General features: G+C 48.7%; 2 protein-coding genes and 1 non-coding gene across 14 annotated transcripts in view; 1 reads left to right on the top strand and 2 right to left on the bottom strand.

The window, feature by feature from the left end:
• Positions 1 to 5,329: 5,329 nt before the first annotated feature.
• ABAT (4-aminobutyrate aminotransferase) lies at positions 5,330 to 95,704 on the bottom strand. Of its 2 annotated transcripts, XM_004270199.3 has the most exons (16): positions 95,567 to 95,704; positions 44,013 to 44,127; positions 38,568 to 38,665; positions 36,820 to 36,849; positions 34,684 to 34,801; positions 30,173 to 30,222; positions 22,918 to 22,998; positions 22,210 to 22,302; positions 21,665 to 21,727; positions 19,179 to 19,242; positions 18,508 to 18,656; positions 14,527 to 14,664; positions 13,543 to 13,710; positions 12,146 to 12,292; positions 9,812 to 9,923; positions 5,330 to 8,470 (listed from the first exon to the last, which is right to left on the bottom strand). In XM_004270199.3, exons 2-16 carry the CDS (start codon positions 44,080 to 44,082, stop codon positions 8,349 to 8,351), a joined length of 1,503 nt encoding a protein of 500 aa, XP_004270247.1. In that variant the 5' UTR covers positions 44,083 to 44,127; positions 95,567 to 95,704; the 3' UTR covers positions 5,330 to 8,348. The 2 variants fall into 2 exon arrangements, with proteins under 2 accessions (XP_004270247.1, XP_049555883.1); XM_049699926.1 differs by lacking the exons at positions 36,820 to 36,849; positions 38,568 to 38,665; positions 44,013 to 44,127; positions 95,567 to 95,704 and adding an exon at positions 36,786 to 36,810.
• Positions 15,872 to 15,944, top strand: TRNAR-UCU (transfer RNA arginine (anticodon UCU)). The gene has a single exon. It is a non-coding gene; the product is annotated as a tRNA-Arg (tRNA).
• A 16,699-nt stretch (positions 95,705 to 112,403) lies between the features above and the next one.
• The window catches only part of METTL22 (methyltransferase 22, Kin17 lysine), a 17,640-nt gene continuing 7,271 nt past the window's right edge, over positions 112,404 to 122,772 (bottom strand). For 3 of the 11 annotated variants that reach the window (XM_049699928.1, XM_049699929.1, XM_049699927.1), the window contains 7 exons: positions 120,888 to 120,928; positions 120,655 to 120,799; positions 117,768 to 117,839; positions 116,342 to 116,395; positions 115,282 to 115,362; positions 115,000 to 115,102; positions 112,521 to 113,921 (listed from right to left, as the gene is read on the bottom strand). In XM_049699928.1, the coding sequence (XP_049555885.1) occupies positions 113,579 to 113,921; positions 115,000 to 115,102; positions 115,282 to 115,362; positions 116,342 to 116,395; positions 117,768 to 117,839; positions 120,655 to 120,799; positions 120,888 to 120,928 (839 nt within the window). In that variant the 3' untranslated portion in view covers positions 112,521 to 113,578. The other 8 variants (XM_049699931.1, XM_049699935.1, XM_049699937.1 and 5 more) reach the window with 8 other exon arrangements.

The raw sequence follows: 122,772 nt of genomic DNA, 5'->3' as shown, positions 1-122,772 counted from the left end.
CGATTATATAATCTTTAGAGCTGCTGGTTCCCTTCCCTACCTTTCCCTCACCTGCTTGTCAGTGACTTCAGTTCCTGTGAACCTCTTCTCCCAAAGACACAGTCTGTGCCTATAAAATGTCTTAAGAGGGATTAATGATCTGACCTTGACTTATTAAAACCAAAAGTTAAGGGCTTCCCTGGTGGTGCAGTGGTTGAGAGTCCGCCTGCCAATGCAAGGGACATGGGTTCCTGCCCCAGTCCGGGAAGATCCCACATGCCGCGGAGCCGCTGGGCCCGTGAGCCATGGCCGCTGAGCCTGCGCGTCCGGAGCCTGTGCTCCGCAGCGGGAGAGGTCACAACAGTGAGAGGCCCGCGTACCGCAAAAAAAAAACACCAAAAGTTAAGTAGGCCTGTTGGGCTACCTGTAAGCACTTACCTGAGTGAGCTTCACCCCCTGGAGATTCTGATTATGTCTGGGGTGGATCCCCAGAATCGGTCTTTTTGTCAAGCTTGAGGCTAATTCTGCTATGCAGCCATGCTGGGAATTTCTGAAATAGATGACCAGGGTGGACAACACCAGAATGACACATGCCTCTGTGTCCCTGGGCCAATTTTTTTTTTTTTTTTCCTACAGAATAGGTTCTCCGCCTGGGCTCCGTGTGTAGAATCTCCTGGACACCTCTTAAAAAATACTGTTGCCCAGGCCCATGACCAGTTTCCCTAGAGGGGATTCTCATGCGTAGCCTGATTTGACAATTACTGCCCAGAAGTGTCAGTTCAGTGGGAGGTGACAGCCCCAGTTCTCACCGGCTCTGGCACAAAAGAGCCTCCACTTGGATGTGTGGTTTGCTCATGCAGTACCAGCAGAGGGCACACAGAGCAAATGCATTATTCTATCCCTTTATTTCCAAGCTAAAATTGCATGTGACAAGGGAAACAGTTTAGGGTTTCTGCAGTGCACCAGCAGGGCAGTAGTACCCAGTTCCCATGCTCCAGATCAGCAACAACAAAAACAACAAAACTTGCCCGTGCTCAACCCTGCAGATTCTGGTTGGGCAGAAGCTGGGTATCTGTATTTTGATGCTTCCCAGGTAATTCCAAGGCACCCCAGGTTTTGAGAATCATTGTGTGGGACTGAGCCTTCCCAAGAGCCATGCCTCTCTGATGGTCAAGCAGCTTCTCAGAAAATGGAAACGGTCTTTAGATTCAGGTGGTGTGTGGTTATATTGGTGATTTCCCCCTTGGAAAACAATTCCAAAATAATCATCTAATAGAAATACTCAAGCATGTATATGAGGATATTCACTGAATGTTTCTAATAGTGAAACAAACACACAACAACAACAGGAAGGAAACTAAGTTGCTTAGTAGGCAACACAGTTAAATAAGCTATGGAATATTACATGCCCTTAAAAAGAGTGAGGTTGAACCATATCTGCTGATGTGACAGGATAATCATGGGGTAGTGTTAGGTGGAAAAAGCAAATCAGAGAACAATATAGTTCTGTATGATCCTATTTGTGATTTAAAAAAACGCATTCCAAATTTTTCACAGTGGTTAATTCTGGGGAGAAGATTCAGGTGGATGAGACAGAGGGAAAACGTCTACTTTGAACTTTATGGCCTTCTAGTATTGTTTAAAATTTCCGTAATGATCATGTCATCCATCTTAACAAATGAAGTAAAATGCTGTACTAAACACAATCTCTTCTGCCATCCTTTCCCCCTCCTGCCAGCTTTCGAGGTAAAGAGAAAAGTTTCTCAACCATGAATCTCCATTCTGGACTTGGAAGCTGGGTGGACAGTAGGAAACAGTCATTAAAAGCGTTAGTGATACAACCGTGTTTGTATTTTGTAGACTGGTTTTCATTCCCATCTGCTGAGAACCATCTGGACTTTGGGCACCCCACCTGCCCTGGGCTGTGTATTATTTAGATGCAGGAAATGGGGTAACCTGTAGCACGTCCATTTTCACGTGGTAGTTGCTAGGGACTGAATGTTTGTATCCCCTCCTAAAATTCATACGTTGAACCATAGCCCCCCATGTGATAGTGTTTGGAGATGGGGCTTTTGGGAGGTGATTGGAGTCAGATGAGGTGATGAGGGTGGGGCCCCCACGATGGAATCAGTGCCATGTGAGGACACAAGCAGGAAGAGACCCTCACCAAGGACCCAACCCTGGACTTCCAGCCTCCAGAACAGTGAGAAATAAATGTTGGCTGTTTATGCTGCCCCATCTCTGATATTCTGTTAGAGCAGCTTGAGCTGAGACAGGTAGTCCTCCAGACCATGGTGAGGTCTGCTCCAACTGGGGACATTCACAGTGTGCGTGGCTGGGAGCCGTTGTCCTTCCTACACCGGTTACCAGAACTGAGCCTTACCTGGTCATAGGCCCAGATATCCCACCCCCAGCCCATCATAAATAAACATGTTTAATGCACTTCCCAGAACAGATTTGATGGGCTTAGCTGCTTGCAGGGGGCCAGCCTGGGGTGAGTTAGCCAAATAACTAGGAGCTTGCCCTTGGCTGCTTTAAGAATTCAGGTCTTGTGAGTCCCCAGATGGAAAGCCACCGGGTCCCTTTGAAACCTGGGCAGAGTCCAACTTTTATGGCCCTGTTTTGATCCTGCAGCATTCATTCAACTATAAAATCATGCCTGATGAGGGTTAATCAGGCAGGGTCGATACCATCTGGCCACGTTTGTACCAACTCTAGTGACAAACATCCGTTTTACTGATTAACAGTTGTAATCTGCTCTGGGATCTGGTGGGACTTGTCCCCGTGTTGGGAAGTAGGTTTAACATTTAGAACTATACGTGAGCCAGGTTCACAGAGATCAAGTGGCAAAAGGAACCATCATGTATTAAGCACCTACCACGAGTCAGGAGATGATTACATGATTTTTTATTTTATTTATTGTTTATTTTTATCTTTTGGCTGTGTTGGGTCTTCGTTGCTGCGTGCGTGGGCTTTCTCTAGTTGCGGTGAGCGGGGCTACTCTTCGTCGCAGTGCACTGGCTCCTCATTGCGGTGGCTTCTCTTGTGGAGCACGGGCTCTAGGCGCGCAGACTTCAGTAGTTGTGGTGCATGGGCTCAGTAGTTGCGGCACTTGGGCTCTAGAGCACAGGCTCAGTAGTTGTGGTGCATGGGGTTAGTTGCTCCGCAGCATATGGGATCTTCCCGGACCAGAGATCGAACCTGTGTCCCCTGCATTGGCAGGTGGATTCTTAACCACTGCGCCACCAGGGAAGTCCTGATTTCGTGATTTTCTTGAATCCTCCCAGCAGCTGTTGGAGTTGGAGAACCGGAGAGAGGTCGCAGGTGTATGGTGAAGCACGTGGTTTGGAAGCAAGACTTCCTACCTGCTTGAACCCCAGCCCTGCCACTCCCAGGCTGTGACTGTGGGCCAGTAATATAATCACTGTCTGTGCCTTGGTTTCTTCATCTGTGAATTAATGATAATAAAGGCACCCACCGAGGGTAGTTGAAGGGGCTGACTTACTATATGAAAAGCACTTAAAAACAGCGCTTGGTCCAGGGAAGCCCTCAGTAAGTGTCAGCTGCTTTACTGTGATCACTCTCTGCGGGTGATGCTCAGAGAGGTGAAGTGACTTACTCAAGGTCACCCAGCTAGAAAGCAGCAGAGTTAGGTCATTCTACTGCCTTGTCCTGCCTCCCCGGGGGGTGGAGAAGGGGGAAGAAGGACAGAAAATGGAAACAGTGACTGTTTTTAACAAAGGTCCTGGCACCTTCCACCCACCTGCCTTAGGGATATACGCTTAGGAGCTCACACTAATGCTGACCAGTTCAAGTTCACTTTCCCAGGCCAGTGGCCAGGCTGGTGGTGAGAAGGGTCCTGAGTGGTTGATCCTCAACCAACGCCATGCTGACTGCATGTGCTCATTCACACACACCCGTGTGTCTCAAATCCTGGCCTCCAGGCTGTGTGATGCTGGGCGGGTTCCCCAATCTCTCTGAGCATCAGGCTCCTCATCTTACAAACAGGCAGACACATACACGGCTCATAGGTGTGTTGTGAACATGACAAAGCCCCAGCAGAATATGCTTGTGCATAGCAGATGCTCAACAAATGATAAATATTATCACTATATGTGATTATTCTTAAAAGCATATTTAATGGTAGATATTGCTTTCCTAGTCAGTTATTTCATAGACCTGTTTGGTGTCCCAGCCAGAAGGAACCTTGGAAATCACGTGGTCCAAACCATACATTTTCCAGGTGAGAAAAAGAAAAGGGCCATGGAGGGCCACTGAGACAGCTGGGTGCAGGTGAGTCAGGAGCCCACGGCCCGCGGTTCTAGGTCAGGATAGCAGGAGGACCAAAGAGCCAGCTCATTTCCACAGGTGCTGACTCAGCATCTCTTCCGTGCCTTCCCACGCTGCACCTGCCTCCCGGCTGATTCCCATCAGTCATCAGCTTACCACCTCCATCCGTGAGCGAGAGAACGTGATTTAATTGGTTTGCGGTGGGGCCTGAGCATTAGGACCTTTACAGAGTTCTTTAGGGCAACTCCAAAGTGCCTCTAGTGTTGAATGTCACTGTCCTGGATGTAGTGGATTCTGTGCTTTTCCCTCCCTCTCCATCCAGCCCATTACCGCTGTCCTGGTTGGGCCACCTGGTCATCTCGATGGCCACAGATTCCGACTGATCACCCAGTCTCTCTTGTTCACAGTGGACAATCGTTCTAGAATGCATGTTGGATTACCCCCCTGCTCCAAACCCTGCTCCATCAGTTCATGGAAGGCCCAGACTGGCACAGGAGGCCCTCCAGGTCCGAGCCCTGCCTGTTTCTTTGGCCTGGTCTCCAGGCTCTTCTGCTCTCCTTGTCTTTGTGATCTAGTAATGCTGAACGCTGTAGAAGTCCCTGCCGCATCCTGCCTTCGTGCCTTCAGCTATAGCTGTCCTCTTGGTCTGGAATGCCTTCCACCCCTCCTCTGAGTCACTGGAGCAGTTCCCACTCAACCTTGAAGTTGAAACTCAGAGGCCTAACCTCCACCCTGACTTGGGCCTATCCTTTGTTCATGTACAATATCCTCCTGTATCCTGGTCCTTACGCTGGGTTGCTGTGACCTTTGCCCCACTGGAAGGTGAGCTGAGGGTAAGGACCACACCTTGTCCATCCCCATTACATGGCATGTCTTGGATGAACTCTGATGAACTGAATGGCCTCACCGGACTTCTCAGCCCAAGGCAGACTTAACGCAGGAAGAGAATTCCCCCAAGACATCCCTAAGAGGTGCTTAATCATAGGAGCTTCATAAGAACTTGTGAAAGAAGTCCTTACCCAAACCATTTCCAACCCAAAAGACCACATTTACTCTGATGTTTCCATTATAAATATTTTGTTTTTAATTTAAGAATACTGATTAACACAGGAAACAGAGTGAGTTCATGGACTTGCGCATATGGTCATCAGTTACACTGTGACGTGTTACTTCCTTTATCATTTATTGGCACTGTCAACAGAATACTGTAAACAAGATCACTTTGTATGCGTAAGTTGGCAAGGCTCCCTAGCTATGGTTTTCTACCATGAGCTGATATACAGATAGATATAGACAGGTATAGATATACAGATTATATTAATGTTGTGCACGAGTTTGCATGGTTACTGAGTGTCAGTAAAAATTATTTAAAAAACACCCATTTATAATAAAAGTGAGGATGTGCTAAGATTTGCCGTGACTGGACCTTGTTTTCTGTAAAAGTGATGAGATTTGCTGGCGACATTTACTAAACTCTATGGCACTAATGTGTGATGGATTCGTTTCCGGACCGTCGGCCACAGAAGTTCTTCTGCGTGGGCTCTGCCTGAGCCAGCACCCTGTCCTCTGGGCTCCCTATGTTTTCACCAACCTCTAGCAAGTTTCTTGAGCGCTGCTGAGAATGTTTTCGTTGAAATTCTCGCAGCTACACCTCCACTTCCAAAAGAGAACGTCTCAGGAACTCACTATGCCCTGAGTCAACGAGGACTGGCTGATAAATGGCTTAAAAAGTTTTATAAGTAACTTCCCTTGATAAGGAGTGAATAAGTCTGGAAATGACTTTCCAGATAAAAAAGATTTCATTTCTCTGTCTGTGCCCTGTGGGGAGAGAACAAAATATTGGAGCCACTCTCTCCACCAAAGAGAGCCAACGTTTCTGGTTGTGCCCTGGCTTAAAAACCTTTTGGACTCCAGCAATCTCATTGTATGTTTGGATCCAATGCTAAAGTTCTCAGGAGAAAGCATACATGAATTATGGTTTGGTTTGCATTTTGCTTGTTTGTTAAATAAGGCCTTGAATCTTGGGATATTGCCTGTGGAATCTGGATCCCCAGTGAAAAGTGTGAGGCTGTGAACTCATGTGTCTTTGCATATGCTGTTCCCTTTCTGCAACACTCTTCCTTGTCTTGTCTACTTGGTGAACTCTTGTTCATCCTGCAAAACCCTGCTCAAATGTCACTTTCTCCTTGGAACCTCCTCTGACCCTTAGGTGGATTGGGCCACTCCCTCTGATTTCCTGATGTTCCTACACATATGACTATTATGGCATTAATTGCTGGTTTAAGATTCTGTTGTCCGCAGTGGGATGTGAGTCCCTTGAGAGCAGGGACTAGGTTTTATTTCACCTTTGGATTTCTAGTGCTTAGCACTGGGCCTGGGACAGAGCAGGTAGTTAATGCACGTTTCATGAATGAATGACTGGATAAATAAATGAATATGCAAATGAGCGAAAGCTTGCAGAGAGGGAGGCTCCATTTAGTTGGCAGTGCGAACGCCCTTGGACACGGCAGAGCTCCTTAAAAGCAACGGATTAGCACTGAGTGCAGGAATGCAGGGTGAACCGGGATTCAGGGATTCCCCCTCGTCTGTTAAACACGTGACTGCCTTTCATTCTTGGCAAAAATAGGATGATGACCAAATCTGCTGAAAAGCGGAAGCAGAAAAAAACCAAACCACTTTGAGATCTTTGGATGGTTAGTTATTAAAAGAGAAAAGTGCTGAATTGAGAATCTTGATCTGCCCGGCTCCCAAAATAGTCAACCAAGGCACCAGGAGACCAAGTGGCTTCCTTTTGGACAGACTTCCTTCATCTACCCGCTAAACAACACTCATTGCTGGAGGACGACCAAATGCTCTTTTTAGGAGCATCTGAGGTCAAATCAGTTCCAAAATGGTCTCGCCTCCAGCAGAGACCCCCTTAGCCTCAGCCTTCATCCAATTAAGCCTCTAAGCATCACCTGCCTGGTCATCTCACAGTCACTCATGGCAGGAAAATCTCTGACTTGCAGGGGTAACGACAAGGAAGCCACCTTGCACCAACAGGCTACTTTTTCCTGCATGGAACTGTGGCGCCCTCAATTCATGATGCCTCCTGCAAGAAGACACCTAGTCCAGCTTTGATGTAGCAGCAAAGCCATTCCTGGGACGGCTCAGAAGTGGAGCAGAGGTGGATGAGCAGAGCTAGAGAAAGGGTCCCGGGGCGAGGGGTCCAGAGTCAGACCCCAGGTGCCGTGGGGACAGGAGGGGTCTCTGCTGCCCCAGGCCTGGGCTTACACTCCTGGGCGTGTGTCCCTGGGATGATCAGGTGCAGCTTTCTTTCCACAGAGGTCTGGGCTGACGTTTAACGGGACGGAGGGAATTTGGGGAACGAGGGTGGTGAGTAAGACCTGTTGGCGATGCCACCCAGAGATTCTCCCAGGACGAAGCCCCACGAAGGCGAGAATTCACAGTTTGGAGAGGAATCCCCGGATGGATCGGGGGAGTGGCCCTACTCTTTAGGAAGCCAGAAGACCCCTTCCCACACCCCCAAGCTCAATGCCGTGTCCCTACTCTCCTGCCTTAATATGCTCTGTCCTGCCCGTCACTGGACTGCGCATGGGACATGCTCAGAGCTTCGGGGCCTGGGCGCGAGGGGGAAGCATGTCTGTTTGCATAGCGCAGGGGGAGCCAGCGTCCTCCCCGTTCAGAACGTGTCACTTGAGAGGGACGGAACCCAGGAGTCCCAGCCACCAGCCCCAGGAGCAGGTATCATTCCCCTGACTGGCTTCCAAAGGTATCGTTGGGGTCGAGGGTGGCAGATAACCTGGCCAGGACCCTCGGGGCCCAACCTAAGACTATGTCCAGGGCTCAAGCAGAATTTCTGGGCTTAAAACCAATGTGTGCCATTGGCTTTGCAGGGAGAGAGCAAACCAGCCCCTCCCCTCCCCCCAAGCCACGAAAAACATCCCCTCCCCACAAATAATCCTCCAGTTTATGCATTCACCTCTGATACTTTAAGTGAAAACATGAATTAGGCAAACTAATCAATTTGACAAGGGGTGAGATCAGGGCTTCCTCAGAGCGTGGAGGAAATGGCTTCTTTACTTGAAGTCGGCTAAGATGTCGCTGAAAATATTGAGGAACAGGTGTGCGTGGTGGTCCCTGAAGACCAGAGTGGGACGGAAGCGGATGGATTTGTCGCCGCAGCCCCCCAGCATCAGGCCTAAAAGGAGAGGTGGGGGTGGGTTAGGGGCTTGGGCTCGGAGTCACGGGCCAGGGAGCCGGGCGGGGTCACACACGGTGGCTACCCCATCCGTCCGAACCGTTCTGTCCTTCCTTGCAGCCACCCGTCCAGCCCTCCTTCCCGTTCTCGCTCATCGGCCCGCTCAGCCGCCCTTCTCTCCCCTCCCTCCCTTCCAACTTTGAAGGCCAGCTCTGCTGCCCCTGAGCTAGGCCTGCTGATTGAGAAATCCTGACACAAAGTCCTGGCCTTCCAGAAACTCGTGGTGTGGCAGGGAAAGAAAATAAGAAATAAATTACACAAGTGTGGGCAGGTCAGCAGCGCTTATGAAGGATGGAATCTGAGTTTTGGATTTTTTTTGGGCCGTGCTTCGCGGCTTGCAGGATCTCAGTTCCCCAACCGGGGATCCAACCCGGGGCCCCGGCAGTGAGAGCGTGGCGTTCTAACCACTGGATCGCCAGGGAATTCTCGGAATCTGCTTCTTTTAAAGGGCGATTTCACCTTTGACTAGATGGGGCTCTTTGGCTGGGTTGTATAGCGTCTCTGAGACTCAGTTTTTTCACTCTCAAGAGGAGGTGAATTACCCCTGCCCTTCAGGGCTGCTGCAGGATTCTCTAAGCTGGTCCGGGTGAAAGACACCAGCTTTGACACATAGTAGGCTCTCTGATCTGCCCCACTTAAAACTTCCATGGCTCCTATAGCTCTTAGGAGAAAGTCCACAATCTCGAACCTCATCCCCAGGCTGACGTGAACCTGATTCACCCCCTGCCACCCGTCTGTCCCTCGTTCCACACCATGCATTTGTTTTCTCCCTCTGTATGCCCCATTCTGCCCAGCTAAAGGCACACATCCCTTCCCCTGCCTGGAATGCTCCTTCTCACCTTCTTCACCTGGCCAATCCCTATTCATCCGGCGAGATGTAGGGTAAAATGCCACTTCCTCAAGGAAGCCTTCCCTGATTTCCTGGACATTTTCCCCAGCTATTCGTTCTCTAACTCCTTTTCCTCTGTTCTAGGACTTATAACTGTAATAGATTGTTTATGGAATATTCTCTTTGATGTCACCCCTTCCTGCTAGACTGCAAGCTCCTTGAAGGAAGGGACCCTGGCTCTCCTGACCCTCTGCAGAGTTCGTACCTCTCACCTTCTGCTCACCTTCTTGGCGAATATCGTTGAATGAATAAATGTATAAGGAAAGCTCCCTGGTAACTTTCTCTTCTTTTGAGAAGGCAATTCAGACTATTTTTAGTCCTGTGAATCACCTTCCCCTCCCCCTCCCTCCAGGCCCCCCACCAGGAAATGTGGGTACCCCTGGCTGCCTTACCTTTGTTTCTGGCTATTGAAATGAGTTTATTCCGTATGGATTCATCTGGCGTGTCGAAGGAGCAGAAGGTGCCTCGTCCTCTCACTCTGCTGATGAGCTGGGGGTACCGGGCCTGCAGTGGGGACACAAGGCCGGCATCAAAGCCAAGGAAGGCAGCCATCAGCCCACGTGGACCTCATGGCCACTCAGGACAGGGGCGGCCTGCGTTTGTGAGAGCCTCAGAACAACAAGATCCCTGCCGAGCCCGGCCCTGGCGCGTCCCATACTCCAGCACCAACTGCAAGCAGGGTGCATCTGTCCCGCCAGGGGACATAAGTAAGTGCCTGACATTTCTTCTGCCACGCTGGTGACAGGGGAAGGAACATTGTGGCAGGAGGGAAGGGCCCAATCCTTCCACCCTTCCCAGAGGCTTTTCCTAGCACCTACCCCTGCCCAGCCTCAGTCTAAATGCAAATCCAGCCCAAGAAAAGAAAAAGAAATTCCCCCTAGAGCTACAGCACAGTTAGAGGCTCTCAGCTATCTCAGCAGCCACACTTACCCCTTCAGAGTCTGCAATCAGGCAGATCTGGGTTTAAAGCTCCCCATTCTCCTCCAGAAAATGAGGAGAATTATAGTTTCCTAACTTCAAGTTGTTCTGGGTTAAGGGTGCCAGAAGAAAAACAGGACACCCAGTTCAATTTCAGATAAGCAACTTCTAATTTTTTAGTATAAATATGTCCCAAACATTGCATGGGATATACTTACGCTAAAAAGAAAAAAAATTAGTTGCCATCTTTTAAATTTAACCGGTGTCCTGGCATCCCTACCTGGGAGAGGAAGACGGTGGTCCCTGAAGCTCCTGCCTCTGCCCTGTGACTGGAACCAAGTCCAGTGTCTGCCCTTCCCTCCTGGGCTTCAGACTTGTGAAATCTAAATTTAACTGCGGGGGGGACCTGCTTTTTTTCCCCCCTAAATGCAGCAATCCTATTCTGAGGATTAAATGAGATAAGGCACCTAACATAATGCTTGGCACAGAGCAAGTTCTCAATTAATGGAAATAATAATAAATAATAATAATAATTATTGTTATGTCCTTGATCACGTCAGAGAGGTAAACGCTGGCAAAGAGCATGGGCTTGGGAATTCCCTGGTGGTCCAGTGGTTAGGACTTGGCACTTTCACTGCCGGGGGCCTGGGTTCTATCCCTAGTTGGGGAACTAAGATCCTGTCAAAAAATAGAAAAAAAAAAAAAAGAACATGGGCTTTGAAGGCTACAAGAATCAGGTTCAAACCCCAGTGCAAGCTGTGTAACTTTGGACAAGTTAATAACCCGCCACACCTCAGTTTCCTCATCTGTAGAATAAGGATCATGGTGGTGTCTACGCCCACAGCGTTACTGTTGGACTTAAGAGTGTATGAGATCCCCTATTACGGAACTTGGCAGGAGCAGGCTCTCAGTAAATGGAAGCTGTTACCACTACCATCCCTCCTCGCTTCGTCATCACCATCACCATCACCATCACCATCAGTGGATCTGCTCAGCTCACTGGTGACTGGGTGCTTCAAGGAAGGGCTCTTTGTATCCAGCCCTCTGGGGTTAGGGTCATCTCTCCTCCTAACTCCTGGGCTGGGCTGGCCAGTCCTGGAAACACTGGTTCCTCCCAGCAGCATCCCCCGTCCCCAAATCTACGAGAGCGTGTCGGGCAGGGAGTAGACATAACAAAGACAAATAATTATAATAAAGAGCTCTACTGTCCAGTGAGGTGGCCACATGTAGCTGTTGAAATGTGAGTCCAAATTGGAATGCACTGTAAGTGTAAAGTACATACTGGATTTCAAAGACTTATTGTGAGAAGAAGAATAAGAAATATTGAATTATATATTGGTGGCATGTTGAAATAATATTTTAGATATGATGGGTTAAGTAAAATATATTATTCAAATTAATTTCAGCTCCTTCTTTTTCACTTTTAGTATAGGTACTAGGACCTTTGAAGTTATGTGCATAGCTAGCAATCTGTTCCCCTGGAGAGCACTGCTACGGAGTGATCAGGATGTAGAAGGTGGCCTAGAGGAGGGAATAGTGGGCAAATGGGTGGGAACGAGAGACAGGGAACATTGGAGAGGTTTCTCAAAGGAGGGATGCCTGAACTCAGTGTCAGCAGAAAACCGGGAGTTCAGGAACTGGGAACGGGGTTGGGATAGAGCGGTGGGAAGGCGTCCCCTACAGAAATGGCGCAGCCTATTCAGAATCGCTGGGGCAGCGGGTGTGATGCTACACTGAAGAGCTCAGCTGCTGCCCGCGGGGGCTGTGGGGAGCCGTGGATGGGGATCCGGGAGGGCCGGGCGGAGTACCTGGAGGTCCAGCAGTCCCGTGAGCAGGACCTTCCCAGCATGGGCCGCGTTATTCAGCAGGTCCTCCCGCTTGATGATGTTGATGACCTCAGCCAGCAGCAGGTTCTTGGACGGGTCCCCCAGCCACGTGTTGAAGATCCGGTAAGGCTGGAACAAGACACAGGGCATCAGAAGGGTTCCAGGCACACACCAGACACACTCCTCCCCATTTAAGAGGAGAGAGACTAACCCAGCGAGTAGCTACTAAGTGCTGGGAGGATATCGCATATGGTCTCACCAAAATCGCTCCGTAACAGCAACCCTGTAGGCAGGTACTACTATTAGGGACACCAACTTGTCCAGGTCCTGGGAAATCCCTCAGTCCTGGGGAAACCGAGATGGTTGGCCCCTAATTACCGTAATCCTCATTTTATAAAGGAGGAAGCTGAGGTGCTGAGCGGTTGAGTGATTTGTCTGTGAAAATATGGCCCCTTAGGTGGTGGAGGGAGTGGATTGGTGGCAGTCTGACCCTCAAAGACCACCCGCTTTACTCCCCCTTCAGCGTGTCAATGCAGCCAACTAAAACACACTTCCCAGCCTCTCTTGCAGCTAGGAGTGGCCATGTGACCAGATCTTAGTCAAAAGTGGTAGAAACAGAAATGTTGTGGGATTTCTGGGAAGGCTGCTTAAAGACGAGAAGGGGGCCACTTTATCCTTCCCTCCTTTTTCCTTCCTACTGCGTCAAATTGAGACAGCGCTCCAGTAGCCATTTTGGATCATGAAGTGACCTTGAGGGTAGAAGCTACATGCAGGAATGGTGGAAGGAACGATCCTGGGCCCTTGATGACTCTGTGCGTGTGTGTGTGTGTGTGCGCGTGTGTGTGTGTGTATGAGAATCCATACGTACACGTGGCAGTACAGTAAAATGGTTTAGAGTATGAGCTCTGGGTTTAAATCTTGACTTTGTCACTTAACAGGCTGTGTAACCTTAGACAACTTACTTAACCTCTCTGTGCCTGATTCCTCATTAGCAGAACGGGAGAGAAAAATACCATCTACTTGGTTAGACTGTTGTAAGGATTAAAAGTACAAGAGGAATACTTAGAACTGGGCCGGGCCCAGAGCAAATGCTCCATTCAGCGCAGCAGCTATAGTAACAATATTTTTGCTTGTGCACAAAGCAAAATATTAGAAGCCTGACAATGGGCTGCTATGAAGTCAGCCCTGCAGAGAGAGCTGGGGCAATCGTAATCACTGGCTTTAAATTAACCTGTTAAGAACTAGGCTTCAGGAAACCTCTGTGACACATTAGGTATTCACTTAGTTCCTTGTTGGTGAGAAAGAAGCAGTAATGAGAAGTCGATGCCCCTTGCCCCGCCTCCCTCCCCTGCCCTGGACAGGAGAGGGTCCACACTCACAGCGTTGGGCCTCAACTCCTCCTTGTGGAAGAAGCCCCCGGTCATCATCTTCTTGCTGAAGGTCATCACGTCTGCTGGGTCATCCAAGCCCCAGTGCTCGTGGGCCCAGAACTTGCCGGTGCAGCCTCCTCCGGTCTGGACCTCATCCACCAAGAAGGCACAGCCGTGCTGGCCGACATGGAATGAAGGAGAAATAAACACCCAGCGCAACTCGCCCACCTCGGACCCCCAAATCCAGCCCAAGAGCCACTGCTTTCTGAACCTCAAACCAAGCCTGTGTTCTTGGGCTGTGCAAAACCAAACTAAGGCTGCAGGAGGGCAGTTCCAGCAGGGCTGTGTCTGCACGTGGCCTCAAACTGCTCAGCCGGTATGAAACCGGAACATCAAATGCTCCCTGAACCATCGGCTTCGGTCCCTGAGCAAGTTGCCCTGCTCAGAAGGAAGGGTGTCCCAACTGTAAGGCAGCCCCATTTCCCAAACTTCCGGTGCAGTGTTTGCCAGCTCTGCTCATCACCCGGACTATTATTTACTTAGCATTTGTGTTTAAATCAACTCGTGTCATGTCACCTTTATCCGTGAACTGACTGCTTGGACAGGCCAGTTATACGTGCAAGACACGTTAAAATAGACATGATATTAACATGAAGTTTGTTCATTTGGCTTCTGTTCAGTGTGGACCACAATGGGCTGAAAGATGAGGTGGGGTCCCTAGAAAGAAAAGGGAGGAGGCTTAGGCTTTCCCCAGGATGTTCTCTTGATTGGGAATGTCCCCGACTAGGACGGCAGGTTGGAGACTGACTTTGGAATAAGATTTTAGGGGAGAATCCCCCGTCCTGCCCTCACCCCCAACTTCTCTACCCATGAGGCCGACAGGCAGCCTCTGAACATCTGGAAGTTTAAAAGGACCCCAGGCTAACCCTTTGCTCTGGAAAACCAACTGGAAATGGCCCATGGCCCCATCCAGCCCTGGCCCTGTGTGCTGACCTTCCTGGAGATGTCCCTCAGCTTCCGGAAGAAGTCGTCCGATGCGTGGTTGTCTCCACCCTCAGACTGGATGGGCTCCACTATGATCCCCGCCACCGTCTTCTTCTTCTTCCGGTATTTCACGATCAGGTCCTCCACCTGGATTCCAAAGGGGGACATGACAAGGATTCGTGGAGGCTCTTGGGCAGCCTCAGAGGATGGGCATGTGGGGTGCTGTGGACCCCTGGAATTTAAGTTGAAAATGTCACAGTGTCTTATCATTACATAGAATACACAATGGAGAAAAGACAATCTCTTCAGCAAGTGGTGCTGGGAAAGCTGTACAGCCACATGTAAATCAATGAAGTTAGAACACACCCTCACACCATACACAAAATAAACTCAAAATGGCTTAAAGACTTAAATATTCAATATAAGACACAGCACTATAAAACTCGTAGGAGAGAACATAGGCAGAACATTCTCTGACATGAACTGTAGCAATGTTTTCTTAGATCAGTCTCCCAAAGCAATAGAAATAAAAGCAAAAATAAACAAATGGGACCTAATCAAACTTATAAGCTTTTGCACAGCAAAGTAAACCATAAACAAAAGGAAAAGACAACCTACAGACTGGAAGAAAATATTTGCAAACGATGCGACTGATAAGGACTTAATTTCCAAAATATACAAACAGCTCATACAACTCAGTAACAAAAAAACAAACAACCCAATCAAGAAATGGACAGAAGACCTAACAGACATTTCTCCAAAGAAGACATACAGATGGCCAACAGACACATGAAAAGATGCTCAGCATCACTAATTATTAGGGAAATGCAAATCAAAACTACTATGAGGTATCACCTCACACCAGTCAGAATGGCCATCATTAAAAAGTCTACAAATAACAAATGCTGGAGAGCGTGTGGAGAAAAGGGAACCCTCCTACACTGTTGGTGGGAATGTAAATTAGTGCAGCCACTATGGAGAACAGTATGGAGGTTCCTTAACAAAGTAAAAATAGAGTTACCATATGATCCAGCAATCCCACTCCTGGGCATATATCCAGAGAAAACTCTAATTTGAAAGATACATGAACCCCTATGTTTAGAGCAGCACTATTTACAATAGCCAAGAGGTGGAAGCAACCTAAATGTCCATTAACAGATGAATGGATAAAGAAGATGTGCTATAAATATACAATGGAATATTATTTAGCCATAAAAAAGAATGAAATAATGCCATTTGCAGTTACATAGATGGACCTAGAGATTATCATACTAAGTGAAGTAAGCCAGACAGAAAAAAACAAATGTCATATGATAGCGCTTATATGTGCAATCTAAAAAACCATACAGGGACTTCCCTGGTGGTCCAGTGGTTAAGACTCTGCACTTCTACTGCAGGGGGCATGGGTTCGATCCCTGGTCGGGGAACTAAGATCCCGCATGCCACGCGGTGCGGCCAAAAAAAAATGAAAAAAAAAATACAGATGAACTTACTTACAAAACAGAATCAGACTCACAGACATAGAAAACAAACTTACGGGAAAGTGTGGGGAGGGAGGGATAAATTAGGAGTTTGGCATTAGCAGATACAAGCTACTATATATAAAACAGATAACCAACAAGGTCCTACTGTATAGCACAGGAAACTATATTCAATATCTTGTAATAATCCATAATAGAAAAGAATCTGAAAAAGAATATATATATACATACATATATATATGACTGAATCACTTTGCCACCGCAATGAGAAGCCCGCACACCACAAAAAAGAGTGCCCCCTGCTCGCCAACTAGAGAAAAGCCCGCGTGCAGCAACGAAGACCCAACGCAGCCAAAAAATAAAAATAAAAATTTAACTTTTTTGGGCTTCCCTGGTGGCGCAGTGGTTGAGAGTCCGCCTGCCGATGCAGGGGACACGGGTTTGTGTCCCGGTCCGGGAGGATCCCACATGCCGCGGAGCGGCTGGGCCCGTGGGCCATGGCCGCTGAGCCTGCACGTCCTGGAGCCTGTGCTCCACAACGGGAGAGGCCACAACAGTGAGAGGCCCATGTACCGCAAAAAAAAAAAAAAAAAAATTTAACTTTTTTAAACTATTTTTTTAAATTGAAGTATAGTTAATTTACAATGTGTTAGTTTCTGGTGTACAGCAAAGTGACTCAGTTACATACACACACACACACACACACACACACACATATTCTTTTTCAGATTCTCCTCCATTATAGGTCATTATAAGAAAAAAAATTTTAACTGTTAACAGTGAGAAAAGCATCTTATTTTCCCCAAGAGGTTATATTTCTTGAACTCTTGCTCTAAAATGGGCCTCTTCTTACAGATAATTAAAGACTAATAATTGTTGATACTTGGGGCTTCCCTGGTGGTGCGGTGGTTAAGAATCCGCCTGCCAATGCAGGGGACACGGGCTTGACCCCTGGTCCGGGAAGATCCCACATGCCGTGGAGCAACTAAGCCCATGCGCCACAACTACTGAGCCTGCGCTCTAGAGCCCCCGAGCCACAACTACTGAGCCTGCGCACCTAGAGCCCACGCTCCGCAACAAGAGAAGCCACCGCAATGAGAAGCCCGTGCACCGCGATGAAGAGTAGCCCCCGCTCACCGCAACTAAAGAAAGCCTGCGTGCAGCAATGAAGACCCAATGCAGCCAAAGATAAAAATAAATAAATAAATTTATAAAAAATAAAAAAAATAATTGTGATAATTTTTAAATAATTTAATAATTACACATAATTGAAAAAACCCAAACCATACACCTGGAGAGAGTAACAAGTACAATCTTTCCCTGTTATGCAGAATTAAGGAAAAACCTTCTATTTGGATGATGCAGTTTTAGCCTCGGTCTCACCAATTGCCCCAGGGAAGCTCTAAGATGCTTTTCTTTGCAATCAGTGTCATCTGCAATTTGTCATCATATAGCTATTTTCTTGCTTATTTGTCCAGTGCTGTGTTTCTGACTACCCTATACTCTCTGATAGGATGCAGGAAAGACATGTGGCTAGCAAGCGCTTGGAATGTAGCTGGTCCAAACTGAGATGTGCTCTACGTGTAAAATACAGCGTTTCAAAGATCTAACACGAAAAAAGACTATAAAAACATGTCATCAATAATTTTAAAATATTAATGACATGACACAATATTTTCGATACACTGGGTTCAATAAAATGTTATTAAAATTAATTTCACCCAATTATTTTTACTTTTAAAAAATGTAGTTACTAGAAAAGCTGTAGTGACATTTAGCTTGCCTTATTTTGCTTGGACTGCATCACCTTGTCTCTTTTATTTACCACTAAATACCCAGCGCCTAGCACCTTGCTTTACACCTAGTAGGTGTTAACTATTAATTAAAAAGAATGATGAGCTTAAGAGGCAAGCCAGCCTTATGTGAGCTCAAATCCAAATCTGAAGAGTGATAGCCATTCCCCGCCACCCCACACCCTGCAACAGAATCCTTCCAATGTCTTACATGGAACCCCAATATATGGGACAGATCAAAGGGGGGCTGTTGTGGTTGAAGTGGAGGCACGGGGACCAGAGTTGCCCATCCTTAGTCCCTCCCCGCCCCCACTGCAACCTCCAGGGCTCCCAAAAAAGCCCCAGGATTCTGGAGAAGACTGACACACAGTGGACTACAGGATCCCATGGAATTGTTTTTCCTATGAGCTGCCCTGTATTCTTTCCATCAATTCATTTTCTCTTACTCCAGAGGCAATGAAGCTTGTCCCCAAAGAGACTCACATGATACAGAAGTTGGTACCAGAAGCGGGGTGATGGAGGCTGGGTGGCAAAATCAATGTCTCAGTACCTTTCCTAACATGGAACATTGGGGCAGGAAGCGCCCCCGTCCCTCCGTCCCACCCAGGGAGCGCCACACAGGTCCCTGGATAAACTCTTTGTGTGTTCCTCTTCCCCGGGGCTAAGTCTTGGGGTGAGGGGTTGAGGGGGAGGTGAGGGGAGGACCTGGGGGTTACCTCTTCTAGACAACGGGCCTCTTCTTGTTGGTTCTCTTTCACAAACTCTTCCAGAGGATACTTCAGCCGTGGGAATGGTGCAATGGGCCAGTCGAAGGAAGGGATGTCGATCTTGTGAATAGCTTTGGAGTGCGTGGTCGCTAAGCAACCTAAGCCCAGCACAACAGAAGAGCAGAGGTTGGCTCAGGGAAGGAGGATGGACGGTCTCTGAGGAAGAGACGGGGCAGCCCAGGGAGGCCCGGTGCCTGCAGAACCCCAGTTCTGGGAACATCCTGAAGCTGAGGTGGCACCCATGTGTCTTAATCTGTATATGTATGTATGTATGTATGTATGTATGTATGTATGTATGTATGTATGTATGTGTGTGTGTGTGTGTGTGTGTGTGTCTTTGCTTTCTGATCTATCACAGACTAACACAGACTTTGAAGGAAGAGAGACAAGGACTGAAATCCTAGCTCTGCCCCTGCATGGGCTTGGAATGTTCCTTCCCTTGCCGAGCCTCAGTTTCCACATCTGCAAAGTGGCAACAGCCGTCCCCAGTCTCCAGGGAACGGTATGCAATCAATGAGACAATACGTGGAAGCCGCCAGCGCCAGATAGAGGCAGCCGTCACTATTGTTGTTGTTATTATTACTCTACCTGCCACCTTGGGATCTCACGGCCCTCCTTACCCATGGTCCTCCCATGGAAGGCACCCATGAAGGAGAGGATGCTGTAGTCGGGGCACCCGGGGGCCTGGAACCAAGAAACAGCCGTCAGTCAGGGTTGTGAGCTGGGGACCCACATGGTGGCCCCCACGATCCTCGAGGTGTACGAAAGTCTCAGGAGAACCGGGATCCCCTCTCAGGCAGAAGTTACAAACTGGACTCCAGAGGTCTGTATCCAGCCCACACGTGGTGTTTTCTGTTTGTTTTTTATCAAGAGATTTCATGAAATAGATATCCTGAACCTCTGTCTTCTCACAAGTTCTGCACCACGTGGGCCCATTTTTCTCGGTCAAGCCTGAAGGTGGGCGGGCACGCTGGCCCTGGGCCCTCACCACCCACCTTTCTCCTTTCCGTCACTGGCAGGTGTCCGCAGGCTTTTCAAACTCCCCTGCCTCAGTCCCCCTGCCCCCCCGACTGCTCCCACAGCCCACAGATGGGCCAGGTGCTGGTGGTGGTACCTGCCTCCTGTGACCTGAGGTTGAGCTGGGCCCCACACAGGACATGCCCAGGCTTTGGATGAGGTCTGCTGGGCCAGAGCGGGAGGGTGGGACCCCCAGCTTTCCCTCTCCCCACGGGGCTGCCCCTGAGCTCAGGAGGGACTCATGAACCCTAGTCTTCTTCCAGCCCCAAGCGAATGGCGCAGCAGCACTGCCTTCTGACCCTCCAGCTGGCAAGGGAATCAGACCTGCCTCCAGTGACTCAGGAGCCGCTGGGGACACGGCAGAGGCCACCTTGGGGGCCCCTGAGTCTCTGGGAGGTTGTATGGCATTTTCTCAGGCCGGCTGATCTCCACTGGGTCCCTGAGACCCCCAGGAAAATCTCCAAGACCTCTTCCCACAAATCCCAGAATGCCCTCTTGTCATATGCCTTTGTTAGTCTCCAAATGTGATATATAGGGCGTAACTTGTTTTACTGCACTTCACAGATGTTGCACTTTTTTACAGATTGAAGGTTTGTGGCAACCCTGCATGGAACAAGTCTTCTGGAGCCATTTTCCAACGGCATTTGCTCACTTCGTGTCTCTGTGTCACATTTTGGTAATTCTCACAATATTTGCGACTTTTGGGTTATTATTCTGCTTGTCATGGCGACCTGCGATCGGTGATCTGTGATGTTGCTACTACAACTCCCTGAAGGCTCAGATGATGGTTAGCATTTTTCAGCAATGAAGTATTTTTGAATTAACGTGTGTACATTTTTTTAAGACGTTAAGGCTATTGCACATTTAATGGACTACAGTATAGTATAAACATAACTTTCTATGCACTGAGAAACTAAAAAAAACATGTGACTCGCTTTATTGTGATATTTGCTTTAGCGGGGTGATCTGGAACCGAACCCCCAGTATCTCTGAGGTGTGCCCCTATGCTGATTTACACGGTTGAGAGCACAGTGCCTATGCAACTTACATCCCACTGTTTTCACTAAATTATAGCACACGTGTCTCCAGGCCAAGAGAAACCCTTTGTGATTATTCTAGCTGCAGAACTTTGTGTCTGGACACAGTGGGTAACTGAATTCAGTGGCTCTCGATCTGCAAACACCCGCCCCCCCACCCCTTTTTTTAAGCGGTATACACTTCTGCCTCAATCATAGTGGGATTTAGGGGAAGGACTGGCCTGCTCTGACTGAAGCTGGCTGGGAATCTTGGAGCCTTACTTGGTCTTCCCCGTGCACCCCCGACTGTTGTACCCCAACACTGGCCCCCTTGGTGCCTCCCTGAACTGCTGGGGTTCCACTTGGAACCCCTACACTTAATCCATCTTTCCCCATTACTGGATATACAGGTGGTTGCCAATCTAAACACCAACGAGTGAACACCCTTGCACATACATTTGTGTTGACATTTTGGATTATTCTAGAGAATACATGAAATGCCACTTTAGGCGGGTCAAATACAGGCAGCTGTCCTGGGAAACTGATGAGTGCTAGTCGGAAGAGTTCCACTCGGCCGGCCTTGAAACCAAGGGAATGGACTAGGGGGTTGGAATGCTTGAGGATCCCTTGTTGTGGACTGAATGTTTAAGTCACCCTCAAGTTCATATATTGAAGCCCTAACCCCCAGTGTAATGGTATCTGAACATGGGGTCTTTGGGTGGTACTTGGGGTTGGACGAGGTCATGTGGTTGGGGCCCTGTGATGGGATTAGTGCCCTTATAGGAATGGACACCAGAGAGCCTGATCCCTCTCCCTGAGATAGATGGAGGACACAGTGAGAAGGTGGACATCCCCAAGCCAGGAAGAGAGCCTGCCCTGGGAAACTGGATTGGCCAGCACATTGACCTTGGACTTCCAGCCTCCAGGACTGTGAGAAAAATACATCATACATGTCTGTTGCTTAGGCCACCCTGTCTAGGGGTTTTGTTATGGCAGCCTGCGCTAACTAAGACACCCTCCTACTTGAGGAGGACAGGGCCCCACGCATGAGGAGGAGGGGATGCTGGGCTCACCTGGTTGATCATGCACGTCTCCAGCTCTTCCTTGGAGAAACCCGATTGGCCCCTTTCCTTGCTCTGATAAAATGGAACAGAACAAACTCTCAGAGATGCTCTGGGGCAGGAAGGGCTCCCACTTTCCACCCAAACCAACATCTAGTCAACGAGGGGATGCTTTCTCAAAAGCTGATCATATACGCGTTGACGTTACACGTATGGACTGAAGCATGAGACCATTCATTGTCCTTGTGATGAAATAAATAGATGGATGAATAAGTTGCTTTACTAGTCTACTGGCAACAGTGAAGATCTGTGAGATGGTAGTTATTTCAGGTAACACAGTATAATGACACTGGGGAGGTTTTACACGACACACTGCCAGGATGTTTGGAAAACCCGGTCCAGGCAGTGGCCCTCCTTGGATTTCAACCATGGCCACTGATGTCCAGTACTCTGGCCAGCTGGGATGAACAGTCGGACAAGGGCTGAGTGTGTGGCTGGGGGCTGGGGGGCCTGTGTGTGTGTGTGCACGTTGCATGCATACAAGCCCCAAACCTCACCCGGTACCACATGAAGATGGTCTTGAAGGCGTTTTCGTTGGAGCAGGAACCGCAGGCCATCGTGATGAGCTGGGACATGCCTTTAGGAGCCACCTGTGGGAGGGAAACAGCTGTGGGCTCCCCACCCCCTCAGCTGGAGCGGGGCCTCTGCAGGGGCTGCACACTGGGCCCTGGAGGCTGTGGGAGGCTGGGAGGGAAACAGGGATGCAGTCCCGGAGGCAGTCTGACTGGGGCGGGGTGGTCGAGAGGCCCCAAAAGGCCCCAGGTTGGAGCCCAGAGAGGAAAAAAGGCGAAGAAAAGCCCAGACATCCCTCCTGACGCAACCTCTGCCCAGAGACACCCACATTTTACAGGTGGGAATTCGGGGTTCTGAAGGACTCTAATCCTTGTAGCAACTGAAACCCAAATGAGGACTGAAGGGCACAGGCAAAGGCCCTGTCGTGGGATCAATACTAACTTCCCCGGGTTCCCTTTTTCCCGCACACAAGGGATCACAGCTTTTCTTGCAAAGGAAAATTAAAAAGACTCTTCATGAAAGAAACAGCACGAAGAGCAAGACTGAAGTAGAAACATCCCATCCTTAATCATTATGGATCTCAGTTCTTTCCTTCCCTGCTGCTCCAGCCTCCTGGAGACCAGAGATGCAGGCCAGCATGGTGAAGGGCAGAGGTGGGTTCTCACGGTGGCAAGCTGTCCCCACAGACTCACTGAGAGCAGGGACTCCCGGAGCTTCTCCACAAAGTTCTCAGGAGGAAAGACTCCGAGGGCAGGTCTGTTGATGAATGTGCTCTGCAAAAAAGCCAGGAGACCAGCAGTGACTTCTCGACCTGACCCAGCTCCCACCCACCAGCAATGCTTTTCAGAGTGGATGTGTTCCACGCTGTGGGGAATGATATAAATACTTCCCTGCATTTTTAGAGAAATCCACTAGGATTGCTCTGGGTTTAAAACAAAGTGTCAATTTCTTGGTTGGGATATTGCACTATCACTAGGTAAGATGCTACCATCGGGGGAAACTGGATAGAAAATACATGAGACCTCTTTGTACTATTTTTTGCACCTCCCTCTGAATCTGCAATCTTAAAAAAAAATCAGAATGATTGAAAAACAAAAAATGGACGATAACAATTACTGGTGAGAATTCTCATTCACGGCTGGTGGGGATGTAACGTGGTGCGGCCGCTTTGGAAAACAGGTTGGTAGTTTCCTATAATGTTAAACAGACACACACCCTACGACCCAGCAGTTCGCTCTGAGGTATTTACCTAAGAGAAAAATGACAGCATATGTCAGACAACGATGTGAATGGATATGAAGGTTTGTTGTGGCTTTTATCTTCAGTTGCCAAGAAATGGAAACAGCCCAAATGTCCTTCCACTGGGGAAACGATAAATAGACCGTGGTACAGGCACACCATGGAACGCTGCTCAGCAATGAAATGAACAATCTACCCACACACTTAACAACACGGGAGACTCTCAAAGTCACGATGCCGAGTGAAAGCAGCTGGAATCAGAGGGTCACCCACTGCAGGGCTCCATTCCTACGCCATTCTGGAAGAGGCAGAACTATCGGGACAGAACACAGCTCACGGCTGTCAGGGGCTGGGGTGCGATCGGCTACCCATGGGCTCAGGGGAATGTTTGGGGAGATGAACGGTTTGTGTCTGGATTTTTTTGGATTGTGGTTAAAAAACAAGTAACATAAAAACAAACAAACAAAAAAAAAACAAGTAACATAAAATTTACCATCTTAGTCATTTCTAAGCACATAGTTCTCAGTAATGTTAAGAATATTCATATTGTTATGCAATCATCATCACCATCCATCTCCAGAACTCTTTCATCTTACAAAACTGGAGCTCTGGCCCTACTAAACACTGACTCGCCATTCTCCCCTCCCTCCAGCCCCTGGCCACCAGCATTCTACTTCCTGTCTCTGCTTTTGAGGCCGCTAACCACCTCAAATAAGTGGAATCAAACACTGTGTGTCCTTTTGCCACTGGTTTATTTCACTTAGCATAATGTCCTCTAGGTTCATCCATGTTACAGCATACGGCAGATTTTCTTTCCTTTTTTTTTTTTTTCTCCTTTCCTTTTTAAGGCTGAATAATACTCCACTGTATGGATATGCCACATTTCCTGTATCTGTTCATCTGCTGATGGACACTTAGGTTGCTTCCACCTTTGGGCTACTGTGAACAGTATGAATATGGGTGTGCAAATGTCCGGGTTTTGACAGTGGCTGTACAATTATGCATTTTTAAAATTTTTTAAATTTTTATTTATTTATTTTTTGGCTTGTGGGATCTTAGTTCCCCGAGCAGGGATCAAACCTGTGCCCCCTGCAGTGCAAGCGTGGAGTCCTAACCACTGGACCACCAGGGAATTCCCAGATTATGCGTTTGTTGAAACCACAGAACTGTACCTGCGAAGGATGGATTTGACTGCATGTGAATTACACTTTAATTAAAAAAAAAAAAAAAACGGGGAAAAAAGAGGCTTCAGTAGCTCTGCAATTTCTAAATAGAATGAGCCTTAGGAGAGCAATCTGATGAGGGAGCTGGTTAATAAATGAATGAGCTGCATATGAAAAAGCAGTGTTAGAAAAATTCCTCCCCCCCCCACCCCGCACCATTTTGATAGATGTGCGTCCAGAGAAGGATTTCCCTCTGTAAGGAAATCAACAACGCAAGCCTGACGCTAAACAGACACTCGCTTCTGATACCCAGGAAAGAGGGAGTGTTATTTACAACAAAAAAGAGAACCACTCTAAATGCCAACGTTAGGTTAAGTAAACGAAGGCGCATTAACTGAAGGTGACGTTGTATTGCCGGAAAAATGTCGTGTAAAAAGAATGTTACAATTTTACTTTAGGGTTCGCTGAGTGTTGTACCTTCTATGGGTTTTGATAAATGTATAATGATGACACGTGTCCACCATTATGGAAAAGACACAAATGGAAATGCAAATGGGGATAAGAATAGAGCGGTGCAGTCCCTCCAGGTCTAGCCAGTGCCCCCTGGAAGGCTAGGTAAGAGTCTGGGAGGGGTCTGTCTGCTCAATGGACAAGCAATGAGGTCACCAGGAAGTGGATTTGGGTAATAGAAAGGGATTGTACTAAATGCAATGCAGCGTACTGGATTGGATTCTGGGGACCAAAATCATGGACACTAGTGGAAAAACTGGGGAAATCTGAATAAAGTCTGTGGTAGGTAATGCACCAATGTTAATTTCTTAGTTTTGACAAGGGTACCATAGAGAGGTGAGGTGTTAACCTTGGGGGAAACTGGGTAAAAGGTAGATGGGAACTATCTTCACAACTTGTAAATCTGAAATTAGTCAAAAATAAAAACACTGAGTCTGGAATTCCCTGGCAGTCCAGTGGTTAGGACTCGGCGCTTTCACTGCCGAGGGTGCAGGTTCAATCCCTGGTCAGGGAACTAAGGTCCCGCAAGCCGAGAGGCACAGCCAAATAAATAATAAAAATAAAAACATCGAATTAAAAAGTATGGAAGGTTTGATTGAGCCTGGGATTTGGGAACTTCTCAGGCACCCCTCTCTCTCTCGGACTCAATCGTGTAATAAACTCAGTGCAAATCCAAATGGGGGCATCACTCCATCGGAGGAAACCCAAGGATAGGGAGGCCCCCGCACTCATCCTTCTGGTGGCATTGGGATTTGGCGTGGCCCACTAGAGTTCATGGCAGGCTCATACCTCTGTTGCCTCTTCTTCTTTGTGACCAGCCGGGTGGGTCTAGGATAAGCGGTGGAGGGAGTTAACCGTTTTCACTGTAGAGCTGGGGAAACGGAGGCCCAGAGAGGTCAAGCATCCTGCCTCAAGTCACACAGACGGGAAGGGGCAGAACCACGACTCAAACCCAGGTTTGCTGACTTCAGATCCCACCCTCTGCCAGACGCCGCAAGCCGTCTCCACCCGAAAATGTCAGTGCCGGACACGAGTTTACTTGGCACAGCCCAGAGACCTTGGGTGGCCTGTGGGGGCTGCCGAGGGGCCTTTTGTTTTGGCTTCGAGTTATTAATGGGGCTCCAAAGAAATCAAGCACAGCACGAGATCAGGGTGGAGGCGAACTGCCATCACTGGCAGCGGGGGAAGCGGCTCACAGAGGAGATGGCCGGGCTGGCAGCGTGACTGCCTATCTGGGCCCAGGGAAGATGTGGAGGTGGTACTCCTGTTTGGCAAAGCGTGATATTCATGAAGAAAAGAAGATACCTGGGACTTTGGGTAGCAGAATCAATTGAGGACAGGTTTCTAGAATCCTCACCATCAGACCTGCTGTAGCGGGAAGAGAATAAGCTTTGGTTTAAATGGCTGTGCAACCGGAGGCAAGTCACTTAACCTCTCTGGTCCTTAGAGTCCTCATTTGCAAAAACGAGGATCCCTTCTTGGGTGCTCAGAAGGAGCCAGTGGGAAAACACAACATACAGATGAGGCAGGAGCTCAGTCTTGAAGGACAGAATCACGCAGGTGAAAAGGCCTGGAGGTCACACTGATGTCTCAGCTGACCAGGCCAGCTGCCCTCCAGCCAGCCTAGCCAAGGTGCCACGGATGTCAGTCGGCACTCATCACACATTGCAATGGCGGGGCATGTGCAATGCCCAATAATTATTGTGTAAACTGTGGGCAATGTAGTGAGATGGCCCTGGTGACATAAGAAGTTCTAACTGGAACCCAGATATTGGATCCAGGTGACATGGCACATGAATAATGGATGATGTGTTTGGGGTACAAAAGGGTTGATAAGCCCTTCTCAGAACTTCAATGACTTGGCAGGAGCCTGCCCAGGACAGGTAAAATACCTTGACCACCACCTGAGCGCATTTCCCGCTAAGAGTTTGGAAGACCCAAGATGTCAATCAACGGTCATCTGGTCTGATGCCCCAGATATACTCTGCTGAGCTTGTGGCGGTCAGCTGTCACTTCTCTAAGGCTGTGCTGGTCCCCGTGCCCTCTGCAGGACGTCAGCACAGACTGTGATCTAGACCATGATCCAGACTACGGTCTAGATGGTGATCTAGACGGATCTAATCTGTGATCCAGACTGTGGTCTAGACTGTTCTGGACTGTAATCTAGACTGTGATCTCGCCATCAAATCCAGCACCAAGGACAGTGCCCAGCACATAGTAGGCACTCCGTCCATCAGTAAGCAAACAGATGTCAAGAAGTGAGGCCGAAGAAGCAGAAGCCAGATCACAAAGGGCTTTACACTTGCAGTGGAGGAGCTGGGATGCATCCTGAAGGCAGTAGGTACCAGGAGAGGGTTCCAGGCACAGCGCAGCTTGGAGGGTGGTTTGGAGGAGGTGAGAATAGACGTGGAGGTGGGAGGGAGTGATGAAGAGGGGCTGTTGAGGAAACTCCAAGTGGAAGTTGGGGGCAGAGCCAGGACAGGCCCAGGACTGGGTGGGAGAAGGGAGGATGGGGGGTGGCATCCAGGTCCAGGTTCCGGGCAGGATGGGTGGGGGCAGGGCATCCCCCGAAATCAGAATCCCTGGGCCTGGAAGTCACGTGCTGCTGGGCAACTGTGCCTCCGGAGGCAGCTGACACTGCAAATGTGTCTGGTGTGTTTGTTGACATAGTTTTTTAGCACCAACTGCTGAGGCATCTGGGATCCGCAGAACGTTTCGAAACAAAGCGGGGCTCTGAATGTAAACACACGCCTGGAGCCACCGACGGGCCTCGCCAGACACCCTCCGGAGGACGCGGCTTCTGCTGGAGCAGCCCCTAGACTTGTCAACTAATTGGAGGTGAGAACCACGTCCAGGCCCCTCCCAGGCGGGCACACCCACAGGTAAAGAGGACCCGAGTTCTTTCCTATTATCTTCTGCTGTTCAGATTCAAGGGAAAACGTTTAAGACTGGAGAGTCGGTTCCTGACGTGGTCGGGCTCTCAGGCCCCCTGCTTTTCTTTGATTTCCTTTTAGGAATCACACTCTTTGTCATGTGTGGACACGTATGTCACACCTGAGAAAAATGAAAGCCCCAATGACAGGCAATGCCCGGGAGGGTGGGGAGTGGCCAGAGCTCTCACACTGCTGGAGGGAGAAGATTTCCCACCCCAGTTTGGAAAACTGTCCGGCGGGATCTGCTGAGGCCAACTGTGTGCGCTCACTATGGCCAGAGACGGACTGGCCTTGTATCATGGGACGCGTGAATGTGCCACTGAAAGACACACTGGAAGGTTCACAGTAGCAAGCGACCCAGATGCTAATCAGCGGTAGGTAGGATGTTAATTGCAGCGTGTTCACACAATGGAATGATTAGAGCCAGGAGGATGGATCCTCTGCAGCTACCAAGGATGCATCTTCAGATGGATTTTGAGTGAAATAAGCCAGACGTGATAAAGGGCACAGCCGGTACAATTCTACTCATGTGCCGTTAGAAGTAACGGGAGTGGTCGGCCTAATTTGGTCTGGGGGAATAGGAACTGGGTCAGGGCATGTTGAATTCAGTGGGGTGAAAAGCATCTTACCCTTGTGATATAGAAAGCACAGACATCTCTATGGTGCTTATTATCTACGTATGTACCACATCGTATACATATATACCGCACACCATAGGTGTGTTGTAGGCACAATTATGAAGATGCCCCAAGAAGATGTCCCAACCCTCATTCCATCCCCGGGACTGTGAATATATTGGCTTGGCCAAAAAGTTCGTTCGGGTTTTTCTGGGAAAATCGCAATGAACTTTTTGGTCAACCCAGTATCACACGGCAGAGGGAACTTTGCAGACGTAAGTAAGCTTCGTATTCAGTTCAGAAAGGAGGCTGTTCTGGATTTTCTGGATGAGCTTAGTGCAACCACACAAGCCCTTTGCCGAGGGCAGCGGCAGAGAGAGGGATTGGACCAGCCGTTGCTGGCTTGACGATGGAAGGACCACGTGAAACAAACTCTGCCAACAACCTGCCCGAGCCCCAAAGCGGATCCTCCCCCAGAGCTTGCAGCTAAGAGCTGACCTCAGCTTCGTGAGCCCCAAAGCAGAGCACTCAGCTGAGCCGGCCAGACTCCGGACCCACAAGATCTGTGAAACCATAAATGCGTGACGTTTTAAACCCCTAGGCTGGCAGCAGTTTGTGATGGCAGCAACAGGAAACTAATGTCTAAAAAGGCTCCTTAAGGGAGTGATCATTGAAAAAAGAAAGTTGGGAAACACTGGGTTACAAGGGAAAATTCATTCAGCAGTACACTCAGCATGTAGGCATGTCTCCACGTGTGTGTTACAGCCAGTGTCACCAATCATCAGCGGCGCCCACAACAGAGAAGAATCTGGCTCCAAATGTTAACAGTGCCGAGGATGAGAAACTGTGTGTCACCTGCCCCTGCCTGCCACTCCAGTCATACTTGGATCCTTCCTGGCCCTCTCTGCTCCGGCTGTGCTGTCCTCTTTTGTTCCTGAAGCTCTCTGCTCCTCTCCCCCCCACCCTCCTCTCCCTGCAGGGACCACTCTTCCCTGACCCCCGGCCCCTCCATCCCCAGAAAGCCCAGCTCCTGTGGGTTTTATTCCCAGCACCTCCTCTAGCTGTGTGACCTTGGACAAATACTTAACCTCTCTGTGCCTCAGTTCCCTCCTCTGTAAAACAGGGATAACAACAGTAGCTGCCTCATAGACTTGGCAACATTCAATCTGTGAAGTGCCAGCCACAGTGTTTGCACATATTATGCTCGTAACTATTGTTCATTATTATCATTATCACTGTTTTATGCCCACATAACACTGACTGCCTCGGTCTGTAGCACTTAGTATGTTTGCAATTCTCTACTTATGTGTGTGGCTAACTGGCTGCCTCCATGGGAGCAGGGCTCACCCAAGGCATACCAAGCACTTCGCGCATAGTATGTGCTCAATAAAAACTTAAGGGATGACTAAAGGGATGGACTATTTCCAAAGGCTGCCCCAGTGATCCTCTGAATCTCTGTGAACACTGCATAACCCGGGGACTCACCACATTTTGAGGCTGTTGGATGAGTTTCATGAGAGCAGGATGGTTGTAACCTGGGGAGAGGAAGATATGGTTAGAGACCAGCATCGGATCCAGGGGTCCCATGCCGCTCCCTCCCATTGCCTGCCCCCTCCCTTCCCTTCCAACCCTGCAACTCTCTTTACACACAAAGGCCCATTCCTGGGACCCAGCCCAGATTCCCCTGACTCAGAATCACTCAGGGTGAGGCCCCCAAGTCTTCTACTAGTTCTCTGGATGACTCTGATGTTCAGGTGGGAGACACACTGGACTAGACAGACAGTGAATGAAGGTTAAAGCTAACTCGGGACCAGGGTTGGGAGGGTTCCCCAGGCCTGCGTGACGAATTGCAAACGTGGTCCTTGCCTTCCCCGCCAGTGTCCACCGCTTGAGTCAAATCTCACCAGGCATTTGGTCAGGGACTGAGGGAGGGAAGGATGCTGGCTGCACTCTGCGACCAGCACAACCGGTGCTGCCTGAACACATTTGCTCATGTCCAGCCTGGGCCTGCCACCCCGCGACAAGGCCGAGGACGCCCTTTGATTCCGCAAAATTGCTCTTCTACGAATTTATCCTACACGTGGATAAAAACCCAGGTAGGGACTTCCCTCGGGGTCCAGTGGTTAAGACTCTGTGCTTCCACTGCAGGGGATGTGGGTTTGATCCTTGCCCAAGGAACTCAGCTCCCACATGCCGCAGGTGGCATGGCAAAAAAAAGACAAAACCCAAAAAACCTGTGTATACCTATCTTCATGGTGACTCGCCAACACCTGCAGGCTTGAAAGCAACCTAACGTCCATCAACAGCAGATCAGTTGTTGCCAGGATTAGCAATACTGAACACAAAGTCTCTTGCACATAGTAGATGCTCGATAAAATGGGATATTATAGAGGAGGGAAGAGTAAGACAGGCCCACACAGCACTGGAGCCAGGTGTCCTGGGCTCTGCAGAGCCTTTACTGCCATTTATTGAGCATCTGTGTGCAGAGGGCTTTCTATTCCTTATTGCTAAACTTGGCAACAACTTGCGCAGGAAGGCCAAGTTTGTAGGAGGCACTGAAGTCAGGAGACCAGATGCAGGACCCTCAAAGGCAGATGCCAAGTGTTCAGCCCGATAGATATTGGTTGAATGATGGAACAATGTGAAGATACAGTAACACAGGCTAGAACTCAAAACTGTTACAGATCAGAAAACACATCAGTGACTCTTGGAGCAGGAAGCAGACGTTGGAGAAAAACCCCCAGTCTTCAAGTACCACATTTTTTTTTTATCATGCATATTTTGCACCTACTTTCTTTAAACCAATTAACTTTTTAATTTAAAGAGATTTACTTTGGGATTTCCCTCGTGGCCTAATGGTTAGGATTCCAGGGTTTTGCTTCCATGGCTCGGTTCGATCCCTGGTCCGGGAACTGAGATCCCCGCAAGCTTTGCAGAGAAGCCAAAAAAAAAAAAGATTTACTTTTGAACGGACACTTTCTATCACTAGGGTAAGAAAGCTGCCCAAGGCTCTGAACCTGGGGCCTGATCTCCTCCATAACAAGAGATTAACAAGTGTAGATTCAGGTGTTAAAGGCCCAGCATCACCCAGGGGAGACTCTCTCCTGATGGAATTAAAGAGTGAACAGATTTGAAAAGCCTGTGGTTTCACTCTGCGGGATGCAGGGAGCGTGGGTTGGGGCAGTGATGTGGGGACCAAGGGGGAGAGTAATTAACATTGTTCCTCTGCCTCTCCACTCCACCCCTCCCCGCCCCACTCACAGCTGTGCTGGGACCAAGGCTGGGGAGTGCTCAGTACTCAAGGAAGGAACACTCTGTGGGGCTTTTCCAACTGACCTTTGGCTAGAGGTCTTCCAGCTCTGACTCTTTATCACGCTGCCTGGGTATTTATGACTTTTCTGCCTCAGTAGATAAGGCAGTTTCAGGGAATCAAATTAAGCCACAGATGCAGCATTTCCTATTGGCTTCAGAAGGAGAGATGAAAGCAGAGCTGGCCCTCTGATCAGGAAATCCTATGCCTGGGCTTTTGATGCCATGGGCCCCCGCACTGCAGGGCAGGGGCGGCTATCTGGGAGGCTGCTATTACAGAAGTCAGCTTGAGAGGCAGAGTCATTGGTTCAAATCCTGGGCTCCCTGGACAGCTGGGGGAAGCTGCAACCCCTTGAAACCTGGCTCCCTATCAATAAACTGGAAGTGATAGTAAAAGACCCGATGGTATAGGACGGTCTTAGGGATTACCTGAGATAACATGGAAGGCAGACAGTAATTTCTCAATAATTATTAGTTTAAAAAAATCACCTCGGGCTTCCCTGGTGGCGCAGTGGTTGAGAGTCCGCCTGCCAATGCAGGGGACGCGTGTTCGTGCCCCGGTCCGGGAAGATCCCACATGCCGCGGAGCGGCTGGGCCCGTGAGCCATGGCCGCTGAGCCTGCGCGTCCGGAGCCTGTGCTCCGCAACGGGAGAGGCCACAACAGTGAGAGGCCCGCGTACCGCCCAAAAAAAAAAAAAAAAAATCATCTCATTGACTACAGATGTGGGAAAAAAGGTGGCCAGAGAGGGAATTTTTTAGAACTTCTGGTCTTTTAACAGCTACTGCTAGCCTGATCCTCCCACCCCCCCATAGAGATGCTGGCTGGCTGGGGATTGAAGCAGAAGGAGCCCCGGGTGGTTGTGGTGGGGGGTGGTGTGAAGGATGCAGAGGTTAGCTGGGAAGAGACTGGCCCACAGTCCCAGGAAAACTCGAGATCTTATCCCGTTCACTCCAACAGGATATGGAGAGAGGGTTTTGTAAATCTTGGACTCCAAATCGCCTTCAGAGGCCAAGGGATCTCTGAATGATGAACTTCCCCCAAACAATGAGTCATCTGCCAACTGTTGAATCTAATCCCTTTTTTTTTTTTTTAATTTGGCCTCACCGTGCAGCTTGCGGGATCTTAGTTCCCCAAGCAGGATCGAACCTGGGCCTCCATAGTGAAAGTGCTGAGTCTTAACAACTGGACCACCAGGGAATTCCCCAAATCTCTTTTTTTTTAAAATTTTTATTGGAAAATAAAAATTTTATTGGAAAAAAAAGTATAGCTTTTTTTTTTTTTGGTATGATTCTTTTTATTTTTTATTTTCTGGCCGCACTGTGTAGCATGTGGGATCTTAGTTCCCCAACCAGGGATCGAACCTGCGCCCCTGCAGTGGAAGCGCAGAGTCTTAACCATTGGACTGCCAGGGAAGTCCCCTATGGGAGTATAGTTGTTGTACAATGTTGTGTTAGTTTCAGGTGTCCAGCAAAGTGAATCAGTTATACATATACATATATCCATTCCCTTTTTTTTTTTTTAAGATTCTTTTCCCATAGAATCTCATCTTAATGGGAAATAAATAGGTTCAAGGGACTGGGCAGGGGAAAAGCAGAAGAGGCATGGGGACCTAAAGGGGGGTCTCAGGGGAAAGACCCCAGGCGGCTGAGTGCAGGGGCTTGGAGGGGGGTGGGGAGCTGTTGATGGGGAGCCCAGGATGTCTGCCATCATCCACTAAGGGACAGGTTTCATCCGACGCTCAGCCTACAAACCAGCGGATGCCATGGGTAATCCATCGACCCAAGAAACATGGACCATCCGAGCTACAAACAGCAGCCACCTGCACGTGCCAATCAGCCCCGTCTGTCCCGTCTGCCATGCCCTCCTGCAGCAGCACAGCCTCGCTCTGGATGGCCAGGAGGGGAGCCTGGTAAGGCAGAGGCTACTGGTGCCCCTCCAGGTCACCTTTCCTGGGCAAGCCACCCCTCTCCCAGCTGCTCTGTGTGTGTGTGTTGGCGGGGGGCGGGGGCCGTGCTGCTAATGGCTCCAGCTGCCTCCTTCTCTGGAAAATTGCCCCTGGTGAATGGAAGCTGCTTCGCCCAAGAGATGACACAAGTCCTTCCCTCTGGCAGCTGATGGGCAGGGACCGACTGGCCCAGGGGTACCAAAAGGCCAGCCTCTTTGCCTTGGTCTGGGACCGACTCTGGGGTGCAATGCCCGCTTCAGAGACCCCCGTGGAATCAGGCTGTGGCTGGTCTCTGGCTGAGACCTCATCCTTCTTAACTTCCCCTTGCCCTCTGCTCTCTCCCTCCCTGCCCTTTCTCCCAAGAGCTCTCCCTCAGTTAACCACTTGCACCAAATCCCTGCCTCAGGATCTTCTTCCAGGAATCCTAAGACTGCTGACATTGGACATGGGTTCACATTCTACCTATGCTTCCTCTCCAAGCTTTGCTCATCTACCTACAAAATGGGCATATGTACCCAGATCCATACTTGTGGGGTTTGGGGGAGGAGTAAATGAGAAAAGACATGTAAAGTCCCTAGTAATACATGCTCTACGAATGACCTGTTCCTTTTCTCTGCCCTTGAGGGAAGTGTCTGGCTGCACACAAGGATGCACATCTTGGAAGGAGTGGCTGAAGTCTGGAGAGCCACAACTACACAGAGACACAGGCTACATTCAGGGACTGATTTTCCAGCTCTTACCTATGGGGACAGAGGAGATCTGGGAATAAAGATCCAACATCCGGTTGCCATCCACGTCCACCAGGTAATTGCCTCGGCTCTCTTCGTAATTGCAGAAAAAGTGCACGGCTTCTGCATTCTTGGGGAAAGGAGAGACTGGATCAGGCTCACTGCAATTCCTTAGACCCTCAGTCTTTCAGGATTAAGCTTGAATTGATGAAGTAAGCCATGTCCTGCCCATTTATGGACACATGGACGGTATCTGTGGGTGCTGGCAGTGTTGGATTTTTTGCCCTGCTGGTAATTACATGGGTGATTTGCTTTATAATTGTTTATTAGGCTGTGGATTTGTATTTTATGATTTTTTTCTGTATGTGTTTTATATATCACAACAAAAAAGATGGAGATATAACTCTGAAGAAGATTCTGAAAAGTTAAAATGTATATAGTAAGCCTTAGGGCCTAAGAAAACTAAAAAATATATAGTGATTATGAAACAAATGAAAATGGTACACTAGAAGATATTCACTTTATGTACAAAAAATTAGTAGAAAATGAAGAGAGGAACAAAAAAGACATGAGACAGAGAGAGAACAAAAAATAAAATGGAAGCTGTAAATACAACTACACCAATAATAACATTAACTGTGCATGGATTAAGCAATTCAATAAAAAAAATCAGAAACCATCAGACTGGATAAAAAGATTCAGTTAAAAAAAAAGTTAAAAAATAAGATTCAGCTATACACTGTCTACATGAGACATACTTTAGATTCAAGAATACAAATGAGGTTGAAAGTAAAAATATGGGAAAAGATATATGATTCTCACAGCAATCATAAGAAAGATGCCATGGTGTCTACTAATATCAGACAAAATTGACTGTAAAACAAACAAAATGTTCCTAGAGGTAAAGAGAGGCATTTTATGATGACAAAAGGGTCCATCCACTAAGATGACTATAAACATATAAGCACCTGATAACACAGCCCCAAAATACATGAAGCAAAACCCAACAGAATTGAAGGGAAAAATAATTCTATAAGACTAGTTGGAGACTTCGGTACCTGGTTTTCAGCAATGGATTGAACAAACAGGCAGAAGATTAATGTGAATACACTCCAGATCAATAGATCTCACAGACATGCATGGAACACCCCACCCAACAACAGTAGGGTTCATGTCCCTCTTGAGCGCATGTGGAACATTTTCCAGAATAGACGATATGCTAGGCCATAAAAAAGGCTCAATAAATTTCAAAGGATTGAAATCACTCAAAATAAGTTTCCAACCCCAACAGAATGAGATGAGATTAGAAATCGATAACAGAAAGAAGTTTGGGGGGCTTCCCCGGTGACACAGTGGTTAAGAATCTGCCTGCCAACGCAGGGGACACAGGTTCGAGCCCTGGTCCGGGGAGATCCTACATGCCGCGGAGCAATTAATCCTGTGCACCACAACTACTGAGCCTGCAGTCTAGAGCCTGCGTGCCACAACTACTGAAGCCCACATGACTAGAGCCCGTGCTCCCCAACAAGAGAAGCCACTGCAATGAGAAGCCTGTGCACTGCAAAGAAGCATAGCCCCCGCTCGCTGCAACTAAAGCCCGCGCACAGCAATAAAGACCCAACGCATCCATAAATAAATAAATAAAATTTAAAAAAATTTAAAAAGAAAGAAAGAAAGAAGTTTGGGAAGTTCACCAAAATGTGGAAATTACACAACACATAAATAACCAATGAGTCAAAGAAGAAATCACAAGGGAAATTAGAAAAAAAATGTTTAGATCAAAAGTCAGCTGCATGGGCTTCCCTGGTGGCGCAGTGGTTGAGAGTCCGCCTGCCGATGCAGGGGACACCGGTTTGTGCCCCGGTCCGGGAAGATCCCACATGCCTCAGAGCGGCTGGGCCCGTGAGCCATGGCCGTTGAGCCTGCGCGTCCGGAGCCTGGGCTCGGCAACGGGAGGGGCCACAACAGTGAGAGGCCCACATACCGCAAAAAAAAAAAAAAAAAAGTCAGCTGCATGTTTTAAAAAAAGAGCCAGCACAGATTAAGTGTTTGCCTCCTTTGGTGAAACTGTAACAAAGAAGCAATGGAAGGATTGTTATTTCATCCCCACTCACCTGAATTACATTCAGCTATTTCATTCCCACTCACCTGAATTACATTCAGCTGTTTCATTAACTCCTGCAGGAGAGAAGAGAAAAGCATTAAAGCAAGGACACATGCTTGCCAGAGCAGCTTAAAATCTTTCATGTTTTCCCAATATTATAAATATTTTTAAATTGCTTAATAGAATTAGTTGGCAGGAAACAATTCCTGCCAGTTAAATTACCAGTACAACAGACAGGGTGGAGGTTTAGACACTTCAAAGATTACAGTCAAATAAACTATTTAACAAAAAAATTTAAGCTGAAGATATTTATCTAATGTCCAGAAAAGCATGGGCTCTCTTTTTATTAAGGAGTAAAAAAAAGGCTTTAACATCCCATTAGGAAAATAAAATTAACTGAAAATAGAAATTTGCACATCAAAGAACCATTTATAATTATAATCTGAACACCCCGCTTGTACAATTCCACATAGAAACTGGGAATTACAAACTAGTGGTTTTACTATTACAAGGATTTCTTCTTTAAAATCAAGTCAACATAAAGTAAACTTTAGCAATTAGTGTCATAAAACTATGTATTTCCACGTAAAAATACAAAATAATATTCATGACAAGAATATGAAATTTATTCCAAGTATTTTACGATTATTAAATTAAAATCCACCCCTCCCCAATAGAAATATGCATGAAAAAAGTCTTTTGTCAGCAAAAGACTATGCAAAATAACTACAATCATTTACATTGGTACAAAGATTTCTGTATTTATTAAATAGTTTCAACGACAAAAGAGATAGCTTTTGACTTAAAAAAAAAGACACTGTGGATAAAATCTGCAAAATATGCAAAGAAAATAAATTTGTATTAAAAAGGTTTACACTGTTATATTTTAGGTGCAAACATTAGAAATAGTATTGCACATTACAACACAGAATCAAGGTTAACCAGCCTTCCAAAGTGTGTTATATGCAGGTTTTGTAGCTTCTTTGAGGAGAAGCAGCAACACCCCTCACTCACCTGTGTCTCTTCCATCTCACAGGCTAACATCAATTCCAGGGATTCAGAGCTACTCTCATACACCCTGTACTGTCACCCTGAGGGCTTCTCTGTACATCATTCCCCTTGCCTAGAACAGAATGCACTCCTTCATCAAATTCCTCCTTGTGGCCCTTTAAGATCAAGCTCAGTGGGGCATGTGCTACATATCACATCGTCATGTTCCTTCACTGTTGTTGGAACGCTGTGCCCCAGCCCCTGACTCTGGACTCAAAGCAAGCCATGTAACTTGCTTTGGCCAACAGAATGAAGTGGAAATGATGGTGGGCCAGTGTGGAGCCTAGCTCAAGAGACCTACAGCAAGCTCTCCTCTTCGGTCACTGTGAGAACAAGCTCAGCCTGGCTGGCTGGAGCATGAGAGATGCACAAAGCAGAGCCAAGTCACCACAGTGACCCAAGACAAGCCTAGCCAGTCATCCCTCAGGCATGTAGATGAGCCCAAGAGAGCTGCCTACCCAACTGCCAGTTAACCCTGGATGCGTGAGCAACTTGTATGCTGCGGAGGTTTTGTGACTGTTTGTTACACAGCATTATTGTGGCAATAGACAACTGATACATCTCCTCTGAGAAGACTTTTTTGGCTTCTTATGAAGGAATGGCTTGGTTTAAGGTTCAGGATCTCTAATGGTGAACTCTGAAAGGAGGTAAGGATACTGGGCCCTCAGCTTGGCTGTGTTCTTGCCCCATGGACACTTTTTGCTCTTTTCTGAAATACACCATTCAGCTGTGCTCAACTCACCAGAGATCTAGGCCCTGGGACTTCCGTCTTCATCAAAGGCCCATCATAATCAAATTCAATGTCGACTTTGGCTGCGGCCTGACTGATGTGTCTGGATCCTGCAGTAAACAAAGATGGTGAGAACCCCTGGGGACTGCAGATGTGAGACTCCTGCCCTTATAACACCCAATGTCCCTAACAGAGGCAGTGCCAGTACCTCAGCCCCATCCCCGCCAGACTGCCCCAGAACTCTGAGTGTGGCCACGTGGGCACCACAAGAACCCTGAGGATTTAAAGAAACGGGAAAACCTGGTGCCAGTGAAGCTGTAAGCAAGAAGGCATGCTCACGTCCTGCTGGTGTGAGGATAAGCTGATGCCGGCTTCCTATTCCTTTCGAGTGAGCAATCTCAGTGTTTAGGATTCATCCCAAGAAAATAATGGGACCGGTGCACAAAGATATAGGTTAAAAATATTGGGACTTCCCTGGCGGTCCCGTGGTTAATACTCCGTGCTTCCACTGCGGGGGGCATGGGTTTGATCCCTGGTCGAGGAACTAAGATCCCGCATACAGCACAGGGAGGCCAAAAGAAAAAAACCAAAACACACAAAAAATATTTGTCATAGTATTGTTTCTAACAACAACAAAGAGGAAACAACCTAAATGTCCAACAATGGAGAGTTGCTGAATAGAATATGCCACATTCTACCATTTCACAGACAGCGGAATACTGGCAATATTATGTACCCATTATAAAAATTATCCAAATTTTGTAAAAAATTTAATCTATATCCATATGTATATATAGACCTGAGTTTCTCCGCCTCGGGCCTATTGACACTGTGGGCTGTATCTTCTCTGCTGTGGGAGATTGCCCTGGGCACTGCAGGATGTTTAACAGCCTCCCTGGCCTCCACCCACTAGATGCCAGTAGCACCCACCCAGGAGTTGTGCCCCTAGTTGCATCGATCAAAAATCATCCAGGAGAGAATAAGCAAATGTCTAAATTCAGGTGGTCCTCACTTATAGATTTTTTTGGTTAAAAAATATTTGGGGCACAAGTGATTTGCTTGAAACTGATTTCACATTTTTTGCATAGTAATAAACTTGTAGAGGGTTAAATAAACTTGAGTTCCCAGGCTAACCTCACAGAACTTTTTAGCTCAGCATCTTGCTGAAATGAAGGGTAGTTTCAATTCCAAGTCTCACTGATCGCTAAGCAAAAGACGGCTGTGCGGAATCCAAGATAAGTGTGTAATGATTTATAATCAGTAACCCCTAGAAATCCTTTTAATGTCCCTGTTCATCTTTCATCTTCCTGGCACATATTTGGTGGTTGGCAAATGTGAGTTCCTCTTACACGGGTTGCCATACTTGCATCAAACTAGGGAATCTCTAGATGCTTCATATAAATCATATGTGTGATCTTATTTTATCTTTCCACAACCCTGAGGGGTAGGTTGTTATTGTTTGCATTACATAGGAAAGGAAACTAACACTAAAACATGCTAGCATCTCTCTCTGTTTTCTCTCTCTCTGTGTCACACACACACACACACACACACACAACTTGCCAAACTATAAAAAGCCATGATATTAGAAAACATATTTAAATTCATTCTTAATTTTTCATAATTGCTTTGAATATCAAAGAAGGTTTCTGAATTAATTATGCAATAAAGTGTAGCCCTTTGAACGTAAAATCCAGTTAAAATCCAAAACTACCCTTATTTTGAGGCATGAAGGTACCAGCTTTTATTATCTTTTGTTTGATCTTACACTGAAAAGGGAATTACCATTTATTCCATTAGCAGAGAGTTAAAGGTCATGGAACACACTGATGACTTCTAAGAAAACTGTAAACTCTTTCTCTCTTCCAGAGCTCAGGGTTACTGGTCAAGACTGAGTCCAACTAGACCTGCATTCAACAGGGATGCCTATTTGGATAAAAAGAGCTCTTAACCAGTGCTGGTCTTGCTTTGTCTCCAGCAAAGGGGGAAAGTGAAAAATTTGTAAGTAGTAAGTTGCCCTCTCATGAGGATACACAAGTCCTCCCTTCCTTTCTCCAGAAAATGTCTTGACATCGCATTGTAGGAATCAGACTTCTTGGGGGTTGGAAAGCAGGAATACCAGGAATGGAGGGAGTTAGCAGTAGGACCTGCAGCTGAAAGGATCCTGATGACAGGGAGCGTGTGGGGTCATGTGGAGTCACGGTTATGAAGATGCCAAGACCATGAGTAAACAGGACTGGGAGGTGGGGTTGGGGTAGGAGCTAGGAGAGGCAGTGGATAGAGGGGAAGGATCCTTCCACTGGGAGCAGAGATCAATGGGGCATGAGGCGGGGAGGCCATGGCCAGGTGCAAGGCGGATGGGTCTGGGTCAAGAACTGCACTGGTTCCTACCATGTGCCAAGTCTTTGTGGGTGTGGATGGAAGAGGGCCAAAACCTCTGGGCAGAAATCCTGAAAATCAGAGTCTGGTGAGTTTTTTGGCAACTGTGCTATCAGAAAAAGGAAGATGGGGAAGCTAACACAGTTTCAGTCCCTACTTTGTGCTAGACAGGCCCTACCTAGGCAAACGCTCACCTCTTGTTTTAATTAATCCACAACCTTTTTGTGAGATGATGTTGTCCCCATTTTACAGATGAGGATCAGAGAGGTTAAGCAACTTTCCTGAGGTCACACAGCTAGTGAGTTGCAAGGCCAGAACCTAAATCCAGAATACTTGTGCTTTTCCCACTATATCTCAATTTTGATTTTTTGTAGAGGAAAGTAACCAAATACCAATACGATAAATTTTCTCTTGATGATATATAATGCCATAAACCACACACACAAAAAAAGAACAAGATTTAAATTGTCAAGGAAGCCTTTTCTGGGATCGCTTATACCAAGTTGCATGAGTAGATGTCCATTTACTGAGCACTAATGGTGAACATACCAGGCATTATTCTGAGCAATTTACATGGATTACTGCATGTAACGCTCACAACCCCCTAGGTGGTAAACGTTATTATGATTCTCATGTTAAAGAAGACACTAAAGCTCAGAAAGGTCAATTAATTTGCCCAAAGTCACACGTCTGTTGAGTGGCTAAGCTGGAAATCTGTCCGCTGGACCTCTCCTTTCCCAGATACTGTGAATGTAACTGATGTATCTTCCATTTCATCTAGTGTGGGTCTTTCAAATGAAACGTTTGCAGCAAAACGACTCACTTCCCCCAGAGGCAAATTACTATCAAAAGTACAAGGAAGCCAAAAAATGTTTGCATTAATATTGAATGATCCAGCATTTTCATTCATGAATAAAGCAGCACACCCAGAAGCCAGGGGTGTGCCCTGACGCACAAGACCAGGCACAGCGGGTAAATCCAGCCCAGCCCTCTGTGGCCGTGCCAATCCACACAGTCATTTTTTAACTCTAAACTGTAAAAGCAGCCATCCAATGTTTTTAACGTCCTCTTAGTCTTCTGCTGAGAGTAATAAATGAATGTCATTTTCCCAAATAGCAAGGGTTCTGTATGTGAGCCTGGCCAAAATCAAGGTCACGTTCCACCGGAGTTGTTTGCTCTGCTTTTGTTTAAGAACAAAACAACATACCTTATCCCTCCCCTCAACTGTCCACCCCACTTACTCTTAACTAGGAAAATATCAGTAAGCAACAATGAAAAAACAAACACGTCTAATTTCACCACCCAGAGAGAACCATTTTGCTGCCTGGTCTCCCGGTCTCTGTGCTCTACTTGCTGATACAAGATTACAAACGCTTTGCATGATGCCATTGGGAACACTGTCTCAGGCCATGAACTATCAGCATGTTTAATGGCTTTGCAGTGATCCAGTGGGTGGAGGCACTGCACGGAAGCATCTGAACACAGTGAGGGTGGTAGCAGCCTGTGGCTCCCCACTTGGGCACCCACTTCTCTCCCTCACCCTGAGGAAGCAGCTGCCGTGTTGTGAGCTACTGCATGAAGACATCCACGTGGCACTGAATCCAGCCACAGCCACGTGACTGAGCTTGAGGGTGGATCCCCGGCTCCCCCGGTGAACCGTCACACAGGACCACAGCCCTGGTACCAGCTCAACTGTGCCTCATGAGAGACCTGGACCCAGAGCGTCCACCAAGCCTTGGATTCATAATCCACAAAAACTGTGAGATAATAAACGTGCATTATTTTAACCTCTTAAGTTTGCAGGTATTTGTTATATCACAATAGATAATTAATATGTAGTTAAGGGTGTGGGTCCTGGGGCAACCTGGCTCGGCTCAAAGCCTGGCTCAGTCACTGGCAGGCTCTGAGACTCTGGGAAACTTACATAACCTCTCTGAGTCTCAGTTTGGTTCAGAGCAACGTACCAAGGTCAGTTCCTCAGCTGTGACAAATGCATCCTGGTGATGTAAGATGCTAACACTGGGGAAAACTAGGTGAGGAGCATATGGGATCTCCTTGTACTGCCTCTGCAATTTCTCTGCATACCTAAAATATTCCAAAAGAAAATGTTTATTTAAAAATAAAACCTGTGGGAGAGGAGAGAACATTCCTGCTTTTTATCGCACTCAGGATATAAACACCTGCAACATTCAACATGCAAATCAAGGCCTCGGCAAACAATTTGTCTTCAGAAGGCAGACAGGACTGACAATAAGAAGGGGACATTGTGACAGCAAGCACGGGGCTCTGAAAACTGGGGACAGCCTGGAGGGGCTGGCGTCCAAAGGAGGCTACTGCAAGCCTCCCTCTCCCAGAGCTGCTGGGAGGCACGTGGGGGAGTGGTGATGATAACCCAGTGACTGGAGCCGGACTGACTTGCATTCAAGGGGCTGCGTGACTTTGCTTCTTGAGCCTCAGTTTTCTCATCTGTAAAATGGGATTCACCCTTTCCTTCCTCATTAGACTATAGGGAGGGAGGTCTCCTGAGATCACGCGGGCAGGGTGCTCACTGGGCTACACTGAACTCAGCGAGACAGAGAGAAGTAGAAGCATCTGAGAGAGACCACGGCGGCAGAATGAGCCAGTGCTGTTGGCCGGTTAGGTGCAGGGTGAGTGGAGGTGAGGGAGAGGGTGGGGTGGACATTCCTGGGATGGGGCCTCCCACCCAGTGCCCTTGAAGCTTTCGGGTGAATTACAAGGACTTCTGTAGTTTTCTTGTTTCTCCGCAGTAAACCCAGCTATGTTTTCTCCAGCAATCCCTATGCAGCCAGCTGGGCCCTTCTGGCTGCTGGGACCACCACCTCCGTGCCAGCAGAGTGGCTCCAGGATGGATCAGCTCCCTGACCACTGCAGAGCTGTCCACCCGGGGACAGGAACACATGGTGGAGATGGGAGGTGTGGCGATGGGGACAGTTTTATGGGGGTGGGTGGGACAGTGGATCCCTTTATCCCCAAGGACTTTTTCAGACCCCAAATCCCTAGTCTGGATTGTGTCTTCCATTAGGGACAGTTCTTGCCGAGACCCCCCCTAGGGCTTACCGGGCACCAGCAGGCGGTAGTTGTGCTGGAAGCTGCAGGCCAGCCGCCGGGTGAGCAACATGGAGGCCATGGTCACCTCCACCGGCAACAGAGACCCCTGTCACACGCTCCTGCCCTGAAAGAAAACAGAAGCACAGAGTCACGCCAACCAAGACCACACCCTTGCTGGCCAAGTATCCCACTCCCCACAATTTCCCCACACAGTGGAGAAGGTTCTTCTAATATGAAATCCTTTGCTTTTATACAGAATATAAACTTTTTTTTTTTTTTTTTTTTGGTGGTACGCGGGCCTCTCACTGTTGTGGCCTCTCCGGACGCGCAGGCTCAGCGGCCATGGCTCACGGGCCCAGCCGCTCCGCGGCATGTGTGATCTTCCTGGACCGGGGCACGAACTCGTGTCCCCTGCATCGGCAGGCGGACTCTCAACCACTGCGCCACCAGGGAAGCCCTAAACTTTTTTAAAAAATAAATTTATTTTATTTATTTTTGGCTGCGTTGGGTCATTGCTGAGTGTGGCCTTTCTCTAGTTGCGGTGAGCAGGGGCTACTCTTTGTTTTGGTGCGCGGGCTTCTCATTGCGGTGTTTTCTCTTGTTGCGGAGCACGGGCTCTAGTCATGCGGGCTTCAGTAGTTGTGGCACGTGGGCTAAGTAGTTGTGGCTCACAGGCTGTAGACTGCAGGCTCAGTAGTTGTGGTGCATGGGCTTAGTTGCTCCGCGGCATGTGGGATCTTCCCGGACCAGGGATTGAACCCGTGTCCCCTGCATTGGCAAGTGGATTCTCAACCACTGCGCCACCAGGGAAGCCCAGAATATAAACTTTAAACAAAAAACTTTTTGACCGCGTGACTTGCAGGATCTTAGTTCCTGGACCAGGGATTGAACCCAGGCCACAGCAGTGAAAGCTTCGAGACCTAACCACTGGACCTCCAGGGCATTCCCCAGAATATACACTTTAAATCAAAGCCTGTTCACATGTTTTCATTTGACCTTGTAGCCAGGTAGGATTATTATGCCCATTTTCTAGATGGAAAAACAAAGAGAGGGGACAGAGTTGGCTTGAGAGCTCTCTGTAGGTGAGCTGGCAAGCTCAGGGCATCCTCCACCTGGGATAAGCAAGGCAGGCGTGTGTTCTACACGATGGAAAGACCCAGACGGACGAAACTTCACAGCAGACGTCATGATGACTGCTCAATGTGGGAAGCAGGGAGCTCCCTCTGCCCTGTTCACATACAGAATATCGGTGGTTGGGAATCCTGCAGATCCAGAGGCGTATCCGGTGGCCCATTTTGGGGGTTGTACTTCTCCCAAGTTTGTTCTGGACTGAGAGGGGTCCCTGGAATGTGGGATTTTCAGTTTTGAAACTGGAACAGGCCCAGAGCCCAGTAGATAGTTACTCTACGCAGCCCCAGGGAGTCAGGGTTCCCAGCTCCCACTTTACAGGTGTGTTGGTTGATTCTCTCCAGATTGCTCCTAAGCCCTGATCCCAAATCCCGGCACCTAGCTCTGTTAGTTGCCTTTGCACTGTAGGCCTGGAGCAAAACCTCCCTCCCGCATTGTTTATCTGCTTCTTTTTATCACCTCTCCCCCCTCCATCCCCCTCTCCCCAGGCCACCATTCAAACATACTCCCTGTGCATCTTTTTGTTTGTGGGTCTTCTCACTAAATACATGCTTTGTTACTTGGCACATGTATTTTCCTTGCGTACCTACAATACTGGGTATAGACCTGTATTGTTTCTCAGAACAACGACGGAAGCATTCGCTTCTCATTATTACTCTGTTTCCCGAGTCCTTTCTACATGCTGCCCACTGTGCTAAGCACTTTACATACAGTATTATTAACATTTATTATTATTATTAACACCCACAACAATGCTATATCACACCCTTTTTACAGATGAGGAAACTGAGGTACATAGATGTTAATGGTGGATCTGAAAACAGAACTCAGCTGTCTGAGTCCAGGGTCAGCAAATGTCACCATTCACCATTCTCAGAAACTTCTCCCTCCATCTACAGGGGTGTAGACATGGCAGCCAGGTCTGTTCTGTGTGACCCAGCCCCACTGGTCATACCTGACTGGTCCCGGCTGGGCCAGAGTCCTGGGAGCTGTTGGGTCAGCCACTATCTACCTTGTAAGAGGAGCTGGCGTTCAAACAGGGTCTTTTGTTTAATTAATTAATTTGGCTGCGCTGGGTCTTAGTTGTGGCATGCGGGATCTTCGTTGCCGTGTGCGGGATCATTAGTTGCGGCATGCGGCATCTAGTTCCCTGACCAGGGATCGAACCCAGGCCCCATGCATTGGGAGCAGAGTCTTAACCACTGGACCACCAGAGAAGTCCCCAAACAGGGTCTTTTCATGGAGAAGAATGTGGCCTGTGCACTAGAGAGAAGCAGCCACAGGAGAGAGAAAGTGGGTCCAGCATGTGGGGGACTCCCTGGTTCCATCTCAAGCCTGCAGCTCAGCTCGGCCATGAGTGCAGCACCCACTTCTGAACCTGTTGGGGGGACCTGAGTTACCTTCCCGGGGGGTGAGTGGGTGGGGGCAGGGGAGAGCCAGGAGTGTTACGCTCAAAGATGTCCCTCCACGTGGGAGGAAACATCAGGAGTGAGGGAAAAGTGTTCCCATCCTAATAGTGCCTTGGTAAGAAAGTCCAGAAAGCCTCCCCCTTCCCCACTTTTCGGGGCTTGCTTGCATTACTTTGAATGGATTTCTGTTGCTTGCAAACAGAATCCTAGCTAACAGCATGGTTAGAGCGTCAGAGCCCCAAATTTTGGGAGTGCACTGGGAATAATAATGCCTCTTCTGGGACTTCCCCGGTGGTCCAGTGATTTAGACTCCGTGCTTCCACTGCAGGGGGTGCAGGTTCGATCCCTGGTCAGGGAACTAAGATCTCACATGCCACACGGCACAGCCAATAAAAGAAAAAGAAAATGATAAACAAAACCATAATAAGGCTGCTTCTACTCAGCACTGCAGGTGGAGCAAGGCCCTGCAGGGTGGCTAAGGATGAAGACTTCTGGGCGGCAAACCTTCTCTGCCCAGTGGGGGATCGGGATTCCTCCAGGGTGGAAGTGACTGTTCTGAAGGGTACTTTATTCCCCTCAATCTGCTCAACCAGCAGTAGTGTATCTCTCCGTTTCAGAGACGACGAGATGGAAGCTCGGAGGAGTTATGGTATTTGGATTTGGTCATAGGATTGCTTCGGACTGCCTGACCCCAAACCCTTCATTACAGCATCGATTAAGTCAGTGAATAACAAAACACCTACTGTAGAAGCAACGGGGCTTGATGAATACAAATGATCTAGTTCAGAGGGGAAATTTTATGGCTTTTCACCCGAGAAAATATTATTGAGAAAAGCATGGGCTTGGAAGGTGCGACCTTAAATTAACTGAGAAACCAGACTCTTTCCTTGATAACTCAATGGATATTTGATCTATTCCAGAACAGCCAACTCAATGCAAGCCTGTTAATTTTTAGCAGCCTGGTAACTAGGTAGAAAGAGTAGTTGCTGTCTCTCATTTAAGAGCATTGGTCTCAAACGGGAGCACTTAAGACTCCACACAGTTCAATTTCCAGTAGACGTGTTTTTGAAAATGCTAGATGTGTTTTTGAAAATGCGAGAATCTCGGAGAGCTAGCATATTAACATTTGAATGCTCTGCAAAAGTGAAAGTCACATCTATACACTTTCAATTACAAAATGTCACACTGGGAAATATATCTCAGTGATATTTCAGTGGCCCGCAGTTGAAACTGACCTTATAACGAAACCTGATCTCTATCAGACGTTAGTTCTTAGCACAATATATTTCCAACAATCAGAAGAATTAATGTCATTCATTCACTGTCCCTGGCCCACTAATTCAATCAACAAAATTAATTAGGCACCTGTTTCAGGCAAGGCACTGCATTATTTAGGCATAGGAGAAAACGAAGATGGATAAAATGCTCCTCTCTTTCTGAAGCTCATAATTTAGTGTCAGAGGAATGAAGGGAGAAAAAATGGGAGAATTTAATGTACTAGCTGCTTTACGCATCATGTTGATAAATTCTTAAAATAACCTGGCAGGATATGCAGGTGAAAAAATTTCCAGTTCACTGTCAACAACTAATTCTGTATAAGACAGAATGGAACCCTGACTTTTGCTGGTATAAGCAAGGTACCATGGGAACAGAGAAATTAATTCTGGGTTGGGGGGCGTGCTGCCCCTTGAAAGGCTGCGAGATTTCAGAAGTCACAGAAGAAAGGGGAGGTAAGGCCTGAGCTAATGCTCGGAGGCATGAAAGGACATGGAATGGCCAAGGATTCAGGCAAGAAATCACAGAGTGGAAGGGAAGATGAGGGGCAGAAACAGCTGATCGCCAGATGGAACCCTCTGGAGACCCTCTCAAGGAGAGAGGGTGCCAGCTGCTCGTCTTATCCGGAAGGATCCTGTTCAGTCAAGTCCCAGAGGACAGGGAGGGAATGAGTACTCAGCGTGTCAATGAGACGCTGGGGTCACTGTTGAGCTGGGGAGGGGGGCTTGCTGGGGTGAGCTGAGTGGAGGGCACCAACCAGGGTGGGAGATGATGGCGAGGAAGCAGCCAGGGACCAGCTCCTAAACCCTCAGCCTTAGAGATGGTGGTTTAAGAATTATGCCTTCCTCAAAATGTTAAACGTAGGATTACTATATGGCCCAGCAATTCCACTCCCAAAAGAACTGAAAATAGGAATAAATACATAAACATGCATGTTCACAGCAGCACCATTCACAATCATCAGAAGTTGGAAACAACCCACTGTCCCTCAGTGGATGAGCAGATGAACACCATGCGGTCTGTCTATACCAGGGAGTATTATTCGCCATGAAAAGGAAAGAAGCACCGATACAACATGGATGAACCTCAAAGACATTATGGTAAATGCAGGAATCCAGACGTCAAAGGTCACACATTGTAAGATTCTGTTTATATATAAAACTTCAAGAATAGGTAAATCCAAAGAGATAGAAGGCAGATCAGTGGTTGCCAGGGGCTGGGAAGAGAGGATAGTGGGAGTGACTATTGAATGGACACGGGGTTTCTATTTTGGGTGATGAAAAATTTTGGAACTAGATAGTGGTGATGGTTGTACGACATTGTGAATGTATTAAAAGGCACAGAATTGTTCACTGAAGATGGTTGATAGTTAATTTTGTTATGTGAATTTGACCTCAATAAAAAAGAGAATTGTTGAGTGATCCCTCCTCTTTCACAGAGGGGAGAGAGAGGACCAGAAAAGGGCATAGAGGGCAATGACACATCCTGATCATAGAGGCCTGCGTTTGAATTCCTGCCGCTACAGGCTGTGTGATCGCAAGTTGTCATTTGACCCATCTGCTTCATTCATTCACTTAGCAGATGTCCCTGTGCCCCTGTGATATGCCAGGCACCGTGCATAGGCACTCTGATGAAATGCAGAGCAAGACCCAGCTTCAAAAGAGCTGTGATAGATTAGTGATGTCTGTCACGTGCACTGTAATAGTGCAGTCGTTGATTCTAGAGCTCTGTGGTCTGAGATCCCTGGAGGTTTCTGGGATCACTGAGGAAAGGGGACAGCCTACAGGCAGACTCTCCCTGCAGACTCACTCTGGGGCCCCTCAGATGCAAGTCGGTAACAGGAGGAGCTCCTTTTCCCGGGCGGAGACTGCAAAGCAGCAACAGTGACAGCAGAGAGCTGGGTGCCCAGGGGTCTTGCTGGGGGCCAGTCATGCCTGTCTCTCACCTGGCTGGGCAATGATGCCCTCAGGGGGTTCCTGGCTTTCTCTCTTCCTCTCCTTCTGTTTTCTAATTGGTTTCTGACCTTTTTAAAGGATAATTCATCTCACATCACTCTCCTGCCTAAAACCCTCCAATCACACTTAGAAAAATGCAAACCCCGAGAGAGTGGGGATGGAGTTCTTCCTGTTCACCAGGTACCCGGAGCTCAGCACAGCTCCCGGACTCACCGCATTTGAGCTGTGAAAGGCAGACAGTCCCACATACCTTTTAAGGTAGATCATATTTAAAATTAGCGAGCAGGTCTGAAATTTGTGTTAAAACAACAATTTAACAATAACATTCCCCTGCCCTCAAATCTAAAGTCACTGTGTCACTGACTGTCCACCACAGCCCTTGTTTGGCTTGCGCACAGAAGACACATCACTCTCCTGGCCTCGGTTTCCTCGTGTGTAAAATGTAGGTGTTGGATCATATGGTTTCTAAGGCCCCTTCTGACCCCGAGAAGCATGTGGCGAGCAGTTTGCTCAGAATACCTGGCAGCACTACTCCCCACCTCCACTCTTACCCCAGAAGGGGTCCCAGCATCACCCTGTTCCTCCCGCCACGCCCTCTGCCATCTGCAGCACATCTGGAAAAAGGAGGAGGTGACCTGAAGGATCCCGGGCCTGAGGGCGAGCTTTCTGAGCACTGGCACACCCTGAGGCTTGTGGCCAAGGCGGGGCTGGAGAAATCCCAGACTCTGAATGGAAACAAGCTGGTTGCAGGCACCCCTGGTCCCTAAAATCCCATCTCCCTCTGTGTTTTCCAAACCTCTTCCCAGCATACTGCTTCTCCCTCACATTCTTAATCTCGTACAACATGTATTTACTTAACGTACTTCTTGAAATCAACTTGCTTTATATCTTTTTTTTTTTTTTAACTTTTTGTTTGTGCCGAGAGTCACCTGGGATCTTAGTTCCCCGACCAGGGATCAAACCCGCGCCCCATGCTTTGGAAGCTCCGAGTCTTAACCACTGGACTGTCAGGGAAGCCCTGAGATCAACTTGCTTTCTAAACTTTATAAAGCTATTTTCCTACAACCCTTACTAATCACTCCCCAGCCCCTTTTCCTCAAAGTTTCATCTGGGGCAAATAAAGGTGATGGGGGAAAGAATGTAAGAAAATCAAGACAGGTTGTTAAATTAAAAGTTGGATGCAGTTGACTACCCAAGGTTTCCGGCCTCGGCCAGGCCCCCTATTTTTGCTGGGATGGAGACCACCAGCCCTTAGACAGGTGTTAAAGGAGGACAGGGACTTTTCTCCTTGACAGAACCTAAAGAGAAATTTCAATCAATCAATAAATTAGACAGAATAGGAACCATCAGAGTACGCGGCAGATGGGGGCGATCTTTGTTTCAGACACCCAGAGCCCCTACAATAAATGCTGTTTCTTACTGTGCGTTTCAGTCAAAACAAGTTGAAACCCTTGGGTTTCCACCCACTGCTCCCTATCCCTTTTCCTCTAATTAAAATGCTAATTAGTTCTCTCTGCTCCCTCTTATCTGCCTGGTGCAACTGAAGGGTGGGCAGGGCTGGGAGAAAGCAATGTTTAAATCAATAGGGGGAGAGGAATTCAGGTGAACGGGGGCGGGGGCGGGGTGGGGGGAACCTTCCCAATTCGCTTTGGAGGGAGAATAAAAAGTCAAAAGTACTGGTTGCTGGAATTTTTTTTTAACATCTTTATTGGAGTATAATTGCTTTACAATGTTGCGTTAGTTTCTGCTGTATAACAAACTGAATCAGCTATATGTATACATACATCACCATATCCCCTCCCTTGCTGTTTATGGCTCACCTGCTGTGTGCCCTGTATCTTCTATATTACTTTTCGTATCCACCTCAGGTGACAGGCTCAGAGGTGAATGGCTTCCCAAGCTCAAAAGCCAGTGATTTTGGGGTCTCAGAAGCCAGTGATTCTTCCCCATGCTGCTCGTGAGAATCAGGGGAGCTCTCCATCTACGACGCCCACCCCCCACCCCCGCCCTGGGGGGGTGGATCTGACCTGGGCATTGGTGAAGCTCCCGAGGCAGGGTTGGAAACGCCTTCCTAAGGGGTAAACGGTGGACCCTGCACTTGACCCAGGTCTGCATGGCCCCCAAATCCTTGGAAATGGTTTCCGACTTTGAAAGTTAAACATCCCAAAGATGAAAAAGAAGAGAAAGAAGAAGATCAAGGTGGCCCTTTGGGGAGGTGGTATGCAGGGTGTTTGATGTGAAACCAGCCTCTTTTGCCTTCTGTGTGACCTTGGGCACCTTAAGTAACCTCTCTGTGCTTCAGTTTCCTCCTCTGTAAAATGGGGACAATACCAATTGCACCTAACTCATGCGCTAGCAGAGGGTGAACTGAGACCTGGGACTCGGGTCCCTGCTGTATCCCCAGCCCCAGTGTCCGGCTGAGAACAATCACTGAATAAATAATAAACACTCCAGAACCATCCTACGAAGATGGACTCATCTCTCCACCATGCTGCCTCTCAGGCCCTATGAACACCAAATCTTTGCACGTGTCATTAGCTAGAGATAGAAGCCCCAGACCTCTCTGAGGCCCTGAAGATGCTCTTTCTCATTCTTCTATCTGCTCTAGGGACAGAGACAAAGGGGCTGGCAGAGGCTGGGGACATTCCTTTCCCATCTGCAGCCCTAGCCGTCGGCTTTTCTGCAGACTCAATGGGGACACAATGACACGTTCAGCTAAGTGGGCCTCCATTGTCAAGGCCAGGGGTCGTCATGGCAACCAATAAAGCCAGAGGCCTGGCCTTTACAGATGGCTAACAGGGCCCCATTCATGGGCCTGTGACGGTGGCCTTGGGACAGAAGGTTTCATCTCAGACCTGGCTTCCCTCCTCCGGCCCCGACTCCTGTGACTCCTCCTCCCTGGTTTTCTCTGCAAAATAGACCCCGGCCCTCCCACCCTGCACTCATGATTTCCTTTAAGAACCTGCCTCGTGGAGCATGATACTATCATCAGTGGCTTGTATCAGGAGAGAGGAATATTGTTCTTAGAAACAGGCAAGTGTTGACTCCTAAGACAGACTAAGGGTTCATTTGAGAAAGTAACGTGAGCCAGAAATTGGGCCCAAATGTGCTGTCTATTAGCTTGATGACTCTGGGCAAGTTGCTCAACTAGGGAATTCCCTGGCAGTCTAGTGGTTAGGACTCTGTGCTCTCACTGCCGAGGGCCCAGGTGAGTGCCTGGGGTTCAATTCCTGGTCGGGGAACTAAGATCCCACAAGCCGTGTGGCATGGCCAAAAAAAAAGTCGCTCAGGACTTCCCTGGTGGCACAGTGGTTAAGAATCTGCCTGCCAATGCAGGGGACATGGGTTCAAGTCCTGGTCCAGGAAGATCCCACACGCCGCAGAGCAACTAAGCCTGTGCACCACAACTACTGAGCCTGCGCTCTAGAGCCCAGGAGCCACAACTACTGAGCCCGCGTGCTGCAACTACTGAAGCCCACGCACCTGGAGCCTGTGTTCCATGACAAAAGAAGCCACTGCAATGAGAAGCCTGCACACTGCAACGAAGAGTAGCCCCCGCTCACTGCAACTAGAGAAAGCCCACATGCAGCAACGAAGGCCCAACACAGCTAAAAATTAATTAATTAATTAATTAAAAAAAAACCATTGCTCAGCTCACCAGGGCCTCAGTTTTCTCATCTGTAAAGTGGGAAGAATAAAACCTACCCATGTGGTCACGAGGCACAGAATTTGGTTCCGGCCAACTGAAGCCGACACACAAGATGCAGAAGAGAAGGCTCCCCGCAGGCCATGTTCTCAGTTTCCAAAGACCCCTCCTCTGCAGGGAAGGTATTTCTTCTACAGCCTCAAGTGCTGGGAGGGACCATTTGCACGTGCAAATCTCTAGCTCTGCTTCAGCCTGAACATCCAGCTTCCACGAGACAGACGCTGGTCTGCCTCAACATCTCCCATCCTCAGGCTCCTGTCTCCCAGTTCACCTGCCTGCCCCAGCCCGCCAGGCTCCATCAGGAAGCATAAGGTGAACTTAAATCATGCATGCAGGCAGCATGAACACGGCATCACTAGAACAGAGTGAAGGGAGGAAAGAACAGACAAGGCTTCAAGTCCAAGTCCTCTGAATGGGAGAGACACAGGCTTTATTCTGGGGGCAGGAAACAGGTGTAAAGACGCATCCTGGAATGGCTGGGCTAGTTTTGGATTTCCAACCCCACAAGGGAGCAGGAGTGAGAAAGCAGAATCTGGGCTGGGAAGGATGCTGCCAACCCTGAAGAAGCTGACCCAGGCCAACGTACGCAAGTCTGCTCAACTTCACAAATGTTTACGGGGCGCCTGCACTGAGCCGGCACGTGCCTGCAGAGCGAGCACATGCCCTGCTCTGTCCTCAGGATCCAGTGTTCCCAAGCGGGGGGGCCAACAAGCAACAGATAAGGTCAGCGTGATGAGAGGAGACGTGCTTCCTGTTTAGAGAAACCAAATCATTTTAAGGACTCCAGGAACTGCTAAGTATGCAAATACCACAGCGTATAACAAATGAGCCATTTATTTCCTTCCAGGTCTGCACCACAGGCGACTTGGAAGCACTTTTTTGGTGACTGGAGTTACAGTGTGTGCCCGACAGTATTCCTACGATCCCTTGGAAATATTTTAACTTTTCAGAAATTCAAAGGATCTTTCACTGATGCGTGATGCAGGGTCTGCTACAATTCAATGAATGAATCCCTCCTGTGCCAAGCGTTACCCACACTATCTCATCCACTCCTGGAAGGCAGCTACTACTCTCCCATTTTTCAGGTGAGGGAATAGGCTCAGAGAGGTTTTGCCACTTGCGCAAGGACACAAAGCTGGAGATAGTGGAGCTGTGTTAGAACCACGGCCCTCTGCGCTTGAAGACTAAGATCTGGGTATATTACCAGTTTGGTGGTTGTGATCCTTACCCAGAGAGCTCATCAATCAACAGAGACCAACATACATACACCTCCTTTACAGGGACAAAAAACTTCAACAGTTACCACTGCTTGCAGCCTTCCTGAAGACCGTCATCTTTTCTTTTTCTTTTTTTTTTTTTTTTGCCGCACCTTGCAGCATGTGAGATCTTAGTTTCCTGACCAGGGATCAAACACACGCCCCCTACACTGGAAGCATGAAGTCTTAACCACTGGACCGCCAGGGAAGTCCCAAGACCTTCATCTTTTAGCCACACACTCGTTTCCAACCTCAACCCACACGTGGCACTTTCCCTAAACCCCAAAGCTTGTCCCACAGTCCCTTCCAGGGTGCAGAGGCCCAAATTCCACGAGGCGCCCCATCCCACCCTACGGCATGTAAGGTCCTTGGCGTGGAAGAAGCAGCATCTTTATGACTCTCTGGCACTTAGGACAGCTCCAGGTAACAGAGAATGCTAACTGCATGTTTTAAACATCAATACGTGACCCAAGAGTTTGCCTACCTTTTCTTGCATCCTAATTCTTCTAGCCAACGCTTTAAACATTTTGGTGCAAGAGAGACAGCGAAGGGGAGGGGAGGTCCAAAGATAGAGTCGTGAAAAAGCAGCCGATTCACTGCCTTCTGAGCCAATCAAGCAGGCTCACCCCTTGCTGTTGATGTGGCACAATGGCCATCAGTCATATGATCCTGGCCAAACAGTCAGGCCTTCTGGATGGCACGTGTGTGTTGATTTCCAAGATCCTCATGCCAGCCTTACCTGCCCCCCCCCCCAAAGATCTAGCAGCATCTGAGACATCAAACGTAATCTGTCTGTTTAGGGAGTCTTCCCACGGGACCACAGAGGGCAGACGGCTGGAGCCCTTAACCCTACAGCTCACAATGCCTTGTTTAGCTTGTTTATTGAAAGGAGTGGGCCCCGGAGGACAACATATAGCACCAAAGAAAGAGCTGGGACATGAGTCTGGGGAAGAAGGCTGATCACAGCTGCCGGTGATTATCAACACGTGAGGCTGGAGCATTGATCTAGCGCAAAACATCCATCACTTCCACGGTGTTTTGTCCACACAGAGCCAGATACGCAGAGTAAATAAAACTGGCATGGAATATTTCCTGGTTGGCATCCTCCCTGGAGGGGAAACCCACCCAGGTGCCCAAACCTCCCCGGGTTTCTCTCATCAACAGCGTTCTCTGCCTTCCCTCCTGTTGAGAAAAATGCCTCCATTTTATGGCTTTTTGATAGTTTTAGGAAAACAAACTTGCTAATTAAAAGAAGAAAATCTCTAAAATGATACTCCTTGAGACATGTACAAAACCCCCAGCCATCCTCCAGGCAAAAAGATAAGGCTTTCAGGAATGAGTTGAGGGCTTTCTATTGAAACCATCTTATTTTTTCACATTTAAAAAATGTGAAATGCCCCAACATTCCTTGGCTCCTTGCTACCCCCAGGATAAAGCCCAGCTGCTTGGCTGGGTACCCCCTGCCCCCAACCTGTATGTCCTGCCCTCTGGACGCTGACCTGTACATACTCTGCTCTTTGCTCCCTCCGGGTTGTCGCTCACATGATCCTGTCTGTTGGAATGTCCTTTCTGCCCCTCGTCCTGTGCATATTCCCTTACCCCTTGTGTACCTTTTCAGAGTGGCCACCTCCGGCCACCTACTCCAAGAAGCCTTCCTGCTTCTCAGTTCAGGGTTAGATGCCACTCATCTGTATTTCTCCAGCAATCTTTCCTTTTATTATTATTTTTTAAATATTTTAGGGGAATTCCCTGGCGGTCCAGTGGTTAGGACTCGGCGCTCTCATTGCTGGGGCCCGGGTTCAATCCCTGGTCGGGGAACTAAGATCTCACAAGCTGCATAGCATGGCCAATAAATAAATAGTTAAATTTCAAACACACAAGATGAATCTGACTCTACCTACCACCTTGTTCCGACTGTCAACGTCTGTCATGTTTAGATTAGCCACAGATTTATACGCATATTCTTTTCCTGTTCACCTGTACTATCTGTTCACATCTCTGTCTCTGCCTTTAGCCTGTGAGATTCATGTATTCACTCATTCATTCACTCACGGGCCCGCCAGCAGGCACTGCTATGTCCTGACAGCCTATGACCTGAAGACACAACACTAAATCCTGAGGACCCAGGTGGGATGGTGGGACCAGACAGCAGAGTCCCTGCATTCTGTTCCGGCGGAAGAGACAGACAACAACTAAGTAAACAAGGAAGACAATTTCACATCGTGACGAGGGTCATCAGCATCACTTGACAGCCATCAACCTGCCTGTCTCATCACCTCCAGCACTGAGCACATGTCAGAGGCAGAGGAGGCCCAGCAAACATCTGTGTGCTCCCAGAGCTGGATGCTCTGAGCACAGGGTTCCACCGAGGCAGCCTGGGTTCTGCGGTCACTATGGCAGCAGTCCTTCCCTTTCCACCCCCTTGGAAGGGGGCAGTGGATGGGGACCAGGATGACTGAGGATCCGCCCCAGCTGCTCAGGACTGAGATACAGCTCCCCCCACCCCCGCACCCGCTGGCCACCACAGTCTGCTCTCAGGATGACTTTTCAAGTGTGTGAACATCTGGTTCACAAAACCAAAAGGCCATGAGTGAACTGATAAACACTCCCTACCTGGGTTCTTTCTTGATCACCCTGAAGAGTCACCCCCATAATGTCAAGGGGTGAAAGCAACACAAAACAGACAAAGCACAGGAGGCTGCTTCCAGCCCCCTGGGATGGACTTCGGAGGCTCTGGTGAGCTCGTGGGCTTATGGGCTCTGACTAAACGTGTGTTTCCCTGGAGGTCTTTACAGCGCACCTGAGTAACTCGTTGCCAGGCGAAGGCAGGAGGGCAGTTCTGTTGGGAAGAGGTGGGATAGGCAGGCCTCTTACCATACCCCCCACCCCAAGATCTCTGCAGTACCCACTAGGGGCCACCTGCCCAGAGGCCAGCTCTAGAAAGCCAGCCCTGGGTGCAGAAGGGAAAGACCCTCCAGGTTCACCCATCACTGGCTGAGGCAGGGGTGCTGGGATTACAAGAATAATAGCAACAACAGTATTTAGTGATCACTTACTTCGGGCCAACCCTCTTTTAAGCTTTTCCATATAATAGTGCCTTTAATTTTTAGAACAATCCCCTGAAGCAGTTACAATGATCCTCCTCTCTTACCAACCCCCGCAAAAAGGGGGGGATGGGGTGGAAACTGGAAGCACAGAGAGGTTAAGTGACTTGCCCAGAAACACACAGCCACTAAGTAGGTAAGCCAGGATACAAGCCCAGGCTGGCTCTAGATCCAGCGCTCTTAACCTCTACACCACAGTAAAGAGGTGAAGTCACTCAGACTCAAACTGGAAGTGGGCGAGACTGTTGAGTTATCCTTCGTAATTTCACAAGAAGGGTGGCAGTGGAGCAGTGACATCATGTGGGTTTTGGCTGGGGCTGGAATCTGGCTCTGCCTCTGTTTTCTCAACTGGGAAATGGGTATGATAGAGTTCCCCCATCCCGAGGCTGCTCTGAGGATTACATGAGGCAATCCACGTGCCGAGCTAGGCAGAGTGCCCAGCATGTGGCCGGTACAGAAAAGATGCAAGCATAGCTCAACAACCACCCATAATCCCAGAACCACCAATTGTTAGTACTTGGCCACATGTGTACCTAACCCATCTATTTATCAGTCTATGTATTTATTATCTCTCTTCTGGATTCTTTGAGAGATAGTTGCAGACATTGTGAATTTCGTCCCTAAATCCTTCAGCCTGTATAGTCTGAGAACAGGGACATTGTCCTATATTAACCTCAGTACAAATTATCTGATTCTTTGAGATTCTTTGAGAGATAGTTGGATTCTTTGAGAGATAGTTGGATTCTTTGAGAGATAGTTGCAGACATTGTGAATTTCGTCCCTAAATCCTTCAGCCTGTATAGTCTGAGAACAGGGACATTGTCCTATATTAACCTCAGTACAAATTATCTGAGATACAAGGTATTTCATCTTCAGGAAATTCACCATTGACATAATAGTATTATCTAATATATTCTGTATTCAGATTCCCCCACTTGTCCCCAAGATGTCTCTGGCAGCTGTTTCTGTTTTCCAGGCTCCAACCCGGGATCACTCATCATTGCATTTGTGTGCAAGGCTCTTTCATATCTTTTTAACCTGGGACCATTTCTCAGCCATTTTGCTTTTCATGCCATTGACATTTTAAGAGTCTAGGCCAGTCGCTTTGAAAGTCTTAATATATATATTTTTAAGTCCTTGTAAGATAAACTGTAGCCCATGGGCAAATGGAGAAAGTGCCCTATAGGGTAGAGGTACAGGGGGTTTGGGGGCGGGGCAGAGGAGGGCCTACAGCATCAGCTCTACCTGGGTCTAAGTGCGAGGTTTCCCGGAAGCAATGACAGAGGATGTTTAAAGGTGATTTGAGCTTTGAGCAGGTGGACCAAGGTGGCGGGGCCCCTGCAGACAGAGGCCGTAGTGTAGGGAACGAGAGTGGCATCTTGGAATTACCAGTGGCAGCAACACCTCTGAGGGTGAGAGCACCGCGCTGAATAAGCAGGGTCTGTGCCTGCGTGGACCGGAACCTTCCTGAGGCCGGTCCTTGTCTCTGGATCTGTCTTCTCCTCCAAGATGCCAAGGGCACTGCCCAGCCCACAGGCAGTGTTCATCCAGAGCGACTGGCCACCAAGCTTCCCAGAAGTTCAGGGACAGGCAAAGCACAAAGGATTCCCTTCCAGGGGTGACGGCGAGTCACCAGGATTCCCACGTCTCGCCCTGCAAATGAAATTTCCCTTTCTAAACCTGCTTGCCTCTTGCTGGTTCTTGGGGCTTGGGCTGCTTTGCTCAAAAAATTCAAAATGGACTTCTAATTGACCGCGGAAGTAGACCATGTGAGGGGGCTGCCATCCAAAGTTTCCTCACGTCTCCTTGACTAAGCCCTCCAGGTTGTCAAGCAAAATCCTTCCGTCTTGTGGCGGAAGAAAGTGAAATGCCCGCTGATGGGGCCCCGTGAGCCTTCCATTTTTCCAGAGTTTCAGAGAGAAAGGGGTGTGTGTGTGTGTGTGTGTGTGTGTGTGTGTGTGTGTGTGCTGTTTTAACCCTTAGGACAGAAAGGAAGGATCTCTTTGGGGGGTTTGAGTGAAAATGCCCTTTCAAGGTGACCCACACTTCATTTCCTGGGGCCAGGAGGCAGATCTATGTCGGAAGTGGTTCTGCCAACCTACTGATAAATGCAAATTCCTTACTTGTCATTTTAACATCTGTCTTTATTTTGTTCCCACTTGAAAGGGGCCCATACTTTAAAAAGTCAACTATACTTCAATAAAAAATTAAATTAAATAAAAAGGGGTGGGGCTCATCCTGCTGTGTTCTCTCCACAAAATATCCTTGAAAAATCTGTCATGTAGGTTTGTGTGTCCTTCAGACAGAAAGTCACACACAGGCACACTTGTACGCCAAACACCACAGATAACAGTGACACACCTCCACATGTCAGCAGACACATGCAAACACATGGACACACACACACACACACACACACACACGCACACACACGTCTACACTCACAGCGCCTGGTCGTCAGGGTCCTGCAGCAAGCCCAGCTCCCGCCTGCTTAAAATGCCTCCTCTATGCCATCCTGCAGAGTCCCAGGGACGCGGCCAGCTGGTTCATCCTAAGAGGCGCCACCGGGTACCAGCTCCCCCCTCGGGAGGATGCTCCAGCCTCCCAGGCCGTCCGTCCCCAGAACATGGGCTCAGATACTGGAGGGAGAAAAGGGCTCCTCGGAAGCAAAGCAGATTTGGAAAAGGATGCGCTCAGCTGGTTCCCAGCAAGTGCTTAGAGGAAGGGATGAGGAGGAGGGGCGGGGAGAGCGAGACATGGATTCAGAGAGAGAGAGAGAGAGAGAGCTTTCCAGACAGAAGCAGAAAGGAAAAGACGCACACGAAACACCTGCTCTGGGACTTTCTGAAATAGACTGTTTTTCTCCCCTTGACCCGTCGGGGGTCTCTCCCTAGATTTTTCTCTAACAGGCTCAGGAATTCCTGAAGCTACAAAGCAGAGATCCAAGGCTTCAGATTCCTAAATGGCTTCCCCAGGACTCGGTGGCGGCGGCAGCAGATCCAGCCTATGATGGGGCCACAGCCCTGAGGGGCTCTGAGGGGCGCCAGGTCATCTCCAAGACCTCCAGGGGCTGACGGGCTGCCCTGTCTCTTCCAGTCCCTCTGACCCCCTCTCTGGGCGGGGTCTGGGGGATTACTCTAGCCTCCCCATTACAGACCAAGCTGGGGTCAATGCCTGTCCACAGGGGGCCCAGAAGAGGAAGTGGGAATGGTCACAAGATGGGGAGGGCAAGTGGTGGGCGGGGGACACAGAGCTTTTGGTCACATGCTGCTCATCAGTTGCTATGACGACGGCAAGGGGGTGGGGGCACCCAGATTGGAGGCTGCGAGAGAGACGAGTTGGTTCTAAATCATCGTGACAGCGCTTCAGTTGAGCTATTACGCCGTTGCCGTGGCAACCAATGGGCTCAAATCGCAGAGGAAATCTATAATTATTACAAGCCAGATACCGGCGAACTTGGCGCGGTAATCAGCGTGTTGGGGCAATTTAACGTGAACTCTGGGAGTGGCGTGGGGATCGCTGACCCCCAGCCCCCATCTCTGGGAAGAGTAAGGCCAAAGGAGTCTCAGCAAGGCAGATCTGTTGATGCCACAGAAAGGAAACCTGGAAGGATCTTTTGGCCAAATGAAGAGTAAACATTCGGTGAAACCACATGAAAAATGTCAACATTTGACCATTGAAAAACATTTCCCCTGAATTTATTATGGAAATTTCCAACGTACACCAAATTTGAATTTGACATTGAATACCTGTCCACTCACTGCCTAGCTTCTGCTGTTAACATTTTTACCATGATGGCTTTCTCACATATCCACCCCTCTTTCCATCCATTAACCCTCCCGATTTGTTGATGCATTTCAAAGTAAACTGCAGACATCAGTGCCCTTCCCCCTCAAATACTTCAGCGTGAATAAAATTAAATATTTGATCATTTTTAAGAACAAAACAGCAATTTAATTTGATTCAATCTAAGTAGAACAAAATCTAGATTTCTGTCATCTAGCTGTCCATCCATCCATCCATCCACCCATCTACCTTCTCTTCCACCCATCCACCCACCCAGCCTCCCACTCATCCACCCATCCGTGCATCCCTGGGAGACCTCATGCACACTCATGGTTTCCATGAATGATTCACCATCCCTGAATCTTCCTCCCTGTTCCAACAGGAGGTCCTGCACATTAAGCTCAATACCTTCTCAACTAAATATCATCATTTTTTCCCTTCACCACACCTATTCCATTTCCTGTGTTCAGCACCTCAGTAAGCAGAACCACTGTCTACCCATTTATTCAAGCCAGAAACTCGAGACACACCCTTGATTCCTCCCTCCCATTACCTTCACTTGGTACCATGCCCTGGGATTTTACTTCCACACTAGCTCTGGGCTCCAGCCTCTCCTCTTGTCCCAGTTCTGGTACCTGTCATGTCTTAGGTGGACAGCTGCCCCAGCCTCCTGGCTGGTCTCCCGGCTGCCATCTCACTCTCCCTCTGCTTTCTCCACACTGATTTATCTTCATGAAATATCTGGCCATGCTGGTGGGGGCACACATTTATACAAATACCTCGGAGAGCAATTTATCAAAATCTAAGTCAAAGAATTTGCAAAGGAGCATGTATGGGGCAATGTCTCCTAAGTCCCCAGCAGTTCCTACACTTGGGTATCACATTGGTTTGAGATTTAAGTAGACCAATGTGTCCAGGGAACGTGCTTTTATGAACTGCCTCTTCTCTGTCACAAGTATCAACACTAGCTCTTCACCAGGAATACCTTTCCAGCCTTTCAAGCCTCCCCAGGTAACACACAGCACCCCAGCAGCACCCTTAGGTAAGGTCAGTCCTGTAGGGGCTGGTTGTACTAGGTGATGGTCTTCTCCCCTGTTCCAGGGATGACTGTGGAAAATACCTAACCGGAGGGTGAAGCAAAAACTGGAACACACTTTGGAGGCATGGCAAGTTTCAAGGGAGCATGATGGGGTTGACAGGAAGGCGCCTGGCTCTAGGTCCTGCTCAAACCTCGCAGGGTCCCTGTGCCTCAGTCTCCCCAGATCTACAAGGGGCTGACCATACCTCCCAGAGGGGTTCTGAAGATCAAAGGTGGCAATGGAGGTGAAAACAGCATGGCAAAGTCATCTTGCTACACAAATGAGAGTCATTATTATTAGTTTATCTTCAGATCTACTAAGCCCACTTCTTTTTAAATTGAAGTATAGTTGATTTACAATGTTGTGTTAATTTATTCAGTACAGCAAAGTGATTCTGTTATACATACATATATATATTCTTTTTTTTTTTTTTTTCGCGTTACGCGGGCCTCTCACTGTTGTGGCCTCTCTCGTTGCGGAGCACAGGCTCCGGACGCACAGGCTCAGCGGCCATGGCTCACGGGCCCAGCAGCTCCGCGGCATGTGGGATCTTCCCGGACCGGGGCATGAACCCGTGTCCCCTGCATCGGCAGGCGGACTCTCAACCACTGCGCCACCAGGGAAGCCCATACATATATATATTCTTTTAAAATATTCTTTTCCATTATGGTTTATCACAGGATATTGAATATAGTTCCCTGTGCTATATAGTAGGACCTTGTTGTTTATCCATCCTATATCTAAGAGCTTACATCTGCTAATCCCAAACTTCCAGTCCATTCCATCCCTTCCCCTCCCTCCCACTCTCCCCACCCCCTTGGCAACCACAAGTCTGTTCTCTGTGTCTGTGAGTCTGTTTCTGTTTTGCAGATAGGTTCATTTGTGTCATATTTTAGATTCTGCATATAAGAGATATCATATGGTTTTTGTCTTTCTGTCTGACTTACTTCACTTAGTATGATAATCTCTGGGTCCAGCTATGTTGCTGCAAATGGCATTATTTCATTCTTTTTTATGGCTGAGTAATATTCCATTTTATATGTGTGCCACATCTTTATCCATTCATCTGTCAAGGGACATTTAGGTTGCTTCCATGTCTTGGCTATTGTGAATAGTGCTTCTATGAACATAGGGGTCCATGTATTTTTGAATTAGCATTTTCTCTGGATATATGCCCAGGAGTGGGATTGCAGGATTATATGGTAACTCTATTTTTAGTTTTTTGAGGAACCTCCATACTGTTTCCCATAGTGTATTCAAGCCTACTTCTTTTAGATTTTATTTATTTATTTATCGGCTGCTTTGGGTCTTCCACTGCTGTGCGCTGGCTTTCTCTAGTTGCAGCGAGCAGGGGCTACTCTTTGTTGCGGTGCGAGGGCTTTTCGCTGCAGTGGCTTCTCTTGTTGTGGAGCACAGGCTCTAGGCACGCAGGCTTCAGTAGTTGTGGCACACAGGCTTCAGTAGTTGTGGCTCATGGGCTCAAGAGCGCAGGCTCAGTAGTTGTGGCACACGGGCTTAGTTGCTCCGCGGCATGTGGGATCTTCCCGGACCAGGGCTCGAACCCGTGTCCCCTGCATTGGCAGGCAGATTCTTAACCACTGCGCAACCAGGGAAGCCCCTCAAGCCCACTTCTGAATACTAAACACCCCTTAAGTGCCTGGAACAAAAGCTATACTTGTTGCTTCTGTTTGAGTGCCTATTTTTTGCCTAGGGCTGAGGTAAGCACTTTACTTGTATGATCTCATTTAAGCCTCAAAACAACTCTCCTGTAGTAGGGATTTTTGCTCCCATTTTACAGATGAGAAAGAGGCACAGAGAGGTTAAGTAGCTTCCCTGATAAAATACAGAGGGATGCTACCCAGATACCCCCAAATCTTTCTGACTGCAAAGTTCATGTTTCTCCCACTTCTTAATCATTCCACCTTCTTAAATCAGACCTTTAGACCAGTGTTGTTGAAAATATACACTTGACCCTTGAACAACGTGGTGGTTAGGGGCATCAACCCTCCACAGTCCAAAATCCGAGTACTGCTCTCTTTGCCTCAAAAACAAAGGAATTGATAAATGACTCACCCAAGGGCAGGAAGCTGAAACAGCGTGAATAGAATCAGGACTCAAACCCCAGTTTTTTGTATTCCACATACTGTGATCTCTAAATCCAACACAAACTCTCTGTCACACTTAGTTAATCCAAAGATCTGGAACGTGGAAATATACGCACTATACATATATATTGTGTGTGTGTGTGTGTGTGTGTATACACACACACACAATATATATATTTATAGACTCAGTTTTTTAAAATTTAATTAAATTAATTTATTTATTTTTGATTGCACCAGGTCTTAGTTACGGTCCACGGGCTCCTTAGTTGTGGCTTGCGGGCTCCTTAGTTGTGGCATGTGAACTCTTAGTTGCAGCATGCATGTGGGATCTAGTTCCCTGACCAGGGATTGAACCCTCGTCCCCTGCATTGGAAGGCGGATTCTCAACCACTGAACCACAAGGGAAGTCCCTATAGGTACTACATTTATTGAAAACAATCCGTGCAGTTTAATCTGGGTAGGTCAAGGGTCAACTCTAAATGCGAGTCAGGTATGCAATTTAAAATGTTCTATTAAATCAACTGTACTTTAATAAAATTAAAAAAAATAAAATGGATATAGCCATTGGTAAATTCATGGATCACCTAACATCCAGAATAGGACAGGATAAAGGCCAGAACTGATATATGTATATGTATAACTGATTCACTTTGCTGTACACCAGAAACTAACACAACATTGTAAATCAACTATTCTCTAATAATAAAAACAAAAAAAGACCAGAGCCATAACCAAATTACTGAATATTCCCATTAAAAATTTTTTCTACTGAACACGTTATCAAAAAAGGGGAAGAAGTGAAATTTTAACGTTAGTTGTATGTTCTATTTAACCTGATACATCCAAAATATCATTTCAACACATAAGCGATGTAAAAACTAATTAATGGCATATTTTTCTTTTTTTTTTCTTTTCTTTTTTTTTAACAATTTAATGGCATTTTAATTTTTGGGGTCTACTGCATCTTTAGAATCGCTTACAGCACATCTCGGTTCAGGTGAGCCACGTTTCTGGTGCTCAGCAGTCGTGTGTGGCAGCTTAGGTGGTGCCTTTACATACCTAGAATGACTCTAAACCTTCAATAATGTTTTTGGTCACCATTTACTGAGCACCTGCTAGATGCCTGGCCCTCTTCTAAGTGTTTCACATATATTAACTCCACCCCGGAAAGCAGGCGCTCCTACAAGTTACAGAGGAGAAAAATGAAGCTCGGGTAGTTTAGGTGACAAGCCCAAGACCATGGAGCTAATTATCCGAGGAAACCTGGCCCCTCACGGCCACCCGCTAATGTCCGATCTCCTCCTACAACATATCAGTCTGTAAAAATTAAACTCCCAAGAAAAAGGATTTGACTTGCGGCACTTAATTTTAAACAATCTGATTAATCAATATATACGATCAAATAAACGTTAAAAAGTATGCAACGCACTCTGAACTCCGAACCAACGTGGGACCTTAAGAATGGAGGGCTTCCCTGGTGGCACAGTGGTTGAGAGTCCGCCTGCCGATGCAGGGGACGCGGGTTCGTGCCCCGGTCCGGGAAGATCCCACATGCCGCGGAGCGGCTGGGCCCGTGAGCCATGGCCGCTGAGCCTGCGCGTCCGGAGCCTGTGCTCCGCAACGGGAGAGGCCACAACAGTGAGAGGCCCGCGTATCTCAAATAAAGAAAAAATGGATAGCAAACCAGACTGTGAATCCCCCACCAGCATGCCTCCTTTTGTTTCGATGGGATATGAATTAGAGGGAATGACCAAGTTCAAGTTTCTACCCCTCAAAGCAGCTCCCTGTCGGACACAATGGTGGCTTCATTCTTTTGTGAGATCATAAGAGCTTGCTCCTCCCCCTGGTTTTACTTATGACATGCAAAGATTGGCTGTATTCTACTGGGGATGGGGATGGTGGTGGTGATTTTACGACTGGTCCTGGATGATCCTGGACCAGTTTGAAGCACAAGTGATACCTGACCTGGGCTGCCAACATCCCTAATGCCTGGCGAGGATGCACCGGAGTTAGTCCAGCCAGCTCTTTGGCTCCATGGTGTGGCTGCTGCCTCAGAAATGCAGGCTGTAAACCGGCATAAAAGTCAACCACACCTTGGTGCTGATTCTTTGAATGTGACCAGAATTACCTGGTCATCAGCTTGAGGATGAAACCAGAGAAGGGAGGAAGAAAGGCAACTCTAATCTGCCTCTAACTCATCTGCTTCTCTCCATTTCCATTAGGTGTTCCAGCCTGGGCATCTCTCGGCAGGTCTACTGCAGGGACAGAGTCATCTTCCTAATTCCATGCTCTCAGCTTGTCACTCCACAGCTAAGGACAATTTGGTTCCCAGTCTTTCATGAAGCCGCCTGTCTATCTCTCCTAATTCATGTCCTGCCACTGCCTTTTGTTCACTGTCTCCAGCCATTCTGGCCTCTGAATCCTGGAAAGCACAGAGCTCTGTGGCCTCAGGGCCTTTGCATTGGCCATTCTTGCTGCCTGCACTGCCTCCCTCAGGCCTCCTCGGCCAGCTTCTGTGCATCCTTCAGGTCTCAATCATTGCGTGTTATCTCCTCATGGAACCTCATGGAAATATGCTTGTCCTGCTGTAATTTCTTACAGCTTCCTGTGTTACTGTTCCTTTCCACTTATCACAGTTTGCACTTATACATTTATTTGTGTATCTTCTTACTCCATGCCTTCCAGGATATTCCCCATTCCCCAGAGATGGGGTGAGCGCCCAGCACAGTGCATGGCACACACAAGGCGCACATTCACTATTTGTTGAGTGAATTCTTGCTATTCCCATTTTATAGATGAGAGCACTGAGGGCTTGGAAGAAAAGAAACTTCTCCAAATGACACAACTATATTAAAAAAATTGTTGATAGCCATCATATGATACCACTTACATGTGGAATCTAAAAAAAATGATACAAATGAACTTCTTTACAAAACAGAAACACACTCACAGACATAGAAGACAAACTTACGGTTACCAAAGGGAAAAGGGAGGGGGGAGGGGTACATTAGGAATTTGGGATTAGCAGATACAAACTACTATATATAAAATAGATGGGGACTTCCCTGGTGGTCCAGTGGTAAAGAATCCGCCTTACAATGCAGGGAAGGCAGGTTCGATCCCTGGTCAGGGAACTAAGATCCCACATGCCACGGGGCAACTAAGCCCACGTGCCACAACTACTGAGCTCGTGTGCCTCAACTAGAGAGCCTGCGTCCCGCAAACTACAGAGTTCACGCACCCTGGAGCCTGCGTGCCACAACTAGAGAGAAAAACCCACATGCTACAACTAGAGAGAAGCCCACACACTGCAATGAAAGATCCTGACTGCCTTAACAAAGATGCTGCATGCCACAACTAAGACCCGATGCAGCCAAAAATAAATAAAATAAAAATAAATAAATAAATAAAATAGATAAACAACAAGGTCTTACTATATAGCACAGGGAACTATATTCAATATCTTGTAATCAACTATAATGGAAAAGAAAAAACTTATTGACATCCTCTTGTATGCAAAGTTCTAATCCAAAGGGTCTAGATGTTCTGCCAAGAAATGTGGCCAATTCGCTAGCACACAGTTATACTCAAGAAATAGCGTCTGTGACTAGGAACCAAGATGGCGGAGTAGAAGGACGTGCTCTCACTCCCTCTTGCGAGAACACCAGAATCACAACTAGCTGCTGGACAATCATCGACAGGAAGACACTGGAACTCACAAAAAAAGACACCCCATATCCAAAGACAAAGGAGAAGCCACAATGAGACGGTAGGAGGGGCGCAATCACAGTAAAGTCAAATCCCATAACTGCTGGTGGGCGACTCACAGACTGGAGAACACTTATACCACAGAAGTCCACCCACTGGAGTGAAGGTTCTGAGCCCCACGTTAGGTTCCCAACCTGGGGGTCCAGCAACGGGAGGAGGAATTCCTAGAGAATCAGACTTTGAAGGCTAGTGGGATTTGATTGCAGGACTTCGACAGGACTGGGGGAGACAGAGACTCCACTCTTGGAGGGCACACACAAAGTAGTGTGCACATGAGGACCCAGGGGACCGAGCAGTGACCCCAGCGGAGACTGAACCAGACCTACCTCCTAGTGTTGGAGGGTCTCCTGCGGAGGCGGGGGTGGGGTGGCTGTTGCTCACCATGGGGACAAAGATACTGGCAGCAGAAGTTCTGGGAAGTACTCCTTGGCGTGAGCCCTCCCAGAGTCTGTCATTAGCCCCGCCAAAGAGCCCAGGTAGGCTCCAGTGTTGGGTTGCCTCAGGCCAAACAACCAACAGGGAGGGAACCCGGCCCCACCCATCAGCAGTCAAGCGGATTAAAATTTTACTGAGCTCTGCCCACCAGAGCAACAGCCAGCTCTACCCACCACCAGTCCCTCCCATCAGGAAACCTACACAATCCTCTTAGATAGCCTCATCCACCAGAGGGCAGACAGCAGAAGCAAGAAGAACTACAATCCTGCAGCCTGTGGAACAAAAACCATATTCTCAGAAAGATAGACAAGATGAAAAGGGAGAGCGCTATGTACCAGATGAAGGAACAAGATAAAACCCCAGAGGCTTCCCTGGTGGCACAGTGGTTGAGAGTCCACCTGCTGATGCAGAGGACGCGGGTTCGTGCCCTGGTCCGGGAAGATCCCACATGCCGTGGAGCGGCTGGGCCCGTGAGCCATGGCCGCTGAGCCTGCGCATCCAGAGCCTGTGCTCCGCAACAGGAGAGGCCACAACAGTGAGAGGCCCGAGTACCGCAAAAAAAAAAGAAAAAGAAAAAGAGGGAGAGGACTCAAATCAATAAAATTAGAAATGAAAAAGGAGAAGTTACAACAGACACCACAGAAATACAAAGCATCCTAAGAGACTACTACAAGCAACTCTACGCCAATAAAATGGACAACCTGGAAGAAATGGACAAATTCTTAGAAAGGTATAACCTTCCAAGACTGAACCAGGAAGAAATAGAAAATATGAACAGACCAATCACAAGTAATGAAATTGAAACTGTGATTAAAAACCTTCCAAGAAACAAAAGTCCAGGACAAGATGGCTTCACAGGTGAATTCTATCAAACATTTAGAGAAGAGCTAACACCCATCCTTCTCAAACTCTTCCAAAAAATTGCGGAGGAACACTCCCAAACTCATTCCAAGAGGCCACCATCACCCTGATACCAAAGCCAGACAAAGATACTATAAAAAAAGAAAATTACAGGCCAATATCACTGATGAATATAGATGCAAAAATCCTCAACAAAATACTAGCAAACAGAATCCAACAACACATTAAAAGGATCATACACCATGATCAGGTGGGATTTATCCCAGTGATTGAAGGACTCTTCAATATATGTAAATCAATCAATGTGATAAACCATATTAACAAACTGAAGAATAAAAACCATATGATCATCTCAATAGATGTAGAAAAAGCTTTTGACAAAATTCAACACCGATTTATGATAAAAACTCTCCAGAAAGTGGGCATAGAGGGAACCTACCTCAACATAATAAAGGCCATATACGACAAACCCACAGCAAACATCATTCTAAATGGTGAAAAACTGAAAGCATTTCCTCTAAGATCAGGAAGAAGACAAGGATGTCCACTCTCACCACTATTATTCAACATAGTTTTGGAAGTCCTAGCCACGGCAATTAGAGAAGAAAAAGCAATACAAATTGGAAAAGAAGAAGTAAAAGTGTCACTGCTTGCAGATGACATGATACTATACATAGAGAATCCTAAAGATGCCACCAGAAAACTACTAGAGCTAATCAATGAATTTGGTAAAGTTGCAGGATACAAAATTAATGCACAGAAATCTCTTGCATTCCTATACACTAATGATGAAAAATCTGAAAGAGAAATTAAGGAAACACTCCCATTTATCATTGCAACAAAAAGAATAAAATACCTAGGAATAAACCTACCTAAGGAGACAAAAGACCTGTATGCAGAAAACTATAAGACACTGATTAAAGAAATTAAAGATGATACCAACAGGGCTTCCCTGGTGGCGCAGTGGTTGAGAGTCCGCCTGCCGATTCAGGGGACACGGGTTCACGCCCCGGTCCAGGAATATCCCACGTGTCGTGGAGTGGCTGGGCCCGTGAGCCATGGCTGCTGAGCCTGCGCGTCCGGAGCCTGTGCTCCACAACGGGAGAGGCCACAGCAGTGAGAGGCCCGAGTACCGCAAAAAAAAAAAAAAAAGATGATACCAATGGATGGAGAGATACACCATGTTCTTGGATTGGAAGAATCAATACTGTGAAAATGACTATACTACCCAAAGCAATCTACAGATTCAATGCAATCCCTATCAAATTACCAATGGCATTTTTTACAGAACTAGAACAAAAAATCTTAAAATTTGTATGGAGACACAAAAAACCCTGAATAGCCAAAACAGTCTTGAGGGAAAAAAAACGGAGCTGGAGGAATCAGACTCCCTGACCTCAGACTATACTACAAAGCTACAGTAATCAAGACAATAAGGTACTGGCACAAAAACAGAAACATAGATCAATGGAACAAGATAGAAAGCCCAGAGATAAACCCACGCACCTATGGTCAACTAATCTATGACAAAGGAGGCAAGGATATACAATGGAGAAAAGACAGTCTCTTCAATAAGTGGTGCTGGGAAAACTGGACAGCTAGATGTAAAAGAATGAAATTAGAACACTCCCTAATACCATACGCAAAAAGAAACTCAAAATAGATTGGAGACCTAACTGTAAGACCGGACACTATAAAACTCTAAGAGGAAAACAGGAAGAACACTCTTTGACATAAATCACAGCAAGATTTTTTTTGATCCACCTCCTAGAGTAATGGAAATAAAAACAAAAATAAACAAATGGGACCTAATGAAACTTCAAAGCTTTTGCAAAGCAAAGGAAACTAAAGACAAAACGAAAAGACAACCCTCAGAATGGGAGAAAATATTTGCAAACGAAGCAATGGACAAAGGACTAATCTCCAAAATATATAAACAGCTCATGCAGCTCAATATCAAAAAAACAAACAACCCAGTCCAAAAATGGGCAGAAGACCTAAATAGACATTTCTCCAAAGAAGACATACAGATGGCCAAGAAGCACATGAAAAGCTGCTCAACATCACTAATTATTAGAGAAATGCAAATCAAAACTACAATGAGGTATTGCCTCACACCAGTTAGAATGGGCATCATGAGAAAATCTACAAACAACAAATGCTGTTGGAGGGTGTGGAGAAAAGGGAAACCTCTTGCACTGTTGGTGGGAATATAAATTGATGCAGCCACTATGGAGAACAGTATGGAGGTTCCTTAAAAAACTAAAAATAGAATTACCATATGATCCAGCAATCTCACTCCTGGACATACCCAGACAAAACCATAATTCAAAAAGACACATGCACCCCAATGTTCATTGCAGCATTATTTACAATAGCCAGGTCATGGATGCAACCTAAATGCCCATTGACAGACGAATGGATAAAGAAGAAGTGGTACATATATACAATGGAATATTACTCAGCCATAAAAAGGAACGAAATTGGGTCATTTGTAGAGACATGGCTGGATCTAGAGACTGTCATACAGAGTGAAGTAAGTCAGAAAGAGAAAAACAAATATCGTATATTAACGCATATATGTGGAACCTAGAAAAATGGTACAGATGAACCAGTTTGCAGGGCAGAAATTGAGACACAGATGTAGAGAACAAACGTATGGACACCAAGGGGGGGAAGCAGCGGGGTGGGGGTGGTGGTGGTGGTGGTGGTGTGATGAATTGGGAGATAGGGATTGACATGTATACACTGATGTGTATAAAATGGGTGACTAATAAGAACCTGCTGTATAAAAAAATAAATAAAATTCAAAAAAAAGAAAAAAAAGAAATAGCATCTGTGAAATTGAGGGTGTGTGTTAGGTGTGGAGTCAATTTCCTCTCTGTGAAATGAGACCGAGAAGGTAGAACCAACCAACCAACAAACCAACCAACCAAGCAACCATCTGCGAGTTATGTTTTTTGCATTTCCGATCTCAGGTCTGAGAGTCAGAACATCACCCCTGCTCTCTCTCCAAACATACCATGATGGATAGTATCTGGATCCAACAGTTTTGGAAAACAGTGTAGCCCCAAGGAGTCAAGAGATAGTAAATATTTGAAAACCAAATAATTCCACCTCCCAGAAACATAGCTAAAGCAATCAATCATAAATAAAGAAATAGTTCTGTGCTCAGTTGTTCAGAGCAGTGTAATTTAGAAGAGTGGACCACTGAAAACAATGTAAACAACAAACAGAGAGGGCTACTCAAATAAGCTGTGATACAACAACTTAATTATTTATCAAAAACCATGTAAAAAGGCAGAGGAATGATTTTTTTTTTTTTTTTTTTGCACGGTACACAGGCCTCTCACTGTTGTGGCCTCTCCCGTTGCGGAGCACAGGCTCCGGACGCGCAGGTTCAGCGGCCATGGCTCACGGGCCTAGCTGCTCCGCGGCATGTGGGATCTTCCCGGACCGGGGCACGAACCCGTGTCCCCTGCATCGGCAGGCGGACTCTCAACCACTGCGCCACCAGGGAAGCCCCAGAGGAATGATTTTTGAAGTAATGTAATGAGAGAGAAAAGACCGTAAAATTTTATATGCAGTCTGGCTATACTTTCATAGAGGTGCCAAAACAAACCCATAAACCAATACACGAGAAAGGAAGGCTGGAAAGAAATGGATTTTCTGTTCAACACCATCTTGTCTTGGATATGGGGCTATGGAGTGGAAGTCTACTTTTTTCCACCTTTTGGTATTTTCTGAATCATTGCTAATCACCTGAAAGCAGCCTCTCTCTCTAATAATATACAGAGAAATGATAACAGAGAGCTAGGGTAGCCTCAGCTGATGGCAGCAAAATGTGTCTAGACATTTAATTACAGGAAAACAAGTATAATTGAATAAATTGACACGGCATTAACAGAGAGCCTCACACACACTGGAACATTGATCTCTGTGTTCGATTTGGTTTCTGAAGATGTGGGAGGAGGAGGTGAGCTTTCAAATGGACTCTAAAAGGGACGTCTGTTTCCTGGCATTGAACCAGGTCAAACCGGATTCCAATCCCAGATGTAAATACTTGAAAGTTGAAAGTAGGTCAGCACAGTCAAGGAGCTCAGGGTACTTGTCCTCAACACAAAGTGAAATTTCTCGACTCATCCCAAGACATAGGAGGAAAGGGAAGCTCGGAGTCAGGAAGCCCGGAATTCCTGGAAGGCCAGGAAAGAGGATGTTCTGAGGCTTGGCTGCCCAGGGATTCAAATTCTAAGCTATGAGTCTGCACAGTGTGGCCAGTTGTGTGATTTTTGCAAATGAAGATCTGCTCGTTCATTTCCGGCCACTGTGGCTACTACAAAGCACTACAAAGGCAGCTGTGTAGCTGCAACAGAAATCACACGGCCACACTGCAGAAAATATTGACCATCTGGCCCTTTGCGGAAAAAGTTTGCTGAACGCTGATCTAGGCTTTCCAAGCCTTGAAACCACGGATCGGTCCTATCTTCCTAACGACACAACAGTGACCCATGTGCATCCATGTCCAGAGTGCAGTCTTTAGAGAAAGCGCGAAAACCCTGGTTTGGTGGAACCACTCTTTGCAGCAGACACTGTTTCCTTTCCTGCTAACACGTAGGCAGCACTGGAGGTGCGTGTTTCTCCAGAGCCAGCATTTGCAGTCTACACACACACACACACACACACACACACAATTGAATATTACTCAGCCATAAAAAAAGAATGAAATAATGCCACTTGCAGCAACGTGGATAGACCTAGAGAATATTATGTTAGTAAAGTCAGACCGAGAAAGAAAAATACTATATGATGTCACTTATATGTGGAATCTAAAAAATAGTATGAGTCTATATACAAAACAGAAACAGACTCACAGACATAGAAAACTAATTTATGGTTACCAAAGGGGAAAGGGAGCAGGGGAGAGATAAATTAGGAGGAGTATGGGATTAACAGATACAAACTACTATACATAAAAGAGATAAGGAACAAGGATTTACTGTATAGCACAGGAAATTATACCCAACAGCTTTTAACAACCTATAATGGAACATAATCTGCAAAAAACCCAAATCAGCATGCTGTACACCTGAAACGAAGACAATATTGTATATCAAATATGCTTCAATTTTAAAAAAAGCTGTCTATCTTCCCCACATCCCCATAAGGATTCGAGCTCCCTAAATACAGAGCTTCGTGTCTATTTTGATCACTAAGATATGTGACATGATACAGCAATGGTCATTCTAATTTTACAAAAGGGGAAACGAAGGCACAGAGAGATTAAAGTAAACTGCCCAGAGTCACACCCGATGATAAACAGCAGAGGTGGGAGTCCAACCCCGTTGGGAACTGTCCCAGAGCCCGTGGCCTTCTGACTTCTGCCCCCATTATAATTTCATGCAGGGCTTGGCACATAATAAATGCTTCGCAGGCATTTATTATGCTTGCCAATGCAAGCATAATAAATAACAGAAGGCAAGCTCTTCTGTTGTCAGTATTGATATGATTCTCCCCAGATTTGGTTCTGTCTCACTACTGCACGCGCTCACAGCCCTACTGCAGCTTTTAAAGCATTAATTGCAGGGTTTCACAAGCAGGAGGGAGATGCCCGACACCAAAGGGCATCTCCTGCAGATCCCATTCAGATGAAGTTCAAAAACAGACAAAGCTAATCTCTGCTGATAGATGTCAAACAGCGGTTACCCTCTGGGGGTTATTAACTGGGAAGGGGCACGAGGGAACTTTCTGGGGGCTGGGAATGGTCCGTATTGTGATCTGGGTGCTGGTCCCGTGTGTGTTTACATAGGTGAAGACTCATGGAGCCGTATGTTAAGTTTAGTGCAGTTTGCCATATTAAGCTATTCATCCATTTTAAAAAAGGTAAAAGGAAGGAGAAGATAACTAATAAGGACCTCTGTATAGCACAGGGAACTCTACTCAGTACTCTGTAATGACCTATATGGGAAAAGAATCTAAAAAAGAGTGGATATGTGTGTATGTATAACTGATTCACTTTGCCATACACCTGTAAATCAGGTGTACTGATTTGTAAATCAATTATACTCTAATAAAAAATTTTTTTTAAAGATGATCATAACAATTTAAAACATAAAAAAGGGTGAAAGGAAGGAGAAAAGGAATATCAAGAAAACCCAGGTCCCTTCCTCCAAAATCAATTGCATAATTTTAGTTCAGGACTCTCTCCAAGTAACTGTAAGCTCTGAGATGGCAAGAACCACACACTGGATGCCCTGTATCCCCACCATGGCACAGCACCTGGCACAGACAACATCAATAAATATTCACTGAAGGAATGAATAAATGGACTGATCAATGCCCCGTCCGTGCAGCAGTTTGCTTGTTGCAAAGGTGCTACTGCAGTATCTCCCCTCCTGCACATCCTGTCTCTGTGACCTTGCTCCCCCCTCAGGAGGTAGGGGTCTGTCTCTACAACCTATTGAATCTGGAAAGGCTACTGTGGCTACTTTGACCAAAACAGTATGGCACGTGAGGGAGAACAGTTTGGCTGTTTCTTCAAAAGGTACACAGAGAATTACCATATGACCCAGCGATTCCACGCCTAGGTAAATACCCCAAAGAACTGAAAGCAGCAACTCAAACAGATACTTGTAAACCAGTGTTCATAGCAGCCCTATTCACAGTAGTTAAAAAGTGGAAACAACCCAAGTGTCCATCAACAGATAAATGGATAAAGAAAATATGGTCTATCTATACAACAGAATAGGAATCAGCCATAAAAAAGAATGAAGTACTCATACATGCTACGACATGGATGAACCTTGAAAACATCATGCTCAGTGAAAGGAGTCAAGTAAAGGACAGATAGTATATGATTCCACTTATTTGAAATGTCTAGAATAGGCAAATTCATAAAGACAAAAAGTTGATTAGAGGTTACCAGTTGCTGGGGGGAGGAGAGAAAAGGGAATTATTGCTTATTGGTTACAGAGTTTCTGTTTGGGGGGATGAAAAGGTTTTGGAACTAGATAGTGGTGGTGGTTGCACAGCAATGTGAATGTAATTAATGTCACTGAATTGTACTTTTAAAACTGTCTAAAATGTCGAATTTCACATTATATATATTTTACCACAATTAAAAAACACTAATAATGTAATATTCCCAAACTCATCGAATTGTGAAATGAATGTGAGAATTGTATGGCATGTGAATTATATCTTAATGGAGCCTCCAGGAAACAAACCAAAACAATATGGCGGAAGTGATGCTGTGCCAGTTCCAGGCAGAGCCTCTTACTACCTCTTGGAAGCAGCCTCCATGGAAGCAAACGGACTTCTCTGAGACTTCCGAGCCATGCATGAGAAGCCCAAGTCACAGGGAGAGGTTCTGGAGGCTGAGAGCTGTGCAGAGAGAAAGGCCAGAAGCACCACAGGGCCAGGCCTGGGAGGGAAGTAGTGCTTTGGACACCCAGCCCAGTCAAGTCTTGGGATGACTCCCATCCCGTCTGCACCTGACCCACCACCGTATGAGAGACCCACAGACAGAACCGCCCAGCTGAGCCCAGCCAACCCACAGAAGTGGGGGAGAGAATGATCAATTGTTGTATTAACCACACTCAGTTTGAGAGGCTCTGTCCACGTCTCAGCACTTTTGGAGCTAGTGTGATGGAGGGAGAGCCCTGGTGAGGAAGGGCGGAAGGAAAGTACACAAGCCCTATGTCACGATGCTGCAATTCAAATATTGGCTCTTCTAGTCAATATCTGCTTAGTGCCATCTCTTTGAACCTCAGTTTCCTTCAAACCTGGGCACACCTCATTTCTCAGGTGGTTCTAGGGAGAGAAGATATATCTGGGACACTGTCCCATTTTGCCTACCTCTTGGCTCTCCTGGCTCAGAGACCATGATGGGGTCGCCTGTAGGGGCCCTGGGGGGAGGGGACTGAAGGTACCTCCCGGCTGTGGACTCAGCTGCTTCCATTCTCCCTCGGGCAGACCGAGCCGGAGGCCTCGCGCCTCCAGAGGGAGCGTGGCCCTGCTGACACCTTGATTTTGGACTTCGGGCCTCCAGCACCGTGAGAGAATAAATTTCTGTTGTTTCAAGACACCCAGTTTGTGATGCTTTGTTACGACAGCATCCTCTCAATGAATGTTTCTGAGTCATGACAGATAGGCACTGTTCTCATCACCTCCAATTCACAAATTGTCGGCTCCTCCCATTTAAAATTTACACACGAGGAAAGGAAGGCTCAAGCTCGTATGCTCATCACTCGGGCTGGGATCTGAACCCAGGCACTGATGCCACTCCCTCAGGTCCTGACATCATTCCAGACATTTCCAGGACATCCTCTCTCTCTGTTTCCACCCGAATCCAAGCCACCTCCAAGTCACAGCAGCTTTCCCTGGGGCCCTGTTCAATCCACATTCCATGGGGCAGCCAAAACAGACCAATGTCACTCCCTGGTTAATAGCCTACCAATGGTGTTTGATTGCAAAGACAATAAAACGCAACCTTCTCATTACAACCTCAAAGTCCCTGGACCTGGGTCCTGCCGTGCACTTCCTGTACAGAGCCCCGCCCCCCCCAACCCCGGCCAACATACTTCCCTGTCTCTGAATGGGTGGCACGTTCCACAGCTCAGAAATCACACTTTCAGAGAGGCCTTCCAGACTCCACTACTTCACCTTGCCAAATTTTATGTTCGTTGAGGCCCTTCACAGTTTCCCATTTGTTCATTGATGCATTCGTCTCCCTGCCCCGGAATGCAAGCTCCTCTTCACCTCTGTTTCATCATGGACATGAAATATAATTTATGTGTTGAATGTTGCTAAGTCCTTGGGATGTGGACACCTCTGGGAATGGGGGCAGCATGCTGACTTTGTAGGAGGAAAAACTAAAATCAACAAATGATTGGGAATTCCCTGGTGGTCCAGTGGTTGGGACTCAGTGCTTTCACTGCCAGGGCCAGGGTTTGATCCCTGGCTGGGGAGCTGAGATCTTGCAGCTTTGTGAGGCCAAAAAAAAAAAAAAAGAGCGAGAACAAATGATTCCTCAACCTAGGCAGCTTTCTCCTGGGGAAGTAGGTGGCCTTGGGTCAGCTGGGACAGGCCATCCAAGACCAGTGTTCCTTAGGTCTGCCCCCAGCGCACCCGGCTGCTGGGAACACTCCCCCGTCTCTCCTGTGACAGTCCCATCAGCCGGTCAGCACCTGCAGATGAGAAGGGCTGACCAGGTCTCAGGGACACAGTCAGATTGCTGACTCCCAAAATTCCCAAGAGTTCTCAAGGTAGAGAGCAGCCTTCTCCCCGGGAGTCCCCCTGCACAGTCACACCAGCCCTGCTGTGTGCCCAGAAACCTGGGCAGAACAGAAGGCCGCAATAGGATCCCGAATAACATGGGGGCTATGGGCACGAGCTGAGCACGGAGACCTGGGTTCATGTGCCGGCTGTGCCTTGTGCGATGGCTGCCGTCTTGGGTAAGTCACAAAACGAGAGAGAAATAACCAGGACGGGCAGATTTTGGGCCAATAACTAAGGAAGCTCCTCGTGTTGGAGTGGGTTCGACTCCAGAGGCTGGGCGTCTTCTCATCTAGGATGCAGGAGAGGAGTTTCAAGCATCACGGTTAGACTGGATCAGCTCAGAGATTCCTCCTGGTCCCAGGTTCTGAGATTCTGTGCCCTGCTGGACTGTCCACTCCCCCGGGTCCACTGTCCAAGGAATGACGGGTGTCCTGGGGCAAACTGCTCTGGTTGGTTATTACCAGTAACTACCCTGTGTCTCTCTGTCACCACGAGTGCCGTTTGTTTTGAGACAAAAACACCACTCCATCACATGGAAGACTTCTTCCCATTTAGTGGATAAGAAAACCAAGGCAAAGAAATCTGAAGCACCCTTTTGTGGGTCAGGCTTTATCTCTACTCTCTGATCACTGATGCATTTAAACATCTCGTGATGCAACGGCAGAGCCATTTTGCAGGTGGGGAGACAGATTCACAGAAGGTTAAGTAAAACTCACCCCCCTTCTTGTATCGAATAAGTTGACAGTTGGGGTTTGAACCCATATCTGTCTGGCTGCCTGGCTTTTCTGCAGAACCACGAGCATGCTGCTATGGGGCGATTCTACAGGTGCGGAGAAATGCAATCTCTGCCATCATTTGGCTCCTGCAGAAAATGAAAAGTACACCAAGTCACCGGCCTCTTATCGCAGCCACTATGAACCATCTGCCTCTCATTCTGGTCTTTTAACAGAAATCTCTGAGGAGTTCTCCTGTCTCTCATCCAATGCCGACTCAAGTGCAGAGATGTCTTGTAGACTCAGCAACTTTCCCCAATAACCATGTGGCGTCAACATGCCATTCTTCTTTCCAAAGGACATCCCCAAGCAAACCTGGGACTCTTCATTTCACAGATCTGAAGAGATGCAGAAAAAAGAGCTCACGGAGATATGGGCTCTGGTCAGACAAGGCTGGATGCCGGTGTTCCTGGTACCAGCTCGGCTCCCGGGCTCAGTGGCTCCCACAGAACACCGTCTACTGGGCCTTGTGTTCATGTGAGGAAATACGTGGGGAGCCGGAAGGAGGTTGGGGATGCACAGCGTGTGTGTGGGGAAGGGGGCATGGAGCTCTGGGGGACTCACCCCCGAGAGCCCCCAGTTGGAACTCTGTCAGGATGAGGTGGCCTCCCCGAGTTTCCTTTTCCTTCTCTGCCCGTGAGTGCCTGACCGGACATGGGCCGAGACCAGCTTTCTAAAGTTACTCCAGGGATGGCTCAGCCTTCGGGGTGCACCTGTCACAGCCAAGTCCACTATTCCACCGGAAGCTCTTCTTTTAGCAAAGTGGCAGTGGCAACTGGGCATCTCAAATTTAAAACTTTCAGAGCTGGATAAAGACCTCAGAGATCTTGTCCAACCCTCCCATTTAACAGAGCAAAAAAACAAGGCTCAGAGAAGACAAGCAATCTGTCTGATGCCTCATCAGATGTGATTATTAACCCCATTTTACAGAAGAGGCACAGAGGCTAAGTAACTTGCCCAAGTGTTCCACTGTTCAGTTGGGCAACGTAGCAAAACCCCACACAAAAGGCGGGAGTTTGAACAGCTGCTCATCCCCCAGGATAAACACGCAGGATCTCACCCGGACACGTGCGGTGACCCCGGGCACACGTGTTTAGTAGCTTCAGCATGAATGCATTCATGTGCTGCGTTCCCACGAGAAGGAAAAGAATATAATATGGCAAGTATCCTGAGTTTCAGGCCCCCATGGGGGGATTTTTCTCTTAACCCCCTATCAACACAGGGGTGAACTGGCAGTACTGGAAATGCCCTGGATCCAGAATGGTGGGTTTTAAAATTGTGGGAATTCCCTGGCGGTCCAGTGGTTAGGGCTTGGCGCTTCCACGGCAGGAGGAGGCCCGGGTTCAATCCCTGGTCGGGGAACTAAGATCCCACAAGCCGCACCGTACAGCCAAAAAAAAACCCATCTTGAGCTGAACATCACGAGGTCAGCTGCCGCCTCCTTCTTGGATGTTATCTAAAGCATTTTACTGACTCCAATGCAGAGCCTAGGCCATGCCATCCTAGCAGAAGAAACACCCAGAAACCCGGTAAGAACCAGTCCCAAGGCACAATGTGTCAGAGAGAGAGGCGTCCCCTTACAGAAACTTCCCAAGAAAACTTTCGAAAGGGGGTGGAAAAGGCGTGCTCTCAAGCAGGGTCTCCCAGCCTCAGCACTATAGACTTTTTGGGCCAGCCAATTTTTTGCTGTATGTGGGTTGGGGGCTGTCCTGTGCACTGCAGGATGTTAACAGCGTCCCTGGCCTCTCTCTACTAAATGCCAGTACTATCCCCTCCACCAGCTGTGACAACCCAAAATGTTTTCAGACCTTGCCAAAGGTCCCCTGTGGGGCCACAACTGCCCCACTGGAAATCCCCTACTCTTAAACAGGCACATGAAAAGATGCTCAACATCGCTAATTAACAGAGAAATGCCAATCAAAACTATGTCTGCCCCAAGGGGATTCCTGACCACTGACAGACAAATGCAGCAGGTCAGGCGACTCAGTTCAAATCCCAACTCCCGCAGTCAGTTTCTGGGAGTTGGTGCAAGTTTTGTTAATAGCTCCTCATCTGTAAAATGGGTCTGAAATCCCGTCCCAGGGTTGTTATGGGGTCCCAAGAGAGGGTAATTGCAGCACTCAGCGCACTGCCGTGCACAGAAGGTGCTCAGTAAACAGAAGTGTCAGCCAATACGGGGAGCGCAGCTTGCAAAGGGAGGGAATAAGGGAAATCCGTAGTCCGTTCCCACCCCCACCCCCCAGCATACCCCACTGTGGAGGGGAAAGCCAATCCTTGTTCCAAAACTATACCATCTCTCCAGGCTCTGAGACCTCTCTGAAGCTCCTGGCTTCTTCATTCTCTTGCCAGCAAATTCCTGCCTTGAAAACCCACAAGGAACACAACAGATGCCCAGATTCATGAAAACATCATCAATCTTGTCGGCCCTGTCTGGATTTCCCATCCTGAAACAGGGACGGACCCATCTGATGAGATTTTAAGTGCTGGTGTAGATATAGCTCTCTCCCCCACCCCCAGTTCTGTAAAACCCCAGCAGACATATATCTTGACATATTAAAACCTTCTCAATTATTCTACTCAGTGCAGAAAGAACCAAAACCCCATGCTGGCTACCAAATTGAAAAAGCAGTGCCAAGGGCAGAATGAGGGGTCTTAGGCCTGGGTATTCATCGGTTCAGTTCAGGGCACAGATCTGGGGATATTTTAAAATCCAGACTCAGTGTTGGAACTCTGCAGGTGAAATTCCTGAAGAATCTCACCCACTATTTTGAAAAGGAAAAAAAAGTACCATTCAAGTTTAGAAAATAAAATTCATAGAGAGCTGAAAACTGTCATGTTTGCCCCTTGGAAGCTGTGTGGTCTTAGGCAAGTGACTTGAGCTCTCTGAGCTGCTGTTTTCTCATCTGTGGGGTGATGAGTAGAGATGATGATGAATGAAGAGGAATGGCTCAAGTCCATGGCGCAGGGCCTGGCAACCCACAAATGCCCAGCAGGCAGGATACACTCTCCAGGCTGGGGAGAGAAGGGTTCCAGACCTGATATGGAGCTGGGCAGATGCTGCTGCCGGCAGAACTCGGGCTGCCTGCAAGGAAAAACTGTCACTTCCAGGAAAACCCAGACGCTCAGTGCCAGGAACTTTGGGATGAGGCTATAGGACCCATGTGTTACTACAGAGGTTGTCACACAGATTCTCCTGCAAAGAAGCAACTCTAGCTGCACTGAGAAGGTGCTTGGAACTGCCCTTAATCTGGAAGATTCCTGTTCTTTTCTTAGGGTAGTTGTTCTTGGTATAAAAACCAGCTCTTGAATGTGGTTCAAAAGCCTTGAGGTCTGGATCCTCTGACCTTTCCCACCTTCACGTACTGCAACTTCCCCTTCTCTCTAGGTTCTGCCACTTGGATCTAGTGTCCATCCTGTGTAGGTTTCTGTGCCAGAGCAACTTTGCAGTTGCTGTTCCCACTGCCTCCAATGCTTTTCCCTTGTTTCTGATTTCTTAATTCCTACTAACACTCAATTTTGATTCATGACACACCTCCTCTGGGAAGCCTCCCCTGATCTCTCTCCCACCAGATCAAACCTCCCCCAAGCCCCTGCCCACCCCATGCACACTCAGCCCCACATACCTCCCTCTTTGTGGCACCCCATTTACAGGACACCTCTGTTGTATAATTATTTGGGTCATGTCTGGTCACTTATAAAACTGTAAACTTCTTTAAGCTGTGTCTATGCTTAGGATCATACATCCATAAATTATACCGTTATTGAATTGTTAGTAAAAGTGTTGATTGGTTCAGCCTCTTTAGAGGCAATCTGGAATGTTCCATCATATTCTAAGGCTACAGTGGTTAAGACAATGTGGCGTGGGACAAAGAAACACACTTCACAAATGAAATAGAGAACAGAAAAACAGACTTACACTTATATGAATGCTTGATTTCCTATGAAGAGTCAGTGATATTGGGTCAATGGGATTATCCATATGGAAAGAAAAATTTATCATGATCCTGCCTCATTCGATACCTAAAAGTCAACCCCAGGCAGACTATAGAGATAAATATGAAACGCAAAATGTGAAAGCTACTAGAAAATTGAGGGGGCAATATGAATGACTTTAAATTTCTTAAATAGAACACAAAAAGCCTCAACCATGAAAAAAGATGAATATGAAATATGTAAAAATTAAAAATTCCAATAACCGAAAGTCACCATTGAAAACTAAAGTCACGCCACAGAGTAGAATATACATAACATATAACTGGCAAAGGGATCACTGTCCAGCATGATTAAACAACTCCTACAAAGCTATAAGAAAAAGAAAATAGACAAGTCCAAAGCTATAAGAAAAAGAAAATAGACAAGCGGGCTTCCCTGGTGGCGCAGTGGTTGGGAGTCCGCCTGCCGATGCAGGGGACACGGGTTCATGCCCCGGTCCCAGAAGATCCCACATGCCGCGGAGCGGCTGGGCCCGTGAGCCATGGCTGCTGAGCCTGCACGTCCGGAGCCTGTGCTCCGCAATGGGAGAGGCCACAACAGTGAGAGGCCTGCGTACCGCAAACAAAAAAAAAAAAAAAAAAAAAAGAAAGAAAAATGGACAAGAGATCTTAACAGGCACTTCATGAAACAGAAGCTTCAAATGGTCAACAGACATATAGAAAAGGTGATAGAATTCAGTTAGTAGAGAAATTTTTAAAACAACTAAAGGGGCTTCCCTGGTGGCACAGTGGTTAGCAGGGGACACGGGTTCGAGCCCTGGTCCAGGAAGATCCCACATGTCGTGAAGCAACTAAGCCAATGCTCCACAACTACTGAGCCTGTGCTCTAGAGCCCGCGAGCCACAACTACTGAGCCCGCGTGCGTAGAGCCCGTGCTCTGCATGCAACAAGAGAAGCCACCGCAATGAGAAGCCTGCGCACTGCAACGAAGAGTAGTCCCCACTCGCCGCAACTAGAGAAAGCCCGTGCACAGCAACGAAGACCCAATGAAGCCAAAAATAAAACAAACAAACAAAAAAAACCCCCACAACTACACACCCCCTGGAATGGCTAAAATATAATAGCAAGTCGAGGTGCTGGAGCTGGAAAGGGTATGAAGGAAGTGGAACCCTCATACACACTGCTGGTGGAGTCTAAAACACTTTGTTCTAGAATGTTCATGGCAACACAACTTATAGTGGTCTTGCTATGGACCGAATTATGTCTCACATGTCCAGTTTCTGGCCCTTCCTACCTCTGTGAACTTGGCCAAGAAACTTAAAACTCTCTGATTCTGTTTCCATGTCCACAGAAAGGTCAACCCCATCTGAAGTATTGAGAGCATTAAATGAGATAATCCAAATAGAGCCCAGTGCCTGGCAGGTAGAAAGCATTCAACCACTCACCCTTATCATCCAATCTAATAACCACCCATACGCTGTTTCAAAGGGCAGTATTGTTGCCATTTTACAGACGAACAAACTGAGACCCAGAAGTCACAACCTCCAGGGCGCTCAGGGGGCCAGCAACACAGCTGCTTTCCAAATACAGGACTTCTTCCTTGACCCCATAGGAGGGTCTAAGAAACAGACCCCACCCCAAGCCCACAGCAGGACATTGAGGGGTTGCACAGGGTCGAATCTATCAATTACGCAAATGATCCGAGTTGCTGGTGGGCGGCTGCTGCTGGAAGGGCTTTGGGCTTTCTCCACCCACCACCAGCTTTATTCAGCATTTTTGACTTTCGAACCATGCTTTCTCATTTGCTGTGGCAGCTGGTCCTCCCAAACTCTGCTGTGATCATCAAGGGATAAGACATTATTATTCCTATTGATGGATGAGTAAACTGAGGCCAGCAAGAGCAGTGGGCATACCCAGAGGCATCCGTGTGGCTTAGTGTTAGACAGCAGGGGTCGGGGTCTGTAAGCCTGGGTTTCTCTCTAGACTTGCTGCTTTTACTATGAGAGCCCGGGAGTCAGTCATCCATTCTGAGCCTCCATTTCCTACCTCTGTAACCTGATCAGTCTTTCCTCCTTAGGTTGTTGTGAGCAATGGGATGAACAAAATACACATAAAACCCTCAGAATAGCCCTAGCACCCACCAAATTCTCAGCAAATATGAGTTGCCACTGTTTATAGGTCATTGCATTCGGATGGGCAGAGCCTGAGTTGAAACTCCGTCCAGGGTCCTCTGAATGTTTCCTCTTGTCCCTCTAGCTTATCATTACCCTGGCAGCCCAACCCTGGATCGCTCCTGGACGCTGTCCCCAGGTCAGAACGTCCATGCTCTTCTGTGTGTGGCTCTTCTTTGAGTCTTGCTTTCAGCCCCTGGGAGGACTGTGCACTTAGGGCCGAGGCAGGATGCCAAGCATGCAAATTCGCATGCAGGCAGTAATTTGCACAAATGCTCCTTGGTGTGCTCATTTCCAGCCTGTCCCCAGAATGGCACTTGCAAAGCCAGCAGAGAGCTATTTACAGCTCTGGGCAAAGAGGGGAGGCAGACTCTGATCTTACGCAGGAAAGCCCTGCTGAGGTGACGGCTTGCTCTTTTGGCTGCTTTAAGAGGCTGTTTGGCCAATCTTGCCCTGAAGGAGCTTCGAGGTCCTGAAAGCTTTTGCTAGAAGGCCAGTGATCCGCCCCAGGGATTGTCTGATTCCCTCAGGGAACCCACACTCAAAGGGAGGGGAGCAGTGTCCCTGGACTCCCACCAACAGCTGCCAACGGACTCTAAACATCTCGAGGAAGGGATGCAGGAGGCCTGTCAAAACCATGGACAGCTCTAGCCTCTCCGACGCTGCTCTAGATGAGGGGTTGACAAACTGTGGTGGGGGGGCATCTGGCCCCCCAGCCTGTTTTTGTAGATAAAGTTTTATTAGCACACAGATTCGTCCATTCATTTACATTTCACGGTACAGTTTGAGCAGCTGCGATCGTAACTGTGTGGCCCACAATGCCTCAGATATTTACTACCTGCCCTTCAAAGAAAATATTTGCCGAGCCCTACTCTGCGTGAAGCCCCCACCATCTCATCTTTCAACAGGCTTCTCTGTCTGCTCCTTCTACAACCAGTCCACTCTCCACGAATCTTCCAGAAGGATATTGCTCAAGTGCTAACCAAATCAGGTCACCTCCTTGTTTAAAACCCTTCCAGGTTCCCCAGGGGTCTCTAGGTCAAGTCTGAACTCATTACCTAGGGTCACCAGGCTGTCCATGATCTGGCCCCACTGCAGCTTCCCTCTCCTTGCCCATCCACCCTGGGTGGGCTCCGCCATATGCCTCCCCCATCCTCTGAACATTGGTTTTATAGAAAAAAAAAATTGCATCTCAATGGAAAACTATGCATTGTTTACATACAACACAAACTTTTAAGATATCTGATTCTAGCCCTGTTCATTATCTTCGAGCTATTTTTTTCAACTCTTTGTAAGTTGTAGGAATCTGAAAGAGAAGCCAATTCCGTCTTGTCCAACCATTTTATTTTGTCTCCATTTGTAATGCATTTAAGCATTCCTTGACTCTGTAGACAATTGTGCTTTATTTGACTTTTCCTTTGAACCAGTTCCAACACCTGCTTGGTTCGCTCATTGAATGAGCTTACCAAAATCACTGACAAGTGTTTGTTTTTGCATCTGTATTTGGAACCATGATTTTATCCCCCCCCCCGCACCTTTTTCCTGAAGATTTTCTTTTAACAGTTTTCCATGAAGTCTCTGAGCCCCCGTTCATGTTCTATCTGTTGAGAATATCTTTCCTGGCTTTTCTAACTTTTCCCCCTGAAATTTCCTTCCCAGCATCCCCAGGGACAGGGAACCTCTTCCTTCTCTGAGCTCTGACCACTATCCGCTCCCCCCCACACACCTGGCACTCATCTCTCTGAATGGTTGTTTATAGGCCTGTCCCCTGACAGCTAGCCTAGAAGATCCTCTGGTGTAGTAGCTGGGTGTTCATCTCTCCCTCACCATGCACACACACGCACACACACACACACGCACGCACACACACACATACACACACACCACTAGTTCTGTCAGGACACACGGAAGTTGTGCAATAAATGGGCACACTCACAGGAATGAATGAATGCAGATGGCTAGACTGCCCACCTAGACAGAAGCCACTAAGAGGGAGACCTTGTATTCCTTGTTATTACCACACACGTGATGCCAATGTCTGGCATCTACGAAGTACTCAATAAATACTTGTTGAATAAATGGCGAGATACCACTTCAGCCCCTGTTTTTGGCCTACTTTTGAATCATCTCGCAGCTCTCCACGTTTGAAAAGCAAACCTAGTAGCCTCAGAATGCTACCCTCCCACCCCATATTTTCATGGGTCACCACCATGGTGCTTCAACTCCTCCCCCCTAAGGAATGGATGGCCGTCTCTCTGTTCTGCCTCACGGTCTTCATTTGATCTTGAGCGAGACGCTGCCCCTCCGGTTTTCCAGGGGGTAAAGCAAGGTCAGTTTAGCCATTCCAAGAGATAAAATACATCAGGCAAAGAGATGAATGGCCAGTAACGCGCTAATGATGTTCCAGCCCAGACACCATGTACAGTGTAACAGATGCTGTCAATATAACACATCAGCGAAGTTGCAAGGGATTAGCTCTGAGTTGTGAGGGTTATAGAGACGGCCTAGGACAGGCTTCCCAAACTACTCGAATGTGCACATGAACCCCCCATCCCACCAGGATGGTGTTAAAATGCAGACTGCATTTTGTAGGCCTGAGGGGGTCCCAAGAGCCTGAATTTCTAACCAGTTCCCCAGTGATGTCATGCTGCTGGGCACTGGACCACACTTGGGTAGTAGGGTTCTAGGGGTGCTAGGACATGGTGGGTTCCGGCTTTGAAGGAATTCTCAATGCAGTGGCTGAGCAACAGATGTCCAGCATGTTGCTGACAATCCAAAGCAGTAAATGTTAGCACCCAAGTGGGAGATGCTGGAAGTTAAGGCTGTGAGACCTCTGAGGATGGACAGGCTGGCAGAGGTGGGAGAAGTCTGGTGCAGGGTTCCCAAGGGACATGGAAACTGGGTTGGGAGCATTCTGGGGGGCGGTGATTCAACGTAATTCTGGTGGTGGGACCGCAATTCTGGTGGTGGGGCCCATCAATCTTTGTTTTAACACACCCTCCAGGGGATTCTGATGCTCAAGTGTGAGAACCATTGCGCTAGGCAGAAAGGGGTAGAATATTCCAGTCGGAAGAAGAGTGTTTTGTTTCACATATTAGAGTTTCAGGCACATGTCCAAACCCTGTAAATTGCATTCATTATTTCATCCATCCATCCATCCATCCTCCCATCCAACATCCAACAAATAAGTCCTGAATGCCCACTATGTACACTGTTAGGCACAAGAGATATGACTGAAGTTGTAGATACACACAACTGTCTAAGCCTCTAAACCAATGATTCTCAGCCAGGGGACAAGTGGCCCCCCAGGGGACATTTGGCAATGTCTGGAGACATTTTTGGTTGTGACAGCTTGGGGGGAAGTATGCTACTGTCACCGAGTGGAGTAAAACCCAGAAATACTGCTGAACATCCTATAGTGCAGGGACAGCACCCCCAAACGCACCCCAGCAATGGCACTAGTGCTGTCAAGAAACTTTGCTCTAAACTGGGAGCCCCTTGTGACCTAAACAGGAAGGAAATCCCAAAAAGAGGGGATATATGTATACGTATAGCTGATTCACTTTGCTGTACAGTAGAAACTAACACAAAGTAACTATACTCCAATAAAAATTAATAAAAATAAATAAATAAACTGGGAGCCCCTTGTGGGCAGCAACTATATTGTAGTCACCTTGACATCCCGAGGTCACAAGACAGTGCCTGACCCCCAGGAGCTGAGCAAATGTTTAAATGCAAGAGAAATGGCAACACAAAGATATACTTAGGTATATAAAGAAGTCTTACAACAGCAACAAAAAGACGAACGACCCAATTCAAAAATGGGCAAAGGACTTGAATGAACCTTTCTCCAAAGAAGACATACACATGGCCAACCAGCACATGAAAAGATGCTCAGCGTCACTAATCGTCAGAGAAACGCAAATCAAAACCACAATGAGACACCCCTTCACATCCACTAGGATGACAATAATACAGCGTAATAACAGTAATCAGAAAATAACGTGTTGATAAAAATGTGGAAAAATTGGAACCCTCACACATTGCTGGTGGGAATGTAAAATGGTGTAGTCTGGCATTTCCTCAAAAGGTTAAGCAAAAAATTACTATATGACCCAGCAGTTCCACTTCCCAAAGAATTGAAAACAGATCTGGGAACCAAAAGCTGTACATACATGCCCAGAGCTGCAGCATTTACAACTGTCCAAAGTTGGAAACCCAAATGTCCATCAACTGACAGATGGATAAACAAACTGTGGTATATCCATGCAATAGAATACTATTTAGCCATAAAAAGGAACGAAGTACTGATACATGCTACAACGTGGAGAAGCCAGACCCAACAGGCCACATATTGGATGATGCCATTTATATGAAATATTCAGAATAGACAAATCTATTGAATCAAAAAAGAGATTAGTGGTTGCCAGGGGCTGGGGGAAGGGAGAGTGACAAGGGTTCCTTTCGAGGTGATAAAGGAGTTCTGGAACTAGGAGTGGTGAGAGATGCACAACACTGTGAATGTACTTAATGTCACTGAAGTGTACACTTTAAAATGATTAAAATGGCAAATTTTATGCTATATGTATTGCACAATAAATGCTCGTCCAGTCTCTACTGTGTGCCAGGAAAGGTGCTCTGTACTTGGGACAGGAGGGAATGAGACCTGACTGTATGATGTCTACTCCCCAGGGATACAGAAGGGGAGAAAAGACAGCAAACAGTCATGGACCCAAGGAGGCCTCAGATGTAAGTGCTGGGAGTTCCGAGGAAAAATCGATCTCCAGGCTGGGGCCAGGGAGGGTCAGGGAGAGAGCTTTTGAAGAAGGAGGGCAATTTGCCCTTGGGGAGTCGAGCCCACTATGGAAAGAATGTGTGACTAGAGGCCATATCACGCTATGACATTCCGGGGATGGGTAAGACAATTTAATGCCTGAGACGCCTGGGCTAGTCAGACACAAGGGAGAGGGAGGAGTGCAGACACCTTTAGAAACCCCTCCTGGACTTTCTGCAGGGATGCAGTGGAGGGAGGGGGGTTGGTGATTCAGCCTGGGCGTTCTTGAAGCCCTCAGCCTCCCACGAGGCTTTTTTCCCCTGCATCCTGGCAAGGGGGGCTGGCAAGCAGACAGAGATGGAGAGAGCCAGCGCTCACATTACTTAAGGGGGACCAGGTACCAGGTGTTTGAACAGGGTTTCAGCTAATCCTCAGAGTAACCCAGAGGTAGGTTCTACCATTGCCTCCCTCCCTCCCTCTTCCTTCCTTCCTTCCTTCCTTCCTTCCTTCCTTCCTTCCTCCTTCCTTCCTTCCTTCCTTCCTTCCTTCCTTCCTCCCTCCCTCCCTCCCTCCCGTCAGTGTGACCTCAAGACCCATTGGGATGCTGGTAGAAGGAATCCACTGTGGCCAGGGCAGAGGCTCGGCCTGTGGACGTGAGGCCTCAGATTCCTGTCTCCTGGCCCCAGAACTCTTAGGAAGCTCAGAGGCCTGAGTTTCAGCCACTGGCAGCTTCTGGCCTGACCACTTCCCAGGAGAGAGGGACCAGGGTGTACAGGAATGTCCAGTCCTCAGACCCCGCCCGCCACACTGACCTGGGGGCCAGGCAGCTGAAAGAGCCCCAGCCTGGGCTGTAGAACTCGGGCTACAGTCCCCCTGCCATCCTTCCTGGCTGAGGGACCCTGAGCAAGCCTCAGCCTCTGGGGACTGTGCTTGGCTCATCTGTAATGCACAGGAAGCTGGCTAGAGGATTCCTTTTCTTCTCCTTCCCCCTGGATAGATTCATTTACATATATATATGTATAGGTATACACACAGACACACAGGCCCATTTCATGCTCCTTGCTTCCCTATATGTATTTACATATACTTACTAAAATACTGTATATACTGATGCTGTAACTTTAGTGTTTTCACTAAATCATGTCTTGGAGGTCTTTCCAGGTCAGGAATGTAGCTCTCCCCCATTCTTCTAAAAAGACGGCTTATATTCCCATGTATTGGAACCCCTTCCCATCTTGGATTGCCAAGCCCTTAGGCGAACATTCCTGCATTCTACTGTGTGCTTGTGTGAGCATTTCTACAGGAGATTCTTAGAAGTGGGATGGCCGGGCCCAAGGGCACGCAGTTTAAATTCTGAAAGAGACTGCCGAAGGATCTGAGAAGGCCCAGAACTACGTGATTTCTAAAAGTGTTTCTTGCATGGATGTTCCTTCGACTTCTAGCAGGGAAGGGGGTAATGCCTTTAGAAGAGTCCTTTCACTTCTGTGGGCCTCCGTTTGCTCACCTGTAAAATGGGAAACCTACAGTAATATACATGGAGGTGCTCCAGACTTTCCTGCTGAAACGTGAGGGGTTAATACTGCCCTCAATATTGGCAGCCTCAGCAGTTGAACACACCGCTTCCATGATGCACAAACCAGAACGAGGAACCTGAACGAGAAGGATGCTCTCTTATGTCAATCATCCACTATGAGTGGGGCACCTGTATTAGATCAGCAGTTCTCAAGGGGGGAGGACATCTGACAATGCTTGGAGATGATTTTAGTTGTCATAAACGGAAATGGTTGCAAGTGGCTTTACTGGGTAGAGGGTAGGGATGCTGCTAGACATCCTACAGTGCACAAGACAGCCCCCTGCCCCCCGCAACAAAGAATGATCCGGCCCCAAACGGCAACACTGCTGAGGATAAGAAACCCTGCTCTAGACCTCTCTCTAATCTGATGCCTACCCCCCAACAAACCCAATTCAAAGATAAGGAAACTGAGGCTCAGAGAGGTGGATGACCTGCCCAAGGTCCCCCGTCAGCAGTAATGGGAGTAGACTCCCGGCTCCATCTGACTTTAGGGTCTGCGGTGCATTCCAAATACTGTACGGTCTCTCTGGGAAGACATCACCCTTGTCTCCAAACAGGGGCTGACTGTTCGCTGCCTTTACCCCTGACAGATTATCTACACAGCGAGCCATAAGTTTTACCTAAAAGCACAACCTCCCTACCCAGGTTTAGAGGTTTTATGACTTGTAATCATAATCACTGCTTCCACCCACTTGCCCTGTGCCATGCACTTTACAAAGATTAACTCATTTTACAAAGATTAACTCATTTTACCCTGATAAGGACATTGAGGGAACTGAGTCACAGAGAATTTAATAATTCCTCCAAGAAACATACTAAGTAGCAGATTTGGGCTCTAGACCCTGATAAGAGGGGTTCAGAGACCCATCTCTCAACCCCCATGCGCTACAGTTCTCCCTCATACTCTGAACTTTCACCTTGGCACCTTGGACTTGGATCCCTGCTCTACATTGGAGCACAATAGCCAACCCCTTAGCTGGAGGCAGGGGGAGTTTCTGCCTCAAGACCCTCCCATTTGTAGGGACCTGGTTGCTGTTGACCCAGTGGGCTAGTGGGCATCCAAGGCCTCAGGAAAAGGAGCAGGCTCTAAGCTGGGGCGCGACATTGCGGCAGGGAACTCAGGGTCGGAGGGAAAAGGCAGGGATCGAGGGGGGGGCCCTGGAGGGAGGGGCCGTGACTTCCAGGTCTTGGGGGGAGCTCTGCCCAAAGTGCCTGGAGCAAGCCTCACCTGCAGCAGATATTGCTGCAGCAGCGTCGGCTCCAGACCGTTGCAACTGATCTCATTTGCTATCCCGAGTCCATTTGTATTCTGGCAAGCCTAGATTGGGCAGTGGGCTCAATAAAAAGATCCCAAGGGCTGAGTGGTGAAGTGCAAAGCCCTGGGAATGGATCTACAAGGTGGCTTGTTGGGGGACGGCGCTGGGTTCCAGCTCGGTCTGCTCCTAGCTGCGTGACATTGGCAGAGCCTCTGTACCACCTCTGGTAAGTGTGGACCACAGTGCCCAGAAGTCCCGGTTCTAAATATGAGGGCAAGAGGTAGTGTCCAGGACCCCGGCAGCCCAGGAGTCCCGGAAAGGCTGTGACCAGCTTCGCTACCCACTGGCTAGGTGACCTTGAGCAAGTCTCTTCCCCCCCTTGTGCCTCTCTTTGCTCAACTGTCAAATGAAGGAGCAAGATCTTTGATCTGGAGTCCCTGGGAGGTCTAAGGACTCCCGACTGGGCCATTTTTCTCTCTCCAGGGCTGACCTCTTTGGGCGTCCAGGACACACGCTTCTCCTCCTCCACCTCTAGGGTGAACTCCAAAGAGCAAAGCAAAGCTCCTTGCCTTTCTCTCCCCTGCCTCCCGCCCCCATCCTGGCCTGCCAGATTACAGCGGTGCCCAGCCCCGCTCAGGTCACCAACATCCTGCCCCTTAGTCCAGCTTCACTGAAGCCAGCCCAACGGATGGTTCCTGCAGCATCTCCCCCGGCCGAGGGCCTAGGGAATTCCACCAGGCAATACCCACAGGAGCTGGGGGAGGGGCAGCCCCAGGGAGCAATTTGGGGCCCTTCTGTCTGCACTGACACCCTCTTCTCTAGAAGAGGGGTTGGCCTGCCTCAGGGGAGGATATTCTGAACACAGTCCTTTGTGTGTGTGTGTGTGTGTGTGTGTGTGTGTGTGTTGGCGGGGGGTGGTCCCTGCTGGTCCTGCTGCCTCAGAGCCCATCTCTGTTGGCAGTTTGGAGGCTCCTGGAATGATCTCTAGGCTCAGGATCCCAGCTTTAAGAGTTTCAGTCTTACTAAACCTCATCCTCTGGCCTTACCTCTGGCCAGGGTGGGTGAGGAAAGGTGAGATGGAATTAGGTGGGAAGGATGGGACTGGTGGATGGGGGCGGGGGGGGGGTGTTAGTGGGATGGGGTTTGTGTAAAAGGGTTACAGAGGGGTGGATTGAGGTGGGTGACTGGTCCAGACTGGTGACCAGACCCTGGCCCTGTTTCTGAGTATGAAAACCCCTTCTGTTACATCTTGACTGGAGAAAGAGGGGAAATCCCCCAAATGCCTTCAGTGTGGAGGTGTCTGAGGCAACCAACCATCGTCTCTCTCTTACGGATGGGGGGGTGGGAGGAGGTAGGTAATCATCCACCTCTGAAGGCAAATCGCAGAGTCCAGTTTCTGAGTTGGGGGGCCCAGGGAGGTCTGTACCGCGTTTGAGGGTGACATGCAGAATCTCTGGAGAGGGATATCCTTCTCTTAGGGAGGGGCTTATTTCCCCTCCTGGAGGAAACACACCGTTATCTATGAGCTGAGAAGGATGGGTGGGGAGAAGAATCCAAACTTAGTTTTTTAGGGAAGGGGAAGGGGCATGGGTCTCCAAAGAGATCAAGGGGCCCTAGATACCTGGGGAGGCTGGAACCCACTTTGAGGGGGCACGTTCCATTCCAAGGGGTAAAGTAGGAAGAGGAATCCTATCTCTAGAGCCGGGGGCCAGGAAGGAAAGGCCCATTTCTGAAGGGAAAAGGAAACTATCTTGCTCTCTGGGAGATGAGAGACCCTCTCTTTTCGGGGGGGGGGGTGCGGGGGACCCGCGTCTCGGGAAGATGAGGGCTCCGTCTCTGTGAGAAGATGCCCCGTTTTTGCTCCCTGGGGCAGGGCCGAAGGATTCCGTCTCAGCTCCCGCGGAAGGGCTCGTCTCACGCGACCCAGCGCCAGGTCCTTACCTCCAGGCCCCTGCTTCAACGTTCGGACTCCGACCTGCCAGGCACCGACTTCAGGGATCCGCGCCCTGAGCTCCGGTTCCTCCCGGTCTCTGCCCAGCTTCCCCCAGCGACTCGCCGGGCTCCGTGGCTCCGCCGAGAGGCTCTGGCCAATCAGCGCTGCCGGTTCCGGCCCTCGCTCGCACCGCCGCCAATCAGCGCGTCCGCCACGGGCCACCGCCCCCGGGAGGGACGGGGAAGGAGGGACGGGGGCACAGTCCGGCCTCCGGGGGCGGAAGAACTGGGGGCCTGGAGGAGGGACTGCGAGGCCCGGGAGCGAGGGTCCGGGCTGTGGCGGCTGCCGCGAGGAGCCCCCACCAAGCCTATCTGATGGGGGGGTGGGGAGCCCGTCTCTAAAAGCGGGGTGGCTCTATAGTTTGATTTCACCTAGACTTTAATTACCCCCTGACCATTTTCTGGACCCTCGCGGCTGCGGGCTAGTGTAGCTGCCCTATCTGCACCCTGCGGCCCGGATTCCGGGCTCTGGAAACCTAGATTCGGAGTCAGACAAGGTTCCGTATGAAAGGGAGGGGAAAGAGCATTGGGCCCTCCCCCGCCTCCACGTACCCCCCCACCCCACCCCGCCTCACGTGCTCCCCCCCACCCTTGCAGGTGCTCAGGGCCCTCTCATTCTCTGCCCTAAGAGCTGCCATTCACTTAACACCTCCTAGCCCATCAACTCCGGAAGACGAATAGCTAGTGCATCCTGGGGTCATGCAAAGATCACTGGACTAGGAGTCCATGGTTTATTCTGCACGATCTAGGGCAGGTCACTCCGCCCCCCTGATACTCAATTGCCTCAATAGTAAGTGGAGACAGCTGTGATAGTACCTCCTTCATGGGCATAAGAGAGGTGGTAGATGTGATAAAGGTGCTTTTATAAAAATTAAAATGCTGTATGAAAACTAGTTAATACTAAAGTGTGAATGACTGATAGCCCGGTAGCTTTCTAAAGGTATTTAGAAAGAGGATGTGTTCATTCAATGGTAAAATCAAAACACAAGAAACTACCCATCAGAACAACATGAGATGACCCAGTGCTCATAATGAATGGATGAATGGGGATTCCAGAACTTAAAAGGCCAAGGAAGAATACAGCTTGCGTTTTCCCACTCAGCATGATCAGGTAACTATTTCCTTAGTCTGCTGGAATCTTGCAAAACCCTGAGGTCCTTCCTTCCTGCCTTCCATGAATCCAGGCTGCCCTATCTCTGATTAGGTGAGCAGGACTATAGTCCTAGGAATTAAGATAAATATAAAGCAAACAAATACATTTTAAAACCGCCAAACAGGGACTTCCCTGGTGGTGCAGTGGATAAGACTCCACGCTCCTAATGCGAGGGGCCTGGGTTCGATACCTAGTCGGGGAACTAGATTCCACATGCATACTTCAACTAAGGAGCCCACCTGCCACAACTAAGACCTCATGCAACCAAATAAATAAATATTAAAAAAAAAAAAAACTCAAACAAACCACCTGCCCCCTAGTGTGGTCTGTGACTGTAGGGACCAAAATAAATAATAAGAGTAATACGAAGGAATAGACAAAATATAATTGATCCACAGTTCTACTAAAACTGAGCTTTGCCAGTCTCTTTGGTATGTTAATCCTGTCACCTTGCAGAACTTTATGAGGCCTGGGGTATAATCGAGCAATTTTTCCTTAAAACCTAAGCCACACAGGTAATCCCTTTTATTGCCTAAGACACACTCAAAGAAATAAAATGATCAGTAAATATGGGAGGAAATAAAGTTTGTCAGAGAAAGGCAAATTAAAGAGATGGAAAATTTCATCTACAAAAATGGCCTCATTTTTATTATAATTACCATTATTTGTGGAGGTTTCAAGGTAGTGGACAATTTCATAAATTGCTGTTGGGAGTATCAATGTTCAAAGCCTTTCTGGAAAGAAACTGAGTACTCCTATTTAAAAAAATCTTAAAAATGAGCTTACCCTTTGAACTAGCAGTTAAACCTCTATGAATTTATCCTAAAACAATGAATGATGCATAAGTTTAGTGATAAAGTGATTTACTGTCACTTTGTTTCTTGTAGCAAAAAACTGGAAACAACTTAAATGTACAACAGGGACTCGGAAGGGACATCTGTTACATGATACTGAATGCCTCCAATAAAGCATAGGTGTTGAATATTGAATGGTATGGAATTGAATAAAACATAGTATTGGATGTTGAATGGTTGACTCAAAATATTAAGTGAGTAAAAGATATTCACCTAAAAAGTTTATTTGGTGTTGTTCTATTTTTGGTAAATTTATATAAATAGATACAGATAAATCAGTGCTATCCAATAGAACTTTCTGTGATGGTGGAAATGTTCTTATCTGTGCTGTTCAATATGGTAGCCACCAGCCATAGGTAGGTACGGAACACTTGACATGTCACTAGTCGAATGAGAAACTGAATTTTAAAATATTATCTAATTTTATTATTTATTAATTTAGGCTGTGCCGCACGACTTGTGGGATCTTAGTTTCCCCAACCAGGGATCAAACCTGGGCCCTCGGCAGTGAAAGCATGCATCCTAACCACTGGACCGCCCGGGAATTCCCTAATTTTAGTTTTAAGTTAAATAGTCACACATGGCTAGTGGCTATCACACTGGACAGCACCAATATAGATGATAGATGATAGATAGATAGGCTGAAAAAATAAATACCCAGAAGTAGTTCCCTCTTTATGTTGAAATTGTGGATGATTATAATTTTACTTTATCTGCATGTCACTAATTTCTAATTATTCTATAATGAATATATATTGCTTTTGTGCTAAGAAAAAAATATTTAAAATGAAAAACAAAAGGCAAAAGTCTAAGTCAAATGCAACCCACCATCTGTTTATATGACCTGCAAGCTAGGATATAAAATAGGTTTTACATTTTTAATAGTAGAAAAAAGTCAAAAGAAGAAGAATATTTTGTATCTCAAGAAAATTGAAATTTCGTTGTGCCTAAAGTTTTACTGGAACACAGCCATTCCCACCCACTTCTGCATGTCTGTGGCTGTCTTTGTGCTACCACAGCAGAGCTGAGGACTACTGGCGACAGAGACCACACAGCCTGCGAAGCCAAACATATTCACCATCTGGCGTTTTTAGAAAAGTTTGCCAGGCCCTGGTCTAAGGCAGTCAGGGGAGACAAAGTGTGTGGAGTCATCTTCATCTGTTCATTCATTCATGCGTCTGTGTACGGAGCATCCGCTGTGGGTTAGGCCCTGGTGCTGGGCATCCAAGGAGGTGCTGCGTTGTTTCTGGTTCAGGGAGGGTGTGAGAGGGATATTTAGAGCGAGGGGCTTTGCAAGCTGGTTCTCAAATAGCTTCATTGTAACACTTATGAAGAAAACTGTCAGCAGGTAGAGAAAGCCCTGCTCACGTTAGCTTTTTTTTTGCCTGCATTTTCCTCAGCTCTGAGGCTTTCCTGTGGGGCTGCAGGTGTCTTCCAGGGGATGCTGAGAATGTCTTCCAGAGGCTGGCTGAGGCCCAGGATGGGAACTCCTGCCAGAAAAGCAGCTCTGCCTGTGAGGGTTCCCACTGCACCTCCTGAGAGGAGAAATGAGGACAATGGAGCCTGAGGCTCTTGGGGCTCTGAGCAGGAAAGACCCTCAGCAATCAGCAACTCACTGTACAGAAAACGAAACTGAGGCTCAGAGATGAGGATGAACTTGCCCAGAGACAGGTTAAAATGTGTGCCTTATTTCTGAGGTCTGTGCTTTCCATACTCCCTGCTCACAAACTAATAAAGGGGTGTCACAGAGGGCATTTGGGTATAAGGGAAAGGGGACCAGTTTGGGACTTGATATTGATTTCCAGTTTCACCTTCCAGTGGCCATGTGACACTGGACAAGTCATTTACCCCTCCCCAGCCTCTGTGTTTTCATCTGTAAACTGGGTAATTAAAGTATCTACCACAAGATCCACATGTAAAAGAATGAAGTTGGACCTTTACTTCACACCATATAAAAAATTAACTCAATGGATCAAAGACCTAAATACGTCTTAAAACTATAAAACTCTTAGAAGCAAACACAGGATGATGTTCCCAGGGTGGGAGCAGGTACGTCAGCCATGATGGCCAGAGGTCACCTGGAAGGCTGGGACATAAGTGGACGCCTGAATGCAAACCTGGATGGGATTTCCTTGCACTGATTCCCATACATTTTGTTCCTTGTGCTGGGCTCCTGGAAGACCCAGGGCTGCCTGCAACTTTCCTTACCTGAAGGACAGGTAAAACGGGGACAGCGTGGGGAGGTGTGCCACAACCAGCAGAAGCAGTTGCCACATCTGCTATGTCACAGACATGCTTTATTCTGCTGCCTTTGTGATGTCTGGGCCCCTCAGAGCTGCCAGCCCGAAAGAGACACGACAGTGCAGTTACCCTGGTAGCTCCGGACACGCTGAAACATCAGGGGGACTGTGTCATTTCCTAGTGCCCCCCACCGCCCCATGCCCTGCAGAGCTTCCCTGAGGCAGGAAATGCACAAGGCAGCCCCTGAGAACAATCATCGTGCTCAAATGTCAACAGTGCCGAAGCTGAGAAACCTAGTGCTAGGTGATGTTTATGTCGTTCCCAGAATATGGAAGGAACGTATTGTGTACGAGGTCCCTTCCTCCTGTGGCTGGAGACGTCCACCTATTCATCCCAATTCTTCTTGGCAGATACATACAAGGGCATGTCTGGGGGTCAGATGGAGGGGTGTGGCTGCCCCCTAACCTCCACTGCTGGAGAAAATAGCTAAGCATTTAGGTCTTTCCTGAGGTCTTTGAGGACAGTACCTGGCACGCAGTAGGCACTCTATTAATACCTGGCCCTGACAACTCCCTAATGAGGAGGAGAAAACCCAAAGTGAGAACCAACTTCCTGCAGGACCAGCAATTCCAAAGTCATTTCTCCCCCTCATCCTCCCCTCGGTACTAACTCGGGTCCTTGGACTCTTTAATCAATAGAAATTGATAAGAGGTCAGACAAGAAGTTCAGGCCAGGCTTTGTTGGGACTGCAGCACAAGGGAGCAAAAAAACCCCAAGGAACATGTGCCCTTGCTCGCTCCCTGAGGAGGGAGCTGGTTCCTTTTTTTGTGTGAAATTCTTAGGTATGTATGTATGTATTTATTTATTTGGCTGCGTTGGGTCTGCATTGCAGTGCGCAGGCTTCTCACTGCGGTGGGTTTCTCTTGTTGCGGAGCACAGGCTCTAGGCGCGCAGGCTTCAGTAGTTGTGGCACCTGGACTTAGTTGCTCTGCGGCATGTGGGATCTTCCCGGACCAGGGCTCGAACCCGTGGCCCCTGCACTGGAAGGCGGACTCCCAACCCCTGCGCCACCCGGGAAGTCCTGGGAGCTGGTTTTGTAAATGAGGTGAGGGTAGGGGTGGATCGGTGGGTTGGGCCAGAGGGGTGTGGCCTTAGGTGTTCTGCTCACCTTCTTAGTGGTGCTGTGCAGGGATCATGGGTAGTATGCTGCTTTTGCACCCAGCACCTCAGAAATGACAGTTGGTTTGTGGCCTTTTTGTACCTTATTGTTCCTAATTGCCCCAACCGCGCATGCATGCAGTTATTTTTAGTTGCTCCTGCAAGTGCAAGCACTCTGGTTAAGGGTCCCAGGTCCCAGGTCCCAGCCAATCTCAACAGAGATCTGGGTTCATATCCTGGCTCTGACAGTTAAGAGGAGTATGACTTTACGTAGACAACTTAAGTTCTCCCAGCCTCAGTTCCACATCTGTGAAATGGGGATGATGATGATGATGCCTGCATGACTGGGGTCCCCTGAGTGTTCAGTGGGAGAAATGTCTGCAGAGCACATAGTGGAATGGTTGGCACACAGTAAGCACTCCACGATATTAGCCATTATTATGAACATCATCAAATCATCACAGTCCGTGTGGGTTCCTCCTGGAACCAGCATTTGATAGCTTTATCTGGGAAGTGATCCCAGGAGACCCCAGTACAGGGTGGGGTGGTGAGATAGAGAAGGAAAGGTGGATGATAAAAAGGTTTCTACGGGCGAGCAGAGCGGCATTCCCCTGGGGAATGCAGGAGCCGGCCTGGCTTACTGAACACAGAGCAGGGCTCAGTATGTGTCTAATTGAACTGAAACAAAGTAGAGGAAACAGTATCATTTTTACTTTTTATTCTTCCTGAATTGAACATGGCCATAAAGATCCAGGCTTCCCTGGTGGCGCAGTGGTTAAGAGTCTGCCTGCCAATGCAGGTTTGATCCCTGGTCCAGGAAGATCCCACATGCCATGTAGCAACCAAGCCCGTTCACCACAACTACTGAGCCTGTGCTCTAGAGCCCGCGAGCCACAACTACTAGCCCGCATGCCACAACTACGGAAGCCTGCACGCCTAGAGCCCGTGCTCCACAACAAGAGAAGCCACCGCAATGAGAAGCCCGTGCACCGCAACGAAGAGTAGCACCACCTGCCCCCGCACTGCTCACCGCAACTAGAGAAAGCCCACGTGCAGCAACGCAGCCAAAAATAAATAAATTAAAAAAAAAAAATCCAGGGTTTGTGGGAAGCGGACACTTGGTTGACTGATGTTTCAAATACATTTCCCACAGAAAAGGTCTTCATGAAAACGAATCTTGGGGGTCCCTGGGAGTTTGCAGACATGAAGTACACGCAAGTACTCATTCTCCTGCTGAATTCACAGGCAGTGGAGGGAAGAGCCTTGCCTGGAAGGTACCAGATGACATGCCAGCTCCCGGGCCTCTCCTTACCTGCATTCACCAGGGTTCCAGTCCCAGCTGTGTGACCTTGAGCTTGTCACTGGCTCTCTCTGAGCCTCAGCTTTCTAAGTGGGGATGATGATTTCTCCTCGCTGGGTGTTGAGAGGATTAAATGTGGTAGCTTGTGCATACAGCTTGGGAAATCAGTGCTCGCATCACGTGAGGTCCCACCCTCTTTATGAGGACCACCGAACCAAAGCTACTTTCACTGAAATATCCTCCACTCTCCTCTGTAACCGCAGGCAGGTGACAGCCCTCCCCCCATGCCACGGTCCTATGTGTGACCGAGGGCCTGACGTCTGCCACGCTGGGTCCTGAGTGGGGTGCCCGTGAGTCTAGGCTGCTTCAGTCCGTCCTCAAGTCTGTGATACAGCACAGCAAGCTGAGCTGGGCGAGCCTATTGAACAGATGTGACCTTTGGGATCTGGAGTCCTTAGAGACTACAGTGGAAGCCACTCACCCAGCACTGCCGCTCACAGGCCCCGGGATCCTTGGGGGCTCCCCCTCCTCTCTGACCCTCCTTTCCCTGCCCATAAAAAGGGGTGGTACTGCAAGATGTGTCTGCTCCGCGAGGAGGTTAGACGGTTGAGTTTCACCCTGATTTCCCAGGTCCCTCCCCTAGTTCGGCCACTGGGCTCACACCCTGGGTCCCAGGATCCCAGGATCCTCGCCATTAAGGACCTCAGAGTTACATGATTACATGTGATCCCATGAGACAGGTCCTGTGAAAGAGCATTATACATGTAGAGCGCCCTACAAGTGTAAGGAATGACTATTAACCTAGCCTGGGGGTGACCAGCTGAGACACCTGGCCATGGTCTGGAGCCGGTTTGGGTTGTCATGACCAGGGGAGGAGGGAGGTGCTGGCATCAATTGAGTGGAAGCCAGAGATGCTGCTAAACATCTAATAGTGCACAGGCCAGGCCCCAACGAAGAGTTATCTGGCCCCAAAAGTCAACAGTGCCACGGCTGAGAAACCCTGCTCTAGTATAACTCCTCTAGTTTGACAAGACCGACCTTGGGCAAGTTTTAACCGCTCTGAGTCGAAGTTTCTTCATCTGTAAAATGGGGGCAAGAATAATAGTACTTAGTCCTATAGGATTGTGGTGAGGTTTAAAAGAGAGAACCTATGTAAAGAGTCCTACTGTACAAACACAGCCAGAAAAATAGGACTGGGGGGACACCCCCTCCCCATCTCTTGAGTTTAGTTCTCACTCTTCCCCACATGGCTGCCTTCTCCCTGGAACATCCAGGTGTGGGTTGTCATGGAAACCTTTCAGGGATGGTGCATTCAAGAGCTCCTATGATTTATTTTTCTCCCCAAAATAACCCATCCTGTCAGTCAAATAACACTTAGGCGAAGTGGTTAGGCAAGTGAGATTGTTTTAGCATCGTTAACTGTTGAGCAAGGCGGCTGCTTGGGGGAGTTTCCATCCCCCACTGAGACAGGCAGTTAGTAGAAATGCAACAGTGAACAATTAATAATAGTGATGGCGATGATGCTGATGGCGGTGGTGATGCAAGTGATAATGATGATGACCACCAGCTCTTGCATCTCTCCTGAACCAGGTCATGTGCCGCGTGTTTTATATGCATTATCAAGTACAGCCTTTTACAGACACAAATGCCGAGGCTTGGAGAAGTGAGTTTTAGGGCTGGCTTGAGCCCAGTTCAGACACCTGGTGCCATGCTCTAACCACCAGGCTTTATTGCCTTTCAGGAGCCTTCAGTGGAAGAGGGTGTATGGGGAAAGCTCAGTTCCTTTTGTCCCTGGCCCCAGCATCCAAACCATTAGCTCCAGGCTCTCTTCTTGGTAAGCTGGAAGCTGGAAACTCCACAATTGCCCATGCAACCCATTTGTGAACTTAACTCCTTGATCCAGACGTTGCTGCCCCCAAAGAAACGGTCCTGTATGGCTCCAATGTGCACTGCTTCCTAAAGCCTAAGGCAGGTGTCTCATTCCTCGCATATCAAACCCTTGGATCTATCCCAGCAAAATAGCATAGCAAACTCTCTGATCCACAGGGCTCCTGCTTGCCTCCAGACAAACAGTCCCCACCCTGGGCAGGGGTAATTGTAAGAATGCTGACTACAGAGCCAGGCAGACCCGGGCTTAGATCCCACCCTTGTTACTTCCGAGTCCTGGGACCTCGGACAGCCTATGTGTGCTTTTTGAGCCTCAGCTTACCCACCTCTAAAATGGGTTCAGGGTTGATGTACTGATAAAGGAGAGCAGTAGTAAGTGCTTAATAAACGTGGGTTTGACCTGAATTAGGGTGTGGGGCTAACTAGGCCCTGGTGGCTCTCAGAACTAATGTGCCATTGGATAATGTAGCGCAGGTTGGGTAGAGAGTCCCTCGTGACTCCCAGGGTCCACTTGGGAGCGGCTGCCAGTGGCCAAGGGGACAGATGACTATGCCCTAGATTCCTCGCTGCAGTTCCCGCTGTCGATTCATGAGGCTGAGGCGCCACCTCGCGGCGAGAGTCCTCCGGGGAGCCGGCCTGGAGGTGAGGTGGGAGGAGAAAAGGACCTGCAGGCTCTAAGAAGTAGTTCCAGCCCCCGTCTTCACCTCCGGTTGGGGCAGAGCAAGGAGGACGAAGAGCTCTGGTTCCCTTGCGGTTCATTCATTCGTTCATTCCTCCGTTCCTTTCTCTGTACTGCCGGCTCCTCTGTCTTCAGGACCCGCCCCATCACCTCCCCCATCGTTAACGCTCTACTAGATGGCTTTACTTTTCTTCGTAGCGCTTATCAACCCCGTGGACGTTATAATTCTCAAAGCATTAAAAGGTAATTCTCTTCAAATTGATAGCGAGCACGCTGCAGAACCTTGTTTAATTCACTAAAGAGGGACTAAGCAGGATGAGCTGGTTCAAAAGAGGATACGAAAACCAGAGATTTTCAGAGTAAGTTGGGAAAATGGTGAGATGAAGTTGCCATTTTAGACATAAATTTGGTTAATGTCCTATAGAGCAAAGGCACTGAACCCCTTGTGAGAGAGCTTGGGACAGAGGCACCCAGTTAAGCCAAACCCAGATTCCTGACCATAGAAACTGTAGGAGGATAAATGTTTGTCTTTTAAGCCTCTAAGTGTTGGGGGTATTTTGTTATGCAGTGAATAGGTAACTAATACAACCTCTGTGCTCTCTGCAGAGGGCCTCGCTTATATTAGAGTTCTCCAGCCACTGGGCAGAGGCTCAGAGGTCTGAGTCACTCCCCCTGTGGTGGCTGGATTTACGCCCACCTTCAGTTTGCTGCCATGTCCGTGAGGGCTCTCCTTGAAAAAGTAATGGGCTAGAAATGTGGATAAAATCTATGGCGCGACTCCAGCCTTTAGCGCAGACGGCGGCCATGCTCTCCTGGGCTTGGATATGCCAAGTTCCCAAACAGGAAAACCGGACAACGTGGAGCTTTATTAAATGGCCCCAAGTCCTCTCCTTCTGTGTCACTGTCATCTGGGTCTCAGCTGGAGGAGGACGGAGCACAGGGACTTGCAGCCCCAGAGCCACCTGAGGCATGATTTGGCCTCCACACGGGTAACTGTTTCTCTAAGTCTTTCTAGAGCCTTTGGGTCAAAATTGATTTTATTTTCTGAGATTGGCTACTGAGCCACATTCCAAAAGCATGGTTTGACCCATTTGCATTCAAATGTGTCTCTTGGTGGAGGTAGCATTTGCGGGTGTGTGTGTGTGTGTGTGTGTGTGTGTGTGCACGCACGCGTGGGTGCACGTGTGTGAGTTTATATCTTTATTTGCAGTAAAAAAGAAAAACACAAAAATACCCCACGCTGGTTGTAAAAACAAAGTACAGTTGACCCTTGAACAATGCGGGAATTAATCCAAGTATAATTAATTTCTAGTCGGCACTCGGTATCCGCGGTCCTGCCGCATCCACGGATTCAACCAACCATGGACTGTGAGGTTCTGTAGTATTTACTATAGAAAAATATCCGAGAATAAGTGGACCCAGGCAGTTCATACCTGTGCTGTTCAAAGGTCAGGTGTAGGTGTGCACAGTACAAAAGGCAAAGTCTCTTATCAACTCCTTCCTCAATCCCACGCCCCAGGATTAACCCAAGCCCGTGGTGCAGTGTGTAACTTTCCACGTAGAAACACATACCTTAGAGTTGCCATTTATAAGCAGTGCCGTGGTGGGCAGATTACTTGGAGAGGTGGATGGCCTGTGGGTGTGTTCAGACTCTAGGTCCAGACTGCCTGGGTTCAATTTCTGACTCCATCGCTTACCACCTATGTGACCTTGGGAGGGTTACCTGGCCTGCCCCCATGCCTTAGTTTACCCAGCCATAAAGTGGGGTTGATACTACCTGCCTCACGTGCATGCCGGGGGATTTACTGAGCTAACACCTCCAAAGTGTTCAGAACAGTTGGCTTTTACTACCTTGATACTCCAGGGCTCCCACAGCAGCATCGTACTCAGGCCTGGTTTTGACCTCCCCTGAGGTCATCATCTTTCTAGGTGGTTCCTCACTGCCCAGGTGCTTAGGGGAGGGTGTTGATGTGCTGTGATCCTTCTTCAAGTTCCCTCCTATGCTTAATTCTCCCAGTGGCTTGAGCCTTGGCAGTGATGGGGAAGCAGGTTTAATGAATTGAGTTCTAGTTAATTAAGGTTTTACTACATACGGCAGCTTAAGAATAAAGTTAGATTTTAATCATTACAACTCTGCTGCTTAAAATCACCTAGTGTTTCCCATGGGAAACCAATTCAAGACCCATTTTGACCAGGCATCTATCAATCAGTAGAGATTGGTGTTTCTACTCATTTATTTGTCCACTGCACTGCATTTAGCTTTATTTCCCACGGGTTTAATCACCAATGGTGGTACTGTTTCTTCCTCTGATTCTTATGCTCTTTCCAATCATCCCATCGATTTTTTTCCTATCAGCACAGAACTCACATTCACTGGATGCCAGATTGTTCTGACGAGAAGAGTGTCCATGTGGGGACAGAGGTCAGGGCTGCCCCCAAGCGTCCAGGGCATCTTCCATCACCCAAGCCCACAGGTTTTTTTTTTTTTTGGTCTGTGGGGCTGACCCTGCCCCTTTGTGGTTTTATTTTTATTTATTTTTTAAATATTTATTTATTTATTTTGGCTGCGCTGGGTCTTAAGTTGCAGCATGAGGGATCTTTTAGTTGCGGCATGCGTGCGGGATCTAGTTCCCTGACCAGGGATTGAACTCGGGCCTCTGCATTGAAAGCATGGAGTCTTACCCACTGGACCACCAGGGAATTCCCTGTGGTTTTAACAGAGGGTTAAAATGCACAAAACCATCAGGTTGATTTCTCAGTCTGTTGGTAGAGAGACTGTAACATCACTGAATAGTTCATGGATTTCAGAACCACCAGCTAGCTGCCCCAGTGTTGTGGAGAAAAACCACTCAGCAGTGTTGGGTCACCAAGTCCTGGCTGACACCTGCTTTGGGGCACGGGGCTGCCACCCTGGGTGGGGAACGGCACAGTCTGGGAGGTGTCCTGGGTTCTAGCTGGGACCAAGGGTGAACCCCTGCCTTCTTCCACTGTCTGCAGTGTGACCACCTGCTCAGCACCTCAGCCCGTGCGCTGGCCGAGGTGGGTTCGACCTTGCAGTCACATTCCCGAGATCTAATACCACACTTGCATAGCTTTCTAGAAGACTGCAGGGCAGGGAGCATAGCACGCACAGTGTCGTCATCCCATCGGGAGGACCAGCGCCCAGGTACCCAGTACGGCTGCTGCAGCCCAGAGCCCAGAGGCCTACAGGTCACCTTGATGCAGAGACACAGCAAGCTGGGGCTTCTACCAGGATGCTTTACACCAGAGTCACGGAGGGCCAGGGTCTGCCTGCCGACTTAGGGTCAGCCCCATGCACTAGTTTTCACCTCGGATGGGGCAGACACGACATCCCACTTCCAGCTCCACCCTGTATGAGATACCTGGACCCTGAGATCGCTTCCCCAGGCAGTGGTCTCCCCCACCAGTGGTGTTGAGGGTGACTTGCCTATTCCTCTGAGAGCCACTCAGGTCCTCCAAAGTGACCTTTGTGTGTAACACGGAGCCTGGAACTTAAGGCAGGCCTGTTCAGTATGACTTTTCAAATTTGCTCTCTGCCCAGCTATTGTGGCAGGATAGGTAACACACAGGATCTGGTTTTTTTTGTTTTGTTTTTTTTTCTTTTCTGGCTGCACACTGTGGCTTGTGAGATCTTAGTTCCCCGACCAGCAATTGAACCCGGGCCACAGTAGTGAAAGCACCGAGTCTTAACCACTGGACTGCCTGGGAATTCCCAGGATCCGTTTTATGTACACAGAGAGGTAGAGATGGCTCTCAGTGACTCCTCTAGCAGGCGATGACAGACAACCAGACCTTATAAATCACCCAGGCCACGGTGTACAAACTGAAGATGTTCCCAAACCAAACAACTCTACGTTAGGACAATACCTGCAATCTACTGAAAACTTCCGCGGCGCATCTTACTCAGATTATCTAGTATCATCTTCACAATAACTCCATGAAGAGGGGGAGACTTACCATTTTACAGATGCGGAAGCTGAGGCTCAGAGAGACTAGGTCGTTTGTCCAAGGTCATCTGGCTGGTCTGTAGCAGATCCAGGATCAAACCCAGGTCTGCCCAACCCCAAAGTTTGTGCCCTTAACCAGGGATGACACATTACAGTCTTGCTCTTCACAATGTGGTCCCTGCACCAGCATCATCTGGGAGCCTGGTAAATTGCAGCATCGAGCCCCACCCGGGACTGAGTCAGCATCTGCGTCTGTCAAAACCCTGGGTAAGGGGCTTCCCTGGTGGCGCAGTGGTTAAGAATCCGCCTGTCAATGCAGGGGACACGGGTTCGAGCCCTGGTCCGGGAAGATCCCACACGCCGCAGAACAACTAAGCCCGTGCGTCACAACTACTGAGCCTGTGCTCTAGAGCCTGCGAGCCACAGCTACTGAAGCCTGCGCGCCTAGAGTCCATGCTCTGCGACAACAGAAGCCACCGTGATGAGAAGCCCGTGCACCTCAATGAAGAGTAGCCCCCCGCTCGCCGCAACTAGAGAAAGCCCGCACGCAGCAACGAAGACCCAATGCGGCCAAAAATAAATAAATTAATTAAAAAAAAAAACAAACCCCTGGGTGATTCACGTGCATAGAATCTGAGAAGTGCTGGGCCCACAGCGTTACTATTTGTTGGTTTTACCAAATCTTTCCCGTGTAGGCTTGAACCACCAAGTCAAGTCCCCTCCCTGGGCCATATATCCTCTGAAAATGTTAGAATATGTAAAAAAAAAAATTTGAGTCCAATGGCCTGGGTTAATTCTCTAGCAGAACACCTTGATGGTTTGATGATTCTGAAATAGCACTGCCAAACAAGCGCTTACAGAAGCTCGAGCAAAGCCTTAAAACACGGCGATAAGGGTGCATTTCCACTCTGAGAAGTGAAAATCTGATGATGCCTTGAATTATAGTGAATCAAGATTAATTCCAGGCTCCACTTAGAGGAAGCTTTCAGGCCAAGTGGTTTGGACATTAAAGCACTTGCCCTAACGCGCCAGGTGAAAGGCGTGACAAACTCTATCGCTTGGTGTCAATTACATTTATAGGCCTGTCCCCAGGAGCACTAGGAAAATGTCACCGGTAATGCTGATACATTACCAGCTGGGGCTCTGTCTGGGGCGGGGTTCTATTTCGAAGACTTGTTATTAATAAATCCCATCGTGATCTGCACGATTATGGCGAGTCTATCAGGGATTATGCCTGATTATGGCGAGTCTATCAGGGATTTTTTTTTGTGTGTAGGAACCTTGGAAAGTGGGAGTAGATCAAATGCTATGCCTCTCAAACCACTGTGTTCACAAATCACCCGGCGTCTTGTCAGAATGCAGATCTGACTCCGGTCTGGGCTCGTGTTGCTGCTACATGTTTAACAAGCTCCCAGGTGATGCCACTGGCGCCGGTGCTGCCGGTTCAGGGATGTGGGAAGAGCACAGGCCCAGGCTGGGAGCCCGACTCTGCCACTTGGCAGCTGTGTGATGGTGCGCAAATTGCTTAACCTCTCTGAACTTCAGATTTCTCACATTTATTTATTTATCTATCTATTTTGGCCACACCACGTGGCATGCAGGATATTAGTTCCCTGACCAGGGATTGAACCCATGCCCCCTGCAATGGAAGCATGGAGTCTTAACCGTTGCACCACTAGGGAAGTCCCAGATTTCTCACATTTAAAATGGGGATACTTCCTCCTCTCGGGATCTTTGTAAGATTTAGAGATGATGTGTGTAGACTTCCTTCCACTCCCAGAGGGAAGGCCTGGGACTCATTCTCCTGCACTGCTTTCATGGCAGGTACGGCGGAGGCCCACTTTTCTTTCCTAAAGTAGCTAATTCTCTTCTTCCAGGTCACGGTTTCTCCACCTTGGCACCACTGACATTTTGGGTTGGAGCATTTTTTGTTGGGGGGGCTCCCGTGCAGGACAGGATGTTTAGCAGCTTCCTTGGCCAGTGGCGCCCATCTCCTCGAGTGGTGACCACCCAAAATGTTTCTAAACTTTGTCAAATGCCTCTGGAAGCAAAACTGCCCACAACTGAAAACCACCATCCTAAGCAGTAATTCCTACTAACGATTCATTCAACAATATGTGCCGAGGGCTCCCCTGGTGGCGCAGTGGTTGAGAGTCCGCCTGCCGATGCAGGGGACACGGGTTCATGCCCCGGTCCGGGAAGATCCCACATGCCGCGGAGCGGCTGGGCCCGTGAGCCATGGCCGCTGAGCCTGTGTGTCCGGAGCCTGTGCTCTGCAACGGGAGAGGCCACAACGGTGAGAGGCCCGCCTACCGCAAAAAAAAACCAAAAAAACCAACAACATGTGCCGAGTACCTGCTTCGGGCCAGGACCATGTGCCGGGACAAACAGGGTCCCTGACCTCATGGAGCTTTTTCCCTTTTGGAGCCTTAGTCTTCTCAACTGTTCAGTGGGTCTAACCAGGCTGCTGACTTCCTAGAGTTGTTGGGAAAATGAAATGAACTGAGACCTGCAAAAGCCTAGCCCACGGTGTCAGGATAAGCCAATGACCGGGGTGGGGGGTACGACGGGCCTGGCAATCGGACCTGTGCCTGGGGAGAAGCGACGTGGGCAGGAGCAGCTGAGCTGCAGCTGCAGGGGCAGCCGGGGAAGGGGCATGCCGGGCCCTGGTGGAAAGCGGGCAGGAGCAGCGAGGCGGGGAAATGGAGCCTCCGGGAGGGTGGGAGGGACCCTAACTGGAAAGAAGGAGAAGGAGGGAGAGGTGGTGGGAGGGGCATAAAGAGACAAGGTAAAGGGGGAGAGCAAGAAGGAGGGGGTGAGATACAGCAGAGGCACAGACAAAAAGATCAAAAACCAGACAGACAGACAAACACGTGCACAGGTGGCACATGGTGGAGAGACTGAGGGCACAGGGGGAACAAGGCCAGGCTGAGGAAGGGAAATGCCCTCGAGGTGGGTGGCTGCGCGGACCCCAGCCCTAGGCAGCTGCAGGACCCAAAGGAGTGGCTTTTATGTTTGTTCTACGCACACCCGATTTTGGTTACAAAGGGTTAAAATATAAAACAAGGGCCACCGCCAGAGGCGTCCAGTCTGGGAGCTCCTGCCTCCTCCTCTGAAGGGGCCCCCAGCAGAGGGACAGGGACAGGGCACACGCAGCGTGGAAGGCAAGGAGGCTCCTGTGCCCCATTTTGCGGGGTGGTACTACGGCAACTGTGAAGATGGTATTAAACTCATTTGTAAGCAGTTAGAAGAAGAGAACGTAAAACACTATGGGTGCAGCCTGGGGCCCCTGCCCCAAGGGAAGCACCTGGGTAAGGTCATCAGCTCCAGCGGAACCAAGCTGAGAACACCGCCCAACTTGACCAAGCAGCTCTCAAACACCCTGCAACACCTACTCCAAGCCGGCAGCACAAAAACCACATGCAACCAAATGGACTCCCAGCCTAGGGCAGTCACGTTCTCTGGCTGCTGCTGGGAAGCAGAAACCGCATTGGGTCACAAAAGGCCCACCTGCCGTATTTTTTAAACAATAAAATCTCAAGCACATTACTTTGTGAGCTTTCAATTTTATTAGAAACATCACAAGAACAGTCAAGAAGCTGTGTCTGCAGACACGATGGGTTCTGTTACTGGTTCCACAAAGACCTTCCAGAGCTCCTGCAGCAGAGAGAGGGGGAGATTCCGAGATGTGCAAATGAGACTCCACAATTTCATAGAGGGACGTAATCAGCAAAAGAGAAGCCCCAAACAAGACGCGAAAAACGGGCAGCATGAAAGCTACTGCGAGAGCAGGGAGCCTCTCCTGGTGCTTTTATTGCTCTGGGCTGTTCCGTGGAGGCGGAGCTGGATGCTGAGTCCTGGCACTGATCTGAGAGGCAGGAGGCTGCCACACTGTCAAAGGGACCAGAACGGCCACAAGTCGCACACCTTCTCCATTCTGGGAGCCGTGCAGCACAGCTGCTGGATTTTGTGAGGAGCTGATTTCTTGGCTGTGTGATGCTCCTCTTAATGCTGGCAGGTGGAGAAGGTACAAAACACGCCAAGTTCTTAGTGGGAGGCTGGCACCCTCACTAGGAGGGGCCTGGGAAGCTCAGAGGCTGCGGAGCGATGAAGGGAAGGCCCTCCTCGCACATGGAACCGCACACACGAACGAACGCAACGCCGCGCTTGCTGGCGGAAGGGACCGGAGGGAGCTGAGCAGGCCCCTCCTCCTAAGAGCCAGGCCGGGTCTCCAAAGACCCAGACAAAGGGCGGCTGCAGACAAGAGGCCAAGAGAACGAAAGACCTTGGGACTTATACGAATCCAGCTCCTACAAAGTTTAAGGGATTTTAAAGGGTCTTCTGACTTTGCAGATTTCCCCCTAGTGCTGGTTTTAAAACTGTAATAGGAAGTGATTAACCCCAGCCCCGCCCTTTCCTGGCCAGGACTCACCTTGTCTCTCGCTGAGACAGCCGGCACCTAGAGCATGTCATCGGGGTTATTGCTCAGAGGCCTATGTGATGGGACCCCACTTGCCCCGTCAGACGGGCCACCGGCCATCAGGCAAGCCCGCCTAGGCCACGAGGCCACACACTTTCACAGTGAAGACGTGGCCGTCGGCACTGGGGCTCCTGCATCAAGATCTTCAGCCCAGTGAAGAGCAACCCACACGCAATGCCCCCCCCGCACCCCGCCCCCGCTTCCCCTGGAGTCTGCACTGCCTGCGGCAAGAGGAAGTGCTCTAAGGCCAAGTGACCGTTGGCCAGGCAGGCCCTCCTGGACCTGGAGAGAGCCCAGCGTCGGGGTCAGCGGGGAGAGCGCGGGCCGGGCTGGACCTGGAGGCTGGCTCAGGACCTCCTCCAACCGACAGCCTCACGCCAGAGCAAGCTGCCCTCGGGCGGGCGGGCACACCTACCAGCTGCTGGATGCGCTCGTAGACCAAGAGCTGCGGGAAGGAAACGTCCACCGGCTCCACGGCGAAGCGCAGGCGCCCACCGGTCAGCCCCTCCAGTCGCCGCAGGCATGAGCGGAAATGGTCGTAGGCCTCGCACGTGACCTCCAGGTGCCGCAGCGTGAAGTTCAGCCTGCGCACAAGCCGCGACACACACACTGCCTGTCACCACCGGAGGCTCTGCGGCTCCCTCCCGTCACGGCACTGGATTTTGAGCGCCTCCTGCATGCTGGGCGCCAGTGCACAGCCTTCTGGCATCTGCAGGAGAGCCTGGGAGGTGGGGCCGGCTACGGCCTCCGCTCAGGTGGGGACTGGGGCTCAGAGAGGGGAAGGCATGTGCCCAAGATTCCACCCGAGTGATCGGGTCCACACGTTGCCACTGGTCACGTGGACCCTGAAGGGGGTCCTGGAGGTCATCGGTGTAAACAACGCTGCAACAGATGTGTCCATCTGGACGGCTCCGTGCACGGCTGGGATCGCCTCCTCAGGGCCGGTTCCTGATGCTGAACTGCTGGGTCAATCAGTGTGTTCGCATGTGTAAAATAGGTAGCTAGTGGGAGCTGCTGTATAGCACAGTAGCTCAGCACAGTGCTCTGTGATGACCTAGATGGCTGGGATGCGGGGGGTGGGAGGGAGGGGATATATGTATACACATAGCTGATTCACTCTGCTGTACAGCAGAAACTAATGCAACGTTGTAAAGCAATTATACTCCAATAAAAAAAAATCAGTGTGTTTGGGTTTATGGCTTTTGCTATATACTCTAAATTGCCTTCAGAAAAGCTGTGGGTTATCACAAGAATTAGAGGAAAATGTGCAGGGGGCCCAGCACTGAGTCTATCACAACATGGTCACTCCATCAACAAGAGCCCTAACGTTTCAGGACATCCGGGCAGAAACGCCCCGGAGGGGCTCTGTGTCAGGATGAGGGCAGAGGCCCGGGGTGCAGAGTGGACATGTGTCTGGGCTCTGATGCACTCACTGCCCAGCTACAGCCTGGACGGGTCCCTGATGCCTCAGCCCTCCTCCCGTCGGCTGTGCGATGGGGATGGCAGTGCCTGCACACGGGGTTGGTGAGCGGATTAAACGAGGCCACGTGTGTAAAGGACCAGCGGGCCCGGCCGCAGCAGGTGCTGGATAAGCAAGTGATGAGGACGACACCAGTGAGGACGCATCTGGAAGGTGAGAGTCTGGCCCCGCGAGGAGCTCACCTCTTTTCCACAGAGAGGATGGCGGTGGAGGCGTTCTTCAACCTGTGAGCCAGTCGGGACAGTGTTTTAAACAGAGCATCAGTTAGGTCATTGTCGTAAAACACTGCGGGGAAGAAAACAGGCAAATATCAGAGGAAGTGAGTCCTCAGCGGGCCCCATGGACGGAATCTCTGATAAACATAACAGCCACAGCGCTCAGAAAGAAAGCGGCACGGAGCCGTGGTGGGAGCCGGCCCGTGACGACGAGCGGTGACACCGGCTGTGCCGCGGAGGCGCCCTCACCTTCGGCCGCGAGCACGATGGTGGTGTGGCCGTACAGGTCGGAGATGTCCTCCTCCGACCAGCTGAAGGGGACCTCGGGATCTGTGAAAGGGGAAGGACACCTTGGGTTCAGCCCTTTCTCTGCGGGCCACCAGCTCTCACCGAGACAGACTGAAAGAAGCTTCAGGAAAAGAAATGGGGTCGGGTAAGCTCGGTGCAGTGGGCGCCACCAGGCAGCCCCGAATCCCAGTGCCTCCGCCACCCACGTGGAAAACTTCAGGGAAGGAGGTGCCCCTTCTGCCGGGGCGGCTACGTTATCCATGGGGGTCTGGCCTGCTGACTCGGCCAGTAGCCTGTGCAGAAAACGATCTACACCTCCGTCCATGGCATTCCTGCCCCTGTGGACTTGCTGTGTGACCCCAGGAAAGGTGCTTCACCTCTCTGGGCTGCAGTGTTTGCACTAGAATGGGCATAACAATGCTTCCCTCACAGGACTGTCGGGGAGACCAAAGGACCTCAAGTGTGCTAGGTGCTTGCTAGGTGACAGGCACTCAACAAGCAATGATTTTCCTCACCTGACATCTGACAGGGAAAAGAAAAGTTCTTGTACAAAGAAAGAGCAAAGGTGCAGGTCTGAAACAGTCTGCATAAGAAATTTAGAAATGTTCCCCACCCAGCAGCCCCTGAACCCCTGGGGCCGACTCCCTGCTGCAGGCAGAGGACGGGTGCTAAGCGGGAAGCTGCTTCCTGGCAGGCAAACGGTCTAGGCCCTGGAGTCCCAGACTTGGGTTCACACCCGGACCTGCCAGGTACCTGTGACCCTGGGCAGGCACTGAACCTCTCTGAGCATCAGTCTTCCCCGGAACTGGGGACTCTAGGACCGACTGGACAGTGATACTGTGAGTCTGAATGACAGAATGAGTGCAGGGTGCCTGACATGCAGCACCAAGAATGGCAGCTGTCACTCTTCAGCCAACGGAGCTAGGACGCTGCTGGGCGGTCAAGGCCACAGGGCTGATGGCCTGGGGGCAGCCCAAGGAACCAATGAATCAACTGGGACACGACAGAGGAGGCCACGCACCTGTGCAGAGATCGTCTTTCAGCCAGTCCAGTTCCCTGACCTTAATCACACCGCCTGCAAAACAAACACAAGTGGAACTCCCCAAACTCTGAACACAGTTAGGAAAGAAGATAAAACTTCCCACTACACACCAAGATCCATCCATCCCACATTTGTTGAGTGCTAAGCATCAGGCCCGGTGTCGGCCCAGGGGGCAGAGATTCGTGAGGTACGTCCCTGTCCTGGGACACAGGCAGGGAGCAGACACTGCTATGAAAAGGACGCGCCAGGTGCACGGGAGGACAGGGCTCTCGTGTCAATGGGCGTCAGGGAAGGCTCTGAGAAGGCACTTCACACCACTCCTTCCTTCCAGGCCTGCTGACAGCCTGCTGTGCCCTGGGCATTCAACAAACATGACACAGGGGATCAGACAGGGCCCTGACCTCACGGAGCACGTGGTCTAGTGGGGCGGCAGATGCCAATCAACTAGTCCCACAAACAAATGTCAAAATACCATGGTTCAAGGTGTAAGGAGAGCCTGTAAGGGGACTGTGATCTTGCCTGGACGTCTGAGCATGATTAGGAACAGACGGGGGAAGAGGGAGAGGAAACAGGCCGGAGGAGAGAGCAGAGCAAAGGCCCCAAGCGGATGGAAGCTCCAGCAAGGCCAGGCTAGAGCGGAGGGAGCCGCTGTGGGGAAGGGGCTGCCGACAGGCGAGGGCCAGGCCCCACGGGGTCCGGTGAGGCCAAGGAGTTGGGTCTGTACTCCGAGAGCAATGAGAAACCTCTGAAGGCTCTGACGCCTGGGGGGCCAGATGACCCGGTGGGAGCCCAGAAGAGCGCCCCAGATCGCGCTTGGAGCAGAAGGCCTGGCTGGGCAGCTCCTCCATCATGGCAGCTCACTCCTGCGGCGGGGCAGGAATCTGATGGTCAGGCCGACAGGGCGGGGGCGCTCTGGGCAGAGGGCAGAGCATGTGAAGTGAGCCCGGGGCTCGCTGGATGCAGGGCTGGACAGCGGGGCTGCTAGGACGGAGACAGGAAAAGCCGGCCAGGGCCAGACCAGGAGGTCTGGAGCCAGAGGAGGAGCTTGGACTTCACCCCCGGAAGATGCTCAGTGGGGAGTGAAGGGGTCAGGCTGCATCTTAGAAAGGTCGCTCTGGACACTTGGGCAGCTCAGACAGGAGCTGGGGAGACCAGGTAGGGCCCTGCGACCTGCAGGGAGGAGAGAGCTGAGGTAGGACATGGCTGTGGGCGTGGGAGGAGATGAGGCGAGGACAGAGCCGTCCAGCATCTGAAGTGACACGAAGCGAGACGTCCGCTCCCTCCGCTACCGGGGTGTCCAGGGACGCAGGGAGAACCCCGCCTCCCAGTGTCGTGGTTCTGGGTGTCTGTCTCACCTGCGAAACAGGGAAACCTCCCTCCCGGGCGGGGACCTGCTGGGCCTCACCTCCAGCGGCAGTCAGGTGGCTGTTAAGGGCAATGTTTCGCTGGCACATGGCCAAGAGATCTGCACCGACATCTGGAAAGACAGAAGAGCAAGTCATAAGGTGCCGGCCGTGACGACACTTTTATCTTTGTGCTTCTGCCTGGAGAGAGCTGGTACCAACAGCACGGCTGCAGAAACGTGCAAAATTGAAACAAAAGTTTCTCCTGCGTGTTTTACACTAAAATGAAATATGTTCACCTTAAGGCTCTTTCTAATGATCTCTGCCTTAAAACAGAGAAGACTGTCCTGGTGGGGACAGACTCTGCATTCCAGGGAAGGGTGAGAACTCCCAGCATCTTTAGAGCATATGACGCATGCACACACTTCCCGAATCCACCCTCCATATTTCTAATGAACCTGAGCTGGTGTCACGGTCCCGTCACAGGCAAAGCGACTCTGGCAGCCACGTGGCTGGGCAGAGCCAGGGCTGGGATTTGAACCCAGGTGTCTCTGACTCCAACAAGCCTCGCTCTTTGACACCCCAGAAAACTGACTGGAGCCAGGAGGGCATTTGGATGTGATCGGTGGAGACAGAGCACATTCAGGCAGGCTGGAGGCAGGCACCCTGGTGCCTGACTCACCGTCCTGCCATCACGTCTCCCGAGCCACCTGCTGCTCTGATGAGATGGGGGTTCCTGTCACTCGAGCAGACCTGAGTTGTAGCACAGTGTATTCTTGACGGCAGTGGGGGAAGTGCTTTGCCAAAATTAACTTCCCATTAGGAGAGCGTGCATGTGGAGGGCACAGGGGGTCTTGTGAATGGCATTCGCCCGCCCACTGCAGACCTCCCGGGACTGGACCATCGTTTCCACCTCAGGGACCATGCAGAGCCGGGGATGTGTGTGTGTGGGACTCTGCTCACCGAAGGGCCGCACCTGTCCCTTCTCCTGGGCCACTGGGTAAAGAGAATACTGATGTATGTGCCTGACAACACAGGACTGGGTCAGCAGTTTTTAAGCCTTTATGGTACTTTTTGTCAAAACAGATCTTGTGCGGGATTCTAACACACCAAGCACATACGAGAGGAGCAGCGATGGCTGAGCGGCGGTGGGAGACCCAGAGCCCTGGGGCTGCCCCCGCCTCCACCCCTTGGCCAGCCCCCGAGGGAGCCCACAGAACCCTGCTCCACAGAAAACAGCCTGAGCCCCCCACATGATGAGAGGCACCGTGCTGTGAGCCAGCGGCCATGTATGTGACCTTCGCCCAGCCCCCTGACCTCAGCCTTACCCTGCCCACTTGGATGGAGGGGATGGTGACAGGCTCCCCGGCGACTGCCCAGGGTCACTGTGAGATTAAAGGCGCTGATGCTCATGAAAAGGCTCTACTAACTGGAATGTGCTGACAGGATGCAAGCTCTCTTCCTCTCCAGTAAATCTCTCTCAGGGGTAAGATAACTTGATTAGATGCTGTTGTCAGGCGCTAGGCACTGTTGCTTTACAGCTTGTCTCTTGAGAAGTTCACTGGCTATTTACACTGAATCGTCAAGGAGGCGTAAACAGGGTGGCTTACGCAGGGTATCTGAAAAGTACGCCCGACTCCCAGGCCACCCCTAGCTTCCCCTTTCCTAGCTCAGAAGCAAAAGACGTGCGCCACGAAAACGTCAACTAGGAATCGACGAAACGCAAAGCACGTCAGCAGCACCACTTCCTGCCTAGCAGATATCGAAGATTTAAAACATAATGACACTAACAATAATTACCTGATAAGATACTATTGTACTTTCTTATAAACTGGTATACTCTCCCTAAAAAAGCACGTCGGCAAATCTGGAGTGTAACTGACAGTACTGCACTGTGTCAATTTGTTGGTGTGATCCCCAAACTATGGTGTAGAAGATGTTACCACCGGGGGAGCTGGGTGAAGGGTACATGGCACTTTCGATACTAGTTTGGCAACTTCTATGTGTACCTAATATTATTTCAAAATAAAAAATTTAAAAAGCAATCATTTGACTATAAGTATCAAAAGCTTAAGAAAGGTCCCACCCACTTCGAGGAATCTAGTTTAAGGATTATCAGACAATGAGGCACAAAGGTATTTGTTGCAGTGCAACAGACAAATGCAAACAAAACACAACATACGAAAACAGCCAAAATGTCCAGTAATATAAGAATGGTTAAAAAAAAAGGGACAAAACATTACCTGGTCATTGAAAGTCATTTATAAGTAATTTTTAACGACAGTGGAAAATGCTTTTTCCCTTTTTTGACATTTTTGGCAGGATACAGCACTGAATATATACAGTTTGACTTTAGCTATTGTTTGGGAATAGGTACACACAAAGGAAAAGGAAAAACTTGTAAAAAATATATATACGAACGTTAAAAAATAGATTCTAAAACTTGATCAGATCAACAGCGACTTGATCTGTTTCATTCACTCCTGGGTCTCCTGCATCTGGAACTGTGTCTGGCACGTAGTGGGCATGCAATGAACTGCATATTGTTGAATTTATATGGGAAATGTAAAATTATGAGGAAATGTTATTTGCTGTTCTACAAATTTTCCACAGAGAGTAGGCAAGATTTCCATAATCGGGAAAAAAAAGAAGCTTGTTTTTAAGCCGTATGAGAGGCATATTCCTCATGGTTTTCTGAGATGTTTACTCTTTTGAGGGGCTGTGAACAGAGGTACCAGCAAAACCACTGGTCCTGCACCCGCCGGTCCTGCTGGGTCATCCTCACGCTGCTGAGAAAACAACGAAGGGTGGAGAAAACCAGTGAAAGAGGAGGGCAAAGGCGAGAGCAGCCAAGGTCCAGTGTCCAGTTTCCCGCCTCACTTTTTATCTAGTCAGCACACGCCCTGTGAAGAGCCTACTCCCCCTCAGCGTGAGACGGTGGGGCGTTACCTGTACAGTAGACGGTCTGCGCCATGGTGGCCGCGAGGATGCTGGCCAGCCCGGTGCCCGCCCCGAGCTCCAGCACCGTGCGACCCTGGAAAAGGTCCCGCTGGGACAGGATGTAGTCCGCCAGGAACAGGGCGCCCCGCCACACCTGGAGGGGAGAGGGACCAGGAACAAAGGTGGCCTGCGGCTCCCGAGAGACCCTTCAGGGCCGTGGGAAGCGGACGGGACCTACCCACCTGCTTGCCAACATCCTCCAGGGGGGTGGCCATGGTGTGCTCTGGACGGGACGGAAACCGAGAGAGAAAGGGCCACCGTGAAAACGGGGATGGATAGAACAGAGACAGACGGGGTGCGGGGGAGGCAGCAGAAACACAGGCCAGGCTACAGTCAGGAGGGGGCGTGTGAGCGTCACTCTCATTCAGATCCCTGGGTCTCTCTGCCCGCAGCCCGGAGACTCGGGTCACAGGAGGACTTGGCCCAACTTAATCAAACACACATACCCCACACTCCACTTTTTTATGTTCAGTAACTGCATGTTACGATCATAATATATTTATGTTCTTTTGATCAACTGTATGGGAATAATAATCACAACTCATTCCAAAATTCTTTCTTACACTCAGAACCACACTAGAAGTTAACAAAATAAGTTTCAGATTATATCCTTTTTAGATGAAAAATAAGTATGTTAGGGAGTATTCTCAAGCACAAAATACATTAGGACAAAATCTGGTGCTGGTTGTTGGGGGGGAGGTGGAGAACAGAACTATGAGATCAAGGAGAAAAGGGAATGATGACAAACGTTTTTCCTGTTAAATAAGAACCGGCTCTCGTATCTTTAAGCAAGATGGTGACGGCCATCAAAACACCACAACACACGCGCGCACGGCAGACTAGTTCACATCAAACCCCAGGCTCACCTCAAACCGGGAGCAGGGAGCGGGGATGGCGGGGGGAGGGGACAGCAAGGCTGAAGGGGTGTGTGTCTGTGTCTGTGTGAGTGTGCACGTGCCTGAGAGAAGAGGCCTCCTTGCTTTCCAGCCCTGCTCTGGACCCTCAGTGTCAGCTTCCCCCATCCTGCCCATCCCTCTTGCCCAGTCTCTGCAGCCCCACGGCACACTGTCCCTGGCCCACTGGCCCCCCGCTGCAGCCCCACGGCACACTGTCCCTGGCCCACTGGCCCCCGGCTGGGGCACGCGTCTCCCCTCCTCCCATCTTTCTTTGTCTCCTTCCAGTTTGCCTGGCTGAGCCAGGGGTGCCCTCCCACGGGGACCTTGGTCGTCTATGCCTGGTCTTTTCTCCGAGGGGGCCCATGGACTTAAGTTTTGCCTCCAGCTGCATTTAAGGGGTGCTCAGCTTCCCTTGAGTGAGAACATGGACTGAGCTCAGAAAGACCTGCGTGTGAGCCAGGCTCAGTCACGCAGTCTGGCCGGTGGCGTGAGTCACTGAACTTCTCAGCACCAGAGCCACAGTTTGCTCCTTTACAAGATACAGAAATAACATCACCTCATTCATGGGCTCAATGGCCTCCCTAAACAGGGTCAAGGGCAGGGAGCTCCTGCCCCAGGGGAAAGTCACACTTTATATTTAAACAATTCCAGTGGCGTCTTAAGAACATAAAAGCCCAGCCTGAGGAACACACGAGAAACTCCAGGGTTGGCAAATGGGCTTAGACAGACAGTCTTTGTATCTGAGCTGTACCCTGCCCCTACCAGGACTGTCTCTAGACCTGCAGGAACCCAGACTCTCCTCCTCAGTCCATCTCCCTCCTCCACGCTCAGATCGTCCCCTGGAATGAAAGCTGATGGCAGCTCACGTTTTTTGAGCACCTTCTACGCACCAAGCACTGTGTTAAGAACTCTACATGTGCCATCTCTCTCAGTTCCTCACAACCAGAGATTATACCCATTTTACTGACAAGAAAACTGAACTCTGAGAGGTTAACGTACTTGCCCAAGTCACAGGCCAATGGAAAAGGCACGTGACTCGGGATCTGACAGCCCAGGTTCTAGCCCTGCCTCCTCTGAGTTCTCTTTGCATCCCAGTTTATCTATAAAATGGGGAAAATGATCATAATTTACTTTGAACCTTGGGTCTGTGGATTCCTAGCAGGTTCATGGA

The sequence above is a fragment of the Orcinus orca genome, chromosome 16, assembly GCF_937001465.1.
Source record: "Orcinus orca chromosome 16, mOrcOrc1.1, whole genome shotgun sequence".
NCBI classification, from domain to species: domain Eukaryota; kingdom Metazoa; phylum Chordata; class Mammalia; order Artiodactyla; family Delphinidae; genus Orcinus; species Orcinus orca.
This window is presented reverse-complemented; position numbering and strand designations above follow the sequence as displayed.

Excerpts from the sequence above, each read along its gene's own strand:
- ABAT (XM_004270199.3), bottom strand. The coding sequence starts at position 44,082 with ATGGCCTCCATGTTGCTCACCCGGCGGCTGGCCTGCAGCTTCCAGCAC. Across the intron at positions 13,711-14,526 it reads TGAGGGACATCTCCAGGAAG|CACGGCTGTGCCTTCTTGGT; the intron begins GTCAGCACACAG and ends CATGTCGGCCAG. Across the intron at positions 9,924-12,145 it reads CGGGACTGCTGGACCTCCAG|GCCCGGTACCCCCAGCTCAT; the intron begins GTACTCCGCCCG and ends TCCCCACTGCAG.